This window comes from Lithobates pipiens, unplaced genomic scaffold, assembly GCF_037356315.1.
Source record: "Lithobates pipiens isolate NorthernLeopardFrog02 unplaced genomic scaffold, aLitPip1_a1.2 Scaffold_19, whole genome shotgun sequence".
Taxonomy (NCBI): domain Eukaryota; kingdom Metazoa; phylum Chordata; class Amphibia; order Anura; family Ranidae; genus Lithobates; species Lithobates pipiens.
This window is the reverse complement of record NW_027507764.1, coordinates 462,280,426-462,424,604: the sequence shown is the minus strand read 5'-3', so window position 1 is coordinate 462,424,604 and position 144,179 is coordinate 462,280,426. Positions and strand designations below refer to the sequence as shown.

At 43.7% G+C, this 144,179-nt stretch overlaps 1 protein-coding gene and 1 long non-coding RNA gene across 2 annotated transcripts; both read right to left on the bottom strand.

Annotated features, from left to right (window-relative positions):
- Window positions 1-57,586: 57,586 nt before the first annotated feature.
- On the bottom strand, window positions 57,587-113,491 carry LOC143997260 (NXPE family member 2-like). The gene is made up of 6 exons (XM_077492799.1): window positions 113,397-113,491; window positions 113,209-113,303; window positions 96,916-97,607; window positions 94,820-94,884; window positions 86,444-86,659; window positions 57,587-58,268 (listed from the first exon to the last, which is right to left on the bottom strand). Exons 2-6 carry the CDS (start codon window positions 113,296-113,298, stop codon window positions 57,733-57,735), a joined length of 1,599 nt encoding a protein of 532 aa, XP_077348925.1. The 5' UTR covers window positions 113,299-113,303; window positions 113,397-113,491; the 3' UTR covers window positions 57,587-57,732.
- Window positions 113,492-136,532: 23,041 nt separating this feature from the next.
- Window positions 136,533-142,719, bottom strand: LOC143997259 (uncharacterized). The gene is made up of 2 exons (XR_013277665.1): window positions 142,245-142,719; window positions 136,533-138,281 (listed from the first exon to the last, which is right to left on the bottom strand). It is a non-coding gene; the product is annotated as an uncharacterized LOC143997259 (long non-coding RNA).
- Between the last annotated feature and the right edge of the window lie 1,460 nt (window positions 142,720-144,179).

Genomic DNA, 144,179 nt, shown 5'->3' with positions numbered 1-144,179 from the left:
GTCTGATCCTTATAGGGAATTGGAATTACCTGTACAAAAGGTGCTATCTACAATTTAATTATTCCTTGACATGGATCTCACTTATATTCCAGTTTTTCCTTATCACAGGGCATTTGCACCGATTGTGAAAGAACTGAGAAGGTTCATATGTATGGCCTTGTCACTCAAGACCATATACCATTTGAATAAAATCACAATAGGATTTAATCTTTTTAAGGAGATCGATATAAATAATTAATAGATCGTAGGGCATATAAATTATAAATGCGGGAATGTAAATTACTTCATTTCCTTTAAGTTGAAGTTCTTATGCTTTCAGAGCAGTGCTTAAAATATTTACAAAGTCAGCTTTAAAATATTATTTTAGCTGAGTTATTTTTCAGAAAATAATTCTTGGATTTATTATAAATGTTTCTGAACAAAATAATTGCTTGCATATTTATCCAATAACTTCTTATTTGGGTTTCCTGTTTTTATGAAATACCTGTAAGGAATAAAAATATAAAATATATATACTTGGAATGACATATAACAGTAGTTTCACTTTTGCCTGTTGTGTGTAAGGAGGAGCAGGTTTGCCCGCCCGCCTTATTTTTACACAGGCACATTACAAAAGACTGTCAGATTCTTCTTCACAGCAGTTTTGGCTGCAAGATAAAATCATTCTCCTCCTCCCCCCCCCCTTTGCAAAAGAGGGGTGAAAATGGAAAATTGTATACTCACCTTTCCGTCATTTTCCTTTCCTGAAGCATCTTCATTGCAGCACACACTGGGTTGTGACTCCACCCCCACAACCTGACAGGATTGGTTTAACTATAAATTTGAAGGGGAGGCACCCTGCTGCATTCTCTGTATATAGCATCACAAAACAAACGGGGTGGGTAACTGTGTGCTGCCATGAAGATGCGTCAGGAAAGGAAAATTACGGAAAGGTGAGTATACAATTTTCCGTTTTCCTGGCGCCTTTATTGCAGCACACACTGGGAAATTACTCGCCAGATCGGTGGGTACATGCAAACAATATTTTATTCCTATAACGCAGAAGAATTGGCTCTTATAACAGATCTACCAAAATCTGCCAAGGACAAGTGAGCAGAATTCCCTCTATAGTGGGAAATGAAAGTATGCTCGGCTGCCCTGCATATCGTCCCTGGAGAGACCTTTCAATATGCTGCCCAGGAGGTAGCCACTGCCCTAGTAGAATGAGCCCTGATGTCTTCAGGAATTGCCAAATGCTAAATGGAATATGCCTTTTTAATGGCTCTCACCAACCAGGATGCATGAGGAGGCTGCCTGTCCGTGTCTGGTTCCATGAGGAATGACCATGAGAGAATCAGTCTTCCTAAAAGAGGTGGTGGCTGATAAGTAGTTAATGATGGTGGTCTTAATGTCCAGCGGATGAGGTTCTCCTTGATCATTGGTGAAGGATGGAAGGATAATGTCCTTGTTACAGTGGAAGGAAGTAACTACTTTCAGTATGAAGCGATCTGAGGGTCTAAGAACTACTCTGTCCGGAAAGAATACTAAGTAAGGTTCTGAAATAATTAGTGCTTGAATTTCTGATACTCTCTTGGCTGATGTTATCGCAATGAGAAAGGAAAGTTTCAAAGTTAAGTCCCATAGTGAAATAGACTCAGGAGGAATAAACGGTGGATTGGAAAAGGCATGGAAGACAACTGACAGATCCCATGAAGGAAAAATAGGTTTTTTAGGAGGCTTGATCTTCAGACTAGCTTTAAGGAATTGTATAACCAGTGGATGGAAAGCCCATTTTGTGCCTGTCTTAGCGGAAAGAGCAGACACCTGAACCTTGAGGGTACTTGAGCTCAGACCTTTGTTGATTCCCGACTGAAGGAACTCTAGAATTTGAGGCGGTTCTGGAGAAAAAGGATCCCATTCCCTCTCTTGGGCCATGGAGCAGAATTTTTCCCAAATTCTTGTATAGATGGAATTAGAAATTTTCCTGGCCTGCATTAGGGTAGAAATAACCTCCTGAGAACAGCCTTGCGCCTTTAGTCTAGACCTCTCAACCTCCAGGCCATCAGATGTAATTTCTCGGGAGCTGGGTGCAAGAACTGTCCTTGTGAAAGAAGGTCCGGTTTTAATGGAAGAGTAATTGGAGGTTGAAGGCTGAGCTGCAGAAGAGTCGTAAACCACGGTCTTCTCGGCCAAAGAGGAATCACCGCGATTATTGTCACTAAGGACCTCCGGAGCCTGGACAGGAATCTCGCAATTAATGGAGTAGGAGGGAATATGTACCCAACTTGAAATCCCATGGATGGATTAGACAATCTACTCCCTCGGCTGAAATAGACTCCTTGACAGGAACCTGCGACACTTGGTGTTCATTGGTGTGGCTGCTAAGTCTATCTCAGGCATCCCCCAGGCTTCTGTCAGGAGAGAAAAAATTTGAGGACTCAAAGACCACTCGTTGTTGGATAATGTCTCCCGACTCAGGTAGTCGGCCAGCATATTCTGTGCCAATGGGACATATACTGCCCTCAAATCTGCCAGGTGTATCTGTGCCCATTCTAAAATGGGATGAACTTCCTTCATCAGTGTGACACTTATGGTACCTCCTTGCTTCTGCACATAGGACACGGCCACTCTGTTGTCCATTCTTGTATGCACATTTTTCCTGCTCAGGAGTGGTGTGAATGCTTTCAAGGCTTGAAAGGCTGCTCTGAGTTCTAGTATGTTGGAGACCACCCCTTGAGCCTGGAACTGCCATTGGCCCTGGGCTGCTTGATCTTGATAGTGGGCTCCCCAGCCGCTTTGGCAAGCATCCAAAGTAACTACTTCTGGGTCCGTAAGGATTATTGGCTTGTATCTCTTCAGATTGCATGGGTGTGTCCACCACCATATTGATTGCTTTACTGACCTGGAGATGAAAATGGTGTGATGCATTGATACTCCATCCCACTGCCTGAGAAATGAGTTCTGCAGGGTCTTCATGTGTTCAGGTATGGTCGCGGAAATAGACCCCACTATACTCAGACAGACCCTGGCTGACAGATGATTCGTTGATAGCAGCTTCCGCATATTTTGTATCAGAGTCTGAATCTTTGCTTGCGGGAGTTGTACCATGTTCAGTTTGGTGTCCAGATCTGCTCCCAGAAACACCATTTTCAGAGTGGGTTGTAAACTGCTCTTCTTCCAATTGACGATCCACCCAAAGTTGTGGAGAGTTGTAAGAAGAACCTCCCGGTGCTGAAGCAGTATCTCCTGATTTTTCGCTAATAGTAGGGTGTCATCCAGGTAATGATGGATTTGTAGACCCTTCCCTCTGAGGAATGTCACTAACGGTAATAGAACCTTGGTGAATGTCCTGGGTGCTGAGGAGATGCCGAATGGAAGGCACCGAAACTGAAAATGGCAATGATGATGGCGAATCTAAGACATTTTTGAAAGCCCGGATGGATTTGTGAAGATAGGCATCTGATAAATCTACTGATAGCATCCAATCACCCATATTTATCGCTAGAAGTGTGGATTGGAGACTCTCCATTTTGAAAGCTTCCACTCTGATGTTCCTGTTGAGCTTCTTGAGATCTAACACTGGTCGCAAATCCCCTGTCTTTTTCTTCACCAGAAACAAAGGAGAATAGAATCCTCTCCCTCTTTGAGCTGATGGGACCTCTACAATAGCCTCCTTCTGCTTTAATTCTGCTACGTACTTTATCAGCAGACTTCTCTTCGATAGTGTGGATGGTAATCTGGTTGGCTGGAAGTGGTTTCCTGGGAGCTTGTTCATGAACTTCTACCTGTGCCCAAATTTGATTGTGGACAGTGCCCAAAGGTCCTCTATATGGTTCGTCCAGATTGAGATAAAATTCTTTAGCCTGGCGCCCACCTGGGCTGGGTGGGCGGGCAAATTTTCAAAATTACTTTGGGTGCTCCCCTGCTGGGGTAGCCTTGGATTTCTGCATCCTCAGGAAGGAAGGTTTTGTATTTTTCCAGTCCCTCCTAAATTCTCTACCAGGATGGTAGGATCTGTACTCTCTGTATTTATCTGGGAGATTACGTCTAAAGGAAGGCCCTTTCTGAGCCTTGGGTCTTCTATTGGAGGGAATCAGACCAGATTTCCCTCCTGTAACTTTAGAAATGGCAGAGTCTAATTTGGCACCAAAAAGATTAGAGCCATCGTAAGGAATTTTGCAACAGTTAATCTTAGATGCTGTATCGGCCATCCATGGTTTAAGCCATAAGGCCCTTCTCGCTGTTACCGAGGCCAGCATTGTCCTAGCTGAGGACCTTATGATGTCTACTGAAGCCTCTGCTACGAAGTCACCCACCAGTCTGATTTCCTGCAGAGAAGAATATATATATATATATATATATATATATATATATACACACAGAGTGAGCAGCATGTGTATAGATAAAAAATAATCTTACCTGATACTGGTGAATTTTCCGAGGAGACAGGGCAGGAGATGAAAAGTAAACAGCAGTATGCAGAAGAACATACAGCTGTATTTAAAAAGGGCGCCATTGCGGCGGCCAAATGACGTTCCACGCATGCGCAGATCGTCCTGAGGATCCCGACGCCATATTGGAGAAGGGCAACACCGAGATCAAATCCAGCTACAGACTCTGCACATGTTTTTTTGTTTCTTATTGGTCACTTTCAGACGCTTTTTTTTGCCCATGTTTATTAAAATATTTTTTTAGAGAGTTGTATCTTCCACAGATGTCCCTCCCCTCTCCATTGTTTATTACTGGGGGCTTTCAGCATGGCATCCTTTGTCATCTGAGGAGGTTGCCTGTGCGGGGAGCTCCTGGAGGGAACCCTGTTTTTTGCCAATGGTAAATGTGAATTTTCTTTTTTCATTAATACCATTTCCTTGCCTCGGTTGAAATACCAGTCGCTAACTCCTTTATCTTTCTTTGGCTGCTTTTCTGTCTGTTGCCTATAATAAACAGTACGCCACCCGAACAAGACCCTCTCCAACATTTTAAGGTAGGGACTGTCGTCCAGGTGAGTAAAAAAAAAGAGAAAGAGAGCACTTACCGTATATACTCGAGTATAGGCCGACCCGAATATAAGCCGAGGCCCCCAATTTACCCCCAAAAAAACTGGCAAACTTATTGACTCGTGTATAAGCCGAGGGTGAGACATGGCTGTCCATCCCTGTGTGGGTGTCCGTCCATCCCTGTGTGTCCGTCCATCCCTGTGTGTCCGTCCATCCCTGTGTGTCCGTCCATCCATCCCTGTGTGTGTGTGTGTCCATCCATCCATCCATCCCTGTGTGTGTGTGTGTGTCCATCCATCCATCCCTGTGTGTGTGTGTGTCTCCATCCATCCATCCCTGTGTGTGTGTGTCTCCATCCATCCATCCCTGTGTGTGTGTGTCCATCCGTGTGTGTGTGTGTGTGTGTGTGTGTGTGTGTGTGTGTGTGTGTGTGTGTGTCCAGCCTACCTGTGTCCCGAGCCTGTGTCCCGAGCCTCCGTCCCGTGCCTTGCCTCCTTGCCTCCGTCCCGTGCCGTGCCTTGCCTCCTTGCCTCCGTCCCGTGTCGTGCCTTGCCTCCGTCCCGTGCCGTGCCTTGCCTCCGTCCCGTGCCGTGCCTTGCCTCCGTCCCGTGCCGTGCCTTGCCTTGCCTCCGTCCCGTGCCTTGCCAGGATCGCCTCGGCGGCCATTCCTCTTTTCAAAAGCCGCGCCTCCGTCTGTGATAGGCGGAACACTCAATCTCCCAGCAGTCTGTGTTCCGCCTATCACGGACATCCTCTCATCCTCGTCCGTAGTACGAGGATGAGCCGATGTCCGTGATAGGCGGACCGCTGACTGCTGGGAAATTGAGTGCTCCGCCTATCACAGACGGAGGCGCGGCGTTTGAAGGGTAGAATGTCCGCCGTCTGTCTGCTCGACACGCTGATCGAGCAGGCAGACAGCGATGACTCGAGTATAAGCCGAGGGGGGCACTTTCAGCCTCAAAAAAGAGGCTGAAAATCTCGGCTTATACTCGAGTATATACGGTATGCTGGTACATTTATGTATTTCAGCCTTGTACCCCAGAAGATCATGATACCATGCAAGTGACAAGGGTTCATCTGTGAAAAGACATAGTTCTTCACATTCACCAACTCTCAAAACCCTAAATGCCAAGCATGCGGGGTCATTCCATTACCAGCCAATTTATCTGAAAAAGCTGTTTTAGAGTCTATGCAGCAGACAGAGAGTCGGAGGGTTAACAGGTAAGCTGTCGTACTCAAAAGATGGGCAGGGAATACATAGTGGAACCAGCAGCAGCAGTTCCATTGCAGCAATTAGCTTAATCTGCTCCAGAGAAATTAAATCTTCCTGGTCCATCCTCGAGAGAACCTCTCACCACACAACAAGTATACCTCCTAGACATCTGGATGATGGTTGGCCATCTGAGGATATCTCAGAAGAGCTCGGCCCTTGGACTTCAAATTTTTCCTAGTTCAGCCCTAATGTCTAGGCTGTAAAGCCAGCTATTGCGACACTACATCTGATTAGTCAAAAGACGGACTTCCCATTTCTAAAGAAGCACGTTTCCTTCTTTCAGTTTCCACTAGTGCGACTTGTCATGCGACCTGGGACTGCAGAGTCGCATGACAAGTTGTACCCATGATTTCCAATGAGTACCATTTATCTGTGTAATTTCAAGTCACAGAGACTTCAGAGTAGTCCCTGCACTACTTTTTTCTCACTTTGATGTGACTGGAGGTCCATAGACCTCAAGAATACACAGGCATTGTTTCAAGTTACATCAAAATTGTGTCAAAATCATACAACTTTCAGGTCGCAATAGTGGAAACATATGCTTACTCTGATGGATATCAGAGTTATTGTTGAAAGGGAAAGAAAAAACATGTTTTTTTCCACTCAATTACCTAGGAAAACTTTATCCACGGTCGGAACAAGATTCTTCAATGCCAGGCGGTCTGCCAGAGGTAGACGTGGCAATGGTTCATATTGGTGAGAAGAAATATAAATTTCTTCTCACCAATCGATAATTCAGCCTCAGTTGAGGATCCTTTAGACAGATGAATTGACCCCAAGTTGAAAGAGCTTACCAAATGGCGGGTAAATGCCTGTAAGTCAGCAATTGTCTTACCTGTATCCAAAGCCCTGTGGGCATGGGCCAAAAACATGGAAACAGTGATTCATCAAAATGTTCCTAGGGAAAATATAGTCAAGGCTTTGGGCGAATTATGGCTCTCAGCAGACTTTACAAGTGAGAAGGCAATGGATACAATTTGCTATTTCATAAGATCAGTGTCACTACTTGTGATAGCCATATGGGTATTGTGGTCAGAACTAGGGGCAGCTAACACCGTGTCAAAACAAAATTAGTATAAATAACCTTTTTTTGATGCTAAATCACTTTTTGCAGAAAGGTTACTTGATTCCCTAGAACTGCAGAATTAGATGTACCCGGGGATTTAGGGATGCTTTCTTGCATGCACCTGAGTATCTGAGATTTTCAGTTGTCCAGGCCCATCTACAATTCCAGAGTCTCCCCTTCAGACCCTGCACTTCCCTCAGAGCCCTCACGAGAGCCCGGATCACTATCTAAGCTTCTTTTATGAGAACTGGGTCTCAGTTCTTATCAGTAACCAGACGATATCCTCCTTTTATCAGAAAATCCAGCCCAGCTAGGGGAACACAGTTGGATGCTGTGGCCTACACTATCAAGATACGGTTGGATGGTAAATCATCAAACAAGTCATCTTTTCTCCAGTTTAGGTACCTTATTCAACACTGAAAAAGGGACAGTGTCCCTGCCATCTCAGAAAGTGGGGGCGATCATTCAGAAAGTAAGTCAACTTAAAAGGGATTTTTGTCTTTTGTATCCAGATGGTCTCATGGACACATGGATACATCAGGCACCTTTTAGTTAGAATTCCTGAAGCAATGGAGCAAACCATCTATCCCAGTCCATATATCAAAGAGCTTGATGCACAGGGGCCTGCACTAGTGGGCAAAGAGGGAGATGCCTTTAAAGCCACATCCATTAACCCTTTAAAGTTTTGCTCCATTGCTTGGTAGCACACATTTTGAGTCACACTAACTGATTGAAAAATGTGGACTTTAAAGGGTTAAGGCGTGCCTTCTGGACCGCAGTTACCACATATATCCATGCAATAGGATAGGAGGCACATTACAACCAGATGTTGGTTCAAGAGAGATGGGTGTTCAATGTGGCAGACATCATCGCAAATATCCTGGAAATCCAGGTGGCAGCTGACACCCAGTTGTTGGCTTACCAATTCATCCTGGCATGGAGTTGGGGGCGGAGCGGACCGGACCTCTTAGGGGATAAAAGTCAGGGGTGTGACATGGCTGAGATCACTTCCTTCACTCGCCAATACTATGCACATCGTAGATTTCCATTACTGTTCAACTGTTTGTATATCAAGGTAAATATGCTCTCCCCACCCTAGCACTCACCTGGTGCTTCACCTGCATTCCCTGCACTTTTTGTTTCATTTAAACACTGCTTTACACACAACCTTTTTCCTTTTTTCTTACTATAGGGATTGATTTCTCAAACAAACATATTTTTTAAGGATTCACTTCCTTATTCATGGTCTCTATGTCCATTATTGGATCAGGTTAGTTCACATATGTTTTTATACAAAGAATTGTATAACTTGTTTACTCTGCTTATTTAGGAAGGTTTGACATATACACCTATGCTAGAGTATATATGCTCTTATACTAACATTATTTACTACACTATATAACTTGTTGTTCATCTTACTGAATTTGGCAAACCATTGAGACATATACATCTATGTTTACAGCTGATATCTATCAAGTTACATACTGAGACAATTAGGACCATTCACCTTCACCCATGCCATATCTGCTGCCTGGCATCCCCCTTGGGGGTGCCTATGTTCATATTCTCCCCCTCAGCTCCCGTGCCATAATCTGGCTGCTGCCACCCATTTGCGGGTTCAGCGATGGAAACTCTGGTTTCGTTCATTGGTAAGTATTGGACCGTTTTGCTCTGGCCCATTCTGCCATTGTCTTTACATTTACCACTGTGACACAGCTTTTTGTCTATTTAGATACACTTCATCCACATCCACCCCTGATGAGCGATGATCTTGCGAAAAAGCGCGTCGGGTTTTCTGATGCGTGCATTGGTATATACTGCATTGTATAATGTTTGTATCAACTTGATTTATTCTTTTTACTATGTGCAAATCCATTGGCTGAGCTTGTATGCTATATTATGCATGTTTGTACAATTATTTTAATAAACATTTATACTACTATTACTCATGTTACTCAGTGGCTAACTGTGACCACCTTATTTAAAGTCTCAGGGCGACTCTCCTTTTTTGGATATGTATATAGGGATGGAGGTGTATCACTGGTGACTGCAGACCTTTCATTTTGTTGCTTATCTCACATCGACAGCATTTGCTCTCTCAGATTAAGGACAAACCAGTTCTGATTCGGATAGACAATAGAGTTGCAATAGCATACATACATCACCATCTTCATTTGGGGAGAGGGGAATCTGAAGGACTTAAAGGTAGTCTATTTTCCAGCCCACTTAAACACATAGATGCCGATGATCTAGCCCAAGGATTCCAGGATCCAAACAAATGGTCCCTACAACCAAAGTTATTCCATTGGATTGTGAGCCAATGGACTTTTCCTGAACTGCATCCATTTGCTACAGCAAGTAATACCAAGCTGCAGAGGTTTATTTCACAGCTACCTCACCCTTGGGCAGAAGCAATAGATGCCCAGTCAAGTCCTTGGGCATGCAATATAATTTAGGCCTGCTCCGGGCTCCTACCTTTAATTCTCTCAAGACTTGCAATATCAACAATAAACAGTGATAACAGTCCTGACTTATTTGCAGGGAGACCCATGACTCCCTAGGGCAATATTTATTAGTGTCCAGTCTCTGGTAAATATTCCTCCGATACCCTTTCTTCTGGCTCGAGGAATCATACCCATCATCCTCACAGATTGAACCTTCACATTAGAATGTTAAAACAGAGGCTTTAATCATTAGGATGTTCCTCCAGAGTTGTTTCAACTCTGCTCAAAGCACGGGAGCCTTCAATGAACAATACCTGTGACAAGGTTTGGAATAAGTTTAGATCTTTCACGAATGGCAAAACTTAAATCCTGAAGTACCCTCTTCCTTCCAATTCCTTGACTTCCTGCAAGCAGACCTTGGTATAGGATTAAGATTAAGCAAATCAAAGGTACAGCTGGTGGCAATCTCTGCTATGACAACAAGAGATGGACCGAAGATCCTTTAATAATCAAAATATTCAAGACAGTCAAGAAGATAAGCCCACCTATTAAAACAAATCTTTCCCACTTGGGATATCTCTATCACTCTGGAGCCCTTATCCAAACAGCCTTTTGCCCCATCTGATTCACCATCCTTGTGGAATATCACTTGGAGACGTTTTGTTTGTGGTGATGGCATTGGGCTGGGGAGTATCAGAACTTCACGCTCTGGGATCAGAAGACAATAATATTATTTTTGTACTCCGATAGAGTGGAACTTAGAATGGTATATGGATTCATCCCTAAGTTCTCCTCTTCCTCTACTATCTTGGAGTCTTGGGCCCTGCCAATCTTTGCAGATCCAATTTTGACCTTCTCCACTTCGGTAAAAAGACACTATCTTCAAGACACAACTCCCTTCAGACTTTAACCTATTTGTAATACTTAAAAAAAAAAAGACAGGGGCAAAGAAGCATTATCTCGGGCCCTCTAGCCATTCCAGAATTGCAATATCCGTCATGCCTAGTCATGTCAGTAAATATATGAGTTTTACAATACCTCATGGGACGTGTGATTCTGCGGCAGCTAGGGAGCCATAGTTTGCAGAACCCTGCTCTAGTACAATAGTTTCATGGATAATCAAGTTGGTTAAAAAGGTGTACAGGGATAGGGGACTGGAACCCCCTCTTCAGTCCAGCTATGTGCCACCCAGTTGTTTTCTGCTTCTTGGATGGCCAAAGCAGACATATCCATTAAAACGATCTAAAGGGTAGCATCATGGTCATCCCAACATGTGTTTACGAGACATTACAAGTAGAGTAGAACCAAGCAGCTTTCTCATCTGTAGAAACTGGCAGACAGGCTATCAGGCCGGCATTCACCTATTTTAAATTATTTTTAAAATAAGTCTTTTACTATGCATCATCCTATCCATTTCAGCTAGTTATTTGTCACAGGTATGCTGCAGTGGAGGCACCAGGAAAACAGAAAATTGTTTCATACTTATCGTCATTTTCTTTTCCTGGTTTCCCTATCCATGTCAGCATACAATCCCACCCTCGGTATGCTATATTACGTAGAATGCTGGGAGTGCACTAATCCTTTTCTTTTATAATATTCACTGGTCCTGAGGGAGGAGCCAAGGTGGAGCTTGGCACAGGTATGCTGCCATGGATAGGCACCAGAAAAATAAATGTACAGTAAGTATGAAACAATTTTCTGTTTTCTTGGGGTTCCATTATATGAAACACATAAAAAATGTTATTAGTGGTGAAAAGGAAACTTTAACACCAGAAGAGAGGAAAAACATACAAACCTCTAGCCAGGACAGGATACAAACCAAGAACCTCACGGCTGCTAGGAAGAAGTGCTAAACAATTAGCCACTGTGTTGCCACATGTATAGGGTGCCTCTCTATGGTGTAAAACAGTCTTTAGTCCCAGGGATGCAAGAAGTTAATCAATGCAGCTGTAGAAAGCCATTGAAGAACCTGTTTCTGGCATATGCCATCTGTTTTGAAGGCTGGTTATGGCTGATTACTAGCAGCATGCAGAGAGATAAACAACTGTCATTTTGTGGGTTTAGGCTGGGTAAGAGGCTGCAATTAGTGCTGGTGGGGAAATGTTAAGGCTGATTATAGTCTTTTCCCATGGAAAACATATGACATTTTAATGGAAATTTGTAAGTTCTGTATATAATTGTATTCTATTTTTTTTCACATCAAAAGCGTTTATTGAGTTAAAGGAAAGGCATACAATAGTACAACTGTGAACAACCATAAGTAAATACAGTTAACATATTACAGTGCTATACCCCAACTCTTCTCATTATTCGTACTATGAAATAATGCAGTGTATATCACAGGGGGTGTTAAGGTCAATGAGATTTTGAATATTTTAACCAAATCGTAAAAACAAAACCAAAAGGTTCACGACATTCAGATGTACTGTGTCAATATTCTGACAATATCCACAGTTGAGGTCTAAGAGTGCACACAAAGAAGAAAACAAGAACGAATAATGAAACTAAAAGAATAAGGAAAGGGTAGGATAAGAATGTCTGATTCAGCCTCTTATAGCTCAGTTGTCTCTTTGAAGCTGTGCATATTTTGTAGAATACCGGAACACTATCCAAGGTGTCCAAGTAGCATGACATTTTTCCACTGATTCAGTGGCTTGAGCCACTGTTTCTTCCATAGTATATGTCTCAGACACTCTGTTCAACCATTCAACCACCGTTGGGGCTCTGGGGGACCGCCAGTGCAGCGGCACCAGCGTCTTGGCTGCATTGAGAAGGTGTTTAAGCAGAGAATGTTTGTATCTCTTCAGGGGGGCGTCAGCAATGTGAAGGAGACAGCAAGCCGCATCTAATGTGATCGAGGTATCTGTAATTTGTGTGATCAAATTTCTCACTTCTTCCCAAAAGGGCGCCAATTTAGAACAACTCCACCAAATATGCGTGAGTGTACCCACTTCTCCTTGGCATCTCCAACACATTTCTGGGACCTGAGGGAACCATCTATGCAGTTTGTCCGGAGTGTGGTACCAATGTGTCAGCAGTTTATAGCACGTTTCCTGTGTTTTTGTGCTAATAGAGCACTTGTGAGCCAGTGCACATGCGTTCCCCCATTGAGAATCCGTAATGTTCCTCTGGAGTCCCCGAGCCCATTTGCTCCTGAATCTATCATCCTCATGCCCAGTCATCCTCTGTAGCCACCTGTAGGCCACTGAGGTCGCTTTATGTAATCTCTCGCCAGACGCACAGACTTCCTCCAAATCAGTCATCTGTCTAATGAAGTGTCGTTTGTGTTTTGGGGAGGTAACAAAGCTCCTGATCTGGAAGTAATTCCATAGGGGAAACGATGGTTCCCCCCAGTCTCTTCTAAGGGTCTCTAAGTCTTTCATTTTGCCTCGAGAAAAGCAATCTTTTACCAGTCTTGGGGCGGCAGAGTCTGTGTCATGGAAAAGGGCGTTCTCTATACCTGGAGTAAAGTCAGAATTATCTTGGAGCGGTGTTAAAGGACTGAGGGGGGTAGTCACAGCGAACCGTTTCGAGTTTGCGTGTAGTACTGTTAGCGTAGTCTCCGTCAGGGGGGTTCAAGCTAATCATGCTCTTGAGACTACTCAAAGTAATCCACGGGGAAAAGCGCAATCTGTTTTCTGTTAGCATATCTTCCAATCTTACCCAGTCCTTGTCCGCCCCGTGACAGTGCCAGTCAATTATCCTAGTAATTTGTGCTGCTAACTGGTATTTCTTGAAGTCAGGCAACCCCATCCCCCCTTCAACCTTGGGTTTCGTCAATAAGGCATAATTGATCCTCGCTCTCCCATTCTTCCATAGGAAACGTAGGGCCAAGGAATTTAGTTTGTGAAAGAAACTTCTGGGGATATGAATTGGTAACGCTCTAAACAAGTAGATCAGCCTAGGCAACACCGACATTTTCAGGATTGCCGCACGTCCGAACCAAGAGAACAACCCCGCACTCCAGGATCGTAGGTCACCTTCTATCGTTTTCAGTAGTGGGGAGAAGTTGTGTTCGAAAACTCTTTTGGTGTCCGGGGATACCCAAACCCCCAGGTACTTAAGTGCCACAGCCTCCCATTTGAAGGGGCAATTTTGTTTGGTTCTATTTAATTCCTCCTGGGTCAGATCAATACTCAAGGCCTCAGACTTGGAATAATTAATTTTTAGATTAGACATGTAACCAAATTTAGTAAATGCTTTCAATAAATTGGGAATCGTCGTGTGTGGGTCTGTCAAAAAAAACATCAGATCGTCGGCATAAGCCGCAACCTTAAACTCCCTGTCTCGCACTCCGAATCCCCTTATCGAGTCATCATTATTGATCGTTCTAATGAACGGTTCTAGGGATAAAATAAACAAAAGGGGTGACAAAGGGCAGCCCTGTCTGGTTCCGTTCGCAATGCTCACAGGTTCTGACAAGGAGCCGTTCACCCTCACTCTAGCAGTGGGATTTTGGTATATAGCAGAGATCCATGTCATCATCCGTGACTTCAACCCCACCTGTCTGCATGTGGCCGTCATGTAATCCCACGCCACGCGATCGAAGGCCTTCTCCGCATCCGTGGACAGGAGAAGGCCTCCGATCTTCTGCCTGCGTCAGTAAAAGTGTTTTAATAATGTTGTCTTTGGCCTCTCTTCCTGGCATAAAGCCAACCTGTTCTGGACCCATCAACTCCGACAAAAGGGGGCTCAATCTGTTGGCCAGTATCTTGGTTAATATTTTGAGGTCTAGATTTAGAAGAGAGATTGGCCTATAATTCGCACATGATGACGGATCTTTATTAGGTTTGGGTATCACCGCTATGTGGGCCGACAGAAACTCAGGGGGGACCTTCCGAGGCGAGGACAGGGAGTTCAAAGCCCTTCTTAGAGGGTTGGAGAGAACTTCCAAAAAAGTTTTATAATAGATGGCCGAATAGCCATCCGGCCCTGGGGATTTCCCCGTCTTTAAGTCAGTTATTGCTCGTTTAATTTCATTGTCTGAAATCTGTGCGTCCAGGGATATTAAGTCTTGTTCTCCTAAAGAGGGGAGACCGCTCTCTCGTAGAAATTCTCCAATAATTTGTGATCTAATTCCCTCTAGGTCTTTGGGTCTATGTTGAGGGGGTAGATTATATAACCCAGTATAGTATTTGTGAAAATGGGCCGCAATGTCATCGTTATTCACATCTAGGGAGCCCTTCGCGTTACGTATGCCGTTTATGGTTTGGCTGGAATTATGTTCTTTCAGGGCTCTGGCTAACAGCCTACCTGCCTTATTTTCCCCTTCGTAATATATTTTTTTCTTAAAAAAGAGCATTCGCCTAGCTTTCATATGCAACAGGTCCAGAAATTGCTTCCTAGTATTCAGTAAGTCTGTGGCCGTTCTCTCGCATAACGTGCGCTTGTGGAGTGTTTCTAGTTTGCCTATTTTTTCAAGAAGGTCTTTCATCTCTTTCTCCTGTTCGCGTTTACGTCTTGCCCCTAGTTTGATTAGTACCCCTCTAATAGTACATTTGTGCGCTTCCCAGAGCACTAAAGGGTCTGTATCCGGTAGGTCGTTATTTGCGAAGAACTCCTTGAGAGCCGTCACGATCAGGGGTAAAGTCGTAGGGTCAGTCAAGAGGGAAGAGTTCAGTCTCCAAGAATTGTATGTCTGTCTCTGTCTATTGAGATCCAGGAAAATCGCTATGGGGGCATGATCAGAGATGGCCTGTGCACCGATTTTGGCTGCACTAACCCCCGGCAGGTCACGTTGCGTCACAAATAAATAATCAGTGCGGGAATATTTATTGTGTGGGATCGAATAGTACGTGTAATCCCTTCCCTCTGGATTAAGCAGGCGCCACGCGTCTACTAACTGCAGTGTTTGTAAAAGACGCTTGATTTTCTTCAAAATTTGGAAAGTGACACATGACCTCCCCGTGGAAGTGTCCGCCAGGGGATCTAGTGGAATATTAAAATCCCCTCCTAGAATGATACAGCCCGATGCGAAGCCCTGTAATTCCCTCATCATGCGCCTACAAAATTGGAGATGATTCGTGTTGGGGAAATAGACATTGGCTAAAGTGAGGGGCCTGTCCCTGTAGGAACCCTTCAGGAAGATGTATCGGCCCTCCGTATCCGACACCGTCTCTGATATTACAAAGGGGGTGTCTTTCCCCAGGAGGATCGAGACCCCCTTCGTCTTTGACAAAGCATTCGTTGCATGAAAGGCTCTCGTGAAGAATTTATTTGTCAATCTATGCGTCTGGCGAGAAACAAAATGCGTCTCCTGTAGGAAGACACATTGTGGCCTACTCCTTTGCAGTTCTCTGAGCACTGCGGTTCTTTTTTCTGGGATGTTCAGTCCCTTCACATTGTGTGAAATTAGCGTGGGCATGTGGCCCAGTGCTGCGTAAGCCATTTGTTATCTATGTGACTCAGAATCACCCCAGAGTGGACAAGACAAACTCAACCCACAATGGTATAAAGTACGAGACAATTGTAAATCGGTAGTTATATATCCCTCAATAAGGCTATTACACTTCTTGGTAATGTATACCCGTGAAAAGCTTATAGAAGAAAAGAGGCGAATCAGATAGAGAGTGAAAAGAGAGAAAGAAGGAAAAAGAAAGAGAAGCAGGAGTGATAAGGGAAAGGTAGGGAAAAAAAGAAAGAAAAGAGGAAAAAGAAAAGAAAAAAAAAAGGGGAGAGGAGTAAGGTAGGGTGAGATGTAGGAGGGAAAAGATAGATAGGGACAGCCAAAAGGAGAAGACTGTCCCCAGTTAGTAAACAACGTATTATAAAACCTCTGTCAGCTGAGCCCAACTAACAGGGTGGTAAATTAGCCTCCCTAAGGATCGGAGATATATCCGGTCCAGAGAGGCTTGGTAGGAGCGAGGGTCAGACCAGATAGCGTAGTGTGCTATCCACAGAGCTGACTTAAATTTGCGGCTATTAAGTCAACTAAACCAAAATGAAAAATACATCCAGTAAATAACCAGATAGTACAGGTACAATAATACCAACAAAACCTGTAAATGTCAACTAAAATTGCGCTGATATAGGGGAGAGAATCAGCCAATTATCTATCAAATATTAAAATAAGAAAATTGTCATCAAAACCAAACCTCTCATAAGGAGAGGCTCCACAGTGTAAGTTTAGCAGCCCAAAATAACAGGTCACTGAACACTTGGGTTTGCCTTATAAGTTACCAAAAGAAAATTAGCATTGTGAGTATTCACCCGGACCTCCTATAAAATCTAAGGCCTCTTGGTGCTACATGACCACTGCTCATAACATGAGTCCAGCAGCAGAGATGGTCTCTTCCACGGTGGCCGTCATTGCATTATCAATAGCTTGCTTGGCATATAGCACCTGGACCACCCTCTAAGCCAGTGTAAAAATATAAAATAAACAAGAACCGAGATAAAGGAGCCAACAACTTTAAATCTGCAGTATCTCATTGAGGCCCCATGTCTTCAAAGGCATATGACATAGTTTCCCGAACTGTAGTAACACATACGGAATGGACATGTTTTGCCTTCTCTTGGGCCGTCAACAAAATCGAAGGCATCTTGGCGCTACATGTCCCCTTTCCTTGACATGAGTCCAGCTGCAAAGATGGACTCCGCTGCGGTGGCCATCATCACAGTAACAGTAGCTTGCCTGATAAAGAGCACTTGGTCCACTCTCGTAGCAAGTGTAAAAAATAAAAAAAACAAGAACCAAGATAAAGGAACCAATAACTTGAAATCGGCAGAGTCTCAATGAGGCCCCATTTCCTCAAAGGCATATGGCATAGTTGCCCGAATTATAGTAACTTATACGGAGAATAAAGTAGTTCCCCAGGATCAGTGACGGAGCAAGAAACCTGAAAGTAAATTAGCTTGGGACCTCCTCCCTGGGCCTAGATGGTGTGGGTCTGACGTTAGGAGTCCCCAAAGAGGGATGGCCGCCTTTGTTGTTCCTCGACCGCTTCGACATGCCTTTATGCAGTCAATATGCAGTCAATATGCAGGGCATCGCAAAAATCTGGAAGATCTTGAGGGGTACGAAGAGAGATCTGCTTACCGCCATGCATGACTACCAGCGCGAAGGGGAAACGCCATGAGTACCGGATCTCCCTTTCCCTGAGAGCATCCAGCAGGGGGCGCAGAGCTCTCCTGTTGCGTAAAGTGATTTGGGACAAGTCTTGAAAGAGCATAATGGAGGCGCCGTTAAAAATTATGCGATCATTCCTCCTGGCTCTTCTCATTATATCCTCCTTGAGGGGAAAACTCTGGAGACAACATATAATGTCCCTGGGTGGAGCTGAATCCGGCCCTTTCGCCCTAAGCGCTTTGTGCGCACGAACGAATTCTATTGCAGTGTCCTCCTGCCAATCTAATAGGCTATTAAAAAGTCTCTGCAACGCTGGGATAATCTGTTCTGGTTCTACCGATTCGGGTATCCCCCGTATCCTAATGTTGTTCCTCCTCCCCCGGTTGTCCAAATCTTCTAAATGGCGGTTCATTTCAATAAAGTGGGATGAGTGTGCCTCTGCCACGGATTCCAAGGCACGTAACTCCCTGTCTCTACGCTTCCCTGCTGCCTCTACTGTAGAGATCTTTTCTGTAAGGACAAGCAGGTTGGATTTTAAGTCCGTTATGGCAGCCGAGAATGTGGACTTGATGTCCGCTGCGAAGCCAGACATATGTTCATATGTGAGGGGTTTGGGGGTGTTTGAGAGGCCCCTACCTGCATCTTCTGCAGCGGATTGGGAATCCTCACTGAAGTCTTCCTCTTCGCCATGCTCCGGCGCCATCTTGTCCGGCCTGCTCTGTCTCTGCACAGACTGAGAACGGAACATTTCATTGATGTTCCGCGCGGTACCACTGGACAGATTCCTCCGGGCACTGGAGTGAGGTGTGAGCTGGGTTTTCCGACCCATGACAGGCTGCTAGCGCTGGACAATATAGGCTCTTGCCGATTCTCTCCCCGGAGCTCAGCTAGTGCGCCGCCATCCTCGCCGCTGGCCAAGCCACGCCCCCTAATTGTATTCTATTTTATATGTATTGCACAATGCCCTCATTGTGCACACGGCACTAATAATGTTTTCAGTACATGTTTTGCATTCTTTCGAGTCCCGCTTAGAATTGGCCTGCCTATGTGATGCGCTTTGTTACCATAAACGTACAATTGTAATATTAATGTGATACCTACGTAATCATGTGTATAAAGACCTTCAAATGCATCATAATAAAGGAGAACAGTTATTTGGAAAGATGCTAAGCGTATCTTTTGTGTCTGTTCCCTACTGCAGTAATTGGAAAGATGCTAAGCGTATCTTTTGTGTCTGTTCCCTACTGCAGTAGTTATAATTAATTTTGAACCACTAAGCAATATGAGGATAGGAGTTGCCTATCTATAAAATATCTATTTCAGGTGGCGAGCCAGCCAGGAGGGGTTTCCAGGTGACCCTGAGTATCCGAAACGAGGGGCTTGAGATGATCCGGGAATTTCTGATAATCAGCCCGCTGATGTAAGCCTTTTGCTTACAATTGAGTTATCAGACTTCCTTGATCGATAAGGCATTTTCGGGACAAAGGGTACCTATTTTACTCCCCTTAATCAAACTCTATTGATTGGTGGTTATATGTTATGTTGTCACTGTCTACTGTCCATCAGAGGGTTATAGATAAGCAAGGGAAGACTAGTGCTGTTCACAGGTATTGTAGTACATCTGCTAGATAAAGTAGTTTAGAGGCAAGAAGGTATAGGCACATGTAGAGAAAACTGGCCAGTCATTATGGGAATTAAATTAAGTAAGGGAATGAAGGGTAAGAAACCCTCAAAAATGCCCAGCACAAGAGGAGTGCTATATATGAACCGAAGGTGCGGTTCCGCCTATACTGAGCCCTTAGATTAATGGTTAAAGTGGACATGGGCTCCACAATGGGTAACTGGGTTACCACCAAAGTCCACAGGGACTAAGCCCTTGTACACACGATCGGAAATTCCAATGGAAAATGTCCGATCAGACCGCGTTGTCAGATAATCCGACCGTGTGTGGGCTCCATCTGACTTTTTCCGTCGGAATGTCTGGCCAATAAAGTTTGAGAGCGGGATATAAAATTTTTCTGACAACATGATCTGATGCTTGTCAATTCCAATCGTGTGTAGCCTAGTCCGACGGACAAAGTGCCACGCATGCTCAGAATAAATTCTGAGACGGAAGCGCTCAGTCAGGTAAAACTACCGTTGGTAATCGATATAGCACATTTGTCACGCTGCAATGTTAAAAATTGTTTAATGCAGCACATTCTCTTTTTCTTTATAATGCTACAAGAATTAATTTGTTTTGCTGCTCATATTCACACACACTTCTCCCAAACTTATTTCTTTATTCTTTTTCCTGATTTCATGAATACAATATTTTAATTTGTCAGATCTCCCCAATCATTTTTTTTCTGTAAATTTTATGGTTGGTTTTTTAATCAAGATCTCCTTTTTTGACTTCTTGCTCATCTTCATAATTTTTTTGGTGTGTTTTGTGTGTCAACTTACCACAACACCATTATTATCTATTTATTGTATTATTTTCTTTTTTAATCTCTAGGACAGTGATGGCGAACCTATGGCACGCGTGCCACGGCTGGCACACAGAGCCATCTCTGTGGGCACCCGAGAGGGTCCTGGTTCACGGTGGGGAGAACATGGCAGCAAACTAACTAACATGGCAGGAAATTAACTGCACGAGTGAGTGGGTGGCTCCGCATGCTCCGTGCGGAAGGCTACAGACCTGAGAGCATGCGAGGGAGAGAAGCAAGCAGCGGTGAGGTGCGGGAAACTGTCTGCACGAGTGAGTGGGCGGCCCCACATTCTCCGCGTGGTAGGCTACAGGCCTGACAGCACACATGGGAGGGAGAGAAGAGCTTCACTGCTTCATTGTATGGCTGAAGAGGGGCGCAGCAGCCCTGGCGCCTTTTGGAGCTTGGACTCCTCAAACCTCCTTCAACGGTGAGGCCCGGAGAACAGACTGACCGTGGGCCCAGAAGACAAAGACAGGCGAGAGGTGCAGGCTGTGAGGGAGCCGCTGGATGGAACAGGGATGGAGACAGGTACTGGGCACAATTATACACTGAATACCTGCAGACAAAGACTGGGGCAGGGAGGCAGAGCAGGGATTGCAGATAAGGACAGAGCTAGAGGTCTCCCTTTCTCTCAGCTCTCCTCTTTTTCAGCCTCCGTGTCCCCCTCTTTCTGCTCCCCCTCTCTCTGTGCCCCCCCTCTCTCTGTGTCCCCTCTCTCTCTCTGTGTCCCCTCTCTCTCTGTCCCCCTCCTCTCTCTCTCTCTCTCTCTCTCTCTCTCTGTCCCCCCTCTCTCTCTTTCTCTGTGCCCTCCCCTTTATCTCTGTCCCATATATCTCTCTGTATCCATTCTCTCTCTTTCTCTGTGCCCTCCCCTTTATCTCTGTCCCATATCTCTCTCTCTGCCCCCTCTCCCTCTCAGCATCTCCCACACTCCTCCCCCTCTGTGTCCCCCCTCTCTCTGCCACCCGTGTGTCCCCCCTCTCTGTGTGTGTCACCTATCTCTATCTATCTGTCCCCCTCACTCTCTGTCACCCTTCTCTCTCTCTGTCCTCTCTCTCTCTTTCAATGTGCCCTCCCCTTTATCTCTGTCCCATATCTCTCACACCCTTCCCCCTCTGCCCCCCTCTCCCTTTCCGTCCCCCCTCCCCCTCTCTGTGCCCCCCATCTCTCTGTCCCCACTCTCTCTGGCCCCCATGTGCCCCCCCTCTGTGTGTGTCCCTTATCTCTATCTATCTGTCCCCCCCTCACTCTCTGTCACCTTTCTCTATGTGTCCTCTCTCTCTCTCACAGCCCCCTTTCTCTCACTCTCACAAACCCCTATCTCACAACCCTCTCTCTCTCTCTTACACACAACCCTCTCTCTCTCTTACACACAACCCCCCTCTCTCTTACACACACCCCCATCTCTCTCACACACCCCCTCTCTTTTGCTCAGCACCCCTCTCTCGCGAATTGCCGTGTTGGCACTTTACAACACAAAACCAACTTATTTATTTCAGTTTGGGCACTCAGACTCAAAAAGGTTCGCCATCACTGCTCTAGGAGGTTGTTTGGTGTTGGTGCCCCTTATTATTAATTTGACTTTTTATTTTTGAAATGTATCTGCCTACTCACAAATAAACTGTCCTTTTTGAAGTAAAACACATAGGCAAGTATTTCTTGAACCAAAAAACACCTTTATTTAGCTGTCATAAACAAATAAAGAGGGAGGCAGCGCTGGAGAAACTGGGGAAATTAGCAAAGCTTTTGGCTCACAGGGCACACATCAACTATTTAAACGCAAAAATTGGTGGCCTGAGTAGTACATATCTGAGGGAGAACAGTCTGGTTCAGAAGTCCAAGAAACCCAGAACAGCAGCAGATGACATCTATGTCCCCAGGCTGTGGTCATACAAGAGCCTGCATCTTCTGTCAGACCAAACTGAACCCAGGTCATTACTCTCTGGTCTTCCTTCCACGCTTCCTTCCAGGCTGTGGCTGTGGTGCTGGAGGTGTGGCAGAAGGAGGAGGAGGAGCATGGTCCAAGTCACACAAGTGTGTTTGTGTCATTTGGCCCTTCAACCCCTTATTCAGAGTTTGTATAATTAGCTCCTCACACATGAGGTGTTGCCCCTCCTCCATTTACTGCAGTTTGCATGCAGCCAAGGCGGGAAAGGCCTCTTGATATGTGGGTGATGCTTTGAGGGCCACAGAAGCCTCCCCAATTAGGTTGAGCGCTGACTCCTCCACATTCCCCATCTTTCTGGCCCTTTTGGGTGGAAGGCAGAGGGGAGGGACTTGTGATTGAGTCAGGCTCCTAGGCTTGCCCACCTCTTGGCTGCCGCTTACCCCTGCCTCCTCCTGGCTGCCACATTCCACAGCCACCTCCTGGCTGCCGCATTCCACACCCTCCTCCTGGCTGAGGTCTTCCTGTGTATGAAAAAGGGACATAGTTTTAGTTTTTGGTTCATCAAACACACACACAATTTTCAGCTCTTGTCTGTTGCAAATTGTTAACAAATAGAAAAGACTATCATTCTGAGCCCAGCATTTTTCATTCTTGGCCCAAATATTTTGGCCACTACTGTCTATTGATATGTGAAACACTCTAAAATCAGCAATAAGTGAGCAAAAATCAAGTTAACATCATTCATTTTTACTCCAAAAATATGTTGAACAATACTATACCTGGCTCAAGCTGGGCTCCTCCACCACTTCCTGACTGGAAGGCCCAGGTTGAGCGTCGGAAGCCTCAGCAGGGGTGGAATGAAGCGTAGAAGGAAGCGTGGAAGGAAGAGTAGAGAGGGATTCCCTGACCTCAGCCTGGTCTGACAGAAAATGCATCCTCTCATAGTACTATAGCCTGGGGACATAAACTTCATCTGTTGCTGCTCCAGTTTTCATGGACTCCAGCACCTTCTTGCTCTCCCTCAGATATGTACTCCTCTGGCCACCAAGTTTCGTTCTTAAATAGTTGATGTCTGCCCTGGGGATCACCGGCTCCACAAACTCCAGCAGTTTCTCCATCGCTGCCTGTCTCTTTAATTTTTGCTGTAATGGGGTTGTTTAGCTTGCCACAGACAGGGCAGCTCCCTGTAATTGTCGATGAACAGGGGGAGAAAGCTGTGGTCGTTAAACCCATCCATATTATTATCTGCAAGACACAACACAAGACAAACCCTAATGTCAGGCTAAATTCTCCTAATCTTGTCCCAATATAGGCCTCAATCTAGAAACAGTATAGGCTAGTGATGTACCAAGTTGAAATTGTGCCATTGTTTGAACGATCGGCGTGTCAGCTCCTCCCTCTGATCACAGATCGTACGTACGTCACACATGTGTTGCGTTTTATATACAGTGCGCATGCGTGAAACTCTGCCCGCCCCTGGCGTTCTTTCCAGTCTATTCCCCGCCCCTTCTCTTTCGGCGCAGTGGGGAGTGCACATGGCAGAGACACAGCAGGGGCATGATGATTCCACTAACGAGGAGGAGGACGAGGAAAGCCCAGAGCCACAAACGTCCCGATCCCGGAGGAGAAGATTTCAGGCCTCAACTATGTATTTTGGAGAGATGTTGGAGATGGTGGAAATATTGAAGAGGAACAACTATGATGAAAAGTATGGACCTTACCAAAACCCAAATGTCAGAAAGGCCAAGATCATGACTAAAGTTGTGAAGAGTCTTCAGAAGAATTTTGGGGTACGACGATCCAAGGATCAACTGAGGAAACAGTGGTCAGACCTGAGCACGATCAGTACAGAAGGATCAAGAGAGTTCTTCAAAAAAGTAAGTAGTTGTCATGTGTTCATATTATTATTGCTTGCATACTGCTCCATGTGCTTTGATTTAATGTTGTACAGTTTAAAATGGCCACTTTCATGTTCATGGGTTCAATCGTTTTTGTAATAAACATTGTTCGTTAGCCCACTCCAAAGACAATGTTTTGGCAAGTTGCACTTGACTACATTTGTTCACACAACAGGTAAGTATTCCAGCTTTAGAAAGTGTCAAAAATAATGTTTTCACCTTTGAATTCGGCCAAAAAACACAATTGTACGACACTTCCAAGCAATGTTTCATATTCCTTTTTCTGCCCTCAAATATCTGTGTGCTAATTATTCCTTTTTACATTCTCATAGGGGAGAGAAGACTCGAGACGTCTGAGGACACCAGGGACCCCACACCTCCCAAGGAAGGGGAAATACCAACATTGTGATTGTAGAGATTGGTGAAATTGGCACCACAACAGGTGAGTGTCTGGGACCACTAGGGATGGCCTTGTGGTTCGCCCGGTGGTCGGTTCGGCGCAAAATTAGCTTGTTCGTGATTCGCCAAACCGGCGGACTTCTGGCGCTGTTTGCGCGGCGGACTTCTGGCGCTGTTCGCGCGGCGGACATATGCGTTTACATTGGGAAAGAACTTTGACCCATGATGACACATCCATCATTGGGTACAGGACAGCCAATTGAGACATTTCAGCACATGGACAATTGGACATTCCCCCTATCTTATAAATAGACCTGATCTGGCGGCCATTTTACATTCTGTCTTTTGTCAGTGTAGGGACAGGATGCTGTGTGGAGCAGGGACAGTCAGTTTAATCACTAGCTATTACTATTAGGTCCACAAAAGTCCTTTTAAGGACTGGCATAGGTGTACAGTATATAGGGTCCTGGTGCACTGCTGCTGACTGATGTGCTGCTGATTGCTGAGTGCACTGCTGACCGATTCTGCAGCTGCCTTTTGTCAGTGTAGGGACAGGAGGCTGTGTGGAGCAGGGACAGTCAGTTTAATCACTAGCTATTACTATTAAGTCCACAAAGGTCCTTTTAAGGACTGGTATAGGTGTATAGCATATAGGGTTGTACACGTATAATATACTTTCTTTCAAATATAGAAAGCCTATTATACTTGACTGCTGAACTGAATGCTGACCGATTCTGCAGCTGTCTTTTATCAGTGCAGGGACTGAGGGACAGTTTGGTGTTTGGAGCAGGGATAGTCTGCAAATCACTAGCTACTAGGTCCACAAAGGTCCTTTTATAGGTGTACAGTATATAGGGTTGTACATGTATGATATACTTTCTCTCAAATATAGAAAGCATATATAGTGCACTGCACTGCCATGCTGCTGACCGATTCTGCAGCTGTTGGTTCTCAGTGTAGGGAGGGACAGTTTGGTTTTTGAAGCAGGGGCAGTCTGCAATTCACTAGCTACTAGCTAGCTACTATTAGGTCCACAAAGGTCCTTTTAAGGACTGGTATAGGTGTACTATTTGGTGTGCAGTATATAGGGGTGTAATACACGTATAAAATACTTGCACATATAGAAAGCATAGTATAGTGCATTTCCACTGTGCAGCATTGTAACTGCTGAGTGGTTCTGCAGTGATAATACAAAGAGTGACAAACGCAATTTAAAAAAAAGTATTATAACTGGTGTGATAGACCAGTGGCCCCCAAAAACGACAGATTGAAGCTGGGTGTTATATACCTTCTTCCACATACATACTGCACTTCTCTAGAGACTTTTGTCACAGGGTCATTTAAAAAAATGACAGGCAGAGGAAGAGGCAGACCCATCTGCAGATGTGGTAGGGGTAGGGCAGGAGCAACGGGCTTGAGCCAAAGTGACAAATTGCAGAAGGTGTGTGCGATTATGTCAAAGGACGCACCAGACTTGGTTGAGTGGCTCACTCAGCCTTACTCTTCTGCACCCTCCTCATCCTCTTGATCTGCACCCTCTTCACTCTCTGCTGTGTGCACCCCCAAAGACACTACCACCACCACATACCTTCTGCTTGAGTCACAGGAATTATTTTCCAATCAATCACAAGACCTTTCCGATGTGCAGCCATTCTTGGCATTGGATCAGGAAGAGGAGGTAGCAACAACCTCCACTCAGCAGTCTGACGACAGTACCCAGATCAGCCCAAGTAGGTTGGTCCCCGCTGTTGCTGCCTACTCCGAGATCTCTAGGTGACGTCGATGATGACGTGTCATCACGGAACATCTAGACCGACAGGTGTCTGACTACATCGGGTTAACGGCCGATGTGGACGCTCTGAGAAGTGATGAACCCCTGGACTACTGGGTGGGCAGGTTTGACCTCTGGCCAGAGCTTGCCCAATTTACAATGGAACTGTTGGCTTGCCCCTCGTCCAGTGTCCTGTCCGAAAGGACGTTCAGCGCAGCAGGCAGGATCGTGACCGATAAGTGTACTCGCCTAGCTCACGACAGTGTTGACTACCTCACATTTATAAAAAATAAATGAGGCATGGATCTCGGAGGAATTCAACACATGTGACCAGTAGACCATGTATATGCATAACTCTATAAACAATTTATATAATCTAGCACACGGACCTTTTTTCTACCTTTGGCTCTCTTGTACAAAAAAAGCACACCATACTATATGTCCCTACCCTCCTGTTTGAAGAGGTTGGGCTGTGTCATATTTTTGGGTCCCGCAGCAAGTTGCTGGTATCAGTGCTGGTGTCAGTGCTCTCTATCTCGGTGCTGGTGTGGTGTCAGTGCTCTCTATCATGGAGCTGGTATCAGTGCTCTCTATCACGGTGCTGGTGTCAGTGCTCTCTAACACGGTGCTGGTGTCAGTGCTCTCTCTCTATCTCAGTGCTGGTGTCAGTGCTCTCTCTCTATCTTCGTGCTGGTGTGGTGTCAGTGCTCTCTATCTTGGTGCTGGTGTGGTCTTAGTGCTCTCTATCATGGTGCTGGTGTTTGAAGAGGTTGAGCGGTGTCATATTTTTGGGTCCCGCAGTGAGTTTCTGGTGTCAGTGATATATCATGGTGCTGGTGTGGTGTCAGTGCTCTCTATCTCGGTGCTGGTGTCAGTGCTCTCTATCATGGTGCTGGTGTCAGTGCTCAGTCTCTATTGCGGTGCTGGTTTCTGGCAGTGAGGGAGATAGCAGCGGAGAAGCCAATCAGCAGGCAGTGCCAGCACCATGGCTGAGGATCAGCACTGGACTGGCACCTTCGGACCACCGCAGTGGAGCCCTGCATAGGTGGGGGTAAGGGCCGGGCAGAGGGAGGGGCTCAAGCACAGGTTGGCACACTGGGATACTGGCACAGGACTGCACTGCCCTGTCATTGTCGATCCCAGATTCACTTAATACTTCTGGTATATCAGTGTCCATGTTGTGAGACTATGTGTGCACAGCTAGTAAGTATTTTGTGGCTGATAATATGACCTGGAGGTTTTTAAGGTTCCCCTGCCATTAAAGTGAATAGGGTCTGCTTGCTCGCCTGTCGGAATTTCGTCCATCACTAATCCTGAATTTTATTTACTGCATTACATAATTTTTTTATATCCCCCAGCAACAATAGACCCCCCAAGAACAAGACATCTTCCCAGCAACTATAGATTGACAAAAACTATAGATCCCTCCCAGCAACAATAGACACCCTCAGCTACAATAGATCCCCCCATTAACAATAGATCTCCCCAACAACAATAGATCCCCCCAGCAACAATAGATCACCCCACAATAAAATATCCCCCAGAAACAATAGATCTCCCATCCTGTGGGCATATGGGAAGTGGTTAATATACACTTGGGATTTTTTTTTTTTACCAAAGACATGTAATGTATAAATATATAAATAAATACACACTTTTTGCTGACAAGCCAGGGGAATTCTTTTTTTTATACCAAAGACATGTAGTATATATATATATATATATATATATATATATATATATATATATATATATATATATATATTATATATTTATAAAGTATGAATGCTGATGATGATCCCTCAACCCTGTATTTTTTGGTCTTCTCCTTTGCTTTTATATGCATTTTTACATTGGAGTTAAGCCATTTGGGACTTTTGTTTGCCCTTTTAAATGTATTAACCAATGAGATGCATTGGCTAATGGCCTTATTTATTATGCTCTTAAAGCAAACCCATCCCTCCTCCATGTTTTTTGTTACTAATATTTTATCCCAATTTATGCCTTCTAGCAAGGTTCGTGGTTTAGGGAAGTTGGCTCTTTTGGAATTATATTTGTGTGATGTATACTGAAGCCAATTTACCTAAATTGCTCCATATTTCCACATCCGCGATTGGGTCTGTATTGTTGGTAATCAGTAGATCCAGTAACTCTTTATTTCTAGTTTGTGCGTCTACCATCTGACCCATAAAATTGTCCTGCAAGACATTTAAGAACTGGCGAGCCTTAGATGAATGCGTGGTTCCTTCCGCCCAGTCTATGTCTGAATAGTTAAGATCACCCATTATAATAACACTTCCCATCCTTGCTGCTAATCCAAATTGTGATAGGAGATCTGTCTCTCCTTCTTCCCTCAGGTTAGAGGGCCTATAGCATACTCCTAGTATTATTTTCCCCTTAGCTTCATTCCTTTGGAGCTCTACCCATAAGGATTCCACCTCCTCCCTAGCTCCTTTAGTGATGACATCTCTCACATTCACTTGTACATTATTCTTGATATATAGGCATACCTCTCCCCTTTTTTTACCCTCTCTATCCTTGCGATAAAGGGTATACCCTTGAATGTTTGCCAGCCAATCATGAGAGCCGTTGAACCAGGTCTCTGAAATTCCCACAAAATCCAAATCCTCCTCACACCAGTATCTCTAGTTCACCCATCTTGTCTGTCAGGCTCCTGGCATTGCTGAACATGCCAAGTAGTTTAGATCAGTCACATTTTATCCTCTTATTGGGTGTTCCGAGATTGCAACTAGGACTTGCTACTACACTTACCTTGGGTTTATGTGCTTATGTGCTTTGGTCAACCTACCACTAATGCCCCCAATACTACCTTGGAATATGTTCTGTGCTGAATATCTCTACCTCTGGAACCTCCCCCCATCGCCTAGTTTAAAAATCCCTTTAACTTTTTGGCCATCTTCATTCCGAGCTGAATGTATTCTTCATTCCTGAGAATACTACCTTGTAGGTCCTTTCCTCAATTTAGCTCCTAAGTCCCTAAATCTCGTTCTTTAGGACAATCCATCTGCCTCTAACTTTGTCATTGGTGCCAATGTGCACCATGACAGGTGGGTCTTCCCCAGCCCCTCCCAGTAATCTTTCCACCAGGTCCGTGATGTGCCGAACCAGAGCGCCCAGTAGACAACATACTGTTTGGCGCTTCAGGTCTTTGTTACAGATTTGCCTCTCTGTCCTTCTAAGAATTGAGTCCCCTAACACCAGAATCTGTCTTTCCTTTCCCTTTGCTTCCCTTCCACTCTCACTGGAGGAGTTCTTCCCCCGGAAGCTAGGAGAGTCCCTCAGCTCCACCAGTGCTGGTCCCTGACTGGTTTCACCAATGTCACTCAATGGAGCGTACTTATTGGGATGCTCCATCCCTGGATCGGCCTCCCTGGCACTTCCCCCTCTACCCTTCCTGACTATCATCCATCTACTCTTTGCTAGTGCCTTCACCTCTTTGTCTCTACCCACCTCTGTGCTGGCCCCTGCTGACACCTGCACATTCCTGGCTCTCCTTTAGTATGGAGGGACTTCTCAGTGCTGACAGTTGCTTCCCCAGATTGAGAACCTGGGCTTCCAGGGAAACAATGTGCTTACATTTTGCACAACAGTATTCACCCTCAATTGGATGATCAAGGAACGCATACATGACGCAAGATGTACAATGAGTCGCCTCTCCACACCCACCGGGCATCGTATCTATTAAATTTAATGAGGATTGGGGATTATACCCTGTCCAAATTACCTAACAACTAGCTTCCTGACACTAATACTCAACAAGCAAATTACATATACAATTAAAACTATATGAACCCTAGCTTATCAGCAAAGAGGTATGATATGTGTGTATATATATATATATATATATATATATATATATATATATATATATATATATATATATATATATATATAGTGACAAGTCAGAAGCCAGGGTAAGGTTCATCAATTGGTTGGCTATTATTTTTTATAAAAAAATGTTGGTGCATCATTTGCCCACCCACTGCCCTGCTCAGTGCTGTTTATCTTGCTCACTCACTTCGATCTAGCAGGCTGCCTGAAGCCACTCGCCTGCTGCTATCCAGGCTAGTCTGTTGCTTCTATGGGAGAGAAAGGCTGTAGGGGGGCGGAGTGCAGGTGTAGATCACTCCGCCGGCGCCTGCGGGACCTGCAGCCAGAACTATAAAAGCTGTATCGGCAAATGCGGCTCCCGGCTGAGTTACTCCTCGTCTGTGGTCCTAGTTTCCTCCCCGCTCAATCCTCCCACTCGCAGCACACTGCTGTTTTTGCCAGCCGGACCCGAACCCCAGGCAGTGTTAGTGACTGAGTTACACAGGGACATGTTGCAGGCAGCCAGCACAAAACAAACACAGACAAAGCACAGGGATGAAACAAAAAAGGCACCACTGGATTAGAGCCAGTTACATTTAATGAACATACAGGTGCATACATCCACTTACAAATAATGTGGAAGGTTTTCAGCACAGTGTCCTCTTTGCGTGGCATCAACCAGTGTTATTTGCCTGTGAGTTGATCTTCCATTAAGATGCGAGGTCCCGACCAGCAGGATTTCCCTATCTATATGTGCAGACTGAGACCAAGGCTTGGCTCTGGTCTACAGTGAGACTCAGGTGACGAGCGCAGTGATGTCACTAGCAGTAGCGATGACGTTTCGGAGCATGCGTACTGTGAATGAGATCACAGGCACGCTCCTTCCTCAAGCTTAGCGGACTTAGGCTGTATTCATGCATGCATCTTGATGGAAGATCAACTCACAGGCAAATAACGCTGATAAATTATTTACTGTGCTATAGAAAAACACATGATACAGCCTGGTTACATTTGATTTCTGCCCCATTCACATAAAGCTAATGTACATACACTTTCATTGGGTGAGCGTCTGTGCAAATTCTTTATAAATTAACCCTTCTGGGTTTGCTTACACTCTCAGCCTGTTCCATTATAGTCAATCAGGTAAAAAATGACTTGCTCCATGCTACAAACCTAACTATATTGGTGAAGTGTCCCTATAAGGTGCCACATCCAAATAAGCTAGACAACAAGGAAAATCCCCTAGGTGGACTTTAAAGGCACTGATATAATTTGTAGAAAAGGTATATAGACTGGGGGTGTGACCGGAAGTAGGCGGGAGCGGACGTGTTGCGGCTGAGCTCCGCTATCTAGCTGCTCAATCTGCGGCCATCCAAGCGTTCCGGCCCGGGGGAGAACCGTCAGACTCTCCCCCACAAGTACCGGACCCTGGCCACATCACCCTGGGGTATTTTGTTCCTGATCGGCCGCTCGAGTCCTCTACAGGCTCGTGGCCAACTCCTTGCAGCAGAGCTCCACCGCCATCTTGGGGCCTACTGTTACTCCGGCCCTCCGTGCTAGCTTCCTGGGAACGGCGGGATGGCTGGTGCCACCGGACTGCTGAGACTGGGGAGGCCTACCTCCAGGGGGACCCCGGAGCATATTTGAAACCTCCGGGTCGCACCGAGGCCTACACCGGAGGCTCCCGCACATCCGCGGCCTGCCGCCATCTTTAGGCCTCAGGCCTGTGTGGCCTACTTTATCATCAGGGGTGCGGGTTGAACCAGGCGAGGCGGTATATGCATAACGCCGCCCTCCAAGCACAGAAAAGCCTGCCAGAAGGCCCTGGAGAGTACCTGGACAATACCTGCAGCTGTCTACTGCCGATCACCAGCCTCTGCATTGCTACACTGCATTGCTGCACGGAACATCTCCCCTCTTCTCAGGTATTGTGCCACAGCAACCTTCAACTGCCTTCCCCAGGGCCCCCTGCCTCCCCCAATATATTCCCAGGCCTGATTACCCTGCCACTCCTTTCCCCCCTATACTGCCTGCTGCCTCACTCCATATGCCTGAGCCTCTCCTCTCCCCTCCTCCCTGAACCAGTAAGGCCAAGACTGCTGACTTTTTGAGGATGTGAGGAGCCCCCTGATATGGAAGCCATGTGACCCCAGGGCTATGTCCTCTCCCCTGCCTTCCTAAGACTCCTGTTGAAATTTCCACAGCTTTATTACCCCCCGGGAGTCACCTCCTCATCCACTCAGCCCAGCCATGCACCCCATGGGGAAAATCGGAGACCAAAGAAAGTCCTACGCTTCAGCACTTCTTCTCCAACCTTTTTCCACCATGGACCGCTATCTACATAAACCCGTCTCCTCCAGCCAAACTGATGGTGACCCTGCATCTGACCCGCACAGTCGCCATAAGCGAGAGCCGGGCACTCCGACTGGTTTCTCACCTACCCCAGAACAGGGATCGTCTACCCTGTTCCCTGCAGACGTCCTAGACGCTAAACTCCAATCCCCACTCAAAGCCATCACTCACACCATAGCTCAAGAAGTAGGGAAACTTGCCAAAGAGCTGAGAGGGGAGATTGATCAATTGGGCGGCCGCACAGACACCCTGGAGACTAAGTTTGATGAACTGATACAATATGTTCAAGTTTTAAAGGAAGACAATGCCGCCATTAAACACGCTGTCTCCCAACTCCAAACACAACAGGAAGACCTTGAAAATCAGGAACACAGACAATACTTATGAATCAGAGGCATCCCTGAAGCAGTAGAAGACAGAGACCTTCGCTCCTATCTCCTAAGCTTGTTTAATGTGGTGGCCCCTCAGATTCCAGATATCGATTGGCGATTGGACAGGGCACATAGATCCTTGGCTCCCAAGCCTCCAGCTGGAGCTAACCCAAGAGACGTGGTGGTTCGGTTCCACTACTATGATAGCAAGGAAGCTCTAACACTCGCTACTTGTAATCAATCCAGGCTGGATTTTAAAGGATCCAAGATCCAAATCTTTAATGATCTCTCACCTATTACTCTGGCGAGACGAAGGAGCCTCCACCCACTGACACTACATCTCCAAACCCACAAGATTCTATACCGCTGGGGTTTCCCCTTTCGTCTCTCGGTGACTCGAGATGGCACACAATTTTCTCTCCGCGATCTCCAGGAAAGTGATGCCTTCCTACGCAACCTAGGCCTACCTCCTCTTCCGGATGAGGAACCTACACCGCTCCCCACCACTCCTAGACCGTCTGCGCTCCCGGGTTGGATTTGGACCCCAGTGAGACTGAAGCCACCCAGGGCCAAGCTCACCCCTCAGAGGAGACCGTCCATCCTTCAGACCCCCAACCTGAAAAGATCCACATCAGATCACAGCTATGTTTACCTCCCATGTTGGAACTTTCATGGCTCTTGTTTTGGCCGCGGTACCATGGTGGATACCCCTACCTACCCCTGACACCCATGGGGTGCACTGTTCATTGTTATGTTTAATGCCTGTTTTTGTTTTTGTTTCCTGACACAACCTTGTTTCAGATGACCTATACCCTACCTGCGCTTGCTGAACCAGGCCCTCTGCTTTGGAAGGCGGGGTGAGGCCCCTTGGCCCCCCCATGTTAGGTGGTCTCCATGACCCCCTCTCCAGCCCTAGGCTCGGACCTGGGCTTCCTGGAGGTCATTTCCCTCCAGGTTTCTCTTCGGATGTCATTTGGACTTTTGTTTATTTTTTCCTCCACATTGTCCTCTCATAGGCTGATATTTTTGCTTTTTTTTTACCCGCAGCTCCCTTCTGATGCTCCACGCATCTATGTAACCCTCCTCAGTTTTTCTTTTTTTTTTTCTTTTTTTTGTTTTGCCCCCGGTCTCTTTTTTTTATGACCGGTGGCTGCTACATCTTGGTAAATGTTACTGTTTCTTTTGCAAATTTATTACTGTTCAGCATATTGTCAGATTGCTTTATACTTACCTCATATTCCCTGCACCATGGAATCCCCTACCCAATATATGGCATTTAATTTCTCATTTGATTTGTTACCAGACTAGCTTGTCATGGTGCTGACATTTTTTACATGTAATGTGAAAGGCTTAAACTCTGTTATACTAATCCAGGAGACACACTTCCGTCCTGGGGGTTCCCTCAAATTTGCCAGCAAAAATTTTCCGATCTCCTTTCTGGCCTCCGACCCGTCTGGTAAGGCAGGCGTGGCGGTTCTCATTAATCGCTCCTGCCCCTTGCGAGTTAAATCCTCATATTTTGACCCCCAGGGCAGATTTATTATCCTGGACTGTATATATCAATCTCAATCCCTCATGATCCTTAATGTCTATGCTCCTAACTCTGGTCAGGTTCGCTTCCTTACGGCCGTTTTTGACACTCTGGACAAGTTCTCTCAACCCTTCATTGTGATTGGCGGAGATTTTAATATGACCATGTCCCCCAGTAAAGACAAGCATGTTCTGTTTTCTCCTAAGACCCCCCCCCCCCAACTCGGACTCCCTCTCTAAATAATTTCGTAGACTTATCAGGGCCCGATGCCTCTTAGATATCTGGAGGATTAAACACCCCACGCAGAAACAATACACTTTCTACTCATACCCTCATAAACTTTTCTCTAGATTGGATCATTTATTTATCTCCACACCCCTCTTAACATCTGGGGTTTCCTCGGAAATAAGCCCTGTCTCCTGGTCGGACCATTCCTCCGTGCATTTAGAACTCTCTCTATCCTCAGCTTCCCCCAGAACTTGCCATTGGCGCCTCAATGAAACTCTTCTCGGAATCCCTGAAACCAGAGATCGATTGTCTGAGTGCCTTACGGAATATTTTCAGCTTAACGCTAATACTGTCTCTGAGCCCTCCACCTTGTGGGAGGCACACAAAGCTGTTTTTAGAGGGCACTGTATTGCTACAGGCTCCCGTCTAAAAAGAGACGCTACACATAAACTAACCTCTGCCCTTTCCAGGCTTCACAAAGCCGAGGAGCTTTTGTTTTCTTCCCCCATGGGGGCCGGGCTCAGAAATGTTGTTTATTTACGTAACCAACTTAGATCACTGGACATGAAGAAAATAGATAAATCCCTCCTATGGTCCAAACAGAAAGTTTACGAATATTCTAACCCCATAGGATGTTGGTAAACAAACTCAAGCCCCGACCCTTCCATACACATCCAAATTTTCTCAAGCAGCATGATGGTATCCTCACCTATTGCCCCTTCACGATGTCTAAAATTTTTGGTGAATTCTATCATAAATTGTATAATTGCCTGCAAACTGATGGCCACTATACCTTCACACAGGAGAAATTGAATTCCTTCATAGATTCCCTACATCTACACAAACTCTCTCCCGACCACCTTCCATCTTTGAACTCAGCAATCTCCCCTGATGAATTGGCTGAAGTGGTGAAAAACCTTCCTATCCAAAAAGCCCCTGGCCCTGATGGCTTGCCGTACTCCTATTACAAAACCTTCTTCCCGATCCTGAGCCCACATCTACTCTCCCTATTCTCTTCCGTACTGAAAGGCACTATACCTCACCCTCAATTACTCCATGCTCACGTTTCCGTGATCCCGAAGCCTGGAAAAGACCCCCCTCTCTCGGATAACTACAGACCCATTGCACTGCTTAATTCCGACTACAACATTTTTACAAATATTCTGGCGAACAGATTATCCCATTTAATACCCCTGCTTATTCATAAAGATCAAGTAGGTTTTGTGTTGACCAGCCATGCAGGTGATAATACAAGGTGCACTGTAGATTTAATTGATTTACTAAATAAAACTAACCACCCAGCTCTGATATTGAGCCTTGATGCTCAAAAAGCGGTTGACAGGCTTAGCTGGCCCTTTATGTTTGCCACACTCTCCAGCTTTGGCTTTGAAGGTCCCTTTATTGCCGCTTTGCACGCCCTATATTCCCGACCCTCTTCCCAGGTCCAATTATCCTCCTACTTATTGCCTTCCTTCTCTTAAGTAATGGCACTAGGCAGGGCTGCCCATTATCCCCCTTACTTTTCATTCTTTGTCTGGAACCCCTGGCTGCTGCCATCTGCAATCACCCTGATATCCGGGGAGTGACATTATGTCAAAGTGAATACAAGCTATCCCTATATGCAGACGATATTTTGCTGACCTTGACCAGACCCCACACTTCCCTCCCCAATCTACATGCCCTACTGCAGCAATTCAGCTCCCTTTCCGGGTATAAGATCAACACCAGCAAGACGGAAACCCTCTCTATCCTTTTCCCGCCCTCAGATCTTATTACTCTACAGCAAAACTACTCTTATCATTGGTGTACAGACTCCCTTAAATACTTAGGGATTAATCTAACGTCCTCATATTCAAGCCTTTATCAGGCTAATTTTCCTCCACTCTTCCGGGACATTGACCGACTCTTGCGACAATGGGACCTTTACCCCATTTCTCTCTTGGGTTGCATCAATATCTCGAAGATGTCTGTCATGCCAAGACTTCTCTACTTGTTTGAAACTCTGCCGGTCCCTGTTCCCATGTCCCAACTTAAAGTGACCCAGAGGTAATTTCTTAATTTTATCTGGCATTATAAAGCCCATAGGATAGCCAGTTCGGTTGTGCTCACTCCTAGAGCCGGAGGTGGATTGGGTGCCCCTGATCTCCTTAAATACTACTTTGCTACACATCTGAAACCGATCATTGTTTGGTCGCACAGGATGGCGTCCAGCGTTTGGTCGGACAGCGAAATGAGTATTACTACCCCGGTCCACCCCTGCTCTACATCTATGCTCTTCATTCTTTCCATATGGAAGAAATGTTCCCAGCTTTTTTTTTCTGCCTTCCCCATGTCCACCACTATTAAATGTATTGTTTAACCCTGACATCCCAGATAGTTTATCCTACACTCGAATGCACCCCTGGACGCAAGCCGGAATCTTCCAACTCCGTAACATGGTACACCCAATCACTCATACACTCCTATCTTTTGAGGACATCCCACGGAAATTCCAAGTTCCCAAAGGCCTATTCTACTCCTATCTCTAATTTAGACACTATTTTAGCTCCAAAACCCCTACCCTTACTCTGGACAAACCTACAGACCCCTGGAGGTCCTGCATAAATACGATCCTGGGGTCTCCCCACTATGCTGGAGATGCCGGAATAATATTGGCTCCCTTTTTCACATCTTTTGGGAATGTCCCATCATTCAACCTTTCTGGTCCTCTATTCATACATATTTACAAAACCTTTTCTACACTAACCTCCCTCTAACTCCGATACACTTCCTTTTAGGTTTACCTTTTCCTGATATTTCCACAAATACCCAGAAACTAGCAGGTTTTATTATGGCTGTCTCAATCTCCACCCACCCTTCCACAGTCATTACAAACACTGGAGCAGATTCGCAGAATGGAGCACCTTACCGCTACTATTCATGACACACTACCTAAGTTTTACAGGGTTTGGAACCTATGGGACCACTCAAATCTTAACCCAGGGTTCCCTCAAGCCCCCTCCAGCAGTGCACTCCCCCCTTGAATAGATGTGTGGCTGGAGTACATTCCCTGACCCTGCCTACATTCCTCATAGGGATCCCTTGGTGCCCCCTTCCCTTTCTCTCCCGCCCCCCGCGTGGGATCCCCCCCCCCCCCGAGGTGCCTGTGTCTGGTATAGGCGCTTCTGGGACCCCACGTATCCCAGATCCAATGGGTGGCTATTCTTATGATGTGATATGTTAAAACACTTGACCTGCCCACACGTTGGGTCCCTTCCCACTCCCCCCCCCCTTTTTTTTGTTTTGCTGCTTCATCTCCCTGATCCCCACCAACGTTACAGTGTAAATTTATACAACTGGTGCAATTGTGACCTGATTTTGTCTGATCTTTGCTTTCTTTGCTTTTCTTTTTTCTGTTGTTTGTTATATCATTGACACTGACAACTGTTTGATGTTGCACTTTTCTATGTCATTTTGAAATCTTTCAATAAAACATACAATTTAAAAAAAAAAAGGTATATATTTTTATTAAGCATAATAAAAACGGCAATGTTTATTGGAATGGTTACAATAGATGCTGAATACAAAATTACCACAATGATTGACTGTGAGATTGTGCTTTCAAAGTATCCTTCTTCAGGGGTGTTAATCAGAGGGTCAATCATACGTTTAAAATATAGTAATAACAAAAGATCAAAATAAAAAATATACAAACGATATATGATATGATAAACATCATTGTTTATAACATATATTACAACAATTACGAATGATGTATGGACTCACATATTGGGTGGAGATATCATGGGCGAAACATTCCAATAAAGCTATTAACAAGAAACATAGCCGAAAATGTGTCTCCAGAAAACTGCCTGTGAAGATAGTTTGCCTTTCACAACATATTAAGATATACCATAAATTTGAAGATTGAAAACAGCTGAACTTAACATGAGAGACGTTGGACTGCTGAAAGTACTGAAGCCAACGAGGGGCACAGCCTTGTGAGCCTCTTAATTGTAATCCCAGTCCCGTTTGATAGCTCTCTGTAGCCTCATTCTTTTGCTCATAATTTTGTATCATCACTATACTGTTTGGATACCTCCTTAATCTATTTTTGTTTATTTATTGTATACCTCTTATTATATGCGTGATATGGTTTCATTCTATGCATGTATATATATTTTCTTATAACACATATATAACATTGTTCACCTGTTTTCTGTGTATCAGTTAATCTGCCTGTTAGTTGCATGGTCAACTCTGGCTACAAAAGGGACATTTTTCTCTTTCTATATCTTGTATTGGTTGTTTATAGCATTAGTTGTAATATTTATGTCTAAAAATGTATCATATGCCAGCCAAATATTTGAGGTGTGGACTGCTTTAATACCCGGCACACTAAGCCACCCGGATTTGGCAATCCATGGCAACTCTCCATGGTGGTTATAGCCTCTTTTCACTGCGGCTGACCGCCATCTTGCCACTCTGCTGGAAATGTGCTGGACATGTGCTGCACGCCAGTGAGGCCTGTGTGATGGTGGGCCCTGGGTTCACTTCCTCGTTCCGCCGCGCTGACGTCATGCATGCGCGGTTGGAATGGGGGTGTGCATTCAGGGCTTAGGAAGCCTATGTGGACGTGCTCCTGATTCCTCCCTCCATCCCCGGCACAGCTGATAATTATTGGTGGGAGTTGATTATATATAGGCATGCCTGTGGGATATGGCTGAGATCCACCTGAGGGTTTGGATGCCAGGATGTGTCTCCACATTGCTGCCTTTTATGCACCAGGTACGATAGACAGCGACAGTTGCTTAATGTTGAATCTTTGATGGCTATATAATTACAAGATCATATATATGCACGCACAAAATTTAAATTGCTTGCTATCTTGGTCATCATTAATGTTGCTTCTATGGAGGACTATAATTATTGATATACTTTAATAACACTTAGGGTCCTTTCACACGGGGCGGATCAGTGATGATCCGCCCCGTGGATATCCGCTTGCTCAGTGGGGATCACCGGAGCGATCTCCGCTGAGCAGGCAGAGGACAGGTCCGTCTCTGCACACTGCGCAGGGACGGACCTGTCACAGTGCTGTTCTCCCCTATGGAAGATCGGGTGACGATGGACCATAGTGTCCGTCGTCACCCGACCTGATCCAGTGACGGATGGAAAAACAGCTTTTTCCTGTGTCACACTTTTTCGGATTGGAGCGGGTCGGATGTCAGCAGACTTGTCACCGCTGACATCCGACGCTCCATATAGCTCTTTGGAGCATCCGTTCAGGTCCGCCTGAAAAACTGACAGGCGGATCTGAATGGATCGGTAGTGTGAAAGGGGCCTAAGTCCTAATTACATGCTTTACTACCATTTAGTGAGCTATCCATACAGCTTAGCTGTACACTCTATACACATTAAAAACATGTTTCTATGATTGGATAATATTATAATTTACTTTTACTACGAATTTACATCTTTTTTAAGCGGTCTTATTAATCCTTTATGTTATTGTCAATGATGGCCCAACAAGACACAGGCCACTTTATAAAAATCTATACAGTCCCCCAGTATTTTAAAAATCATATTGATACACCTTGTGTATATGTTTATACATGTACATATAAGCGATTGTTTTTCATGCATTTACTATCTTTGTGTGATACCAGTCTTAAAGTGTTTTTCCTCATTAGAGATGGCCTTGCGGTTAGCCCGGCGGTCGGTTCGTGGCAAATTTTGCTAGTTCGCGATTCGCCAAACCGACGGACTTCTGGCGCTGTTCGCGGCGGCCATATTTGTTTACATTGTGAAGAACTTTGACACATGACACATCCATCATGGGGTACAGGACAGCCAATTGAGACATTTCAGCACATGGACAATTGGACATTCCCCCACCTTATAAATAGACCTGATCTGGCGGCCATTTTACATTCTGTCTTTTGTCAGTGTAGGGAGAGGTTGCTGTGTGGAGCAGAGACAGACTGTAGTGACACAAATCGTTAGCGATTAGGTCCACAAAAGTCCTTTTAGGGACTGGTATAGGTGTACAGTATATAGGGTTCTGGTGCACTGCTGTGCTGGTGATTGCTGAGTGCACTGCTGACCGATTCTGCAGCTGTCTTTTGTCAGTGTAGGGACAGGACGCTGTGTGGAGCAGGGACAGTCAGTTTAATCACTAGCTATTACTATTAGGTCCACAAAGGTCCTTTTAAGGACCGGTATAGGTGTACAGTATATAGGGTTCTGGTGCACTGCTGTGCTGGTGATTACTGAGTGCACTGCTGACCGATTCTGCAGCTGTCTTTTGTCAGTGTAGGGACAGGACACTGTGTGGAGCAGGTACAGTCAGTTTAATCACTAGCTATTACTATTAGGTCCACAAAGGTCCTTTTAAGGACTGGTATAGGTGTACAGTATATAGGGTTCTGGTGCACTGCTGCTGACGGCTGTGCCGCTGATTGCTGAGTGCACTGCTGACGGATTCTGCAGCTGTCTTTTATCAGTGTAGGGACAGGACGCTGTGTGGAGCAGGGACAGTCAGTTTAATCACTAGCTATTACTATTAGGTCCACAAAGGTCCTTTTAAGGACTGGTATAGGTGTACAGTATATAGGGTTCTGGTGCACTGCTGCTGACGGCTGTGCCGCTGATTGCTGAGTGCACTGCTGACGGATTCTGCAGCTGTCTTTTATCAGTGTAGGGACAGGACGCTGTGTGGAGCAGGGACAGTCAGTTTAATCACTAGCTATTACTATTAGGTCCACAAAGGTCCTTTTAAGGACTGGTATGGGTGTACAGTATATAGGGTTGTACACATATAATATACTTTCTTTCAAATATAGAAAGTATATTATGGTGCACTGCTGACTGCTGTGCTGCTGAGTGCTGCCCGATTCTGCAGCTGTCTTTTATCAGTGTAGGGACTGAGGGACAGTTTGGTGTTCTGAGCAGGGACAGTCTGCAAATCACTTGCTACTGGGTCCACAAAGGTCCTTTTATAGGTGTACAGTATATAGGGTTGTACACGTATAATATACTTTCTTTCAAATATAGACAGCATATTATACTTGACTGCTGTGCTGCTGAGTTGATTGCTGCCCGATTCTGCAGCTGTCTTTTATCAGTGTAGGGGCTGAGGGATAGTTTGGTGTTCTGAGCAGGGACAGTCTGCAAATCACTAGCTACTAGGTCCACAAAAGTCCTTTTATAGGTGTACATTATATAGGGTTGTACACGTATAATATACTTTCTTTCAAATATAGACAGCATATTATACTTGACTGCTGTGCTGCTGAGCTGATTGCTGCCCAATTCTGCAGCTGTCTTTTATCAGTGTAGGCACTGAGGGACAGTTTGGTGTTCTGTGCAGGGACAGTCTGCAAATCACTAGCTACTAGGTCCACAAAGGTCCTTTTATAGGTGTACAGTATATAGGCTTGTACACGTATAATATACTTTCCACATACATACTGAACTTCTCTAGAGACGTATGTCACAGGGTCATTTAAAAAATGACAGGCAGAGAAAGAGTGGCCCTTCCGCAGGGGTGGTAGGGGTAGGGCAGGAGCAACAGACTTGAGCCAAAGTGGCAAACTGCAGAAGGTGTATTCGATTACGTCAAAGGACACACCAGACTTGGTTGAGTGGCTCACTCAGCCTAAGTCCTTGTACACACGGTTGGAGAATCCGTCAGAGTGTGTCCTGTCGGATCGTTTTGTCGGATAATCCGACTGTGTGTGGTATGCATCGGACTGTTTCCATCGGAATATCCGTCAGACCAAATTTTTCAACTTGCTGGAAATATTTTCCGACAAACTGGTCCGATAGGACACACTCCGATCATGTGTAGCCTACTCCGATGGACAAAGTGCCACGCATGCTCACATTCAAATTCCGACACGGAAGCGCTCGTTCAGGTAAAACTACTGCTCATAAGCGATATAGCACATTCGTCATGCTGCAATGTTAAAAATTCTTTCATGAAGCGCATTCTCTTGTTCTTTACAATGCTTCAAGAATGAACTTCTCTTGATGCTCATAGTCACACACACTTCTCCCGAACGTATTTCATTACTCTTTTTTAACCATTTCGGAAATACAATTTTATTTTGTGTCACATCTACACAATTTTAGATTTTGTTTATTCTTTTTTGGTGTTTTTTTTGTGTGTAAACTTACCACAACAACATTATTTTATTTTTTATCTTTTGTTTTTAATTTTTAATCTACAGGAGGTTGTTTAGTGTTGGTGCCCCTTGTTATTCATTTCACTTTGTATTTTTGAAATGTACAGTACCTGCCTGCTCACAAATAAACTGGCTGTCAGAGAGTTGCCCGTAGCGGACTTGTGTCTGGACGCGCTGCGGGGCGTCGGTGTGTGCTGGTGCGCGCTGGCGCTGCTGGGCGCGCGCCTGCACACGCACGTGCGCGTTGGCGCCAATCGGCCTACTTAAGTGTTCCCCCGTGGTGTGCTCGGTGCTGTCCGATCTGCAGCTTCCTGTGCCCTGTGACCTGTGACTTCGCTTGTGTTCCTGAACTTCTGTTTACCCGGCTCGTCCCTTGGATTTCCCTGTCTGCTGCCTGCCTTTGACCTCGGCCTGTCTCTGACCTTGCATCTGCCTGCTCCTTGTACCACGCTGCCCGCCTGTTGCCAACCCTGCTTGTGACCCGGACTCGAACTTGCTTATTCCTTTTCTGCACTACCTGCCTGCTGTCATCTGTGCCTGTGGCTGGACCTGCTCCCACCTTCTGCTTGCATCTGCTCCTGCATCTAGCCGTGAGGGACTGTCTACCTGTCTGAACCCTGCCGTCGGATCCCTCCTTCAGCAACTAACCCGCCAGGCTCTCATACCCGTCTGCGCTCCCGTGCCTCCTGTCCATCCTATCAGGGGCCGTGAACCAGACCCGTAAGGGAGACCTTCCCCTGCTATTTCGGGCTCACCTGTCAGGTACGTGGGTCTGACACTGGCCTTTTGGAAGGAAAACACATACACAAGTATTTCATCAAACTAAAAAAACCTTTATTTTGGTCGCAATAAAATAAAAAGAGGAACGCAGCGCTGGAGAAATGTGTTACTTTGGTGCAGCCTTTGGCCCCCAGGGCAGACATGAACAAATTAGAATATATAAAATTGGTGGCCTGAGGAGTACATATCTCAGGGAGAGAAGTCTGGTCCCGAAGTCCTAGAGAACAGGAAATTCAGATGCCATTTATGTCCCCAGGATGTGGTTCTTCAAGAGGCTGCATCTTCTGACAGACCAGACTGAACCCAGGCCATCACTCTCTCATCTTCCTTTGGCACTTCCCACCAGACATCCTTTGAGGCTGTGGCTGGGCTCCTGTAGTTGGGGCAGGAGGAGGAGGGCGTTGGTCGACCTCCTGGCTGCCACTTGCCACAGCCTCCCCCCCGACTGAGGTCTTCCTGTGTATGAAAAGGGGACATCGTTTTAGTTTTTTGCTCAACAATCACACCATTTTGTGCTCCTGGCTTTTGCAAATTGAATGTTACCAAATAGAACTGACTATCATTCTGAGCCCAGCATTTTTCTTTCCCGTCCCAATCATTTTTGGTCACTACTGTCTCTTGATATGTAAACCACTTTGTTAAATCATAACTTACTGATCAATAAGAACATCTAGTTAACATCATTAAATGTAACACAAGAAATATGTTCAACAATGCAATACCTGTCTCAGGCTGGGCCCCACCACATGTTGCTGCCTGGAAGGCCCAGGTTGGACGTTGGAAGCCTCAGCTGGGGGTGAAGGATGCCTTGAAGGAAGACTGGAGAGTGGTGGCCTGAGTGGTGGCCTGGGTACCCCCTGGTCTACCAGAAAATGCAGCCTCTCAAAGTAAACCATCCTGGGGTAATAAACGGCATCTGCATCTCCTGCTCTCAAGGACTCCAGGTGCTTCTTTCTCTCCCCGAGATATGTAATCTTCATGGCCACAATTTTCCTATTCAGATAGGCCATGTCTGCCGTGGGGACCATGATCCGCACCAAAGAAAGAAGTTTCTCCAGTGCTGCTTTCCTCTTTCTTATGTCGTAGTAAAACTCGTTGTGGAACTGCCACAGGCAGGGCATCTCCTTGTAGAATTCGAGGAATAGCCCCATAAAATTTGGGTTTTTGAATGGATCCATATTGTCTGCAAGACACAACACAAGACAAACCCTCAAATACTAATAATGCCATTAAAAACACTCCTAATCTTAGACTAGATAGAAGCAGTCTAGTCTAGTGATGCACCAAGTTAAACATTTTACCTTCGTTTGCTCGATCGTCGCGTCCGCGCCTCACTCTCTTCACAGATCATACGGACGATACACGCGTGTTGCGTTTTATATACAGTGTGCATGCGTGAAACTCCGCCCGCCCCTGACGTTCTTTCTAGACTATTCCCTGCCCCTTCGCTTCCGGCACAGTGGCGAGAGCACATGGCGGAGAGAACGCAGGTGTGCACTAATAATAGTTCCACTAACGAGGAGGAGGGTGAGGAAAGCCCGAGGCCTGAAGCGTCCCGATCCAGGAAGAGAAGATTTAAGGCCTCAAATATGTCTTTTGGAGAGATGTTGGAGATGGTGGACATATTGAACAGGACCGACTATGATGGGAAGTATGGACCTTACCCAAACCCAAATATTAGAAAGGCCAAGATCATGTCTAAAGTTGTGAAGAGTCTTCATAAGAATTTTGGGGTACGACGATTCAAGGATCAACTGAGAAAACGCTGAAACCGAGGGAGCACGAGCAGTACATAAGGATCAAGCGTGTTCTTAAAAAAAGTAAGTAGTTGTCGTGTGTTCATATGATTATTCTTGCTTGCATACTGCTCCAAAGTGCTTTGATTTCATGTTGTGCATTTTAAAATGGCCACTTTCAAGTTCATGGTTTCATTCATTTGTAAGAAACATCGTTCTGCAGGGAAGTATTCCAGCTTAAAAAAGTGTCCACAATAATGTTCTCACCTTGGAACTCGGCCAAAAAACACAATTGTACAACACTTCCAAGCAATGTTTGATATTCCTATTTCTGCCCTCTGTGTGCTAATTATTCTTTTTTTACATTCTCATAGGGGAGAGAAGACTCGGCAAGTATGAGGACACCAGGGACCACACCCCTCCCAAAGAATGGCAACTTCCAAAAGCAGAAACAGAGGAGCAGGAGGAGGAGGAGGAAGGAGAGATCATGGAGGTTGGGCAAATTGTCACCACAACAGGTGAGTGTCGGAGAACACAGCTTCCGGTAAGCTCATCAATGTACTGTATGTCACCATATTTTTATTACATGGTCTGTTTTTTTGCTTTGTTTTGTAGGTGATGTGGAAGAAGATTCCCGTTTTACCAGTGAAAGTGCCCAGATCCTGATTGGGGAGATAATGGGGTGCAATCGGGATTTGGAAAATATACAGCAAAACATCAATGATGTTAAAAATAAAATGAAGAACATCATTGATGTTTTGGGGAGAGTGTGAAACACAAAAAAATAGATAGGGTTTTATTTTTGCTATTTTAAACAAAAAAAATTGTATTTATCGAAATTACAAATTTGGAAGATGTGCAGAGTGTGTAAACATGTGCTATCTCCCATCATGGGGGATCAATGTACGTGTTTTGTGTAAAGTTTCTGAGATGAAGGGGTTGCAGCCCCAAAGCATGTACATTGATCCCCCATGATGGGAGATAGCACATGTTGACACACTGTGTGCATCTTCCAAATTTGGATTTTTCAGGGGTGATACCCCATGTGATGAAGGCAATATCAGCCCAGTTTGTACATACTCATGTCTGATATTGTCTTCACTTTTCAAAGTTGAACTTTGTAAGTTCCTGTGTTCTGTATTTTACGGTTTGATACATGCCTGTTTACACAAAAACAACAAGTAAACAACATTTTGATTAAACTCTGTTTTTGATACACACAATTTCTTGGTTTGTTGTAAAAGCCTTTTCAAAACGCACATGTGAATGTGCTTGTATTAAAAAGTTTAATTATCAACAATGTGGGGCTTCCTTTTTCATTGCGACAAAAATTTATTTGTAGTAAAATTTTAGTTTGCGCTGAGAAGGAGTGTGATTTACTAAAGGCAACTCCACTTTGCACTCCAAGTGCAGTTTCAGGTGTACTTTTGCAGTGTACTTGTAGTGCATAGTGGATGTGCCTTTAGTAAAAAAACACCCAAAGTGAGGTGTAAATTTGGACAATCATGCCATTTTCCTGCCATGGTGCTGAAAATGAGCACGATTTTGGTCACTAATGCACTACATACATTAGTTACAAAAACAAGGTGTGTATGTAGCAGACCCACAACATAATAACATTATCTGAAGAAGAGACTGTCCCCTCATCTCGTTCTGAACTTGGGTTTGCACTGTTGGTGAAAAAGGCACAACTTGAAAAAAACTGGCAAAGTGGGAGGCCACAGTCTGCCATTCCTGTGGCGTTGAAGGACACTGTGTAGTGAAACAAGAACAAAAATTAGTAATTTGACAAATCTACATTGCAAGCAGATTAGACACCAACATTTTTTGACAAAATTAGTATAACATTTTGGGAACTGAGTATTTAAAGCCTAAAGTATAAGGTCCTCTTATGAGAGTCATCACCCCTCCATCCCTCCTCCACCTCCCACCCCCCCCCCCCCCCCTATCTGATGGGCCCTTGCTAAAAAATGAGAGGGGATGTTTAGGACAGGTAACCCTTTCCACTTGATTAAGAGCTGAATGCCTAAATAATGTGTGATACTTTGGGAAGCCCATCCTTAGTTACACTATTGGCAGCCCACCGAACAGGTAAGAAGTGTCATAATCCCAAAAAGAAAACAAAATGGAAGCACATTTTGACATTCTGCTATTACATATCAAGATAATTAATAGGTTAAAAAAAAAAATAGCATTTGAAAGTATTGAGGCAGGCCCTTGCACTACATGCTTAGGTGAATTCATCCAGAAATGTGCTCATCAAAAAGGTAGGTATAGTGTGTATTGGGTTTGGTAAAGTCATCAGATAGAGGATTGCTATCAGCTGAGCTAGCAGTTGGGGGGAGGGGGGTTCCTAATGAGTTTGACACAACCCCAAACATTTTAAAAATGTGACTCTGCATGAATTGAAGCACACACATCACATTTGTAGACATTATAGGGGGTGCTTAGGGGAAAACAATACTATGGAGCTGACAAAAGACATTGGTAAGTGACTAGACTATAGTTTGATGGGCCAAGAAGAGCATGGTGGGGAAGTTAGTGAGGCAAATATGCATGGGGACAAAGGGGCAGAGCATATGAATTAGAGCATATTGCAATTATGGTAATTAGGGAATGAGGAAAGAAATGCAAGACATTAGCAATCATGAAATACATAGAATGTGATGTTTAAGGAGAAAAGTTAGCTTCATATAGTCCTTCTGCAGGACCTGAATGATGGTAGAACAGGTCTATGGAATAATGATCCCCAGAGCCTGGGGGAAGATGCCTGTAGAGAACTTGAGGCCCTGAAGGCTTCTCCCAGTCGCCAAGTAGCGCAACGTGGTGATGAGCCTCTGCTCCGGAGTGATGGCTTGCCGCATGCAGGTATCCTGCCTGGTGATATAAGGGGTCAGCAAAGCCAGCAGACGGTGAAAAATGGGGTCCGTCATTCGGATATAATTCCTGAAATCATCAGGATTATTCTCGCGGATCTCACGGAGCAAAGGCATGTGCGAGAACGGGTCACGCTGGCGCAACCAATTCTTGGTCCATAAACGCCTCCCCTCCCTGTTCATGGACCGGGCTTGTGTCAAAGTAAGAACCCCAACATGAAGCCCCTGCACAGCACAAACTCTACGACGAGTATGTAGACTAAACATGGTTTGAAAACGGTCAGCTGGTCAGAACTGACAACAGAAAGCACCGATAAACAGCAAGGCCTGAAAGAACGACCTGGATAGCAGAAGCAAGCAGACAATAAGAAATGGCTTTCAAAGTGTACTATACCAAGATATAGTCCACAATGAGAAACAAATACTTACTGACTGCATGCACTGATTATCAGATACGCACACACAAGCACAAACCGAAGAGCAGTAGCGATCTGAATCACTAATCTGAAAAGCGTGAATCGTCTCTCACCAAACTTCTACTAACACAAGATCAGCAGAAGGAGACCAAAGGGTGTCGGACGTGGTGCTGAACGTCCCTTTTCTAGTCCTGCCGTACACGGCTTATGTCACTGCGTTCTTGGCAACCGCAAATTCAAACAACTTGGTCCGACCACGTGCATGCAACAGTTTCGGACTAAATCCGTAGGACAAAATCCGTCGGACAAAATCCAACGGATTTGGTTGTCAGAATTTCCGACCGTGTGCACAAGGGCTAACTCTTGTGCACCCTCCTCATCCTCTCGATCTGCACCCTCTTCTTCACTCTCTGCTGTGGGCACCCCCAAATACACTACCACCAACACCACCACCACCATATACCTTCCGCTTGAGTCACAGGAATTATTTTCCGATCTATCACAAGACATTGCCGATGCGCAGCCACTCTTGGCATTGGATCAGGAAGAGGAGGTAGCAACAACCGCCACTCAGCAGTCTGACGACAGTACCCAGATCAGCCCAAGGAGGAGGTTGGTCCCCGGTGTTGCTGCCTACTCTGAGATCTCTAATTATAGCGGTGAGGAAGGTGACGTTGATGATGATGTCTCTAGTGATGTCACGTTGGTGCCCACAAGAGCCCAACACTCACCTAGGGACTACTGTCTTAAGAAGGCACATGAGCTGCCATCACTGAGCACAGTGGGAGCAACGGAACCCACAAAGCCACACTTCAGGCTCTCACCGTCCAGCCTCGTCTTCTACTTCTCCTTCTCCTCTCTCCTCAAAATTGTCCTCCACTCCACCTTCCATCATGCCATCCTCACGTTTTTCTGGAAAAAGGCAGGCTTCCGTGGGCCAAATGTTCGAGCGTAAAAAAACGATGACGCCGGATAACCCTCTTGCCCAACGGTTGACGGCTGGCTTGTCAGAACTGATAGCCCGCCAACTACTGCCATATAAACTGGTGGACTCGGAGGCCTTTCGAAAAATTGTGGCCATTGGAACACCACAATGGAAGGTCCCAGGAAGAAAGTATAGTATTTCTCACAGAAGGGCATCCCAGAGCTATATGGCCATGTTCAGCGACAAGTGAATGTATCTCTGGCACACAGTGTCAGTGCCAAGATACATCTGACCACAGACACATGGTCTAAGAAACATGAGGAGGGAAGGTACAGTATATCACTTTTACTGCCCACTGAGTGAACCTTCTGACGGCCGTCAAGCATGTAACCCGTGGCACCCGTGTAGATTTGGTTTTACCGCCACGGATTGCACGCAGACCTGGCTCTTCTTCTCCTCCTTCTCCATCCTCCTCCTTCTCCTCCTCAGCTGACTCCTCCTTTTCTGCTGCTAGCGTCTCTTCTGCTGCGCCGCCCAAGCTCCCCAGAACCTATTCGACATGCCAGGTGAGACGTTGCCATGCCGTGCTGCGTCTGTTGTGCCTGGAAGCCAAGAGCCACACTGGCCCGGCACTCCTTTCAGCTTTGCGTTCAGAGGCAGATCAGTGGCTAACACCGCTCAATTTGACAGTTGGTAAAGTGGTGTGTGACAATGGTGCCAATCTGCTTAGCGCATTGAAACAGGGCAAAATTACGCATGTGCCATGCATGGCACACATCTTAAACTTGGTCGCGCAGCGATTCATTGTCAAATACCCTGGGGTCCAGGACATCTTGCGGCAGGCAAGGAAAATCTCGGCCCATTTCAGATGATCTTACATGGCCATGGCTCGCCTTGCTGACATTCAGCGGCGACACAATCTGCTGGTCAGACATCTTATTTGCGATTGCCCGACACGATGGAACTCAACCTTCTATATGCTTGATAGGCTGCTCCAGCAGAAACGTGCAGTTAACGACTACTTGTACAAACTCTGCAGCAGAACAGGTTCTGGGGAGCTGGGTTTTTTTTCACTGCGCCAGTGGTTGCTCATGCGTGACGCATGCAGACTTCTGCGGCCATTTGAAGAGATCACCAAACTGGTCAGTTGTGGCCATGTCACCAACAGTTACATTGTACCTTATGCCTTCTTTATGGAGCGTGCATTGCGTCGTGTCATTGATCAAGCCGTGCAGGAGCAGGAAGATGAGGAGGTCGCAATGCTGGATGAATTCCCAGGGGGGGCTACTCTATCTCAGATAAGTCAACAACAGTAGTCTAAAGAGGAGTCAGAGGAGGATGGTGCCGGGGCGCCGTTGAGGAGGAGCAAGAAGAGCATGCTTTAAACCTTTCTGGGATCCCTGTTGTGCGTGGATGGGGAGAGGAGAGCTAGGAGGACGACAAAATCCTGGATGATGAGCAGGAGCCAGGCCACCACACCGCTTCCAGTTTAGTGCAAATGGGGGCCTTCATGCTCCAGTGTTTTAACAGGGACCCCCGTATAAAAAGCATAAGGGTCAAGGACCAGTACTGGGTGGCAACGTACTTAGACCCCCGGTACAAACACAAAATGGCGGAAATTTTACCACCGTCACAGAGGGCTGTCAGAATGGAGCACTTACAGACCGTGCTTTGACAACTGCTGAATTCTGCTTTTGCGTGCGCTGGCAGAGGAGGAATTCCCACTCCCAGAGAAAGAGTTGCAGGTACCAATCCAACAGCGCCTGCAAGAAGAGGGCGGTTTGAAGATGTGTTGGTGAATTCTGATATGAGGTAATTCTTTCAGCCGACCCATCGACAGGTGTCATCCAGATCCAGCATCAAGGAACGCCTAGACCGTCAGGTGTCCGACTACACCGGGTTAACGGCCGATGTGGACGCTCTGAGAAGTGATGTACCCCTGGACTACTGGGTGGGCAGGCTTGACCTCTGGCCAGAGCTTGCCCAATTTGCAATGAAACTGTATGCTTGCCCCTCGTCCAGTGTCCTGTCCGAAAGGACGTTCAGCGCAGCAGGGGGGATCGTGACCGATAAGCGCACTCGCCTAGCTCATGACAGTGTTGACTACCTGACATTTATAAAAATGAATGAGGCATGGATCTCGGAGGAATTCAACACATGTGACCAGTAGACCATGTATATGCATAACTCTATGAACAATTTATTTAATCGCGCACACAGACCTTTTTTCTACCTTTGGCTCACTTCCTTGTACAAAAAAAGCACACCGTACTATATGCCCGTACCCTCCTGTTTGAAGAGGTTGAGCGATGTCATATTTTTGGGTCCCGCAGTTGCTGGTATCAGTGCTGGTGTCAGGGCTCTCTACCTCGGTGCTGGTGTCAGTGATCTCTCTCTATCTCGGTGCTGGTGTCAGTGCTCTCTATCTCAGTGCTGGTGTGGTCTCAGTGCTCTTTATAACGGTGCTGGTGTCAGTGCTCTCTATCACGGTGCTGGTGTGGTGTCAGTGCTCTCTATCTCGGTGCTGGTGTGGTCTCAGTGTTCTCTATCACGGTGCTGGTGTCAGTGCTCTCTATCATGGTGCTGGTGTGGTGTCAGTGCTCTCTATCTCGGTGCTGGTGTGGTCTCAGTGCTCTCTATCTCGGTGCTGTTGTCAGTGCTCTCTATCTCGGTGCTGGTGTCAGTGCTCTCTATTTCGGTGCTGGTGTAGTCTCAGTGCTCTCTATCTAGGTGCTGGTGTCAGTGCTCTCTATCTCGGTGATGGTGTCATTACTCTCTATCTCGGTGCTGGTGTGGTCTCAGTGCCCTCTATCTCGGTGCTGGTGTGGTCTCAGTGCTCTCTATCACGGTGCTGGTGTCAGTGCTCTCTATCACAGTGCTGGTGTGGTGTCAGTGCTCTCTATCTCGGTGCTAGTGTCAGTGCTCTCTATCACGGTGCTGGTGTCAGTGCTCTCTATCTCAGTGCTGGTGTGGTCTCAGTGCTCTCTATCTCGGTGCTGGTGTGGTCTCAGTGCTCTCTATCTCGGTGCTGGTGTGGTCTCAGTGCTCTCTATCTCGGTGCTGGTGTGGTCTCAGTGCTCTCTATCTCGGTGCTGGTGTGGTCTCAGTGCTCTCTATCTCGGTGCTGGTGTGGTCTCAGTGCTCTCTATCTCGGTGCTGGTGTGGTGTCAGCGCTCTCTATCTCGGTGCTGGTGTGGTCTCAGTGCCCTCTATCTTGGTGCTGGTGTGGTGCCAGTGCTCTCTATCTCAGTGCTGGTGTGGTCTCAATGCTCTCTATCTCGGTGCTGGTGTGGTCAGTGCCCTCTATCTCGGTTTTGGTGTGGTGTCAGTGCACTCTATCTTGGTGCTGGTGTGGTGTGAGTGCTCTCTATCTTGGTGCTGGTGTGGTCTCAGTGCTCTCTATCATGGTGCTGGTGTGGTGTTAGTGCTCTCTATCTCGGTGCTGGTGTCAGTGCTCTCTATCTCGGTGCTGGTGTCAGTGCTCTCTATCTCGGTGCTGGTGTCAGTGCTCTCTATCATGGTGCGGATGTGGTGTCAGTGCTCTTTATCTCGGTGCTGGTGTCACTGCTCTCTATCATGGTGCTGGTGTCAGTGCTCTCTATCACGGTGTTGGTGTCAGTGCTATCTATTATGGTGTTGGTGTGGTGTCAGTGCTCTCTATCTCGGTGCTGGTGTCAGTGCTCTCTATCTCGGTGCTGGTGTGGTCTCAGTGCTCTCTATCACGGTGCTGGTGTCAGTGCTCTCTATCTCGGTGCTGGTGTCAGTGCTCAGTCTCTATCATGGTGCTGGTGTCAGTGTTCTATCTCAGTGCTGGTGTCAGTGAGGGAGATAGCAGTGGAGAAGCCAATCAGCAGGCAGTGCCAGCACCATGACTGAGGATCAGCACTGGACTGGCACCTCCGGACCACCGCAGTGGAGCCCTGCATAGGTGGGGGTAAGGGCTGGGCAGAGGAAGGGGCTCAAGCCCAGGTTGGCAAACTGGGACACTGGCACAGGACTGCGCTGCCCTGACTGTGGCACTGATCATCTCCTGCACCCCCTTCATAGCCTGCCCTGACCTTGCCTCTCCTCCATTGCCTTCATGCGCTCCTGAATTATTGAAATTTCACAGATAAAAAAAGAATGCTTGTTGTTGTCGATCCCAGATTCACTTAATACTTTTGTTATGTCAGCGTCCATGTTGTGGGACTATGTGTGCACAGCTAGTAAGTATTTTGTGGCTGAAAATATGAACTGGAGGTTTTTAAGTTTCGCCTGCCATTAAAGTCAATGGGGCCCGCCGCAAACTTTGCGGTTCGTGAACTTTTGGCCGTGTTCGCGAAACATCCCGTCGGAAGTTCGTCCATCACTATTCCTCATCTTCAACAATTGTCTTTCATTGTTGATTGCTGGTAGGACATATATGTATACAAAGTATCTTATGTATTTTATAGACATGTGTTTGCATTCTTGCATCATTTTTATATTATTTGAGTAATTATTTTGCATGTGTCTTTTTTGCACAGCCATTGCAAATTCCTTTATAAGAATGATGCAGGCTTTGTTACTCAATTTGTCTTTTACTATAATTTATAATAATTCATTACTTTTTACTTACAGGGCCGCACCCCTTGTTGACTTCAGTACTTTCAGTGGTCCAACATCTCTCATGTTAAGTTTGGCTGTTTCAAATCTGCAAATTTATGGTATATCTTAATATTTTGTGAAAGGCAAACTATCTTCACAGGCAGTTTTCTGGTGACACATTTCCGGTTAGGTTTCTTGTTAATAGCTTTATTGGAATGTTTCGCCCATGATATCTCCACCCAATATGTGATTCCATACATTGTTCATCATTGTAGTATATGTTATAAACAATGATGTTTATCGTATCATATATCTTTTGTATATTTTGTATTTTGATCCTTTGTTATTACTATATTTTAGATGTACGATTCACTCCCTGATTAACTATATTTTAGATGTATGATTCACTCCCTGATTAACACCCTTGAAAAAGGAGACACAGATACTCTGAAACATGTGACAATCTCAAAGTCAATCATTGTGGTGATTTTGTATTTAGCATACAGCTATTATAACCATTCCAATAGACCTTGCTGTTTTTATTGTGCTTAAAGCGGTACTCCACCCTAAAGGGGAAGTTCCGCTCATCTGATCCCTCCCCCCCCCTCCGGTGCCCCAATCGGCACCTTTCAGTCAGGAGGGAGGTGCAGTTACCTGGATAATCCAGGTATTTGCACCCACTTCCGGGACAGACCGCCGCAGATGCCCCGCCCCCCCACAGTTCCCAGGACACAGCGGGGACCGGCAGAGACGCGCAGACGCAAGGTTGCACTTCCCGATTCCCTGACAGAGGATGGCGGCGGGGCAGCAGAGAGACGAGTGATAGCTCGTCATCTGCCGCCGACATCGCTGGACCCTGGGACAGGTAAGTGTCCATTTATTAAAAGTCAGCAGCTGCAATATTTGTAGCTGCTGGCTTTTAATATTTTTTTTTTAAGGTGCAGAACCACTTTAATAAAAATATATACCGATACCTTTTCTACAAATTATGTCAGTGCCCTTAAAGTCCACCTAGGGGATTTTCCTTGTTGTCATGCTACAAACATAAATGTAAATAAGAGACAGCAAAAGAAAATACAATAATGCAAATAAAAATAAGTTCTAAATAAAGTCCAAAATGTCACACGCGTGAAGCATGAAGTAACTAAGTAAAAGTCCCATACACAGTCCAATTTTAATTTTTAAGCAATATTGATCTGGTAAATAGTTAACAGAGGATCGCTCAGATGCCAATGTACAGGAAGGAGAGGCGCTAAGGGGTGTGTGGGGGTTATAGAAAGCACAACCCATACCCTCTCCCTCTCCCAACCCTCCTGACTCTCTCCTCCTCTCTGCTGCTGTCACTAATGTAGGGACAGAATTTGTACTAGGAAAAGGGGGGATTTGGGGGGAATGTGCTAGGTGGGGGATTTGGGAGCGGGTGGGGGGATTTGAATGGGGGTTGTGCTAGAAGGGGGGAATTGGTGGGGGAGGGGGGATTTGTAAGCTTACAACTTACAGACCACTGATCTCTGCCTCGCAGAGTATATTTTGGGGCTTGTTCACACTAGGTGCAGTGCAGTAACAGGTGTTAAATGACGTGTTTTCCCATACCGCACAAAAATGCACTGCCTTTTGCAGAGGTGTAAATTTAATGACACCCTGATTCAACTAGCAAATGCACATACGTTTGCACCTGCTAAAACGCATGGTACCATAATACCATGTGTTTTGGTGCTGTGCAATTTTAAAAATCACGCATGTTCTGTCCAAAAATGTCCGCCTATCGAATAGTGTCCGCTGTGTACTGTGCAGGCGCAGTGCTTGCGGAGTACGGAGCACAAGGAGATTCCGAGGCGCCTGTGCTGTGAGTCGAGGTGCACACCCCACCATCCATGTGGACGCCCCTCTCTTCGCTCGCCACGCTTCGGGCATGGCCTCGCTTCGCTCGGCTCTTTTTTATTCTAACTTTATGTCCACTTGGATGGTGGGGCTTGAACTTGGACTTATGGCGCAAGCACCGTTCATCTTTGGATATTTTCGGAATCTGCTTGTCATGCGCAGTACACAGCGGACACTATACGACAGGGGACACTATTTGACATGTCACCGGCACACTTTTCATATGCATAGAGCAGCTCATTAAAAAAATGTAATGGAACGTGCAAGAAAACACGTGTACTTGTATGCACCTCCTGGTGTGAACTAATCCAAGCGTGGGCCTGACGAAGGGGCCCTGTGTGGCTCTGAAACTTTGCCATATGTGTACCATGTGAAAAAGCTTTGGACCCTTCTGAGGAATCCTTGGTGTGCTGATGACATGTCTACACTTTTTCCTACTGTGAACGAGTACTCCGACAGCTGTGCCCTGGCATTGTGAACAATTTTAAAGAGTGCCTTGACTGAACACAGATTGAAAAACACGGGTCTACCTGATTAAAATCTGGGCAATAAATACACTTAATCCTGGACATAACAGCCAATAATTTTCCATCTGGCTCAGTAAACTTGTAAATCTACTTTTACCAAGCCAGGTGGGGAATGCACTCATGGCCGGAAATTTTGTGGATTCCTTACAGAATGGGAAGAGTACAAATCTAAGCTAGCGGGGCCATATGGACATGCAATGGACCTCATTTGAGGCCCACTGTATATTTTACGTTGACCATCATTGATATACAGCAAATACTATTTTCTTAGATATCACAACCGAAATTCAAATACATACCTATCTCTAATCTCCCTTTTCAGAAGTTCATGAGGCTGGTTTACTGAAGAAGTTGAGATTTACACAATAGATTATGTAGCATAACTTCAGTTATCCAACAATGTGAAAAGAAAATGTCTGTTTACTTATTAGACATTGCTAAAAAAAATTGTTCATTTTTGTTTCATTCATTTTGTTTGTTTTTTGGGAAATTTGTAAATTAAAAAATAAGAAAATAAAATCCAAAAATTCTAAATAATAACTAACTAATAATAACTATTAAAATATAGGTATTGGTATATTCTTTTCAAATTTGGCTGTTAGTGAACGTAACGAATACAAATTTATCTGGAGTTACGAATTATTTGAAACAACTGGAACAGAATGAATTAATAATAATAATACATTTTATTAATATTACTGTTATTTATTATTATTAATTTGTTACATTCCATTTGTTTAGATACGCCATTCGTTATTACGGATAATTTGCAACTTCGGATAAATTTGTATTTGTTGCCTTCACTAACTGCCAAATTTGAAAGGAAATTATAATTTAAGTTAAGTTATTATTAGTTCGTTATTATTTCGGATTTTCATTCCTATTTTTTGGATTTCCGAATGGATTTCTGAATATTCCAAAAAAATAGGAAATTCGGATATTTCCATATTGCACATCTATTACTTATTTCATCTGTACAGGATTGGATAATTGAAGTAAATAGTCACATTATTTATATGCAATCAGCCCAAATGTGCATTTCCTAAGGAAATCCTGCCCCCTATGGATGGAGGAAAGATAATTTCAAGGCTGCAAGCTCCTGGACAAGACTCAATGTGCACACCCACTGAATAGCATTTTCAAATGCATTTTTGGTTCTCAATTCTTTTTATTCAAAAAGACTTTACAGATGAAAATATGAAAATACACATAATTGATCATCACATATTTAACACAAAATAAATAAATAAAACTTGTTTAAATTAATCATATTGTATTATGTATAGTTGCCTAACAAATGTAGGTCATCAGCATTTGAACTTCATTTCTAATTACCGTTTCGGCAGGGTGAATTGCATTTGAGTCAAATGCATTGGTCATATCCCATCCATTGACAAAACCTACATTTAGGTCAGTGAAAATGATTTCCATTATGGAATAATGAACAGAAGCATGAAAATCGCTCATGGTTTCAAAGTTTTTTTTCATTTCACCTGTATTCTCAGTCTTAATGATAACTTTGGTTTGTGGACTTCTAAGAAAGAGGCGTTCAATAGCACCTCGTATATTAAGCAGCCGTCTAATAAAGTGATAAATAGGATATGCTCTAAAATGTACCCCTATATTTAGTACAATCACAGTACGTTGATCACCTCTAATTAGGTCAATTTCTCGAGAAATAGTGCGCTCCTCCTTCCAGGACTGATATGAGGTAGTGATGAATGGATAGGTGTGCCTTTTCCAGGTTATCTTCATATTCCTTTTCAGGTCCAAATGGAAAATCTGATGTGCCCAATTGTCTTCATAAAGGTGGAATTGTGTCAATGCTGAGGAAAGAAAATCATTTAAATTGAGGGCATGCACATAATTAAGTTACCTTTGTACTATATTAACCACTTCAGCCCCGGACCAATAAACACCTTAAGGACCAGAGGTCTTTTTCCAATTTCGCAGTGCGCTGCTTTAACTGGTAATTGCGCGGTCATGCAATATTGCACCCAAACGAAATTTGCGTCCTTTTCTTCCCACAAATAGAACTTTCTTTTGATGGTATTTGATTGCCTCTGCGATTTTTATTTTTTGCGATATAAATGGAAAAAGAGCGAAAATTTTGAAAAAAAATGATATTTTCTTCTTTTTGTTATAAGAAAAATCGAATAAACTAAATTTTAGTCATACATTGAGGGCAAAATTTATTCAGCCACATGTCTTTAGTAAAAAAAATGTCAATAAGCGTATATTTTTTAGTTTGCGCAAAAGTTATAGCGTCTACAAACTAGAGTACATTTTCTGGAATTTACACAGCTTTTAAATTTATGACTGCCTATCTCATTTCTTGAGGTGCTAAAATGGCAGGGCAGTACAAATCCCCCCCAAATGACCCCATTTTGGAAAGTAGACACCCCAAGGAAATTGCTGATGGGTATGTTGAGCCCATTGAATATTTATTTTTTTTGTCCTAAGGGATTGAATAATGACAAAAAAAAAAAAAAATTTTACAAAAAGTTGTCACTAAATGATATATTGCTCACACATGCCATGGGCATATGTGAAATGACACCCCAAAATACATTCTTCTGCTTCTCCTGAGTACAGGGATACCACATGTGTGGGACTTTTTGGGAGCCAACCGCGTACGGGACCCCGAAATCCAAGCACCGCCTTCAGGATTTCTAAGGGCATACATTTTTTTATTTTACTCCTCACTACCTATCACAGTTTTGAAGGCCATAAAATGCCAAGATGGCACAAAACCCCCCCAAATGACCCCATTTTGGAAAGTAGACACCCAAGCTATTTGCTGAGGGCCATGTTGAGACCATTGAATATTTATTTTTTTGTCCCAAGGGATTGAATAATGACAAAAAATAAAAATTATTTTTTTTTTTACAAAAAGTTGTCACTAAATGATATATTGCTCACACATGCCATGGTTATATGTGGAATTGCACCCCAAAATATATTCCGCTACTTCTCCCGAGTATGGGGATACCACATGTGCGGGACTTTTTGGGAGTCTAGTCGCGCACGGCACCCCGAAAACCAATCACCACCTTCAGGATTTCTAAGGGTGTAAATTTTTGATTTTACTCCTCACTACCTATCACAGTTTCGAAGGCCATAAAATGCCAAAATAGCAAAAAAAAAAAAAAATGACCCCATTTTGGAAAGTAGACACCCCAAGCTATTTACTGAGAGGCATGTTGAGTCCATGGAATATTTTATATTTTGCCACAAGTTGCGGGAATATTACAAACTTTTTTTTTTTTGCACAAAGTTGTCACTAAATGATATATTGCTCACACATGCTATGGGCATAAGTCAAATTACACCCCAAAATAAATTCTGCTGCTTCTCCCGAGTACAGGGATACCACATGTGGGGGACTTTTTGGGAGCCTAGCCACGTACGGGCCCCCGAAAAAAAAGCACTGCCTTCCGGATTTAAATATAAAATGCTACCAAAAAACCTGTTAGCGATGGCAGGGATCAGGCCTGACTCTGCGATCGCTGCAGTTATGTGTTTAGTGTTTTGTAAGTAACAGTGATCGATCGATACTGCACTTGGGTGGGCTGGGCAGAGGGGCAAAACGCAGGTGCTAGCAGGTATCTGGGCTGATCCCGCTAACAATGCGTTTTTTTGGAACCCTAAACTGCTGGGGACGCTAGTATAGATCTGATCAGATCAGATATTGATCTGTTCAGATTCTATACCACTACAGGAGGTTTATGCTTTGCGTGTGGGTGTTAGCGGTACTGGCACTAACCTAGCGCTGCCTGGGGCGACACAGACCCTGACCCTAAAACCTAATTGATATCACCCGCCGGGTGATCAGGGGGTTAAACCTTTATTGGGTAATAAATGGCGGGTGCCCTGATGCTATAAAAAACAAACTAACCAGAGTCACCCGTAACACTTATACGGTGATCAGTGGTGAAAGGGTTAACTAGGGCAATCAGGGTGTTCAAATTTTTATTAGGTAGTATATGGGGGTCCCTGGCGCTATATAAAAACCTGACGGGGAACCTAAATAACTAACTGGCTAACCAGCGTCACCAGTGACACTTATACTGTGATCGCTGGTGAAAGGGTTAACTAGGGGCAATTGGGTAGTATATGGGGGTACCTAACACTATAAAAACCTGACGGTGAACCTAAAAAAATAACTAGCTACCTAGCGACAGTAGCAACACTAATGCAGAGATCAGAAAAATGATCGCTTAGTGACACTGGCAAAAGGGGGTGAAAGGGTTAACTAGCAGCAATCAGGGGGTTAAAACCATTATTGGGTAGTATATCGGGGTACCTAGCTCTATAAAAACCTGGCGGTGAACCTAAAAAAATAACTAGCTACCTAGCGACACTAGCGGCACTGATGCAGCGATCAGAAAAATGATCGCTTAGTGACACTGGCAAAAGGGGGTGAAAGGGTTAACTAGCGGCAATCAGGGGGTTAAAACCATAATTGGGTAGTATATCGGGGTACCTAGCGCTATAAAAACCTGGCGGTGAACCTAAAAAAATAACTAGCTACCTAGCGACACTAGCGACACTGATGCAGCGATCAGAAAAATGATCGCTTAGTGACACTGGCAAAAGGGGGTGAAAGGGTTAACTAGCAGCAATCAGGGGGTTAAAAACATTATTGGGTAGTATATCGGGGTACCTAGTGCTATAAAAACCTGGCGGTGAACCTAAAAAAATAACTAGCTACCTAGCGACACTAGCGACACTGATGCAGCGATCAGAAAAATGATCGCTTAGTGACACTGGCAAAAGGGGGTGAAAGGGTTAACTAGCGGCAATCAGGGGGTTAAAACCATTATTGGGTAGTATATCGGGGTACCTAGCGATATAAAAACCTGGCGGTGAACCTAAAAAAATAACTAGCTACCTAGCGACACATGCAGCGATCAGAAAAATGATCGCTTAGTGACACTGGCAAAAGGGGGTGAAAGGGTTAACTCTAGGGGCAATCAGGGGGTTAAATCTTTATTGGGGGGTGATAGGGGGCTACCCTGGACCTAACACTAACTGTCCTGACAGTTTTTACTGTCACAACTGACACTGAATGCAGTGATCAGTAAAGAAATGATCACTGCAATCAGTGCCCCCCCCCCCCAGTCTCCTGCATACTTGCTCTGTGTGTCCCACTGAATCCTCCCCTCCTTTATCTTCAGTGCCATATGACGAGAGAACCCAGAGGAGGAGCACAGCTATTCTGCTCACAGGACATGCAGGGAGAGAGGTGAGCTGAGGGAGGAACATCAGTTTGGGGGGGTAAGCTGAGCACAATACCTGGAAAAGTTTAATGCCAGGAGGGAAGTTTATGTGGAAATATGTGAAGGGTTGGAATAGCAGCGAGTCTGTGTTGGAGCCCTGCAGAGTTTGCAGCCCCCCAAGCTGACATACATCTCTTAAGCATTGTGTCCAGATAATGTGCAGTTAATTTATGACCTTTCCATTTAACCCTGTGTTATCCAAACTCTGTTCAATGAAAAGTGTAAACTCACCACATAAACACTCTATATACAAAATAACATTCCCCAATAAAGATCAGAACATGATGTTCACATTTGCTTGGAAGCACAATTGAATGAATGCTGATTATTCAGAGAATTACCGTATTTATGTTTATTGGGGATTTTTTTTATGTACTAACAGTTAAGCTTCATACACACAATACGAAAATTGGATGAAAAATACCACTTTTGAAGCGTTCGTGCATATGAGCGTATCTTTTTTTTTTTTGGTGGGGGAGTGGATCTTGGGTGGGAGTTCCCACACTTTTTTCCCCAGGACTTGACCCCTGGTGGAGAGTATGACAGTAGGCACTATGTATAGGAGAGAAGTGTGGAGAGTATGGCAGTGGGCACTATGTATAGGAGAGAAGTGTGGAGAGTATGACAGTGGGCACTATGTATAGGAGAGGCGGATGAAGTAATCTGGGAAGGAAAATGTAAAGGTTTGTGGAAGGATGTTTAGGGACTGCGTAGTGGTTAAGCGGGCCATACATGGATTGAAATGACACCAATTAAGCAGAGACCAGCCATAGTCGATCTATGTATGGGCTAGCTTGTTTTATGCAAGTCAACCTATTAACCGACTTGAGTACAACCAGCCTGTCAGGTTTTCCCCAAAACAATCAGTGCTGCCAGCTATATTTAGCAACACTAATCATTGTATTCACTGGCAGAACACAATAACACAATAACACTGCGGGAGTGATTGCCCCATTCACAGGTCAGCAGGTGAGAGGGTGTGTGGGGACAGGCTGGGGAGAGATACTAGTCAGTCCCTGGGTAGGCACTGGTTAGTATAAGAGCCAGATACACACAGGTTACATACGCCACAATCGGTATAGCGAGAGCAATAATTCAAGCACTAGACCTCCTCTGTAACTCTAAACATGTAACCTGTAAAAAAAATGTAAAGCATCGCTTAGTACACAACAAAAAATCGTGATAACTTTAGTGTTTTTTTTTTTATGAATGAAACAGTTTCTTTCCAAAAAAAAGTTTGAAAATTGCTGCGCAAACATCGTGTAACATAAAAAGTTGCAAAGACCACCATTTTATTCCATAGGGTGTCTGCTAAAACAATATATAATGCTTGAGGGTTTTGAGTAATTTTCTAGCATAAAAAAAATGATGACTTTTACATGTAGGAGAGAAGTCTCAGAATGGGCCTGGGTGGCAAGGGGTTAATTATCATAACTAATATACAAATAATTATTATAAGCACTGTGAGGTCATCCTCTCAGTCTGCGGCAGAGTGTTCCAGCTTGTATTTTAACTGACCGCTCTGTATGCAGCTTCTGACATGCTGTGCAAGGAGCCCTGTATCTCCGGAACCATAGATGATAGAAGCCCCATATTTTAACCAGTGCTGGAGTGGGTCTTTAGCTACCTACATGGGGTCTCTGTGACTCCTGATCGCTGAGCTACAATCCTCAAAGTCGATCTTTTTGGGGGGGGGGGGGGGCAAATGGGCCTATCTTGAGAAAGGGGCCTGGAGCTGCAGCTCCAATAGCCCCTATGTTAATCCGGCCCTGAGGGGATCACGCCACAGAGCTATATCACTGAATAAAGCATAATCACTTATATTGCAATATAGAAAAAGAAAAAAATGCGCTATCCTAAACAAGAAAAAAAACAAGCTGCAATTCCCAAATGTTATACTACATTCACAAGAAAAGACAAAAATAGTGGGCTGCGCTAAAGACTGACCAATACTCAATGACTGAATATTAAAGTGACAATGTATGATTCACATAAATAAATAAATAAAGTGCACTGATTGCTTCTCCAATGATCAATAGAGAATATGTGCAAAAAGGTGAACAATTTATGTATACAAATATTGAAACCATATACAAAAAATTTATTTTCAAAAATCTGGTCACAAAAACTAAAAAAATAACAATATACAGTGAATATCATGAAAATTGATATTGCTAATACCGCAATCAAAAATCTCATGTGTATCATAAGCATAAATAGTGAATATGCTATTAAATCAGACCACAATTGAATAAATAAACGAGTAATAGAGTGTAAAAATATTACCTCTATTAAAAGTTCATAGAAAAAGTCCCAAAGAAAAGTATATTTTTCCACGGTGAAGAAAAAGTGAAAAAAATCCAAAAAATGTGTGTCAAATGTGGAAACAGCACCTCCACCACAGTAAATGCTGCTGCTTACCAGATGGTAGTGGTTCCTTATTATAGGGAACCACAATACACAGATGGCTTGTTACCCCAGCCAGGGTTCTTGGATAGATGTATTGGCGTGGACAAGCTCCCCCAATCACCACCGATATTCGGGTCCGACACAGCAAATACCCACAACGTCAGCATACATATAAAGGATAAAGCTCGCAATAGTGTAAAACCATAGCGTTTATTGTAAAGAATAAAACAGATTGCGCACTTACATTAAAAAGATGTACATAAAGCATATAGCAATCGAGCCGGACGGTCTCGATAAATGTCCGATATTTCCAGGACTCAGCATGTAGGGGTGACATCAGTGCGTTGCTCCTTCTCCCTATACGTTTCGTCACTAACAGGACATCGTCACGGGGTCACTTATATTGCAATACTGCGCGGACCACTTTATTTGAAAAAAGTTTAATTAACCAATTAATTAGCCGATGTAAGTTGGCAGAATGGCACGGCTGTGCAAATGGGCGCATGCTGGCCGGGAGCTCAGTGAGTAGGATTGGAGGTCCTGCGGACTCAATGTCCCGGGATACCCGCGATCGTCTCTCGGAGAGGAAGAATGGGGAGATGATAATGTAAACAAGCATCTTCCCATTCTGCCTAGTGACACTGTCACTGATCATAGCTCCCTGTGATCGGGAGCTATGATCAGTGATGTGTCACAGCTAGCCCATCCCCCCTACAGTTAGAACACATCACTAGGACACACTTAACCCATACAGTGCCTTAGTGTTAACCCCTTCACTGCCAGACACATTTACACAGTAATCAGTGCAATTTTAATCGCACTAATCGCTGTATAAATGTGAATATGTCCCAAAATTGTGCCAAAATCGTCCGACGTGTCCGCCATAATGTCACAGTCACAATAAAAATAAAAATAAATCACTGATTGCCACCATTACTAGTAAAAAAAATATATTAATAAAAATGCCACAAAACTAACCCCTAATTTGTAGATGCTATAACTTTTGCACAAACCGATCAATAAACGCCTATTGCAATTTTTTTACCAAAAATATGTAGAAGAATACATATCGGACTAAACTGAGGAAAAAAAAATGTTTTTTTTATATGTTTTTGGGGGATATTTATTATAGCAAAAAGCAAAAAAAAATGCTATTTTTTCAAAATTGACGCTCTTTCTTTTTGTTTATAGCACAAAAAATAAAGACCGCAGAGATGATCAAATACCATCAAAAGAAAGCTCTATTTGTGGGGGAAAAAATACATCAATTTTGTTTGGGTGCCTCGTCGCACGACCACGCAATTGTCAGTTAAAGCGACGCAGTGCCGAATCGCAAAAAATGCTCTGGTCTTTGGCCAGCAAAATAGTCTTAGGGCTTAAGTGATTAACACTATTATTTTTATTATTTCTGATTTATTTTTCTGATTTTTATATTAAATTTATGATGCACGCACCATGTTTATGTATCATACTAAAAGTTGATGAATTCATATAAATCATGATTAGATAGGAGGTATTTTATACCCAGATTTGGTCAATAGTGGCAGCGCTGTAGTTCTTCGGATTAACATGTTTTCTAACCACAGGTTTTCTAACCAATCTTAAACACAGGTTTTCTAACCAATCTTACAAAAGCAGCCCTAATACATTTACAGTATCTCAACAAAAATGTGAGGGGTCTATTCACTTTTGTAATATTTGATTATATCTTTTCATGTGACAACACTGAAGAAATTACACTTTGCTACAATGTAGTAGTGAGTGTACAGCTTGTATAAGGGCCGGTTCACACTGCGACGCGAGGCGAGGCGACACGGCTCGCCTTGCCTCGCTCCCGCAAGTCGCCCCCATTCTGTACAATGGAACCGTTCTGAGAGGAGCGACTCGAGTCGCTCCGACTCAGAAAAAAGGTTCCTGTACTACTTTGGGGCGACTTCGGGGGCGACTTGCATTGACTTCTATACAGAAGTCCTCTGCAAGTCGCCGCTGAGGTCCGTGCAGGTCGCGGCGAGGCAAGTCGGAGACGCCTCGCCGCGCATCGCTGTGTGAACCGGCCCTAACAGTGTAAATTTGCTGTCCCCTCAAAATAAATCAACACACAGCCATTAATGTCTAAACCACTGGCAACAAAAGTGTGTACACCCATAAGTGAAAATGTGCAAAATTGAGCCCAATTAGCCATTTTTCCTCCCCGGTGTCATGTGACTCGTTAGTGTTAAAAGGTCTCAGGTGTGTTAAATTTGGTGTTATCGCTCTCAGTTTCTCGTATTGGTCACTGGAATTTTAACATGGCACCTCATGGCAGAGAACTCTGAGGATCTAAAAAAAAAAGAATTGTTGCTTTTAGGGCTGTGAAAATTAAAGATTAATTCCTCGATTAATCTTTAATTTTTTTGATCGATCAAATTTGTTTTGATCGATCAAAAATGACCGGTACTCACCTCTCTGCCGACTTCCCGGGTCTTCAGGGAGTTCCGCCAGAGATCCGGTGACATCACCGGACTCCTCCCCCTTCCCCAAGTGCCTCCGTCTGCTAACGAAGGGAAGGGGGGAGGAGTCCGGTGATGTTGAAGTTTCTGATTGAACATAACGTGTATGGGGGAGGAGCTACGCATGACGCCATCCGCTGCTGCCCTGCGGAACTAACACAATTATCGGCTTTACGTGCTGTGTTTTTATCATCTTTATGTGAGTAGTTTGTGTTTGAACATAAAAATTAAATCTTATACTTAAGCGGTGAGCACTTAGATCTTTTCTTTCTACCCATGACCTGAGATTGTGAGAGAAGTTTATGGTCCGTGTTAACCCTTTTGATACCCGCATGGATGACCACCTGTTTGCACAGGGATCCATGCCATAAGGTGAGAGTGATTAGTTAGACCGGAGGTGGAGGGATTGTCACGCTACTGTGGGGAAAAAAATGACTTACGCCAGTGCTACAGTTTGAATTTAAAACGTATTTGTGTGAACTGTGAAGTTAAGTCATGGATTGTGGAAACTAACTAGTGTCGGGTGATTGTATACAGTGTATACCACATTTACCACTGACTAATGCAGAGCTGCAATGCAAGGAAATCAGCTAAAAGTAGTTGGATCTGTATGTGCGCTATAATTAATCGAAATTAGTCGATTAATCGATTTAAAAAAAGATCGATTAATCGAACACAAAATTTTTAATCAGTAACAGCCCTAGTTGCTTTACATAAGGATGGATTAGGCTATAAGAAGATTTCCAAGACCCAGAAACTGAGCTGCAGCATGGTGGCCATAACCATACAGTTTAACAGTTTGCTGATGACAAGCAGACTAAAGACATGGATTACTGGAACCATGTCCTGTGGTCTGATGAGACCAAGATAAACTTATTTGGTTCAGATGGTGTCAAGGGTGTATGGTGGCAACCAGGTGAAGAGTACAGAGACAAGTGTGTCTTGCCTACAGTCAAGCATGGTGGTGGGAGTGTCATGGTCTGGGACTGCCCGAGTGCTGATGGCACAGGGGATATACAGTTCACTGAGGGAACCATGAATGCCAACATGTACTATGACATACTGAAGCAGAGCACGATCCCCTCCCTTCGGGGACTGGGCCACAGGGCAGTATACCAACATAATAACGACCCCAAATACACCTCCAAGATGACCACTGCCTTTCTAAAGAAGCTGAGGGCAAAGGTGATTGACTGGCTAAGCATGTGTCCAGACCTAAACCCTATTGAGCACCTGTGGGACATCTTCAAACAAAAGGTGGAGGAGCGCAAGGTCTCTAACACCCACCAGCTCCATGATGTCATCATGGAGGAGTGGAAGAGGACTCCAGTGGCAACCTGTAAAGCTCTGGTGAACTCCATGCCCAAGAGGGTTAAGGCAGTGTTGGAAAATAATGGTGGCCACACAAAATATTGACACTTGGGGCCCAATTTGGACATTTTCACTTTCAATTTGTTGCCAGCAGTTTAGACATTAATGGCTGTGTGTGGAGTTATTTTGAGGGGACAGCAAATTGACATTGTTATACAAGCTGTACACTCACTACTTAAATTTTAGCAAAGTGTTATTTCTTCAGTGTTGTCACATGAAAATATATAATAAAATATTTACAAAAATGCGAAGGGTGTACTCACTTTTGTGAGATACTATATATATATATATATATATATATATATATATATATATTTAGATTTTTTTTATTTAGATTGGATTTATTTTAATTTGTTCACTTTTCTGCCAGCCACCAGCCCATGGCACAGGTATATCTAAACAGAATTAGATTGCTTCATATATGTCCTTATCTAAGATGTCCCAATGGTAGTCTTGTAGCAATAATGCAGACAACTCTTTGTAAAATTCCTCAACTATATGTTCATATCTTCAGATACTGGCTTAGATCATACCCAATTTTCTCAAATTTAAGGGCACATCGGGCTCTATTCACAGAATCAAATTGCATGCGGTATGTAGATGTCCAAACACATATTTAACCTAAATACCGCATGCGACCCTGAAACCATCAATTTATTATACTGCTCTGCGGTATTTACCACAAAATATTGAAAATGCTCTGTAAATACCATATGAACAGGCATTAAACTCAATTCACAGAAGGAAATAAGTCATTTGTTGTGATTAATGATAGATCTACACCGGGGGAAAATTGTTTTTATTTTAGTTTTTTACTAAAGGACTTGTCAAAAACTGCATCCTGTGTTTTTTTGTTTTTTTTGCACTACACTTCTACCATGTACCCCCTACTCATTGACATAGGGGGTAGCTGGCATATGGGGGTCCCTTTGTTAAAGGGGACTTCCAGATTCCAATATGCCTCCTACCCGCAGACCACCACAAGCACCAGCCAGGTGATTTGGGGGGCAGAGTCCCCCCTCCCAAAGCACCCCCCTAAATGAGGGCATATGGCCTGGTATGTTCAGGAGGGGAGTGGTTGCATATCCTCCCCCTTTTCTGACCTGCTGGGCTGCATGCTCAGATAAGGGTCTGTTATGAAATTTGTTGGGGGACCTCATGCCAATTTTTTTTTAAATTGGCCATGGGGGTTCCCCTCAAAATTCATACCAGACCTGCAGAGCCTAGTATGGATTGAAGGTGACCCCAGGCCATTTTTTTGTTTTGTTTTTTTAATTTCCAGCAATTCTTTTTTTTACACTCATTGGTTGTTAAGGACTCGCCGGCTGTCTGCTCCTTAAAGCAGTGTCGCATCCATTTTTTTAAACTTGCAATCTATCCCATGCCCATCCGCATGTCTATTGTAAAGGGCAACTATTTCTTTTTTCTAAATACCTTTTTTCCTTTATTACCTGGAGCACTTCAGGCTCTGGCCGCCTAGGCCATGCCATAACAAGGCTATTCCCACGGACTCCTGGGATATAGGCATCCTCTATCCCAGGTGTCCATGAGAATCACCTAATAACTTAGGTTTGTGTGATTTCCTTCTGGGATGTACTCTGATTGACAGGTTGCCATAATAACGGGGTGGGAACTTCCATCACTGCCGCCATTGCTATGGCAACCTGTACAGGAAGAAAGAGAGCCACGCAGTAGCATTACTGAGCAAGCAGAAGATCAGGAGGTGCATGCTGGTTAACCAGCTGCACTGATTTCCAAAAATGAGCAAGTACAAGATCAGGAGATGCATGCTGGTTAACTAGCTGCACCGATTCCCGGAAATGAATACAAGAGAGCCTCAGATGCCGACAACAGAAATGGACCCCGCGTTCTTCCAAGATCAGGTTAGTTTTGCACTATTTAAACAAAAAAATAAAATTACCACAATTACAGTGGAGTTTTAAAAAAAAAAATTATGAATTGGGGATTGGAACGCTTTAACAACCATGAAAGTTACTGGTTGTTAAGGATCCCAGCAGACGCCTGCTCCTTAAGAATGCGGTATTTACTACTGGTAATAAATAAGGATGCTGATACCAGGCATTAAAATACTGTATATTTTCACTACTAAGATACCTCCTGACTTCATAAAATAACTCATGCAGGGTCCATACACACAAGCAGAATTTACGTCGTAAAAAAACTTGGATGGTTTTTACGACGGAATTCTGCTCAAGCTTGGCTTGCATGCACACAGTCACACAAAAGTTCTCTGAACTTTCAACCTCCAAGAGCGCGGTGACGTACAACACTATGACGAGCCAAGAAAATGAAGTTCAATGCTTCCAAGCATGTATTGAATTGTTTTCGAGCATGCTTAGGAATTTTGCACGTTGGAATTGTTACAGACGATCTAAATTTCCGATCAAAACTTTTTCCGTCAGAAAAATAGAGAACCTGCTCTCAATCTTTTGCTAGCGGAAATTCCGCCAGCAAAAGTCCGATGGGGCATACACACGGTCAGATTTTCTGACCAAAAGCTCACATGGCACCTTTGCTGGCAGAATTTTTCGATCATGTGTATGGGGCTTAAGGAGAGTTTTTTTTGTGAATGCCAAAAAGAAAAAAAAAATTTGAAAAACGCTGAGCAGTATCTTACCATATACTCAGATGCAGCTTTGTGAATTGAGCCCATCGTCTTTTACTGTGCTTTATCCATAAAAACAATGTTCCCAACCTTATCATAGAGTTTTATCACTGTTTCCCCGTTCTGACTTTGTTCTCGAAGAGCTTGGGCTTGTGCAAGCAGTCTATGATGTAGTATTTGTCTTCATGATGTAAGCATCCAATTGATTGCGCTAAGATGTACCGTATGTGTTGTATTCATGGATTATTGCTAACTATGTGTAATTGTATGTATTTTTGTTATATTTAGTGCAATATAAACCTGACTGTCCTGAAGAAGCTTGTTGATGTTTTTGGACTTAGAAAAGTAATTGGGTACCAATATAAAGAAAATTGGATTAGTATTTGTATGACCATTAGGAGGTATCTTACTCCCATTCTACTGTTGGGTATTATTCTTGCAATAGATGTCCCCAATTTTGGAGGTAATGTTTTAACAAATATGATATGCTTTTATTGATTGTAATAAACTTCATGGATTTATATCACCTCTGCCTCATATAGTGCCAATAAACTTTGCCTTTTTGGAACAATTTGTTCCATATATTTTTGCTATACAGGTGTAGCACTACTCCCATAGGAGTCTCAGGATTTACTGTCCAGGTCTTCCTTCTGCCCCAGAGCCAAGCACACAACAGGCTCATTCACTCTTTCCCCAAAGACCAGTCTAGGGGATGTAGTTTTTGTTTTTATTTTTGGAGAAATTGCATAGGGATGACAGAAGTGGTGGAATACTCCAAAGATAAGAACTATTGTATGTACAACAGGACTTGGTTTTCCTTTCAGGACAAGCTTTGATGAAGTCCAGGCTTGTAACAAACAGTAGTGCCAATAGAGAAAAGTCCCTTTAAGTAGGAAAGTGTCTGGACAAAGCTCTTCAGGACACCAAATGGTGTCCCCTTTTATAGACCCACAGCTGACTATAACAGGGCACCAGAGGGATAGCTACAGCACAAGGTCCCAAAGATGTTTCAATGTCTGTTCTCACAAGGCCCAAGGACAGATGGACCCTTCTTCCAAGCGATGACCTCCACTGATGCCAGACAGATCTATGGCAGACAGCTCCCCTCAGTCAGTTTTTCCAAACACGTGGGATCACAGCATTTCTCCCTCAGGTCACCCATCTGAGGCCTCCTCATGGCAGCTTGTGCCTGAGAGGGCAGCGTCCTCCCCTCAAGCTGGACCCCTCTATGCTGGTTAAAGACCCAGATCCCTGTGTTCTCCCAGAATAAATACAGTCTCCCAACGTGCCAGCATGACCAGTCTTTCTGGAATAGGTGGGGGCTGTATCAATATTCATGCTGCCATCTGCATAGCTCACCACCTATCATGCAGAAACTTCTCAAGTTACCTGGATACAGAGGGAGATATCCAGCAGACTGGCAGCAGCAGAGCACATAGATCAGTCCTAAATGAACAATCACAGCTCACTGGATAAAGTAAGCCAAACTATGCTTTTGCCTACACAAAATTATAGCCACACTGCCTACAGTGAGGCCGCGTACACACGCGGGGACTGTTCGCTCAACTTTGTCCGCTGAACAGTGTTTCAGCGGACAGTCCGCTCGTGTGTGGGCTTTCAGCGGACAGTTTCAGCGGACAGTTTGACGAACAAAGTTTTTCGGAAATTCCGAAAAACTGTCCGCTGAAACTTGGTTTGAGCGGACAGTCCGCCCGTGTGTGGGCCAGTCCGCTGTACTTTCGAAATGAGCGGACTGTTCCCGCCCGGAGAAAAGTCTGCTCATTTCGAGCGCGTCTCCAGGTAGGCGGGGCCCGCGACGGAGACGTCGCGGGCTCCGCCGCCTGGAATGGACTTAAAGGGGAACCTCAACGCCGAAAAAAATCGACGTGGGGGTCCCCCAAAGTCCACAACAGACCCTTGTCCGAGCACGCTACCCGGCCGGCCAGGAAAGGGGGGCGAGCGAGCGCGCCCCCCCTCCTGAGCCGTACCAGGCCGCGTGCCCTCAACATGGGGGGTGCCTTGGGGAAGGGGGGGCCGCGCGGCCCCCCCACCCCAAAGCACCTTGTCCCCATGTTGATGAGGACAAGGGCCTCTTCCCGACAACCCTGGACGTTGGTTGTCGGGGTCTGCGGGCGGGGGGCTTATCGGAAGACTTATCGGGCTTATCGGGCTTATCGGACAAGACCCCCGAAGTCGGGAGAAGAGGCCGGCGGCGGGGAGGAAGAAAGCCGGACTCCTCCGCTAGCAAAAGAGCTACAAGAAGATAGCGGAGGAGTCCGGCGAGAAGACCCCCGAAGACGGAAGACCCCCGGAGCTGTGCAATAAAATATTTTATCTCGTGTGTTGTGTTTTTTTTTGGGTACTTTTATTTTACAGGTGAATGGGTAGGGGTACATTGTACCCCATACTCATTCACATAGGGTGGGGGGCCGGTATCCGGGGGCCCCCTTATTAAAGGGGGCTCCCGGATTCCGATAAGCCCCCCGCCCGCAGACCCCGACAACCAACGGCCAGGGTTGTCGGGAAGAGGCCCTTGTCCTCATCAACATGGGGACAAGGTGCTTTGGGGTGGGGGGGGGGCGCGCGGCCCCCCCTTCCCCAAGGCACCCCCCATGTTGAGGGCACGCGGCCTGGTACGGCTCAGGAGGGGGGGCGCGCTCGCTCCCCTTTCCTGGCCGGCCGGGTAGCGTGCTCGGACAAGGGTCTGTTGTGGACTTTGGGGGGACCCCCACGCCGATTTTTTTCGGCGTTGGGGTTCCCCTTTAAGTTCATTCGAAGGCGGCGGAGCCCGCGACGTCTCCGTCGCGGGCCCCGCCTACCTGGAGACGCGCTCGAAGTGAGCGGACTGTTCACTCGTGTGTGGGCGAGTCCGTTCATTTCAAAAGTTGCGCGGACTTAGTACGACGAACTTAGTTTGCCGTATTTGTCCGCTCAAAAAGTGCCGTGTGTGGGCAAGTTCGTTCATTCAAAAGTTTGAGCGGACTGTTTGACAAACTTAGTTTCGGCAGACAGTCCGCCCGTGTGTACGCCTGTGGCAGCTAAATTCTTTTAAAAACAAACTCTAAGGCCTCATGCACACGAGACGCAGTTAAACGCGTGTTCAGAGGCAGTTGGACACTTTTTTCAACTGCTCCTGAACTCATTCAATGTTATCCTATGTGTCCATGCACACAGTCTCGTTTTTTGCAGTTTTTATGCAGTTGCGTTTAACCTCGTTTTTTCCAGAAGCAAAAAAGTGGGTTCAGACGCAAAAGTTTCCACGTTTCAGACGCAAAACGCGGCAAAACGCCGCTACCGCGTTTTGCCGCGTTTTCGTTTATAAGCGTTTTTAAAGGTGACCTTTTTTTTTACATTAAAAATCTCAAAAATGATTGCAAATGATGAAAAACCATTAGTGCTCATGCACACGGACGTTTTAAAAAACTGGCTGCAAAGCTAGCTCCGATGCCTGGAAAAATTGTTGTTAAAAACGTGATTTTTACCGCGTTTTGCATTGGCGTTTTTGCGCGTTTTTTAGCGTTAGCGTTAAGTAGCGTTTTTTAAGAAACACATCTCTTGGCTATAGCACTCAGAAAACAAAGAAAATATGTTGCGCGTTTATGCGCGTTTTCCCGCGATTCGCGTTTTTACAGCAATAGCTCCACGCCACGGAACGCACTGGTCCTGGGTTTTTTTTACAGCTTAAAAACGCCTATGCCATTTGCAGCTCAAAAACGCCTAGGTGGGCATGAAGCCATAGACTAACATGGACAGCCGTTTTTAAGCTGCAAAAAATGCTCAAAAAAGTGGCTGTAAAAACGTCCGTGTGCATGAGGCCTTAGAAAAATATTTTAAACAATTGCAATTGCAAGTGGACAATCCACAACTTGTGGCAAGTGACATGGCAGGTGGCAAGTGACGTGGCAAGTGGACAATCCACAACTTGTGGCAAGTGAGGTGGCAAGTGATGTGGCAAGTGGACAATCCACAACTTGTGGCAAGTGACGTGGCAGGTGAAGTGGCAAGTGACGTGGAAAGTGGACAATCCACAACTTGTGGCAGGTAACGTGGCAAGTGACCTGGCAGGTGACGTGGCAAGTGACCTGGCAGGTGACGTGGCAAGTGAAAAATCCACAACTTGTGGCAGGTGACTGGCATGTGACGTGGCAAGTGGACAATCCATAACTTGTGGCAGGTGATGTGGCAAGTGGACAATCCACTTGTGGCAGGGGATGTGGCAAGTGACGTGGCAAGTGGACAACCCACTTGTGGCCGGGGACGTGGCAAGTGACGTGGCAAGTGGACAATCCACAACTTGTGTCAGGTGACGTGGCAAGTGACGTGGCAAGTGGACAATCCCTAACTTGTGGCACGTGATGTGGCAAGTGATGTGACAAGTGGACAATCCACTTGTGGCAGGTGACGTGGCAGGGGACGTGGCAAGTGACGTGGCAAGTGGACAATCCACAACTTGTGGCAGGTGACGTAGAAAGTGATGTGGCAAGTGGACAATCCACAACTTGTGGCAGGTGATGTGGCAAGTGATGTGGCAAGTGGACAATCCACTTGTGGCAGGTGACGTGGCAAGTGGACAATCCACAACTTGTGGCAGGTGACGTGGCAGGTGACGTGGAAAGTGATGTGGCAAGTGGACAATCCACAACTTGTGGCAGGTGATGTGGCTGGTGACGTGGCAAGTGGACAATCCACAACTTGTGGCAGGTAACGTGGAAAGTGATGTGGCAAGTGGACAATCCACAACTTGTGGCAGGTGATGTGGCTGGTGACGTGGCAAGTGGACAATCCACAACTTGTGGCAGGTGGCATGGCAGGTGACGTGGAAAGTGGACAATCCACATCTTGTGGCAAGTGACGTGGCAGGTGATGTGGCAAGTGACGTAGCAAGTGGAAAATCCACAACTTGTGGCAGGTGACGTAGCAGGTGATGTGGCAAGTGACGTGGCAGGTGATGTGACAAGTGGACAATCCACATCTTGTGGCAAGTGACGTGGCAGCTGACGTGGCAAGTGACGTGGCAAGTGGACAACCCACAACTTGTGACAGGTGACGTGGCAAGTGACGTGGCAGGTGATGTGGCAAGTCACGTGGCAAGTGGAAATCCACAACTTGTGGCAGGGGATGTGGCTGGTGACATGGCAAGTGGACAATCCACAACTTGTGGCAGGTGGCATAGCAGGTGACATGGAAAGTGGACAATCCACATCTTGTGGCTAGTGACATGGCAAGTGGACAATCCACAACTTGTGGCAGGTGATGTGGCAAGTGACGTGGCAGGTGATGTGGCAAGTGGACAATCCCCAACTTGTGGCAGGTGACGTGGCAAGTGGACAATCCAAAACTTGTGGCAGGTGACGTGGCAAGTGACGTGGCAGGTGATGTGGCAAGTGGACAATCCACAACTTGTGGCAGGTGACGTGGCAAGTGGTCAATCCACAACTTGTGGCAGGTGACGTGGGAAGTGACGTGGCAAGTAGACAATCCACAACTTGTGGCAGGTGATGTGGCAAGTGACGTGGCAGGTGATGTGGCAAGTCACGTGGCAAGTGGACAATCCACAACTTGTGGCAGGTGATGTGGCTGGTGACGTGGAAAGTTGACAATCCACATCTCGTGACAAGTGATGTGGCAGGTGATGTGGCAAGTGACGTGGCAAGTGGACAATCCACAACTTGTGGCAGGTGATGTGGCAAGTGGACAATCCCCAACTTGTGGCAAGTGACATGGCAAGTGACGTGGCAAGTGGACAATCCACAACTTGTGGCAAGTGATGTGGCAGGTGAAGTGGCAAGTGACGTGGAAAGTGGACAATCCACAACTTGTGGCAGGTAACGTGGCAAGTGACCTGGCAGGTGACGTGGCAAGTGACCTGGCAGGTGACGTGGCAAGTGACCTGGCAGGTGACGTGGCAAGTGAAAAATCCACAACTTGTGGCAGGTGACTGGCATGTGACGTGGCAAGTGGACAATCCATAACTTGTGGCAGGTGATGTGGCAAGTGGACAATCCACTTGTGGCAGGGGATGTGGCAAGTGACGTGGCAAGTGGACAACCCACTTGTGGCAGGGGACGTGGCAAGTGACGTGGCAAGTGGACAATCCACAACTTGTGTCAGGTGACGTGGCAAGTGACGTGGCAAGTGGACAATCCCTAACTTGTGGCAGGTGATGTGGCAAGTGATGTGACAAGTGGACAATCCACTTGTGGCAGGTGACGTGGCAGGGGACGTGGCAAGTGACGTGGCAAGTGGACAATCCACAACTTGTGGCAGGGGACGTAGAAAGTGATGTGGCAAGTGGACAATCCACAACTTGTGGCAGGTGATGTGGCAAGTGATGTGGCAAGTGGACAATCCACTTGTGGCAGGTGACGTGGCAAGTGGACAATCCACAACTTGTGGCAGGTGACGTGGCAGGTGACGTGGAAAGTGATGTGGCAAGTGGACAATCCACAACTTGTGGCAGGTGATGTGGCTGGTGACGTGGCAAGTGGACAATCCACAACTTGTGGCAGGTAACGTGGAAAGTGATGTGGCAAGTGGACAATCCCCAACTTGTGGCAGGTGATGTGGCTGGTGACGTGGCAAGTGGACAATCCACAACTTGTGGCAGGTAGCATGGCAGGTGACGTGGAAAGTGGACAATCCACATCTTGTGGCAAGTGACGTGGCAGGTGATGTGGCAAGTGACGTAGCAAGTGGAAAATCCACAACTTGTGGCAGGTGACGTAGCAGGTGATGTGGCAAGTGACGTGGCAGGTGATGTGACAAGTGGACAATCCACATCTTGTGGCAAGTGACGTGGCAGCTGACGTGGCAAGTGACGTGGCAAGTGGACAACCCACAACTTGTGACAGGTGACGTGGCAAGTCACGTGGCAAGTGGAAATCCACAACTTGTGGCAGGGGATGTGGCTGGTGACATGGCAAGTGGACAATCCACAACTTGTGGCAGGTGGCATAGCAGGTGACATGGAAAGTGGACAATCCACATCTTGTGGCTAGTGACATGGCAAGTGGACAATCCACAACTTGTGGCAGGTGATGTGGCAAGTGACGTGGCAGGTGATGTGGCAAGTGGACAATCCCCAACTTGTGGCAGGTGACGTGGCAAGTGGACAATCCAAAACTTGTGGCAGGTGACGTGGCAAGTGACGTGGCAGGTGATGTGGCAAGTGGACAATCCACAACTTGTGGCAGGTGACGTGGCAAGTGGTCAATCCACAACTTGTGGCAGGTGACGTGGGAAGTGACGTGGCAAGTAGACAATCCACAACTTGTGGCAGGTGATGTGGCAAGTGACGTGGCAGGTGATGTGGCAAGTCACGTGGCAAGTGGACAATCCACAACTTGTGGCAGGTGATGTGGCTGGTGACGTGAAAAGTGGACAATCCACAACTTGTGGCAGGTGGCATGGCAGGTGACGTGGAAAGTTGACAATCCACATCTTGTGACAAGTGATGTGGCAGGTGATGTGGCAAGTGACGTGGCAAGTGGACAATCCACAACTTGTGGCAGGTGATGTGGCAAGTGGACAATCCCCAACTTGTGGCAAGTGACATGGCAAGTGACGTGGCAAGTGGACAATCCGAAACTTGTGGCAGGTGACGTGGCAAGTGACGTGGCAGGTGATGTGGCAAGTCACGTGGCAAATGGACAATCCACAACTTGTGGCAGGTGACGTGGCAGTTGGACAATCCACAACTTGTGGCAGGGGATGTGGCAAGTCACGTGGCAAGTGGACAATCCCCAACTTGTGGCAGGTGCCGTGGGAAGTGACACGCTAAATACAAGTACACTGCAGCTCTCACAGCTGCTGCTACTCACTCTGGTCTCACAAAATTGCTGAAATAGTTAATAATACTATATAAAATTAAAAACAAGAGCTAAGCGGGACTTTAAATGAAGTACGGGGTCTTTTATTGAAAAAAAGTTTGTATACTTAAGCCAATGTTTATTTGTTTTTTTTGTTTTTTTTTTGTTTTTGTTTTTTTGTTTTTTTGGACCATATTGTTTAAAGTATCTTATTATTCATCATTGTTTTAGATTTAGCAGCTTCTATTGTTTTTTCCAAAAAATTAAAAAAAAAAAAAAAAAAAAAAAAAAAAAATTTTTTTTTTTTTGCACTATTCGGTCCTTGACGCACCTATGCAGTCGGGTGGTGTTGGTGTCGTCTGCATCGCTGCATTCCTTTTTGTCATGATCGGGAGTTGCGATGCGCACTGGGGGACGCCCTCCGCCCTCCTCATCCAAGATTTTTTTATTTTTTATTTTTTTCTCTTGGCTGGGAGGCGGGGCGCGTTCACCCACTGCGTATCGGCGTCACACTTTCACCACCGTTTGTACGGCATCACTGTTATGGGTGCCGCCTTTCAGGCTAGGTTGATTTACATCCTCATTTCACCTGGAGTGTGGGTGTGGACGCTGACTCGGAGTGTGTATATATCCCGGGTCTGGCATTGCTCACTCTTCCATTTGGTGTCCTTGAGTGTGTGACGCTGGGGGCCCCCAGACGGCGGTTTGGCTGTATCCATGGTTGGCGGCGGCAGGCGGGACCGGAACAACTGGGGCTATTCACCTACCATACACTGTCACCCCTTGTTTTCGCGTTTTTTCCACACACAAGGTATTTTTGCACAATCAATCCATATGTCCCTCTTTCTTTACTTTTTTCTGTCACTACTCACTCTGTCACCTGGCATTCAGACTGGGTCATGTCATACACAGCCACTTTCCCCCTCCTTCCCCTTTTTCTTCCGCCCTCTTCCCCCTCCCCCCCTTTCCCATGCTAACCCTCTCCTACACTCATCACACATCCACCCCAACATTTTCTTTTTTCAACGCATTTTTCTTTCACAATTCTCAGATTATCTGTAGTTCTTACCATGCATTTTTTCACCCATTAGGCTCAGTTTTATATTTCCATATTCGTTTTCACTTACTAAACGCCCTTGTTGTCCCGGTGGTTGCCTGTGTGTGCATTCTGTGGGCCTCCTCGCCCTTGGATGGGCCTCCTCAACTCCCGTATCATCGCTTTGGGTGCCTAGGCTTTCGGCGCTGCACTTTTGACTGCATGGCTATGTGTAAGTGACCACTAGGTAGGGGTATTTCAATCTCCCCATGTTCCATCATTGCAAACATTAATTTACCACTACTCTGTATTTTCAGACCAGTCACGAGCTTGCTCCTGACGAGCGGTAGTAAGCCGCGAAACGCGTAGAGCCAATAATCGCCGTGTATTTTGGTACCCCAATTTCAACTAGCATCAATTCTTGAAAAATTGCATCAACTATGTTGTTTTTTTCTTTACTAATCCACTGCAACAACCAAGAAGTCATAGATTCAAAGTTGTTGCCTACATTGTATTATTTGTTTAATTTATTTCCATATTTGGTTGTCTTATGTATATAATGGAGGTGCGCTTTTATAACCTACTCTGTATTGGTCAGTAAGATTATATAAAACAAAATGTCAATGTTAATAATGTGTCTGTCTGTGCACCTCTTTAATATACATGTAATTTTGTCGCATCATATAATCGCATAACAATATTTCCCCTTTTTTTTTCAATAAAAGACCCCGTACTTCATTTAAAGTCCCGCTTAGCTCTTGTTTTTAATTTTATATCTTATATCTGATAGGGATGGAGGCTATGACCTCATTTAAAGTCCCAAAATTTCCCCCTCCCCTTTTCCCATCATGTTACAGTTAATAATACTGTTTTTTGAGCTGGGGAGGGTCTATGATGTTAGCTTAACTAAACGCTTCTAGACGCAAACGTGGTAAAACGCGGTAAAACGCCGCTAAATCGTGGTAAAAATTGCGGCAAAACGCGCGTTTTTAAACGCCGATTTCAGCTTTTAAAAACATGTGTCCAGCAGAGTTTGCATCTGCGTCTCTGTGCATGAAGCCTTTAACACTCTTTGAAATGTATCCTAGCAGCTACCTAGGAGGGTGCTACACAAGATATGGTTGATTTACTAAAACTGGAGGGTGAAAAATCTAAAACAACTCTGTATAGAAACCAATCAGCTTCCAGGTTTTTTAGTCAAAGCTTAAAATTTACAAGCTGAAGTTAGAAGTGGATTGGCTACCACGCAGAGCTGCACTCTCCAGTTTTGGTAAATCAAACCCACCATTCTCAGCTTTTTTTGACCGCCTATGCATTGGGGGCCATTTCTATCTGGTAAGCAGGTTTGTTGATTGTATGGAATGGGATTTTATCAAGCCTGGATGCCCTTTTTTATACACTGGCTACATAGATTCCTGCACTTAAAGTATTACACTTTGGACTGTTTTACTTATTGTTACATTTCACATTTTCACTGTGTACAGTTGTTCAAGTTTTGCACATGGATTTGTGGGATTCTCTTTTTTTATTTCTCTATGAATCTCTTTGCAACAACTGTTTGGATGTGTAAAACAATGTTAACAAAGCCGTCAAAGTTTTTAATCAGCAGCATTTTTACAGTGATGAGGAAAACGAAACTAAAAGAGGAAGTAAACCCTGATGGGTTTACTTCCTCTTTTTTTCCCTGCAAAGGTAAAGCATAATGGACTACTATGCATCGCATAGTAGCTCATTATGTGTCACTTACCTGACACAGGAGCCAGCGAAGTCGCCGCTGTCACCTGTAGTCCGCCGCATCCATCTTGGTTGTGGCGTCTCTCGCAGCTCCGACGAATGACAGCGGAGAAGCCGCGATGACGTCACTCCCGCGCATGCGCACGGGAGTCGCGTCTCAGAGCTCCGACGCTGCCATTCGGCGGAGCCGCGATGACGTCACTCCCGCGCATGCGCACGGGAGTCGACAAATTAGGCAAATCCATTCTTGGACTTGCCGCATTTAGTGCGCCTGCGCGCCGCTGTCTACGGCGCATGCGCCGTAGACAGCGGTGCCCGTTTTCGGGCAAATATCTCCTAAACCATATAGGTTTAGGAGATATTACTTGGACCTACAGGTAAGCCTTAATCTAGGCTTACCTGTAGGTCAAAGTTGTTTGGAAGGGTTTACTTCCATTTAAAAGTATACTACATTTTCGTCCGCTGACAAAAACTATGACGAAAATCAAATCCGTTTCATCTTGAAAACGGGACGAAAATGTGGGACAGGAACATTTACCCTCATGAACTAACTTCTGTTTTTTCACAGAGCTCCGCCTGCTTCCACAATCTGCTCCCAGGAAGCAAGTGCATTCAACTGCACCATGACGACTGCCAGAGACCAGAGAGAGCAGCACTGTGCATTACAGGCTAGCCAGGCCTCCCGAGTAGGGCCATCTTTAAGGCAGGGCAAAAGGGGCAGCTGCCCTGGGCCCTGTCATTGTTGTGGGGAGCTGCCTCATACTTGCCAACTATCCCAGTTTAAATTCCCTTGTCCCTTGAAGTTTTAGTCCTGGGCTGTGTCCCGATATCTCAGTGTGAAGTGCTGGTACTAATGCTGCCCAGCTATGCCCTATTGTTGTGTACAGATGACCCACCTGCAGGCCCTGTGTTTACATGTAAATAACCAGCATTCATATGTAAATAGCGGAAGCTTTACTAAGTAAATAGCTGCGGCCGGCGGCTTTGATATGTAAATAAAGGTGTCATTCATATGTGTATCATGCTCCCCTGCAGTGAGGAGATGATGTGCTGTAACCTCTACCAACCAATCTGTGAGCAGTATTACTATACAGGAATTTCTAGCAACCAATTAACAAGCAGAAATCATTTGTGTAACCTCTAGCAACTAATCAGTGAGCCGTAATGTGTGCTGTAACCTCTAGCAACCAGTCATTAAAAAGTAATGATATGCTGTAACCCCTGGCAACTAATCGCAATTGCTGCCTGATCTGATACAGTAAACTGATTTTAAGTCTAGCTGCTATTGTATGTCTCGGAGCAGTTAGAGAGTGAAATTGCATGGGGGGGGGGGGGCAAGAAAAATTTTGCCCAGGGTTCAATCAATATTAAAGACAGCCCTGATCTAAACCATTCCATTGTAGCTCTGGCTGCATGTTTAGGGTCGTTGTCCTGCTATAAGGTGAACTTCTGCCCCAGTCTCAAGTTTTTTGCAGACTCTAACGGGCTTTCCTCTAAGATTGCCCTGTACTTGTCTCCATCCATCTTCCCATCAACTCTGACCAATTTCCCTGTCCCTGCTGAAGAAAAGCATCCCCACAACATGATGCTGCCACCACCATGTTTCATGGTGGGGATGGTGTGTTCAGGGTGATTTGCAGCATTCCTTTTCTGCCACACATAGCGTTTTGCTCTTAGGCCAAAAAGGGCACCTTCTTCCACATGTTTGCTGTGTCCTCCACGTGGCTTCTTGCAAACTGCAAACAGGACTTCTTATGATTTTCTTCAACAATGGCTTTCTTCTTGCCACTCTTACATAAAGGCCAGATTTGTGGACAGATTCTCCCACCTGAGCTGTGGATCTCTGCAGCTCTTTCAGAGTTAGGCCGGGTTCACACCGCTGCGATGCGGGAACGCCGCGAATCCGCGGCGTTTTCCCGCATCGCACACCTCCCGCCGGCAGTTCACACTGCCCTATGCGGACGGCTGGAAGTGTCAATGTTATGTTAATGACACCCCCAGATCCGTCCGCATATCGCAGTGCGATCTGCCGACTCGCACAGGAATCGGATCGCATGGTGTGAACCCCCATGCGATCCGATTCTGATGCGGACCAAAAAAAGGGTCCCGTGCGAGTTTGCTGCGGGAGTGCTGCGAATTCAGCCATACTATCTGTATGGCTGAACTCGCATCGCTACGGAGATCGGATGTGATTTGCGGTGCGAATCACATCCGGATCTCCCCCCCGCAGCAGTGTGAACCCAGCCTTACCATGGGCATCTTGGCTGCTTCTCTGATTAATGCTTTCCTCACCTGGTCTATCTGTTTATGTGGATGGCCATGTCTTGGTAGGTTTGCAGCTGTGCCATATTCTTTCCATTTTCCGATGATGCATTGAACAATGCTCCATGAGAAACTTGGTATATATTTTTATAACCTAACCCTGTTTTAAACTTCTTCACAACTTTATCCCTGACCTGTCTGGTGTGTTCCTTGGCCTTCATGATGCTGTTTGTTTACTAAGGTTCTCTAACAAATTTCTGAGGGCTTCACAGAACAGCTGTATTTATGCTGAAATTAAATTACACACAGTGGGACTCTAGTTACTAATTAGGTGACTTCTGAAGGCAATTGGTTCCACTAGATTTTAGTTAGGGGTATTAGAGTAAAGGGGGCTGAATACAAATGCGTGCCACACTTTTCAGATATTTATTTGTGAAAAATGTTGAAAACCATTTATAATTTTGCTTCCACTTCACAATTATGTGCCACTTTGTGTTGGCCTAACACACACACACACACACACTCTACTGTGCAAAAGTTTTAGTCAGGTGTAAAAAAAAAAAATACTGTAAATTAAGAGCGCTTTCATAAATAGAAGTGTTAATAGTTTACTTGTTATCAATTAAAGCAGTAGTAAACCACTGCAATAAAAAATAAAATTAAAATAATCCTCTCCCCTGCAAAATTATAGCATAATATGCTAGTATACTATGAAACTGTGCCCCATCAAATGTAGCCTCTGTGCCCATAATATGTAGCCACTGTGCCCCCGCAATTGCAGCCTTTTTGCCCATAATATGCAGCCACTGTGCCTGCCCACCAACCCGCTGTCTGCCCGACACTTACCCTATCGTGATGGTGTGTCAGGCCGCTGGTCAGGTGGCGAGCTGTGGGATGGTAGCTCTGCGATGGATGCTGTGTCATCCGACTCCACCGTGTGTGTCTTCTTCCTGTATTCCTTGGGACCAATGAGATGAGCTCTGCCTTCAGCCAAACAGGTGTCTCCTTATTGGCTGAGAGGCAGTTCTGTGTTAGCAAAGCAAATATTCATTTGCTTTACTAACACACCTGGGTGCACTTCGAGCATAATGGTTTGTGCTCACAGTGCACCTTTTTTGAAGCCTATTAGAGCCTATGGCTGTAATCTAATTTAGGCGTCAGGTGACGGAAAAGGGGCCAGCTACAGCAGCCGTGGATAGATTCATAAAATGCTAGAATCTATCCATAGTACACAGAGGGGTGGCTGGAGAGAAGCGCCCCTAATGGACGCACCGCCACTAATACGATGTGAGAATCCTTTGCCTTCAAAACATACATTTTTCTAAATACACTTGCAAGCAGTTTTTGAAGGAAGTCAGCAGGTAGGATGTTCCAAATATCATAGTTTCATAGTTAGGTTGAATAAAGACACCAGTCCATCCAGTTCAACCTGAGTGAGTGTCTACAATTGTCCCCATCCCTGTACATTGCACACTCATGTTGGTTCCTACCCTCAAGGAGCCCACAATCCAAGGTCCCCATTCATATCCTAGGGCCAATTTTGAACAGAAGCCAATTTACCTACCTGCATGTCTTTAGATCGTGGGAGGAAACCGGAGTACCCAGAGGAAGCCCACGCAGGCACAGGGAGAACATGCAAACTCCAGGCAGGTAGTGTCATGGTTGGGATTTGAACCAGCAACCCTTCTTACTGCTAGGTGAGAGTGCTACCCACTACACCACTGTGCCACCCTGCATATCTTGGAGAACAAACCACAGATTTTCTCTGGATATAGGTTGCCTCAAATTCAGATAGACTTGATGATTTTGAGATCAGGACGATGTGGGGGGAACCATTATTTTCTGGATTCCTTGTTCTTTATGCTGAAGATAGTTCTTAATGACATTGGCTGTATGTTTGGGGTCCTTGTCCTACTGCAGAATACATTTGGGGTCAATCACATGCCTCCCTGATGGTATGGAATGATGGATAATATCTGCCTGTATTTCTCATCATTGAGGACGCCATTGATCCTGACTAAATTTCCAACTTAATTTGCAGAAATGCCGCCCCAAACTTGCAAGTCATTAGAACAAATCTGTGGATATTATTCAAGTGCAAAATCAAGTGAGTACCCACAGTACAGGTGTGAAGAACGAGTAGTATATATAAGAGACTTTGATGACAAGTGTTTGCAAATTGAAGCAGAAGTCAAAAATACCATCAGTGTAGTTTGAGTGTAATGCCCTGTACACACGGTCGGATTTTCAGATGGAAAAGGTCCGATCTGATTATGTTGTCGGAAAATAGTGTGTGGGCTCTATCTGACTTTTTCCGTCTGATATCCAGACGGAAAAAGTTTGAGAGCTGGATCTAAAATTTTCTGACAACAAAATCCGAACTATTTTCAATCGTTTGTAGAGAATTCCGACGGAAAGACAAAAGACCAAAGCTACTGGCTACTAGCCTCTATGTAATCCCGTTGTACGCAACGAACGTCACCTCGTTCCGAACAATCGGATTTTCCGACAACTTTGTCCGACCGTGTGTATACAAGACAAGTTTGGCACAAAATCTGTCAGGAAAAATCTGATGGATTTTGTTGTCGGAATGTCCGACCGTGTGTACAGGGCATAAAAGTTGCATATGGTTGGTCTCTCTCTACCATGTGGGAATAAACCTCATGGAGCAAATGTGAAGTGTCCAGCATATGCAAAACACAGAACTATAATAGAAATGACCATCCACATACAAGATGACGTATATTCAATGTTAACCTGTCAAAATTTATCAATGGGGAAAGAGGTCACAGAGAGCAATAAAAACCTGACATCCCTCTCCACTCTATGCAAAATTTAAATACAGTGTAACAAAAGTTATGTTACATATTTTTTTTATCAATGAAGTTGTCAGTAGAAACTGGGACCTGGCTGTCCTGACAACCCATCCTGGATTTACAGTTTCACCAAGGAAATATCACACTCTTATATTGTTTCAAACTTACTTTTGATTTGATTCTTCAAATATGCTATCCACTGTCTTAGAGTCGAATCACCAAACAGATAGATGAACTTCCATTTCAAGCATGTGTCCAGTTCTTCCAGATTGTCATATTTCAGCATACTGCATGTCTTTGGATACCATACATCCTTCAGGACATATCCACTAGGATATTCTAACTTCATTCCAAATGTGCATTTTTCTTTTTCTTCAGTAACACCTATGGAAAAAAAAAGACAAATTATATTTGTTTGTTTGCCTCAAAATTTGTGTACCCCCCTGGTCCTAAACTGGGGCTATTATGGAAAGAAGTAAAATGAATTGAGGAGTTTTGGATAAGAATGCTGCTGTTAACTTGTCAGTGATACACTGATAATGTTATTACAAACAGAGGAGCAGTGCAATCTAGACATGTGCATTTCATTTCGTTCCGAATCGAAATTCGGACGAATTTTCATTATTTGGACATTCGGATGCATCCGAATACCCGAATTACAATGCTAACGAATTCAAACGAAATTCGAATCAAATTTGAAAAATTACATTTTGCGACCCGACTTTGGGATCACGTATCTCGGGGCCACTTCTAGCTAGGAACCCCAAATTTGGTATGCAAACACAGTAGAACTAGCACTACAACATCTCCAATTGTTGGGTCGCAAAATGTCATTCTCTGCTACAGAAAAGTGCTTGACATTTTGCGACCCAAATTTGGGGCCCCGTAACTCGGGGTCACTTGGAGCTAGAAACCCCAGAGAAACCCCAGAGATGTTGTAGTGCTAGTTCTATTGTGTTTGCATACCAAATTTGGTGTTTCTAGCTATAAGTGACCCCGGGATATGTGGCCCCAAAATCGGGTCACAAAATGTAATTCTCTGCTGCAGAAAAGTGCTTGACATTTGTGACCCGACTTTGGGGCCCTGTAACTTAGCACCAAATGACCCCGAGATACATGGCCCTAAAGTCGGGTCACAAAATATTTTCGAATCTGGTTGAAATAGTTTTGAATGGGGTTGAAATAATTTCGAATCATGTTGAAATCATTTTGAATTCGGTAGAAATATTTTCGAATTTGGTTGAAATATTTTTGAATGCGACTGATTTTTCGAATTCGGTAGAAAACTAAACAAAATCCAAAAACGAATTTAACAAATTTAACGAATATAACTAAACAAAGTTAATTAATTAACTAATTAAAACGAAACAAAACTAAACAAATTTTTTCCTTTCGCACATGTCTAGCGCAATCTTTTACTGTCTCAACCAAACCTATTATACCCACTAATAAGCCTAATAATAAAAACTGGTATATACACTGTGTTCCATTGTTTACCAATAATTTTTTGCATGTATGCGTTTCATTTTTAGACATATTTATTATGTCTATATAATATTGGTTTTGCACTGAACAATTTATATACCACTTTTTATTATTAGGTTTATTAGTGGGTGTAATACATTTGGTTGAGACAGTATAAGATTGCGTTGCTCCTCCTTTCTTTGTAATAGCTCAGATTGGTTGTACGTTTTTTTTCTGGTCTTTCCCTAATCTCAATTAGGTTGTGCAATTCTCACTGTCGCTAGTAGGTGTTACAGGTATCACAGGCCAGTATGAGGTAGTACAACTAGGTTGAGTTATGATCATTTATAGTGATGGACGAACTTCCAACGGGACGTTTCGCAAAAGCAGCCAAAAGTTCACGAACTGCAAAGTTTGCGGCAGACCCCATTGACTTTAATGGCAGGCGAACCTTAAAAACCTCCAGGTCATATTTTCAGCCACAAAATACTTACTAGCTGTGCACACATAGTCCCACAACATGGACACTGACATAACAAAAGTATTAAGTGAATCTGGGATCGACAACGACAAGTATTCTTTTTTTATCTATGAAATTTTGACAATTCAGGAGCGCATGAAGGCCATGGAGGAGAGGCAAGGTCAGGGCAGACTATGAAGGGGGTGCAGTAGATGATCAGTGCCACAGTCAGGGCAGCACAGTCCTCTGCCAGTGTCCCAGTGTGCCGACCTGTGCTTGAGCCCCTCCCTCTGCCCGGCCCTTACCCCCACCTATGCAGGGCTCCACTGCGGTGGTTCGGAGGTGCCAGTCCAGTGCTGATCCTCAGCCATGGTGTTGGCACTGCCTGCTGATTGGCTTCTCCGCTGCTATCTCCCTCACTGACACCAGCACCGAGATAGAGAGCACTGACACCACACCAGCACCGTGATAGAGAGCACTGACACCAGCACCGTGATAGAGAACACTGACACCAGCACCGATATAGAGAGCACTGACACCAGCACCAAGATAGAGAGAGAGCACTGACACCAGCACCGAAAAAGAGAGCACTGATATCACACCAACACCGTGATAGAGAGCACTGAAACCACACCAGCACCGATATATAGAGCACTGACACCAGCACAGTGATAGAGAGCACTGACACCAGCACCGTGATAGAGAGCACTGACACCAGCACCTTGATAGAGAGCAGCACTGACACAAGCACCGTGATAGAGAACAGCACTGACACCAGCACCATGATAGAGAGCACTGACACCAGCACCACAATAGAGAGAGAGAGCACTGACACCAGCATCGTGATAGAGAGCACTGAGACCACACCAGCACCGAGATAGAGAGCACTGACACCACACCAGCACCGTGATAGAGAGCACTGACACAAGCACCATGAATTCCTGCTTGCATCAGTGCTTCCTGCACGCTCCATAAAGAAGTCATAAGGTACGATGTCACTGATGGCGCCATGGCTGCGACTGACCAGTTTGGTGATCTCATCAAATGGCCGCAGAAGTCTGCATGCATCGCGCATGAGCAGCCACTGGCGTGTTGAAAAAAAACAAGCTCCCAGAACCTGTTCTGCCGCAGAGTTCGTACAGGTAGTCGTTAACTGCACGTTTCTGCTGGAGCAGCCTATCAAGCATATAGAAGGTTGAGTTCCATCGCGTCGGGCAATCGCAAATAAGACATCTAACCGGCAGATTGTGTCACCGCTGAATGTCAGCAAGGCGAGCCATGGCCATGTAAGATCTTCGGAAATGGGCCAAGATTTTCCTTGCCTGCCGCAAGATGTCCTGGACCCCAGGGTATTTGACAATGAAAGTGTGTAATTTTGCCCTGTTTCAATGCGCTAAGCAGATTGGCACTGTTGTCACACACCACTTTACCAACTGTCAAATTGAGCGGTTTTAGCCACTGATCTGCCTCTGAACGCAAAGCTGAATGGAGTGCAGGGCCAGTGTGGGCTCTTGGCTTCCAGGCATAACAGATGCAGCACAGCATGGCAACGTCTCACCTGGCATGTCGAATAGGTTATGGGGATCTTGGGCAGCGCAGCAGAAGAGATGCTAGCAGCGGAAAAGGAGGAGTCAGTCGAGGAGGAGAGGGAGAAGGATGGAGTAGGAGGAGGAGAAGAAGAGCCAGGCCTGCATGCAATCCATGGCGGTAAAACCAAATCTCTACGGGTGCCACGTGTTACATACTTGATGGCCGTCAGAAGGTTCACCCAGTGGGCAGTAAAAGTTATATACCTTCCCTGCCCTGTTTGCCAGACCACGTGTCTGTGGTCAGATGTATCTTGGCACCGACACTGTGTGCCAGAGATACATTCACTTGCCGCTGAACATGGCCATATAGCTCTGGGATGCCCTTCTGTGAGAAATACTTCCTTCCTGGGACCTTCCATTGTGGTATTCCAATAGCCATACATTTTTGAAAGGCCTCCGAGTCCACCAGTTTATATGGCAGTAGTTGGCGGGCTATCAGTTCTGACAAGCCAGTGGTCAACCGTTAGGCAAAAGGGTTATCCGGCATCATCATTTTTTTACGCTCGAACATTTGGCCCACGGAAGCCTGCCTTTTTCCAGAAAAACGTGAGGATGGCATGATGGAAGGTGGAGTGGAGGACAATTGTGAGGAGAGAGGAGAAGTAGATGAGGCTGGATGGTGAGATCCTGGAGTGAGACTTTGTGGGTTTCATTGCTCCCACTGGGCTCGGTGATGGCATCTCATGTGCCTTCTTAAGGCGGTCGTCCCTAGGTGAGTGTTGGGCTTACCGTGACTTATGCATTGACTGCAAAGATTGCAGATGGCAACACTATTGTCAGCAGCGGACATGTTAAAAAAAGCCCACACTGCGGAGCCATGTGCCGGCGTCCTGGGAGTGCCAGATGTGACCGTACATGGTTGATGCCTCGCTCCTGATACATTAGTAGTCTGCTTTGTCCCTCCTGTGCAATCTAAGTTCTGCCTGCTTCTCCTCCCTATCTGCTGGTCCATATCTCCCTCTGAACTCCCCTCCTCTTCCTCTCTTGTGGGCACCCACGTGACATCACTAGACATGTCATCATCAACGTCACCTTCCCCGCCGCTATAATTAGAGATCTCGGAGTAGGCAGCAACACCATGGACCAACCTCCTCCTTGGGCTGATCTGGGTACTGTCGTCAGACTGTTGAGTGGTGGTTGTTGCTACCTCCTCTTCCTGATCCAATGCCAAGAGTAGCTGCGCATCGGCAATGTCTTGTGATGGATCGGAAAATAATTCCTATGACTCAAGAGGAGGGTATATGGTGGTGGTGGTGTTGGTGGTAGTGTCTTTTGGGGTGCACACAGTAGAGAGTGAAGAAGAGGGTGCAGATCGAGAGGATGAGGAGGGTGCAGAAGAGTAAGGCTGAGTGAGCCACTCAACCAAGTCTGGTGCATCCTTTGACGTAATAAAATGCACCTTCTGCAATTTCCCACTTTGGCTAAAGCCTGTTGCTCCTGCCCTACCCCTATGACCCCTGTGGAAGGGCCTGCCTCTTCCTCTGCCTGTCATTTTTTAAATGACCCTGTGAAAAAAGTCTCTAGAGAAGTGCAGTATGTATGTCGAAGAAGGTATATAACACCCCGCTTCAATCGGTCGTTTTGGGGGGCACTGGTCTATCACACCAGTTATAATACTTTTTTTTAAATTGCGTTTGTCACTCTTTGTACTATCACTGCATAACCGCTCAGCAGTCACAATGCTGCACAGTGGAAATGCACTATACTATGCTTTCTATATTTGCAAGTATTTTATATGTGTTTTACACCCCTATATACTGCACACCAAATAGTACACCTATGCCAGTCCTTAAAAGGACCTTTGTGGACCTGATAGTAGCTAGCTAGTAGCTAGTGAATTGCAGACTGTGCCTGCTCCAAACACCAAAATGTCCCTCCCTACACTGAGAAATGACAGCTGCAGAATCGGTCAGCAGCACAGCAGTGCAGTGCACTATAATATGCATTCTATATTTGAAAGAAAGTATATTATATGTGTACAACCCTGTATAATGTACACTTATACCAGTCCTTAAAAGGACCTTTGTGGACCTAGTAGCTAGTGATTTGCAGACTGTCCCTGCTCCAAACACCAAACTGTCCCTCAGTCCCTACACTGATAAAAGACAGCTGCAGAATCGGTCAGCACTCAGCAGCACAGCAGTCAGCAGTGCAACATAATATACTTTGTATATTTGAAAGAAAGTATATTATACGTGTACAACCCTATATACTGTACACTTATACCAGTCCTTAAAAAGGACCTTTGTGGACCTAATAGTAATAGCTAGTGATTAAACTGACTGTCCCTGCTCCACACAGCGTCCTTTCCCTACACTGATAAAAGACAGCTGCAGAATCGGGCAGCACAGCAGTCATCAGTGCACAATAATATAATTTGTATATTTGAAAGAAAGTATATTCTAAGGGTATTACAACCCTATATACTGTACACCTATACCAGTCCTTAAAAGGACTTTTGTGGACCTAATAGTAATAGCTAGTGATTAAACTGACTGTCCCTGTTCCACACAGCGTCCTGTCCCTACACTGACAAAAGACAGAATGTAAAATGGCCGCCAGATCAGGTCTATTTTTAAGGTAGGGGTATGTCCAATTGTCCATGTGTTGAAATGTCTCAATTGGCTGTCCTGTACCCCATGATGGATGTGTTATCATGGGTCAAGGTTCTTTCACAATGTAAACGCATATGTCCGCCGCGCGAACAGCGCCAGAAGTCCGCCGGTTTGGCGAATCGCGAATGACCAAAATTTGCCACAAACCGACCGCCGGGCGAACTGCAAGGCCATCTCTAATCATTTATTCTTCTTCCAGTCAGCCCAGTAGGAGGTTCTTGACCACTGGTGCATTCTGGTAGAGGATTTATATTTGGATGGGGCCATGTGCTCCCTCTCTTCCCTCGGCCCCTCTGGCCTGAGGAAGTGCTGTTGAAGTGATTTCTGCGTGTAGGCCCAGATTGCCTGTCTGGGGCCTACTAATCCTGAGATGGTCCTTAGGCTGTCTTACCCAGCGTAGAAGTAGCCAAACCAAATTGGGAAGACCCAGGGGAGGGCCCTTGCTGGAGAGAGCCAGGATCAAGGCTGGTCTCTCAGGAGGACACACCTACATCTAAAACGTCTATTGGTCATGATTTCATATAAAGTCCCAAACTTTTGTTTTCTTTACATCTAAAATGTGCTTACACAGTGTCGCCGGCTTAAAGGTTCTGACACTGTAAAGTCCAATCTTGTTCTACATCCAAAAATGTGTTTGCAGTATTACCGGGTCGGCTTAAAGGTTCTGGTACTGTGAAGCTGTATTTTTGCTGGATTCAAGGAGTCTGTAAGTGATCTGCTACTGGTATTTCAGACCCCTTACTCTCTTTCCTACTACCTTCTTTCAAGTTCCACATTAAAACTTTGAAAAGATCAAAAGTGACTGGCACGAAATTTCTGTTCAAAACTCCCCATTATAGCCATGGACTCAGCCCTGGGGTAAATGCTAGCTCATCCCCGGCCTCTGGAGGTTACACCCTGCCTTCAGTAGACCCGGGGGGGTGCTACATATGCTTTTGATATTTATGTATGTTTATATATACATGATCCGTAGGCACACAATATTAAAATAAGAATCACTGTAGGTGTCACGATCACTTAAGTCTTCATTCCAGCATCTGGGTTGTGGCTATTGCATTCTCCCTGTCTGTGTCCACCTACAAGATGATTGATGTGATCAGTCACCTGTTATAAGCAAGCCAAACATTCAGTACCTTGCTTGTGATAGTGAATGATACCTGTTTTGTTCCTGATCAAGCTCCCTGTCTGCCCTGCTTTGCTAGTTTGGATTTCCCTGTGTATGACTTCGGACCGGATTATTGGACTGTTCCTTGAACTCAGCCCGCCTTTTGCCTGGACTGTCATAGAACCATGCTACTTGTCTGCTAACTGCAAGTTTTTCCTAGCTTTGCTCAGTTTCTGCCCTGATGTGGTAACCAGGCACTATAGCATTATGTATACATCCTGGGGGCAACCAAGTACCAGTAGGCCTGCTTGCCTTAAGGGAAAGGGGGCTGCTCTACGTGAAGCACACAGTAGCCAGCTATAGTGTCTGTCCACCCATGTTGGGGTAGACGTGACAGCAGGTTACCAAACATGGTGTAAATTACAACCTTTCTCTAATAAATCCCTTAAATTATATGTAAACCCTAACAACATACTTCTGTCATCTGCCCCCTTTTGGTTTGTTAAAGTGATTGTAAAGGCAGAAGGTTTTTTTTATCTTAATGCATTTTATTCATTAAGATAAAAAAAAACTTCTGTGTGCAGCAGCCCCCCTCAGCTCCCCTAATACTTGCCTGAGCCCCATCTAGATACAGTGATGTTACACAAAAGGTTTGGCTGTCCCGGACTCTTCCTCCTGATTAGGAGTTGCAAATTAATCCTAACACAGCAGCAGAACACAGCACTGTAACACATGTTAAGCATACGTGTGGGGTTTTCATATCACGAGGGCCTGTCAACTTTTCACTGACAAACTTCTTTTCAATAATCATCCACTGCTTTCTCTTCATTCATCTAACCTGCAGCGGAGGATTGACTATACATCCATTTATTCAACATGTTACAGGTATCTTATGTGTAACAGTATGACTAAACAATTACATCTATTAAGGCAGGATTACATAGCATTGATATTGAATGTGTATAGAAAACAGATGGTTAGTGCAACATTTACCCTACTACAATAATTTACTATAAAATTAAATATCGTAAATTTTACAATCAAAAGTTTTTGATAACAGATGTCCTCTTCACAGTCAAAGCTGGAAATGTTGCAGACAGATTTGTGCACTGATTGATACATTGTCAAGTGTAATAAATACATAAAAGTAACCTGAACAGTCCTAGAATCTCCCACCTTTATCATGATTTCCTGGAGGCACTTACATCCAAGCTTTATTGTTTTCAGAAAGATTGAAGGATAAGCATGCTCACTTTTCATCTTAGCAACCATCACAAAAGGAATAAAACATGTTGCAATAAAAACACTTACTGTTGTTGCAGGATAACACACTGATCGTGCTAAAGTTTTTCGGAATTTCAACTCTGATGTTAGACCTTAAAATCATCACAAAAAAAAATCGGTAGATAAATTGACCATAAAAACATTTCATTTGTATTCTATGGGAACAGAGGGGCGCCAGACTGAGTGCAGTATAAATCATATATTTAATAAAAAAAAGTAGTAACTCACAGGTTAAATTAGATGAGTTCAGTATGCAGTGAAAATCGCCAGTCCTGGAGTCTCATAAATGTCTTCCCTTTGCAGCCTGGAGCACTGGTGTGATCTTACAGGGATCCAGAAAATGCTGGGAACCAGGAGGCAGGAAACAAGAAGCAGCTGGTCGTGACTTCACAGGAACAGGAAGTGTGATTATTCAGAATAATCACACTTCCTGTTCCTGTGAAGTCACGACCAGCTGCAAAGGGAAGACATTTATGAGACTCCAGGACTGGCGATTTTCACTGCATACTGAACTCATCTAATTTAACCTGTGAGTTACTACTTTTTTTTTATTAAATATATGATTTATACTGCACTCAGTCTGGCGCCCCTCTGTTCCCATTTCTACACAGAGCTCATCGCTTCACTCTAAGGGAGCTGCCTCCAGGTGCTAATCATACAAGATCTCGGATCATTTATGGACATTATGTTTTAAACAAATGTTTTAATATCATGTGTGCTTATTCACACACATTTTATGTATACCTATATTCCAGTTGTTATATAATTTTATGTTATCACCATATCTAGCGCCGCTGTTCACCCTTGTTTTTACTGTTTGTATTCTATACTTTCAAATACTTTTAGCTTAACATGATCCATAGGCTTCTGGGACATCTGAAGCACCGAACATCATAAAAAAAAGCAAATATATATTTCTGCTAAGGAAATATGTCTATCACATTGCAAGAACAGTGATGAAATTGAATTTGTCAAGCTTTTTCATACTGCAGCTTCAATATAAGACCAACATAAAAAAAAAGAAAAAAAAAAAGAAAAGAAAAACATGGTTTATCTCCAGACAAATGAAGCCCTTCAGCAGCGCATTGTCACCACTGACAGGGCTTTCATTTTCTCCAGGTCTTCCTTTTGGGTTTGCAGGCTTCGGCTGTTTGACTGGCTGAGCTGAGATGACGTCACTCCTGCACATGCCTTTGGGAGTCACAGCCGTGGCACCGCTCTCTCAATGGACAGCACATCATCCATTGAGAATGCAGCTTACATGCGCCGATGACATCACCGACTGCTACTATAGTAAATATCTCCTAAACGGTGCACTTTTAGAAGATATTTACTGTACATAAAGATAAGCCTTCTTATAAGCTTACCTGTAGGTACAAGTAAACAATGAGGCTTTACTACCACTTTAACGGGAAATATGCAATCGGACACTGTCAGCAATGAAAAAAACTGTCAGGGTTTTTAGCCTTCCCCTACTGTAATGAAAAAAAAGTGTTTTTATTGCCATATGTGTCCCTGTTGGAAATATCCCCTCACTTCCTGTTTTACAATAATTTTAACAAGGGCAAGTGAAAGGGAATCTTCCCAATGGAGTCTGTAACAAAAAGTAAAAACCAAACAGAAATTCTAACCTTTCCCTACTCTACCCACAACTATAAAAGAAAACACATGGCTTGAGATACACTTTAAGATAACAAAACGAAAATAAATACTATATTGCATATAGATAAAATAACGTAATTACAATATTTCTCAAGTCCTTACTGACCATGACCACTTTTACTTCATTGTATTACCTTTCTATAAAATTCAGACATCACTTGCAGTTTCTAAATATACATAAATAAACGGTCTACTTGTGATACTTTAGCCCCAATTAAGATGGTCTTCCAGATAATCCTCAAAAAAGCTGAGGGTGGCTTTTACAGAATATTTTATTGTGACAAATAAGACATTATATTTAGACTGCTATCCAGGGAACTGGCATTCCTTTTCTTTGATCATTTGCAAACTATAAAAACTCGACAGGGGTTCTAATCTTCCATACTCTAATCATAAATTACAAAAAAAAGTTGGCTAAATCACACTTTAATAATCCCATGAAGAGTGCATAATTCACTTACGCATCAAATAAACTTTTCTCAAACTCAGTGCTTAGAGTCTTGTCATGTCTCCACCAGCTCTTCATTTCAGTAAGGGATTCACAGTGAAAATTCAGTGGTTTGACACAGTAAAAATATTCTTCATCTCTCTGGTCTTTATATTCACAAAGTTCTTCTGTTTTGTTAAGTTCAAATCCACATTCTACCTCTTGTACTTCTTGATGTCTTGTAAATTTGCCCAAATGGTCTACATATCCATGCCATTGATTTCGAAACCTCCAAAGAGCTGATGAGGCTTCACTTGGGTGTATGATAAATATAGAAATAGTTATGTTACCTTCCCAAAATAAGGTAAAATGGACATGATAAGTCCCATTTTGAAAATCCTCAATTTTACCAGAAGATCCTGCTCCGAGCTCCGGTGTAAACATTCTTGCCCTCAGATAGTCTCCTCCATATGTCTTCTTGTTTCCATTGTAGTCAAACATTTCCACTTGTACTATTAAATGGTCTCCAATACAGTAGCTGCTCTTTGGGTTTCTTAGGAAGACTTTGCTGTTTTTAGCACTGGTTGTTTTTTCTTTTATATCAACAGTAGTTTTAGGGAATGTCTGATTTATTTGATTGAAAATGCGGTTTATTTCTAGTTGAAGTTTTGAAGGCTGTGCCACTGGGGTATTTGATAATGTGTCAGAGATTTCTTGCTCCCAACACTTTTAAACAAAATATAAGAAAAATATTACAACCACAATTCAACAGTATATGTGTGTTAAATATATAGTGTGTACTTTAACTGTTAACCTTTAAATAGGAGAATGGGCAGCACCAGGTTAGCTAACAGCAATCAAAAGATTATTGCCATTGAGGGCTAAGCCTCATTTATTTAATTGCAGACTTACATAAAATAAGCTAGCAAGAGAATGAAGAGGAAGGTGGTTAATATAGCATGTGCCAGGGTTAACATCAAAGCTCATAGACAGGGAAAGGAGCTTTCCCTGCTTATATGCAGGCTCTGCCCATGTAAAGTGTTCACTGCACAAGTAGAGAGTGGTTTGTGTGAGCTGTCTGCCACGTTAACGACAGATGGTTTCGATCCAGTAAATCAGATGCATTCTGGTGGAGCTCTGCAACAGTTTTCTATGTTGAAAACTGTTGTAATCCCTTTGCTAATTAGGCACAGGACCCATGCCAGTTTTTTTTTTCACTCTAAAACTAGTGCGCGTGGTGCAGAAAGACCTGAAACTGGTCTGTTTTATTGATGTGGCATATGCCACGTGCACCCGTTTGTGTGTCATTATAATATGAATAACCCCATGTTTCTAATTTTTTGCCAGATCTTAGACATTGTAACAATGTATGTGACCTTGCATTTAACCTACTGACCGCCAAAACCTATTGTAAACATCATTCTAAAAATTGAGGTTGTACCCCTTCTAGGTTAGCCAATTACATTTAGAATATTATATGGCAGTCAAAGGGATTACGACAAGCTTTCTACTGTGTAACAATGATGAGTTTATTTTAATTCTTATACTGGCCTCTCCACTAAATGTAGAAGTTATTACAGCAGCTACTAGGCTAGTGAATGCCTTCTATATATCACTGCCCTGCCATGGGTTCAACTTCAAGTCCTGTGCCTTGAAAGGCTTGCTCCAACCTCTTTTCATGTGACATTTTTTCAAGATGACATGTAGGAAAATTTGGAAAAATGGAAGCAAAGCTAAGAACCTGGAGGAAACCATGCATCCACAAGGAAAACCCAAGCAAACACAAATAGTATCTTTATTTCTTTCCAAAAAAAAATGAAATCAGACAATTTTTTTAAAACCAATTAAACTACTTCCAGCACAACAAGAGTACATATACTGTATATATATATATATATATATATATATATATATATATATATATATATATATATACCGTATTTATCGGCATATAACATGCACTGGGTGGGTGAGTGTTATACGCCGATCCCCTGCCGATTGTGAGCCTCTCGACCGCTCTCAGCGGCTTTCAGATGCTTTTGCCCATTCTCGGTGGCTTTCAGCCGCTCTCACAGTTCCGCGAAAGCCACCGAAAGCCACCAAGAAGGGCCGAGAGGCTCACAATTGGTGGGGGATTGGTGTATAATGAATGAATGAATGAATGAAATACTTGTATAGCGCACATTGCGAACTGAATCGCCTCTAGGCGCTGAGAACATGGCGAAAGCTGCCAAGATTGGCTGAGAGCTACCGAGCGCCGCCGAGATACACAGGACATCCGGCTCTGTATCTCGGCAGCGCCATTTTTAAATGGCAAGGCTGCAAGTGACACTGACAAGACTGCATGACAAGGCTGCAAATGACACTGACAAGGCTGCATGACAAGGCTGCAAATGACACTGACAAGACGGCAGATGGACACTGACAAGGGTGCAATGATGGACAAGGCTGCAGATGGACACTGATAAGGCTGCATTGATGGCCATGTAAATGTACATTTTTTTCCTTAAAATTTCCTCCTAAACTTGGGGTGCGTGTTATACGCCGGCGCATGTTATACACCAATAAATACGGTATATATAGTTGCAAGGGTTGCCATTGCACTCTATACTTAAAGTAAATTCCCAGGTGCTCACCCACAAAGATATTCATATACTGTAAATCCAAAACTGGTTTAGAGGCACTCTAAACAGCAGAAAAATGGACTGAGCTTAATTGAAACGTTGACAATAAAAACACTGCTGTTTTTGATCTTCCTCCTCTGCAAGACACATACAAACACACACACACACACACACACACACACTATTTATTACCAAATGTATTAGGATGCCTACCTTTACACGCACATGAACTTTAATGGAATCCCAGTCCTAGTCCATAAGGTTAAATATTAAGTTGGCCCACCCTTTGCAGCAATAAGAGCTTTAACTCTTCTGGAAAGGCTGTCCACAAGGTTTAGGAGTGTGTCTATGGGTATGTTTGACCATTCTTTCAGAAGCGCATTTGTGAGGTCAGGCACCAATCTTCGGTGGGATACGGGACTCGGAGCGGGGGAACTTGAAGGTGTTTTTGGCTGCTAACACATGGGAGAGTGTGTGCAGTGCACTCAGCATTACAGCAAGAGCGGTGGGACTCTGGAGAGAGGAGAGAACAGATTCAGGGGGGGGGGGGGGGCTGCTGGTGCTGGAGCGGTGCTGGAGGGGTGCTGGCACTGGTGGGGGGGCTGATGGGACTCTGGAGAGCGGATTCAGCTGCAGAGTGGGTGGGTGCTGTTCCGGGGGCTAGGGCTCGAGGTATGATCAGCCACACTTACCTTCAAGGGTCCACCTCCTCTCTGACGCCACCACATGCACTCCAGTGGACTCACCCCACTGTGGCTGGAAGTGATGTAAATGGCACTGTCCACACCCACTGTCCTGTCCTCTGTGCCAATCCCATGAGACACTACTAGGCATACCAACAAATCAAAGTACAGTGGGAATGCCCTGCATGCGCCCTAAACACGGGAAAATCAGCTTCCTAGGCTGCAATCAGCTGATTGCAGGCTGGGAAGCTTCCCATAAACCGCTGCATGTCCGGTGCCTGGTCACGTTTAAAGTGACATTTTATTTATTTTTATTTTTTCTTCACAGCTTGGGGGGGCAGCCCCTGAGCACCCCCTATGGACGGGCTGCCACTGGTGCAGGTGTGGGTAAGTAGCTATAATGCACATTGTCTGTGTTTGGGGCCATACACCTGTATCCACACGCCTGTTAAATCAGAACCTTTGGTTGTGTTTGTACAGCTTCTGTGTCCCCATAGCATAATATAGACTGCCTGCACACAGCAATAGCCAAAAAAAAGAACTAATTAACACTGTACAGGACACAGAACCAAGCCCCAAGACCTTGTTTACACACAGAACCTTATTCAGCAGGAATTTTGTAAGTTATGTTGTTATGTTTGTGTCCACTAATAAATGATTTCTAATGGCAGCTCTGCCAGCAGGCTTTGAAGGACAAATACAGGGGATTTTAACCACTTGAGCCCCGGACCATTTTTCTGGCCAAAGACCAGAGAACATTTTGCGATTCGGCACTGCATCACTTTAACTAACAATTGCGCGGTCCTGCGACGTGACTCTAAACAAAATTGACATCCTTTTTTTTCCCACAAATAGAGCTTTCTTTTAGTTGTATTTGATCACCCCTGCGGTTTTTAATTTTTGCGCTATAAACAAAAAATGAGCAACAATTTTGAAAAAAAAAATAAAAATTTTACATTTTGCTATAATAAATATCCCCCAAAAATATATATATAAAAAAAACACTTTTTTTCCTCAGTTTAGGCCGATACATATTTTTGGTAAAAAAAATCAAAAAAATCGCAATAAGCGTTTATTGATTGGTTTGCGCAAAAGTTATAGCGTTTACAAAATAGGGCACTGTTTTATGGCATTTTTTTTTTTACTAGCAATGGCGGCGATCAGCGATTTTTTATCATGACTGCGACATTATGACAGACACATTGGACATTTTTGACACATTTTTGGGACCATTGTCATTTATACAGCAATCAGTGCTATACAAATGCACTGAGCCCTGTGTAAATGACACTGGCAGTGAAGGGGTTAAGTGTGTCCTGGGGAGTGATTCAAACGATGTGGGGGGCGTGATTACATGTGACATGTCACTGATCTCTGCTCCCGATCACAGGGAACAGAGATCAGTGACACTGTCACTAGGCAAAACGGGGAGATGCTTGTTTACATTAGCATCTGATCTGAATGAGTAGGGGTACCCCTACTCATTCACCAAAAAAAGTGTCACATAGCAAAAAAAAAAAAAACAGACAGTTTTTGACTACTACTTTTTATTTAAAAATCCCAAAATAATGTGCGCCCCCCGATGTAGATCCATTGTGGGACCGCTGGACCCCAAAAAAAAACAATGTGAATCTGAATATAAATCCAACGTCAATCATGCTGCCCGCCGCACTGCTGAACCCCCAAAAATTTTTTAAAAAAGAGCTCCGCAGGCTAACTGCCGATTGCCCACTACCCCATCTGACAATTCCTAAATAGAGTGATAATGTCACAAGGGGACGGGGCCATCCGTTGATGTTACCAAGTTGCCCGTCCCTTACCCATTTAAGAACTGTCAGACGGAGGAGCGGGCAATCGGCAGTTAGCCTTCGATGAGTGCGGAGCTCTTTTTTAAAAAAAAATAATTTGGGGTTCAGCAGTGCGGCGGGCAGCGTGATTGACGTTGGATTTATATTCAGATTCACATGGGGCAGCATCCGGCTGAGCCCCCCGCCCCAAAGCACCCCCCCCATGTTGAGGGCATGTGGTCTGGTATGGTTCAGGAGGAGGGGGGGTGCTCGCTTGTTCCCTTCCTTACCTGACCTGCCAGGCAGCATGCTCGGATAAGGGTCTGTTATGGCTGGGGGGGGGGGGGGCTCAAGCCATTTTGTTTTATTTTGGCATGGGGTCCCCTCAAAATCCATACCAGACATGAAGGGCCTGGTATGGATCGGTGGGGGGGGGGGACTGCCATTGCAAAATGCATTTAACCATCAAAAATGCAACACTTGCATCTTCTGGTGTGACTCCATTGAAGTCTATTACACGCAAAATGCAATCTGCTGTGGGAAAAAAGTCCCTTTCCAAAAACGCACAGACTGAAAAATGCATAGATGTGAACGTGTACCATAGGAAACCATGGTAATTTAACTGTAGTGCGTTTGTGCAAAACAGAAAACTCACAAAAATGCGCATAGGTGTGAAGGTAGGGTTGAATATGTTGTAGGGAAAGCATAAGGAAAGCTGACAAACTGCAAAGGTGAGAGATTAAGATCAGGTAGGAAACTGTACTATATTCCTGATTGCTAGATTTTTCATTTATTTTATGGTTAACTTCAGCGGTCACCTTTTTTGCTGCAATGTTTCCCTTAAAGGCATAGGCACGCGCAGCCTATTTAATTAGGGCGTGCACCCAAAAGCTCAAGCACACACACATATATATATATATATTCAAAAGTATTGGGAAGCCTGCCTTTACACACACATGAACTTTAACCACTTGTAGACCGGACCAATTTGCTGGTGAAAGACCAGACCCCTTTTTGCGATTCGGCACTGCGCCGCTTTAACTGACAATTGCGCGGTCGTGCGACGTGGCTCCCAAACAAAATTGACGTCCTTTTTTTCCCACAAATAGAGCTTTCTTTTGGTGGTATTTGATCACCCCTGCGGTTTTTATTTTTTGCGCTATAAACAAAAATAGAACGACAATTTTGAAAAAAACGCATTATTTTTTACTTTTTGTTATAATAAATATCCCCCAAAAATATATAAAAAAACATTTTTTCTCAAGTCATCTTCCAGGACGGCACACCTGAGAGATGAGAGGCTCCTCCCTACAGGAAACACAATCAATCGACAGCTGTTTTAAGTCCCCACCCTTCCCCTTGATCCTCAGTTTTTGATTGTGTTTCTCCCTACACAGCGAAACTGTTTGTTTTTTTCCAAATGACCCGAAGCCTGGGGCTGGTGGTCTCCCCCTGGGAGCCGGACCACAAGCCTGGGAAGCCTCTGGGTCTGGTAGGATATTCTTGTCCTTCCTGGGGGGGTTCCCCTATCTTTTCCTCAGGTCGGGCAGCAGAAATTGGAAGAGCCCCCCTGAGAGCTGAAGGACCCTGGGTACAGTGGTGTACCCAGAACTTCAGGGGCCATTATCCTGTCTCCCCCTCCTTACCTGTACAGGTGGCTGTTCAGACGGGGGTGCTGGCCATCGGTTCTTTCCAGGGGGATCTTGTCCCCAACTCCTGGGTCCCCGGTAGCTCGCGTGGGCTGCCGGAGAGGGCGTGGCAACAAGCACCGCGTCATTTTCAAACTTCGGGAAAATGGCAGCGGCGTTCTTACCCAGGAGGGAAGGCTGTGAGTCAGTAGGAGCAGGCGCCCACATCCTCCTTTCTCTAGAGCGAGGAGGCACCAGTTTACTACGGTGGATGTCTGCCTTAACCACCTCAGATATGAAGATGGGAATGAGGAATGGAAGGCATTGCCCCCCCCCCCCATGTATATAGACTGACTGGTACAGTGCAGGACACAGCCTAACCTGGCACCTCCCTATGGGGACAGCAGTTGGGGGGGGAAGCACTTTGGCGGCTATCCTCCTTGCGTGTGGACCATAAGGATGGAAAAGCAAGCCCGCTGGCTGTGGCAAAAAGAGGAAGACTACAACGGTGAGTACTTTACTTTCCTTTTGCCGTGGGAATTTAGCTGCAAAATCCCCAATTCCAGCCAGAGGGTTCCTGGGCATTTGAGATCTCACCTGGGGTCTGGATTCAAATAGCCCTTAAGCTTCTGCTAAAAACACCAGCTGCAGCCCCTCTTACATCAGAGAAGCTGTATGGTGGACAGGTGGTGCAGAGGAACGAGTGTGCCTAAGCCACTTCAGATGAGAAAGAGGTAGGTAGGCCATTGCTCCCCCTTCCCCGTGTATATACTGACTGGTGCAGTGCAGAACTTGGGGTCGGGATACAAATAGCGCAGACGCCACTGCTAAAACCACCAGCCACAGCTCCCTCTTACAGCAGAGACACTGTGGTTATCGCAGCAGTAGGTTGCCAGCCTCTCCCTACATGCCCAGTTGTGGTACATTTAGTAGGGATGAATATAGCGTACAGAGGGGACCTGGTAGATACAAAGTTACTTACAGGCCAGGTATACCACTGAACAGGTTATTAATTGGGCAGTGGTTGGTGGATTCAGAAGCTCCCCTGGTCAGCAGGTGCACTAGGTTACCGGCCCTATTAGCCCAGCTGCTAGGAATCTGAAGTTGCTTCACAATGTTTAAAAGCTGACCTAACATTCAAGGAGGGGCAGAGACCAAGCTACTGTGTGGCACAGTAGGGGTTCCCTTGTCACAGATCCTCCTTTTGGGGGTTGCTTGCTATAGTTAACTTTCATAAGCTCCAACCTCCCACTCCACCTTTACACTGTGTTTATATTATAGTGTAGGAGGTAAGAAGAAACTTTTTTTTATTGGTTTGGGCTACAATCCACTCAGTGGCAGATCTAAAGGCGATTCACCATAGATCGCTCCCTACATCCTTTTAATTGAGGATTTTCTGTGCAAACCTATGCAAGAGCTACATAATTGATTGTTTGAAGCCTGCAGATAGCTATTTACCTCCCAGGCTAAACTGGTAACCACCTCTTCTAGAGAGGTCTTAAATTGGTCTCTAGGGCTGGGCTCATTGAGACTTTAGTTGCTAATCAGCACCACCTGGATATGGGCTGGCTAGCGTTTGCTCAATCTATGGAGGTAAGGTAGGACAACAACTACTACTAATAGTAGGGTGTCCAACCATTTTAGGATCTGTTCCTTCTCTGGTGGTGAAGGTTTAGTATCTACAGCCCAGGCTATGCCTATGAAATAAATTGCCTGTTGGTTATTTCATAAAGGGATAGACCATGACTCCTCATTGGCTGCACACCAGTAGACCTCAGTAGTGAAGGTTTGTGCTTGCTGGGATGTTTTTGTCGCACAGCAGAAATACACATTGAGATTTGTGACATCTCTGCTTAATAAGGACTATATTGCTGTACATCAGAAATGCACTGCACTGAAGCTTGTTTGCTGTCCTTTATATACTAAAGGTACTGCTTTGTTTGGCTACAGATCAGAAAAATACAACAGTGAAGGTGATCTGTACTTTCTGGTTTTGTGTTGCACAGCAGAAATGCACATCATTGTGTCTGGTGACATCTCTGCTCATAATGGTTATATTGCTGCACATCAGACATACACAAGATTGAGGTCTGTCTGTGGGGCTTTGTGTCCTGTTTTACTGCCTTGTTGGTTACTTATCAGAAAGGCAGCAGTGAAGTCTGATGGTCCTGATTTGCGTGGCGCTGTGCTGATTCAGACAGTGCTATTAACAGCAATGGCTGCCGAGTTTAAACATGCGATTTGACATGTTGAGTCGCATGACAAATCATTTCAATATGGATGTGCTATCTCTATTCATAGTGTTTTATTGTTGCACATCAGATTTATACAGCATTAAGGTCTGTGAGGTTTTTGTGTCCTGTATTACTGCCTTATCAGAAAGGCAGCAGTGAAAATTGATGGTTCGAATTTGTTGGGCTACATAGTAGAAATACAAATTGAACCCCTGCCAGGTGTAGTACATATACTGCCTTTGGTAATCCGTGTAGCACCACAAAGTGGTGTTGTGCTGATTTTAGCCATGCGATTTGACATGTTGAGTCGCAAGGCCAAATCGCTTCAATATGGATGTGCTATCTCTATTCAGAATTGTTATATTGTTGCACATCAGACATATACAAGATTGAAGGTTGTCTGTCCTTTTATGTCTTGCATATACTGCCTTATTGGCTGCATATCAGAAAGGACACAGCAGTGAAGGTTGCTTGTCTTTTTCTGATTTTGTTTTTGCTGCTCAGCTGAGAGACACATTGAGGATGGTGGCCTCTCTGCTCAGTATTGGTATATTACTACACATCAGACATACACAAAGATTGAATGTTTGTGTCCTGTATGTCCTATATTTACTGCCTTATCGTTTGTATATCAGGCTAAGCAGTGTTTCTCATGGATCTACCTTTCTGCATCTTAGGGATACACAGCAGGGGTTTGTTGGCTGCAATCCTCCAGGGAGTCACAGCATTGGGGACCCCTTACTTGTTCGACCTGAAAATTGCTATTTGTTTTTTTTTTTTTTTCCCTGCGACCTGTGTAATCTTGAGGTCTGTGGATCCAGGAATCAGGGACTGCTGGTGTCGCACAGACACAAATGGTACCCATTGGAAGCCATAGTATATGACTTCTCATGCGTCTTGCAGTCCCAAGTCGCAGGTTGGGTCGCACGGGTGTGGGAACCCTAAACTTATCTGTCCCTTCTGATTGAGGTTTTGCTACACAGCAGGAATACTCATCATGGCGTTATTGTTTTATTTTGCAGCGGACCAGAAAGATTGCAGCTGTAAAGGCTGTCTGTCTTTTTCCTCAGTGTCTGCTTTTATGTTGTTGCACAGCAGAAATACTCAAGATTGAAGCTTGTTGGTGCTTTCTGTTTCAGAAAAACACAATGCTGCAGGTTGCTTGTATCCTTTCTCAGTGTTGGTTCTATCTGAACTACACTACAGAAGTGCATGACAGAAAGGATTGTCTTGTGTTCCATATTTTTCCCTGTGGCATAGCAGAAATGCACAACACGGGAGTTGGTGTTCATATTAATCTTATAACTGTATTTGGTGGTTTGTCAGAAATACACAACATAGAAGTTTGGGTCTTTCTGTCTTTATAGCCTTGTTTTGCTGTACATAGGTAAAGCGCAACAGTAAAGGGGGTTCCTGTCCTTTCCGTATTTATATATCAGTTATGACCTAGCTAGCTGCACTAAAGAAATACACAGCATTTAGGGTTTGCTTGTGTCTTAATGTTTTTACGTCTTGGCAGCACATCAGAAAACCAGACTATGAGGACTGTTTGTCTACGTTGAGGTTCAGATTTGGGTCTCTTCCCATATTTGATATATTGGTTTAGCTAGTCACACTCAGGCACACAACATTGTTGTCTATGCTTGTGTCCTTTCTGTCTAGATCTATTGTGCCGTGCCCACAATCTATGATCATTTTATTTGTGATATTAATAATGCATGTATCACCTTTTGTATTTCAGCCTTCTTTTCCATGGAGGGGCCAGGAGTTCGGGCTGCAGCTGCCACATGTCAGAAAACCTTGACCACTTGCATTCAGGGATGCCAGAACCATTTCCTAGGGTTGAAGCCCTGTAGGGTTATGGGACACTGGAGGAAGGGGATAATGAATCGCCCTGTTTAGTAAGAACTTGGAGAGTTCTGTTCAGAGGAGTATTAGGGCCTGAGGATGAAGTATAAAGATGTATACCCGATCGAATAGGTTTCGGCTCGGTGCATGGCCTTCATTTTGCCCTTTTAGCAAAACTAGACATAGCAATATGGGTAGTCTACTCCTGCTAGGGACTTTAATCTCCTGAAGAAGGCTCTCAGGCGTAAGTAAGGACATAGATTGGGCATGCCTTAAACCCAGGGTTCAAGCTTCTGTTAATCTATTTCCCTTAAGTAGGCTTCCCTTTAGTCTTTTGCTGACATAAAGATAAAAGGGAAGCAGTTTTATTTCCCTCAACAGGATAGTGTTAAGACAGGCCCTCTTATTGATTAATGTAGTGTCCTTGTCTTACACAGGTCTCTTATTTATCTTTTTAGTGGTTCTAAGTAGCACCTACAGGCATAATAGGCCATGGTTGTTAGATGTGTGAGATAGGCAACATTGCTAACCTACAAGTTTAACATGTTTTCTGATTCCATTTTTAAGAGCCCATTTCACCTAGATACTGCATCTGAAGCGGAAAAGGCAGGAACATCTGTGGAGCAGACCTGCAGATCAGCCGCACGATCCAGCTAACATGCCTTCATCAAGCATATGAGCGTATGGAGTGGAGGTAAAGCTCACTGCAGAGCCAAGGTTCGCCAAGAGGGTTTTGCAGTGGCCCCACCCTAAGGTAGGCCTGAGGTACTTGTTTATCCTCTCAGGTGTGCCGTCCTGGAAGATGACTTGAGAAAAGTACCAGTTACTTACCGGTAACTGTCTTTCTGGGAAATCTTCCAGGACGGCAGGCCTACTTCCCGCCCGTTGGAGGAGGGAAAATTCTAGAACACTAGAAGGTGAGTACCTATGAGGAATGATTTCCCTTGTGAACCTGGTTCAGGAGTTACTTCTCTACAAACTGAGGATCAAGGGGAAGGGTGGGGACTTAAAACAGCTGTCGATTGATTGTGTTTCCTGTAGGGAGGAGCCTCTCATCTCTCAGGTGTGCCGTCCTGGAAGATTTCCCAGAAAGACAGTTACCGGTAAGTAACTGGTACTTTTTCCCTCAGTTTAGGCCGATACGTATTCTTCTACATATTTTTGGTAAAAAAAATCGCAATAAGCAATTATTGATTGGTTTGCGCAAAAGTTATAGCGTTTACAAAATAGGGATAGTTTTATAGCATTTTTATTAATAATTTTTTATTATTATTTTTTTTACTAGTAATGGCGGCGATCAGCGATTTTTATTGTGACTGCGACATTGTGGGGGACCCATCGGACATTTTTGACACATTTTTGGGACCATTGTCATTTATACAGTAATCACTGCTATATAAATGCAGTGATTCCTGTGTAAATGACACTGGCAGTGAAAGGGTTAACCAGTGGGTGGCAGTGTAGGGGTTAAGTGTCCCTAGGGGTGTGTTACTAACTGTAGGGGGGTTGGGCTTTCATTTAGTGAACACTGATCTCTGCTCCAATCACATGGAGCAGAGATCAGCGTCACTAGTTGCTAGGCAGAATGGAGAAATGTTGTTTACACAGCATTTCCTCCATTCGGCCGCTCCGTGAGACGATCGCGGGGATGCCCGCGGCGATCGAGTCCACGGGTCCCGCGACCGGACTCACGGGGGTCCCGACCAGCGCAGGAGCGCGCCGCCGGCGGCGCACTCCCGATGGCAGGGCGGCATTGAATATTGGACGTACCTGTACGCCAATATGCCTGCCCCTGCCATTCTGTCGACGTACATCGTCGTGCGCTGGTCGGGAAGTGGTTAATGACATCCCAGGAGGCACTGATGGGCACTGATATGCATCACTGATGGACTCTGATTGGTAGCACTTATGGGCACTGATAGGCTCTGATTGGCAGCACTGATGGACACTGATGAGTACTGATAGGCTGCACTGATGGGCACTGACTGACAGCACTGATGGAAACTTATGGCAGCACTGATGGGCAGCATTGTTTGGAACTGATTTACAGCATTGGTTGGCACTGATTTACAGCAATGACTGGCACTGGTTGGCACTGATAGGCAGCACTGGTTGGCACTGATAGGCAGCACTGGCATGGCTATGCAGCATTGGTTGGAACTGATAGGCAGCATTGGTTGGCACTGATAAGCAGCATTGGTTGGCACTGATAGGCAGCACTGGTTTGCACTGACAGGCAGCACTGGTTGGCACTGATAGACAGAATTGGTTGGCACTGATAAGCAGCACTGGCACGGATAGGCAGAATTGGTTGGCACTGAGAGGCAGCATTGGTTGGCACTGATAAGCAGCACTGGCACTGATAGGCAGAATTGGTTGGCACTGATAGGCAGCATTGGTTGGCACTGATTGGCAGCATTGGGTGGCACAGATAGTGGAGAGTGAGAGTTTCATATTCAGGAGATCATGTGAATTGCCAGAGCTGTTCAGTGTATGAAACTGTCATATAATGACGCTGCAGGCAGGGAGAGAGACAGCTGTTAAAAGTGGTGATGTTGGTGGTGGGTGGGACTGAACAGTTACCAAACACCAGCCAATAGGATGGGTCTGGGTGGGCCGCTATATTTCTCTGCCTCTGCCCCCTCTGTGAAGCAGCCCAATTATTGACTGGTGTTGGCGCTTGGTCCCGCCCTCCCTTGACATCGGCTGAGTTGTGCTGACTTACAACTCAGCCGCGATGTCGGGGTGGGTGGGACTAAACGCTATAAACATCAGCCAATGTTTGAGCTGCTTCAGAGATTGGTCGGGGCCACATAAATGTAGCGGCCCGCCCAGATTCCATCCCATGGGCTGGTGTTTGATGGCTGTTCGGTCCCACCCACCCCCGACATTATGACAGCTGGTATCTCTCCCTGCATGCTATGCCCTTATCTGACAGTTTCATACACTGAACAGCTCTGGCAATTCTCACAATCTTCTGCCTGTGAAATTGGCCACACACTCTCTTGGATGCAGCATTTTGGGGTAAATCTCTGGAGACAGCACGGGGTGATTAGGGTACACCCGGCACACCCCGTGTACACGCCTATGCTTAAAGAAGAAGTACAGCCAAATCGTGTTTGGTTGTACTTCTCCTGTGGATCACAGAAGTGCAATTTGTTTTGCACTCCAGTGACCCATTTTCAGCAGAGAGCAGCATTGGGGGGCAGATTCCGCCAATTCTGCATCCACCTAGGTTAGTCGGACTGATGCTGCACCCACCTAGGTTAGTAGGATTCTTATAAAAAAAAAAAAAAAGTTTCTATAAAGAAAGGCGATCTTCGGTTTTGGGGGGTGGTATTTTGTGGTTTTCATTTATTTTGGGGGTATACACACATTATATATATATATATATATATATATATATATATTACATACATACACATACACACACTATAACAATAATGTGCGTTTTTCAGTCTGGGGTGCTCAAAGAACAACATTCACTCGTTACTGCCCACATGTTCCTGGAACTACCCGTTGTTTGAGGCAGGCTGTTGCTTTGTTATGGTTCTACACATGGGCTGTCTGATCCGGTCCCCCTGTCAGTTTCTCAGGCGGACCTCATCGGACCCTCCATTCACCCCTATAGAGGAGCGGATGTCAGCGGTGACATGTTCACTGACACAGGCCGCTACCCGATTTGATCTGCCAAATCCATTTGTCTAGAGGATCAGATCGGATAAGGTTGGGTGAAAACGGACCGCCGATTTCCCCATAGGGGAGAGCAGAACTCTGACCGTCTCCGCTCTGCACAGCGAGCAAAGTGGACCTGTCATCCTCCTGCTCAGCTGAGTGATCTCCCGCTGAGCAAAGAGGAGTCCGCCAACAAAAACCACCTGTGCAAGAATTGTGTGCATCTAAATGCAAGAATTGTGTGCATCTAAATGACCTCACATTTACAGCACCAAATCCCCATAGATAAAATAAGATGTACAGCAGTCATGTCCTTCATGTCTTATTAAAACTCTGTCCTGCAGCTGGCCAATTTTACACTGCTGTATCCTCTACGCTGTCTTAATTCTTGTGGTAAAGCCCTAGCTTTGTGCTCTCTGTTTCTTGCATATCGTGGTCCTCACCTTTGTGTCTACTAAAAACTACCTGAAAAATAAACTTTTTCTCAAACTAAAATGAATTAGATGTAACTGCTGTGTGTATGCCAAGCTAATTGCAGAAAAAAATGCCAAATATGTGATACAGTGTATGCTGTTAATGAGACTGCCTGTAAAAATCATACTGTCTTGTAACACGTACTTCAAAGTACAACTTTAAAGTATCTCCCAAGCATGATTGGGAGATACATCACCAATCTTGTCTCCAAATATCACCCAAATCGTCCCCTCCGCTCTTCTCAAGACCTCCTAATCTCAAGCTCTCTCGTCTCCTACTCCCATGCTCGTCCCCAGGATTTCTCCAGAGCCTGTCGCATCCTCTGGAACTTGCTACCTCCACTGGTCCGGCTATCCCCTACTCTTGCTACAAGCGATGCAAGCGATCTCTGAAAACTCATCTCTTCAGGGAAGCCTATCATGGCTCCAACTAATCTCCTATCACTTCCATCAGCTCATTCCCCACAGTTTAACCTTTTGTACCACCTGCCCCACCCTATTAGATTGTAAACTCTTCTGACCAGGGCCCTCTTAATGCTCTTGTATTTTATTGTATTGTAACTGTATTGTCTCCTTTTATATTGTAAATCTCTGCGTAAACTGTTGGCACTATATAAATCCTGAATAATAATAATAATAAAATGATTGTTAGCGGATTCGTGTATTTTCAATGTTGCCCTCAAAGCTACAAGAAAAGACCTACTCCCCTCTGTATGGAATTTTTTTGTATGTTTTTGCATTGGTACATATCCTCCATGGCAGTGCCCAGATTTTCATGTTTTTTTAACGGTATTTTGCCTATTAGCCATACAAATGACAACAATTTAACAAGTTTACCCCCCTCCAATGACATTCACCTCTAAGTTCAGGTTAATTCAATTTCAAGATTCACCTCAGCAAATGGAACCAGGGCAGATTTGCTCATTATTCGCCCTCATTTAAAGTCTCAATTTCTAGACATCATAGAAACAAAAAGCAGACTCTCTGTTCTTGTCATAATCACTGATTCAAAGACAAAGAAAACCTCCAGAAAATTCCAAATACAGCAGGTAAACATTTTGTCCGGATGGTATAATGTTTGCCTTGTTAATGCAAGTCAGTATGAAAGCTGCAGCATTGTGTTCTTCACTATCGTAGGCTACAGTGAAATATGGTCATATGTAAATGTGCAGGTAAATTCTAAATGAACCTAAAACATCCAGAATATAGTACATTTATAAGCAACTTTATGCTGAGCATAAAAAAAATAAAAAAAAAGAAGGAAAAAAAGAAGAAAAAGGGGAATACCAAGCTTATAACGAGACAAAGATCATTACCAGTAATTATCCCTTTGAAAAGTTATTAGACAAAACTATTACTAAATTATTAATGTTACCTTTTTTTTTCGGAAGTAAATCGTGCTTGATAGGAAACAAAACATACCAATCACAATTAGAAGACATTTAAACGTTGGTAGGAAATTCATTCTACCTACAGGAGACAAAACAGAGATGAAGATGTTTGTTCAGAAATTCTATATATGTATTTTTACATCAAACCAGTAAAGACACAGAGAGCACTTACTATGTTGCTGGTTTCAGCATTTCATGCGTTCAATGTGAAGTGATAGTTGCCAAGCAAACTTTCTAGCTCTATTTATAATAGGCTGAACTGTAAACAATGGTGTTTTACTCTTCTTTAGCATTGAGGGAGTGTACTAAATAGATCTAATTAAAGCCTAGGACTTAGCAAAAAAAGAGACAGGGTAGGGCAACAGGAAAAAAAACTGTGGATTAGTAATAAAATAGCATTACCTGCCATTTTACTGTTCGGGTAAGCAGTAAAATCAACACACCAATTTTAAAACATCATTGTAGTTTGTATTGTTTTTAGTGCATGCATTTTCTCATTGTCAATAATGTGTACTACTTTTTCAAGAAATTGGTTGATGTGCCAATCAGTTTCTGGCTTATTGGTATGGACTGGCTGCATTTGGGAGAGTACAAATTAGGAGATGAGAGAAGATATGGGGTAGAGAGAGAAAACATTCACAAGATATAGAAAATGCTGAGTGGGACATAGCAGTTGTTAACAGGTCTGGTAAGCAAGACAAATAGGAAGATGATTAAAACCACAAGTGTTGCTAAATCAAAGGTGGGATAAAAAATAGAAAAATGTGGAAAATGTATTTGGAAGGTGTAAGGCACTACTGGCTGTAGACTTGCGGACACCTAGGTTTCTCACCCAAATATGGTGAGGGTTTCGGGATTTGTATCCGTTAACCGGTTCCCGAACTGCGCACACAGATGTACGTTGGCAGAATGGGACGGCTGGGCAAATGGGCGTACCTGCACGTCCCTTTAAATTTGCCGCCGTGCTCTCGCATGCACCGGGACGACCGTGAGTCGGGTCGCAGGGCCCGCGGACTCGATCGCCACGGGGATACCCATGATCGTCTCATGGGAGGAAGAACAGGGAGATGCTAATGTAAACAAGCATCTCCCCGTTCTGAGTAGTGACAGTGTCACTGATCTCTGCTCCCTGTGATCGGGAGCAGAGATTAGTGATGTGTGACACGTAGCCACGCCCCCCCATAGTTAGAAACACACCCCAGGACACACTTAACCCTTACACTGCCCCCTAGTGGTTAACCCCTTCACTGCCAGTGTTATTTACACAGGAATCAGTGCATTTGTATAGCACTTATTTTTGTATAAATGACAATGGTCCCAAAAATGTGTCAAAAATGTCTGATGTGTCTGCCATAATGAAACAGGCATTATAAAAATCACTGATCACCGCCATTCCTAGTAAAAAAAAATATATTAATAAAAATGCCATAAAACTATCCCCTATTTTGTAAATGCTATAACTTTTGTGCAAACTAATCAATAAATGCTTATTGCAATTTTTTTTACCAAAAATATGTAGAAGAATACATATCAGCCTAAACTGAAGAAAATATTTTTTTTTATATATTTTTGGGGGATATTTATTATAGCAAAATGTAAAAAATAATGCGTTTTTTTCAAAATTGTTGCTCTTTTTTTGTTTATAGCACAAAAAATAAAATCTGCAGGGGTGATCAAATACCGCCAAAAGAAATCTCTATTTGTGGGAAAATAAAAGACGTCAATTTTGTTTGGGAGCCACGTCGCACGACCATGCAATTGTCAGTTAAATCTACGCAGTGCCGAATCGCAAAAAGTGCTCTGGTCAGGAAGGGGGTAAATTCTTCCGGGGCTGAAGCGGTTAAGAAGACAAACATTTTGTTTTCTTAGGCTTTAACCACTTGAACTCTGGAAGATTTACTCTCCTTTATGACCAGTCCATATTTTACGATATGGCACTGCATTACTTTAACTGACAATTGTGTGGTCATGTAACGCTGTACACAAATAAAATGTATGTTTTCCCACAAATAGAGCTTTCTTTTGGTGGTATAGTATTTCATCTCCTCTGCGTTTATTTTTTGTGCTATAAATTTTGAAGTTTTGTTATAAAACATATCCCATAAAAAATGTAAAAAATCGCTTCATTAATTTAGGGCAATATATATTCTACTACATATTTTTGGTAAAAAAAAATCCCAATAAGCGTATATTGATTGGTTTGCGCAAAAGTTATAGCATCTACAAACTATGGTATATATACTGGAATTTTTATTCATTTACTAGTAATGGTGGCGATCAGCAACTTATAGCGGGACTGTAATATTGTGGCGGACAATTGAACACTGACACTTTTAACACTTTTAACACATTTTAGAAACCAGTGACACTTATACAGTGATCAGTGCTAAAATGTCACTGTACTAATGACACTGGCTGGGAAGGGGTTAAGGGTTATCAAAGGATTAAATGTATGCCTAGCCAGTGTTTTGGCGTACCATGTGTGCTGCTTTCACTAAGGAAAGTAATGGATTTTCTTTCCCTGCTTTGCAGGGAATGAAAATCCATTACTTTCCTGCTGACAGGACAGAGCTCTGCCTTCTTTACATAGGCATAACCCTGTCCCGTGTGTCTTCCCAACAATCAGTGGGTGCTGACAGTCATCCATTGTCCAGCACCTGCTGATCAGCATCTGCTGTGTACAATCACAGCAGAGCTGGGTCGCGGGTGGTGCCTGTGCCCCCTACCCAAAAGTGCCCGATCACGTACCTAGTATCTGGTGCAGGAGAGTCACCTTGCCGACGTATATGTAAATTATATGGTTGGCAAGCGGTTAACCATTTGTGTAGCATCCTATAATACCTCATTACCAGGCCATTTTTAGTTTTCAGTGTTGTAATTATTTTGAATAACAATTACTCGCTCATTCCACACTGTACCCAAATAAATTTTATATTATTTTTTGAGACATATATAGCTTTCTTTTCTTGGTATTTAATAACCACTGGGTTTTTTATTTTTACTATAAAAAGGAAAAAAATATGAAGCATTTTGAAATAAACTGGACAGGAGAAAACCCCCTAAAATGACCCCTTTGTGGAAATTAGACATGTGTGGTTCATTTCGTTCCGAATTGAAATTCAGACTAATTTTTGTTTTTTGGAAATTCAAATGTATCTTTACAATAGTACCAAATTTAAATTAATCTGAAATAACGAAAATAAAACTCGGACGCTTTTGAATCTTTTTTTAATACTTTTCGAATTCGAATAGTTTTCAAATTTCCAAAGAGAATAAAATAGAATGGAAAATAAAGGAATAGAATAGAAAAAAATAGAATAGAAAATAATATAACAGAAAGTAAAAGAATAGAAAATAATAGAGTAAAGCAGAATAGAAAATAAAAGAACAGACTAGACTAGAATATAATAGAAACAAATAGAATAACATAGAAAGAATATGACCGTCTTATGAAATTTGAATTTCAAATAGAATACATTGGAATACATAAAAAAAGAATAGAAAATAAATAAAAGAATAGAATAGACTATAATAGAATAGAAAAGAAAAGAATAAAAAAATAGAACAGAAAGAATATAACCATTTCCCAAAATTCAAATAGAATCAATTCGAATTTGAATAGAATATCATTTTAAAATAACAGAATAGTTTAGAAAAAACAACAGAATAAAATAGAAAGAATATAACCATCTTCCGAAATTTGAATTTCAAATAGAATAAATTTGAATAGAAAAGAATAGAATAGAATAGCAAATAAAATAATAGAATAGAAAGGAATAAAATAAACAAATAGAAAAATAATACAATTTAAAAAAACAATAGAATAGAATAGAAAGAATATAACCATTTTCCAAAATCAAAATAGAATCAATTAAAATTTTAATAGAATAGAAAATAATAGATTCGAATAGGAAGATGCTTATATTAATTCTATTCTATTCTATTCTTTTTTTTTTATATACTATTATGTTATTTTCTATTCTATTCAAATTCGAATTGATTCTATTTGAATTTTGGAAAATGGTTATATTATTTCTATTCTATTCTGTTATTTTTTTTAATTCTATTCTTTTCTATACTATTACAATTTCAGAATGGTTATAATCTATTTAGTTTTATTCTTTTTAAATTATATTCTATTCCTTTCTATTCTATTACATTCTATTCTTTTATTTTCTATCCCATTTTATTCTGTTTTACTCTATTATATTCTTTTATTTTCTGTTATATTCTTTTCTATTCCATTATATTTTTTCTATTCTATTCTCTTATTTTTTATTCTATTTTATTCTCTTTGGAAATTGGAAAACTATTTCAAATTCGAAAACTTTTCAAATTTGTAAACGATTCTAAAAGGTTTCCAACCGTTTTCAATTTCAAATCGATTTGAATATGAATAAACCAAATTACAAAAACAAATTAAACGGATTAAACTAATTTAACTAAACAAGTTTATGTAAATAATGAATTGAAACGAAAAACATTTTTTAGTTCTGCACGTCTAGTGGAAATCAGACACCCCAGAGCGATCTCATTTTTTGCCACATTTTTTTGGAAATGGAGCAACATGCTGGATTTTATTTTTTTTTATCCCAGATTTATACTTACCTAGGTGGATGCAGCATAGGTCCGATGCTGCATCTGTCCCCCACCGCCTCTTCACTAAAAACAAAGCCATCGAACATCCCCGATGGCTCAGTTCTCTAACCTCCCCGAGTGGAGAGTCAGCATCTCTCCTGCTCTGCTCCTCCACGCTCATTGGAGCGCAGAACTGTGGAGGGGTGGAGAAGGGTTGTCTCAGCCTCTCAGCGGTTCGCTATCAGTCTAGGCACCTAACTTCCAAGGATGGGATGATGCGGTGCCTGGACTGATCCTGGTGACGTCAGCAGAAAGTGGACTTCTGACTGCTCTCTGCTGAAAATGGGCAACAGGAGTACAAAACGTCAGTTATGCAATGCGAACTCACTGCAATTGTGCAACAAACTTGTGAAGCCTGGCAAGTCTCGCAATAGCCTAGCAAGTAATGTTCAAACTTGCAGCTAAATTGCTTGCTATCTGGGATATAGCTCCAGAGCTCACAGGTGGTGCACTACTGCAGCGAGTTCACATTGCATGACTTTAGATCAACTTTCTTTGCAATCATTTTGCAAGTCTGCTGCAAGTCCTGGTTCTGTTATGTTGTGCAATAGTCATCCCACTGTGGTTTACTGTGGCTACATTTTTATACTGTATACCAGTGGCAGCCTATCCATTGTCATGGAGAGATTATATATGAAAGTGTGATCATAAGTAGATCATTATCCGGATTGTAGAGATATATATTGAAGAGGTATAGACACCTGCAGATGGGTGTAATTCTTTGAAAAACAAAATGGTTTTGTGATCGATGTGTGCATCTCAGGGCCGTCATCCGTTGTTTGGCGGGAAATAGATCATTCCGGGCACCTTTAGTCCTGGCTGTCCTGGTGGGTTTGTCCATGTAGACTGGCCATCAGTGGTGTCCCTGGATCCCCCATACGGTTCATTCTCTGGATGTTCACACATGTTGGACTCTCGGTTCTGTTGACCGGCTCATGGACATCTTAGTCCTGTAAATGAAAATGGATTCCATGAGAAAAGATATATAAGTTTTTTTTTTTTTAACATGATCTGTGTTTGAGATCTCAGTGTCAAGCTGGTATCCTGGGCTTTCTCAGAGCCCTCCTCTTTCCCATTATGTTATCAGTCCTTTAACTAAACACTCTGGAAATCAAGACAATGTATGACACATTGGCTATGGGAGACCAAGCTCCAGGGCTCATTATCATGAGGCCATTTATTAATATCTGTGGATACCAGACAATTCTGACTGACTTATGTTCTTCAGAACCATTTTTTTTTTTTTAGCTTAATTGTAGCGTTTCTGGAATAATAACAATTAAAAACATTTCAGTTTGACATGTGACACTTACTGTCAGTAACAAAATATTTGACATCATAGTCAACCTTCTACTTGGGAGGAATAAAACAGATAAGATCTCCCCCCTTTGGGGTGTCAATACAACTCATTTGAGGCAATCAAACTACCTTATGCGGGTGACTCCTCATCTTTTACCAAAATATCAAACCATTTAGGCCTCCTGATATTTATGTCTTTAGGATTCGGTCTTCCTCTGGAATTACCGTCTTCGGGACTTCTTGAAATTGGGCTGTTTGGAGCGACCTGTTTATGTCAGAGGAATGAAGTGACCACTGAAAAATAGGAGAATAATTAATATCTAACAACCACAATCCCTCGATAGGGATTTCAGGATCCTCATTACTGTAACCTGGGGAAAAACATGGTGTTAGAACCTCTGCTTCCTATATCTTTATTCAGTGCATTCCTCTGATTTATTTTAACATAGGCGCTTAAAAGGCTCTGTGGCCCTTGGGCTGGCTACAGGATTTGCCCCTTGAAGAAGTGTTATTCATGTTCCGTATAGCAATGAAACCATGTAATATATCCATAATTTTGTCTACTTTGGTTTCCGTATTGCTTACAGGCTGATCAGGATTGGGTCGTGGGACCCAATTTCTGTACTTTCTGGGGACTACTGGCTCAGTTTTATCAGACATATCCCCATTAGAAACATTGTCTTGATTCTGGGATAGTTGTCTGGGCCTTAGTTGTTCCCTATTGTTCTGGGGATTTTGGGGTGTCTTACCCTATATTTTCTCCCTATTTACCCGTGTAGGCCCCCGAAGCCAATTACACCGGTAAAGGTGAGGGTGTCTACCCTTAGTTTTAAATCTGACCCGTTGGAGATATACCCTATAGTTTCTCCTAAACCTCGGGTCTGGATCCTTTGGATGAGACTCCTGAGGTGGTCTTTGAACTCCCCCTCTAAAGGATGGTCTCTGCTCCCCCTTTCTGATGGGTGGGGACATTGGTTTCCCGCTGGGGAGACTCGGTAGCATCTCTCTTCTGACTATATCAGCATATCTCTTTCTCTTGGTTTTGGGCTGTAATGATTGAGGAGATACATAAAATTCATCCACAAATTTCATTATAGGGCTTTCAGGCCTTCCATTGTTTTCACCAGTTTGTTGGATAGAGTACAAATTGTTACTCTCTTTTACCAAAGACTCCAGTGAACACCCCCCTTTGTAGTCTTTCGCCAAATTCACTTTTATGTGGGTAGGCGGGGCCTCGAAGAACATGGGTTCAAACCCAAGTTTATTATAACTTGGCTCCTTTTCTGCTAAGTGGACAGCACCTTTGAGCACAGCCATAACTTCGGTGGGGCTTTGATCACTGGTACATGTGATATTGTGTATATCCACTCGAGCTGCGTTAACATTTTTATGTGGGACAAATCCTAGATGACAGATGTTTTTAATTATTTGCCAGGCAGTACCCCACAGACTTATTACATCTTCGCAGAATGGACGGAGTTTGGGTTCAAATACCCACGGTAAGAAATTAATCCTAGATTGGTCATCATTTGGGCCTAAAACTGATAAAGCATTTTCATAGATTTCAATGTGGTCAATAATGTGTATGGATCCCTCTTCCTTAAACACCGGGACAGCATCTTTTAAAAATTGTATTATTTCTGAGGCGTCCTGTTTAGGGGTGCCTGTATTTTTCTCTGATCCCAAAGAAAACTGATTAGGCATACCTTCATGTGGTGGTTCAATTTTTACCCCCCTTTGCACTACAGATGGCTTGGGGCAGAATATGGTTTCTTTTTCTAATTCTTTTTCATTATGTAACTTCCAAATTTTAGGTTGAGAGACAGATATTGGAGTATTGTCAGACTCTATACTTTCAGGGTTAAGCATCTGAGCGTTATCCTGGGGCATACACTTCCCTTGTACTTTTAATTCTTCTGGTTGCTTAATTAGGGATTCCTGTCCTGACCTAAGCTGATTTGTTTCTTCTTTTAAATTTCCACAGCCTATTACTCTGCAACTTTTTTAAATTTCCACAGCCTATTACTCGGCAACTTTCGTCAGGAGACTCGTTTTCCTGCACAAAAATCTCCTTCTCTCTTAATTGTTTACACTCTTTATTTTATTGGTGACATTCGTCCAGCATTATCATTGCATTATTTTGCATCTGTTCTGTTTTAATTAGGGTTTCCTGTAAAAACCTCTCCTTCTCTCTTAATTGTTTATACTCTTTATTTAATTGGTGATATTCGTCCAGCATTATTGCATTATTTCTCATCTGTCCTGTTTCATGTTTCATCATTGTCACTATAGACTCATCATAATAATCTGCCTTGTCTTTAATCTCCTTTAGCTTTTTAGTGGGCTCACATTCCCCTTCTATTAGCTGGGATTGGGATTCTAAGAGATCACTCTCTTGTTGGTTATATTGACGTTTAAACTCACTATAAAGATACATCAGGTTAGTGCTTAATTCAAAATGCATGTGATCAGGCCTTTCTATTTCCTTTGTCTCAGATGAGCTGTCTGTGAGTTCAACGCTTTGACCTTCCACGTTCCACACGTCTTTTATTACTTGACGGGCGCGGTTTATAAGGCCTTCAATACGTGTTTCTAGACCATTCTCGTTAGACAAACTCTCTTGCCATATATATTTGCATGGCCTTCCTTGGCCATTTAATGAGGTAGATAAGATTTTCTCTGGTGTTTGTGACCAAACATCCCTTTTGTTCAGGCCACACATTTCTCAGTACAGACTTGTAAAATTTTAAAAGATAGCTAATCCCTTTAACATTTAGAAAACCTGTGAGATCTTGTACTTTGCATTTTAAAGTTCTCCAAGAGGTCATAGTCCAATAATATCAACATTGTAGTTCATCTGTTCCTGAGGCCTAAACAATCTCACCTCTCTGACAGTAAATATGAAATGTATTATTATTTTTTTCTTAATGAATTCACAACATTTCCATACAGCAGGCAGTAGGAGCGCTTGGCTGCATCTTCCCCATTGGCGATGTTCAGCAGGGACAGTGGCCAAAGGTGGGAAAAGAGTCAAAGCTGCTGTCCATCAACCTCAATGAATGGAGCCAGGGTAACAGAAGACCAGCCTGGCATCTGGGTGTCCTCAGAGCAGCAAATCCCAAAGGCAAAGATTAGAAGCAGCAGAGCCAGATCCAAAGCAGTTTCATTAAAAGATAAAGAAGTCTGCAGCATGCCAGTCATCTGTATCCACCTACTCAGCAGAACTCATGTTAAAAACATAATAATGGTGAGTACTCATAATTGAATTTATTATGTAATTTGAGTGATTCACGCCTAAGCTAATCAGTCTAGCTAGTCTTCCTAGTAGGAAGTCTGATGTAATTTAAATGTAATGCCGCGTACACACGGGCGGACTGTATGGCGTACTTAGTCCGTCGAAACACATTTCAGCGAACAGTCCGCTCGTGTGTGGGCTTCAGCGGACTTTTTCAGCGTGCAGTCTGGCGTACTAAGTATTTTGGATTTTTCGAAATTCTGTCCGTCGTACTTTGGTTTCAGCGGACAATCCGCTCGTCAGTAGGCTAGTTCGACGGACTAAGAATGGCGCATGCCCAGAAAGGATTTACACGGCGGAAGGGTGCTTTGCTGTGTATTGGACTTCCTATTTCTAGTCCCGTCGTATGTGCTGTACACGTCATCGCGCAAGCTTTCGACGGACTGTTTGTGCATCCGTGTGTGGTCAAGTCCGTTCAGTCGAAAGTATGACGAACTGTCCGTCGGATTGTATGACGGACTAAGTACGCCATACAGTCCGCTCGTGTGTACGCGGCATTAGTTCTCCTGCTGTTGTTTGGTCTGTACACAGCGTTACTGATGCAACTAGCAACAGTTGTAATACCCTGCATGAGTCTAATGCTGGTGCTAGTGAATAATCTCTGAATGCTTGCAGTTGGAGGCCACAGAGTATTCCTGGAACTTCCTTAACCATTGGTGACCTGACCACATACCGCAGATATACTGAGGCAGAGTGGCCCAACTGCACTGGATCATGTACATGTACGTGATCTGGCCCTTTCAGGTAGGGGGCATGCACACCCGCCACCCCAGCTCTGCTGCCATTTTCTCTAGCACATGCCAGTCAGCAGGGGTCCTGCCCAATGATTTATGGCCAGAGCCCACTGATTGGCTGAGTGAATGACAGAAGAGAGTCCCATGTTGGTCTACAGACAGCGGTGCTGTGACATTTTTTCCCCCTGCAGGGAGTAACCGACACTTTGCTTATCGAAAACACCACCGAGTAAACATTGTTAGGTACACAGTTAACCCTTTGATTTCCCCTAAATGTTAACCCCTTCCCTGCCAGTATCATCGGTACAGTGACAGTGTATAATATTAGCATTATAAACGTAAGTATTGTGTTGCGCATTTAAAAGTGCATAATAATCATTCAATCAAGATAAAAATAAAAATATGTGATTTAAATCATATGTGCATATAAAATTAATAAACAATCCATGAAGTTCAGAAAAAAAAGTACATCAGTGCAAAAAAAAGTTCATGTAAACAATTAAAGTGATAAAAATTAATTGATCCACAATCTTCTCAGTCACTGTAGGTGTTACTAAAACCTTAGGTCGATGAAAACATAGCTATAGATAATTTCATATACCCCAGTTTGACAAATGGTTAATCACAATCTATGTGTGTAGCATGAAAAAAATTAAAATAAAATAGTTTTTAAAAAAAAAACCTCTATTAGATTAATACATAAATTAGTATAAAATACTTAAAATATATAAAAAGAACATATTAAAAGTTGATTGACAAGCCTAAATACTAGCATACATACGTTAAAGGAACAGAATCAGCTATTATCAATGAAACATATGAAATTAATGAATTAATTAAAAATTATCAATGAATCAATTAATGTCCCGTTTGATATTCATTCCCAGAGGTCTATATGTACATAAATAAAAGATCCAATGTGTTTCACGGCGAGATATAGATTTTTTCATATTACTCCCCTCCAACAGGGGGTACATCTCTCAATGCCTATGACCTGCAAAAATGCTGTATTTCTATTATGGCATTCGCAAAAGTGCTTAGACACTTAAAGCTCCTTAAAGCCTTTCCTGAAGTTAGTTAGATGTTCTGCTATCCTCACTTTTAATGCCCGCTTGAATCTTCCAATATATTGAAACCCACAGGGGCACCTCAGAAGCTATATAACACCTATAGTTCAGCATGTAATGAACTCCTCGATGGAGAAGGTACTTTTGGTAGTATGGGAGGTAAAGGAAGTGGTTCTTGTGGTGTTTGAATCCTTACAGATTTTACACCGTTGACACGGATAAAAGCCTTTTAAATTTCCAAACATACTGGTTTTGGGGATCATCTCAGTGGAACTAGGAGATACCAGATCCTTCAAGTTTTTCTGAAGATGATATTGGGTTTGTCTGGAAGAGCTGGACCCAATACATTGTCTCCCTTCAAAACCTTCCAATGTTTAGATAACATTTTATTAACCCAACTGTGCTAGGATGAAAAAAATGGTCAAAAATGACCAAATAGAGATTTTCTTTCTTATCTTTGGGAACTGTGTGTGTTCCTATCAAGAGTAGATATTCTCTGGATTTCTGACTCGAGTGCTGTCATAGCCTTTATCTATAAATCCATCTCCCAAAGTAGACGCTTGCTGGTTAAAATCTTCTAAATTGGAACAATTACGTCTGATCCGTTGGAATTGACTTTTGGGTACAGACTGTAATCAGCTGGGATCCTACTGGTATAAAGCCATTTTTATCCGTAGCCTTGAAAAAAGTTTTTGTAAGGAGTTTATTGTGTTGCTTGAATATAGTCACATCCAGAAAATTAATGGAAGTGCTACTACATTCATGAGTGAACCTGATGCCTACTAATTGGGGTATATTGCTTAGTTGCTTATGATATTGTTGTTTTACCATAGCGCGGATATTTATTTTATCTTTATAGGTGCTATATACCTTCTGGTATATAACACCTATAGAGGTGTCCCTGTGGGTCCAATATATTGTGAGACCCACGCAGGCATTAAAAGTGAGAATAGCAGAACATCTAGCTAACATCAGGAAAGGCTTTAAGGGATACAGCGTGTTTAAGAACTTTTGTGAATGCCATAATAGGAATCCAGCATTGTTGCAGGTCATAGGCATTTACCCCCCATTGGAGGGGGAGTAATGTGAGAAAATATATATCTTGCCGTGAAACATATTGGATCTTTTATTTACATACATATAAACCTCTAGTAATGAATATTGAAAGGGACATTAATTGTTTCATTGATAATAGCTGATTCTGCTCCTTTCATTTATGTATGCTAGTATTTAGGCTTTTTAATCAACTTTTAATATATAACCGAATCAAATATCAATATGACATAAAATAAATGAATTAAATAAATAAAAAATATTGATATACTTATTGGATTAATTATCCCACTAAAGTGACATAAAAAAATATGATAACCCACCAAAGTGACGTGAAATAAATAAAAATTAAAAAATCTTAAATAAATAAAATCAATACCCAAGTAGTGGTGAAAAATCCCTGAAAGATTAAAACTAAGGCAGACACCAACCAAAATTCATAAGCATCCTGACATGTGTAAAAAAATCTTTTGCTGTGATAACAAACAATAATATATAACCTATGCAAGTAATATATATATAAATAATCAAAAAAAATCTATTATGGTATATATAAATAAATAAAGTCCAATATAAGGTGAGGTAGTAGGTAGTGCATAAAGAAATAGTCCACATAAAAGTGCTGGAGAAACACGATCCAATCTCAGGTGAGTGAAAAGCAGACTCCTTTATCCCAGTCAATGACTAAATCCAAATCAAATGACAAACCAGAAGTGAGTAATAATAACCCTTACTGACTCCACATGACCATACTGCAATGGTCACTTTAAGCATAGGGGAGAAATTCTCAGGTATCCCCAAAAACCTATAACGACTCCTCAAACGGCTCACAAAGTGGGCATGGGTATGGCAATCATGCCGCTCATAAAATAAAAAGAACAAAAGATGCCTCCATAGTGTAATCGTTCTAAACACTTTTAATAGGTAGATAAAAAGTTGCACTTAAAAAAAAGCTTCAAAATAGTGCATAAAATCAATCATAGAGATTGCGGCGTCTCCACTGGCTTCCCGCTATGATCCTGTTGCCCATCAATCTCCAAAACAGCGTGATGACGTCAGCGTCACTGGCCCCACCCTATGCGTTTCATCACAAGGAGACGTCGTCTGGGGATTGGCCAAGTGACGTTTATTTATTTAATTCATTTATTTTATGTCATATTGATATTTGATTCAGTTTGGGATTTTTATTATTAGCGCTGCACTTTTTTGCACTTTAGTAATTTGAGTTATTGTATCCTGACTCCAGTGCTAGCTGCTCTCTTCATCATATTTAATGATAATTTACTTTTAGCGCAGCGTTAATCCTCTTTTGGATTTTTTACCAACTTTTATATATTTTAAGTATTTTTATGCTAATTGGTGTATTAATCTAATAGAGGGTTTTTTTGAAAAAAAAAACGTTTATTTACATTTTTTTTTCATGTTACACACGAAGATTATGCTTAACCACTTGTCAAACTGGGGTATATGAAATTAAATATAGCAATGTATTCATCCACCTAAGGTTATATTAATACCTACAGTGACTGAGTAGATCAATTCATTTTTATTATTTTATTTCGATTTAAAATAATTAATATTCATTTTTATTTTTGTTATAGATAATTTTAATTTGATTGCCACTTATATTGCTGATTATTCCTTGGTGGTAATGTGGGTTTTAAAATCCATTTAGAGAAATTTGTATGTCCATTATAGGTGATACCATAAGGACGTTCTAATCAATTGGACTTCCGGTGTCTCGCATATCCACCTGTATTTATATGCTGCTAGTAGACGTCATGGGTGAGACTCCTTTCACAGCTAAAGCCTATTATGGGAAAACACGTCGGGTGGAGCCCATTCTGAGACTTCTATCCATTTGAGCAGGGTGGTGCTGTTTTTGTGTGCTTTTTGCTGATTTCTGATTGCCTTGATGTAAGTGTACAGTATGTCGTTTTAATAAAACCTTTGTTGAAACGTACTGCACTACGAGGCTTTCCTCTTCTTCTTATATGCTCTGGAATTCATCCTGGAGCTTTCTAGATTTGATACAGCTCTCTCACTGACACAGAGGTCTCTGGGTCTATTAATGAATTGGATCTGCAGCCTTAGCTCAGCTGTTTGGAACATCTGGAGATTGCCATCCAAGGCTTGATACCTTCATTGCCTGTCCTTCCATTCCTACAGAGGCTCCAGGAGTCCATTGATGAATTTTATCCACTACCCCAGCTCAGCTTGTCAGAGTATGTTGGGAGTATTATGCAGTGCTTCATGCCTTTTACCATCTGGTAAGAAGTGAATTCATGTGGTGATGGGATAATCACGGTTAATGTAATGTGCCATTTGAGGAACACCAAAGTTTTTATTTGGTTCACCTCTATTTCCTTTTTTATAAGGGTTTTCTTGTTGGACACTCACCCATTTAGGACTGAATCATTTATATATATATATATATATTATTCAGTCACTGGTCACTTCACATATTTGTCATTCATTTTCTCATTTATTAATGTTCTGTGGGGACTTATATGTCCCTTGTTTTTTTGCATTGTGAAATTACAGATTAGCGCACCTGCTTTCTTTGTGAGTTTTAGGAGAGCAGTTTTCGTGGAGTGTTGAGGGTGGAATCCAGACTGAAGAGGATCAGGAAGGTTATTCTCAGCGAGGTGGTCATCCAGTCAGTTGTAGACCAGACGTTCAAGGAGTTTGGATAAAAAAGGGGAGCCAGGAGATGGGTCGTAGATTTTTAAGATTGGTGGGGTCTAGTGAGGGCTTTTTCTAAGTATGATGGTGACTAGTGCATGTTTTAGAGTTGGGGAGGATGCCAGAGAGGGAGAAATTAAAGATGTGAGTTAAAGAGTGAAGAATGGAGCCAGAGTGTGACCATAGCATTTGCAAGGGAATAGGGCCCAGGGGACAGGTGGTTAGGTGGACCTTAGCGAAAAGTTTAGCAACCTCGTCTATAGTGGCGGGGTTTCAAATGAGGGAAGTAATGATTGTACCTGTGGACATTGAGTGTTAAGTTGAGAAGGTATCTGTACAGCGACGATCTTCTAATGATATTTATTAATCTTTTATGTTTTAAGTGATTGGCGATCTCCTGGGCAGTGTTGGACAAAGTAGAGAGTTAAAGGTAGAGAAGAGTAGACTGGGATGTGATGATAAGTTGTGAATGAGAGTGATAAAATAGGGCTGCTTTGCAGTGAGGAGGCAGGAATTGTATTTTTGGAGGGCAGATTTATATTTGTTGAAATCTTTCTGAGACTTACAGCACAGGTGCTCAAGAGCGCGACTATGTTTTTTCAGACTTCTGGTGTCATCCATTTGCCAAGGTTGTAGGGGTCGAGGATATATCCTGTGTGTAGTGAAGGAGGTCAGTGGGTCTAGGGAGGATGACAGTGAAGTGTTGTAGACAAAAGTGACTGGGGTAGGAAAGGGATGAGATTTCAATGAGATTTTGTCATAGAGGTGGTCAGTAATGCCGCGTACACACAACCGGACTTTGGACCAGACTAGGTCCAAAGGGATTAGTCCGTTAACAATCCGATCGTGTTTGGGCTAGTCCGATCATTTTTCAAAAAATAAATCCAACAGACCTAGAAATAGAACTTGTTTCAAATCTATCCGACAAACTCAATTCTGACGGACTAAAATCTGAAAAAAAAGTTAGTCTGTGTGCTGGTCCGACAGACCAAATATGACGCAAAGGAAGCTATTGGCTACTGGCTATTGAACGTTTGTGTGTGGCCAAGTCCGTTTGTTCAGAAAGTCTGTCAGAACTCCGCCGAAACTCCGTTGGGAAGAAAAGGGTTGAGGTGGGGAAGGTTTCTACTGGTAATAGTGAAGAGATGGAAGAGAGGGAGAGAGTGAAACTAATAAGGTAGTGCTCAGAGAGAGGGAAAGGATTGTTTGAGAGGTTGCACAGAGTGCATATGTGTTACCGTCAGAGTGAGTAGAAGTATGTATCCATTGCTTCAGGTCAAAGGAGGAGGTTAGACTGAGAAGTTTGGAAGTAGCAGGAGTATAAGCCCTTGTACACACGGTTGGAGATTCCAACAACCAAATCCGTCGGATTTTGTCCATCAGGTTTTGTCCAATGGATTTTGTCCGAAACTGTTGTATACACACGCTCGGACGAAGTTGTTGGAAAATCCGATCGTTCAGAGTGTGATGACGTTATTTCGTTACGACGGGACTACGTTCAGGCTAGTAGCCAATAGCTTTGATGTAGGAATTTGATCTGAGCATGCATGGCACTTTGTCCGATCGGAATTCTCTACACATGATCGGAGTATGTCCGATCGGAGCATTTTGTCAGAAAATATTTCTGGCAGGTTGGAAAATTTGGTCCGACGGATATTCCAACGGAAACAGTCCGATGCAGACCACATACAGTCGGAAAACGCTCCGATCGGACACATTCCGTCGGAATCTCAGATCGTGTGTACAAGGGCTTAGTGTTAACAGAGATGTTGAAGCCACCAAGTATGGTTCTGGGGATTTCAGAAGAGAGAAAGTAGGGTAGTCAGGTAGAGAATTCATCAGGAAAAGATAATACTGGTCCAAAGGGCTGGTAAATCACAGCCACCCTTTGAGAAACTGGAGAGAAAAGAAAAATGCAATGTGCTTCCAATGAGGAGAATGACAGAGAGGGAGGTGGGTGAAGAACCTGAAATGTGCTATGTGGAGCTAAAATGATTCTAACTCCCCCTCCTTTCCATTCACTGGGTCTGGGTGAGTGAGTCCAGAGAGGGCCTCCGTGGGAGAGGGCAGCAGGAGAAGCAATGATGGATTCATGAAGCCAGGTTTTAGTAATGGCGAGTAGATTAAATGAGTTTAGCGATAAAGAGGTCATGGAGAGAAGTGAGTTTGTTACAGACAGACTGAGAATTCCATGGGTGCAAGAGGAGGAGAGCCTGTTCTTGGGAAGAAGAAGAATGGAAACTAAGTTACGTGGATTGCAGCTGCTGCCAGTGGGTGCAGTGTGTTGGGTGTTTCGGGTACAGTTAAGTGATGGAGGCCCAGGGTTTGGGGATATATCACCAGATGTTAGGAGAAGTAGAAGCATGAGGGAGGAAATGTGAGAGTGTGATTTATATGAAAGGACTTGAGGTAGAGAGTACATGTTGAGTCGAAGGAAAGCTGGATGGGTAAGCAAGGTCACCTGTGTTCTGTGTGGTGTTTTTCAAAATATTTGTACTTTCGCTGAAGTGCAGAGTTGGAAGTTCTCCCACTTAAACAAATAACCCTCACTTCTAGAAAGAACCAGAGCAGCAAATGTGTCCCCCTGCAAGTCCGTCTCCCCCATAAAGGTGCTTTATACTTTTAGGGGTGGGGTTGGTGCTTGCCAATTAACTAATTAGGAGTTGATAAAGGATTGCTGCCTGGCAGGACAAATTTCCACCTCAGAATCCAACTTGCAAGGGGCAGAGTTGTAAAGATAAGGAAAGGCCATAATTTAGGTAAGACACTAGGGAGAAACAAATAAACATCACAATGGGGGCAGGGCTGCAGATGGGTAAGCATTAAGAACATACCATAGCAACAGACAAACAATAATATAAGTTGCTAATCACTGCCATAGTATTAAAAAAATAATTCCAGTATATACTGTAAACCATAGTTTGTAGACGCTATAACATTTACGCAAACCAATTGAACCAATCAAACCAATTAAACTACACTTATTGGGATTTTTCTTACCAAAGACATGTAGCAGTGTAAATTTAAGCCTAAATTTAAGTCAATGCCATGTGAATTATCATTCACACCTAAACCGGCCACGGATGGCAAAGAAATGTGTGCATCCCTGTTCTCTGTTTCACTGCCTGAATTCGGCCCTGAAGCATAGCCATAGAGAGACGGTCATATTCTCCTGCTATGCGAACTGGATGCAGGGAAACCCACATCCAATTTGCATAGGTGTGAACCCATGCGAGTATTAGGTCAGGTTTACATCAGGATCAAGTCAGGATTTTATCCTGTTTACAACTGAATGACGTGCGATTCGTAAGCATTCCCATAGCAGTCAATGGGTCTGAATTTGCACCTGAGCCAGACCGCACTGCTTAGAAAACTGACAGTACTCTTTTTCCATTTCACTCTGGCTGCATCATACATATATGTGAACAGACATAATAGAAAGCAATGTTCTTTCACATGTCATGCGAATTGGATGAAGTTCAGAACACATCCAATTTTCATATGTGTGAACCTAGCCTAAAGGAAATATCTGGAATGGCGATTTTATTGATTTACTCTCATTGCTTCTTTTTCTAATTTGCTTCTGTCAGCTAAAGAATTCCTTTTTAGAGGGGATAAAAAAGATGACAAAGTGGATGAGGACGGGTGTAGTCCCACAGTCAGGATTTTTAATCAGATAAAAGTAAACCACAGGGGATGACTGTGGACTTAAGGCTGGGTTCACACATGTGCAATGCAAATTGAAGTTTCATTTTCACAGCAAATTGACAAAGTAGTTGTTCAGCGTTTCACGTCAGTTTTTGATCAGGATCAGGTCAGGATTGCATCAGTTTCAGGTCAGGTTTACATCAGGTTTTTATCCTGTTCACAATGGCATGCATCTGCGAATCAGATGTGTTCCCATAGAAGATAATGTGCTTGCAATTCGCAGCACAATGCCCAGAAAATGCACACGTTTTTTGGGCAATGCGGAGTGTGAATGCAACGCACATATGTGAACCAGCCTCATTCAAATGAACGTATTTTAAATTTGCGCTACATCCAATTCGCATATGTAGTGCACTAATCCCTTGGGAGCTGCTAGTGTAGTTCATTACAGTAGTGCTGGTGTAATCCCGCTCTTTCACCCCACATGAGTAACAACAAACACATTCGAACAGTTGAACAGTGAACGTTTATTTTCTTGCTGCGGTCCATAGTGTTATCAGTAGTGCAAGGAAGTATGAGCTGCCTCTTCTTCTTGTTTCATATTGAGTAGCTACGGTAAGACTCTTTCCCTTGGCGAACTGGCCGATGGCAGTAAATTGTAATGCTGAAAGTCCCAGGCCTCCCCTGCCTCTCTCGCCTTCTGCAAATCCTCCCCAGGCCAGTTCAAGAAAGTCCAGGTGCCCACTTTGCAGCTACTTCCCCATTCTTGTGCAATTTAAAAAAAATAAAATGGTTGCCATGGCTCCTGGAGTATCCAAATAGAAGGCTCAGTTGCTAATTGATGGTTTTAAAGAAGGTTGTTTATTATCTGGTTTTACAAGTCAAGACTGTAAAACTCACCTAACTGTCCCTGAGCCACCTCCATCAAATCATTCTCTGCAGCTATTACCTTTTGTACCACCACCCCTCTCTTAAGAAAATAAGCCCTTCTGTACCTTTTGTATTGTACTTGTAATTGTGTTGTTCCCCCCTATACATTGTAAAGCGCTTCATAAACTGTTGGCGCTATATAAATTCTGTATAATATAATAATAATAGACTGTGTTGTTGCTAACAACTTGAAGTCTGTAAACAGTTTAAGTTCACTATTTAGGGAAAAAAACTTTTTAAAGAGTTGTATAAAAGTAAAATTTCTAGTCCCTTTGCTTCCTTCTATGCTTTTTTTAATTTTAGAATATTACCATTAGGCATAGTTTCCAAAAAAGTCATTCATCATTTATCTTTTAACAAAGAGGAGTTTGTATGAAATAACTGAGGAGTTATCTTCAGTACCCTACACATCTTTTGACGAGGCGCTGTTTAAAATTATACATGAACTACATGTTCTAGATGTAAACATGACCATTGTTATCTAATACATCTTTTGTGGGGGTGTCCAAAAACGATATTCTAATGCCGCGTACACACAATCGGAATTTCAGATGGAAAATGTTGGATGTGAGCTTGTTGGCGGTAAGTCTGACCGTGTGTATGCTCCATCGGACATTTGTTGTCGGACTTTCCGCCAACAAATGTTGGCTAGCAGGTTCTCTAATTTTCCACAACAGATGTTTGTTGTCGGACTTTCCGATCATGTGTACACAAGTCCGTTGCACAAAAGTCCACGCATGCTCAGAATGAAGTAGGGGCCGGAAGCGATCGGTCTTATAAAACTAGCGTTCATATTGGAGATATCACATTCGTGACACCGCAAATTATGAAATCTCTCAATGCAGCGTGTTCTCTTCTTCTTTATAATGGTATAATAATGAAGTAGCTTTGCTGCTGATATTCACAGAGTTCTGACACATGTATTTTGTATTATTTTTGGTGATTTCCTGAATAATATATATATTTTTTTGTCTTTTTTTTCTAGCGATCATCAGAATAATATTTGTTTTCTTTTTTCTAGTGATCTCCATAATATTTAGTTTTTTGTGTTTTTTTTTCTAGTGAAATCCAGAATATATATATATTTTTTTTTTCGTTTTGTGTGACAATTTACCACAACACCATTATTATCTTGTATTTTTTAACCTCAAGGATACAACTATGTTGGTGTCCCTTGTTAATTTGACATTATATTTTTGAAATGTACCTGCCTACTCACAAACAAACTGTGCTTTTTGAAGTAAAACACATAGCCAAGCATTTGTCAAAACCAATATTTATAATTTAATAGGGAGCACAAGGTCCTAACAAAATAAAGAGCAAGGCAACAATGGAGAAACAGTTGGAATTGGTGAAGCCTTTGTACCCCAGGGCAGACATCAATTATTTGAGCTGTCAAAATTGGTAACTTGAGGAGTCCGTTTAATAGGGAGCAGCAGCAGATGACATATATGTCCCGAGGCTGTGGTCTTACAACAGCCTGCGTTTTTTGCCAGACCACACCAAATCCAGGTCATCACTCTCAACACTTCCTTTCATGTTTACTTCCATGCTGCTGTGGTGGGTGGGGTGGCTGTGGTGTTGGTGGTATTGGTGGAGGTGGTGGAGGAGCATGGTCCGACTCACAGAGGTGTGTTTGAGGTGTGAGTTAGCCCCTCATCCCCTTGTTTAGGGCCTGCAGAATAATCCCTGTGCATAAAGTGCATTGGGCCTCCTCCATCTGTTCTAATTTACTGGCAGTGACACATCCAAATGCCTCATGGCCACCAGGGGCTGTGCTAATTGCCACAGTAGCATGTTTTAGGAAAGCAGCCATGGACTCTTCCAGGTTCCTTGCCTTCCTGGTCCTTTTGGTTGAATAGCGGAGGGGGAACCTATGATTTGGTCAGGCTGCTTGCCATGGTCTCCTCCTGGCTGAGACTTTCCTGTGTATGACAATGGTCATCAATTTTGGTCTCAATCATACACAATCATTCTGACCCCAGCATTTTTCATTCTTTTCCCAATCATTTGTGGCTACTACTGTCTATTGATATGTAAATCACTTTGTTAAATCAGAAATTTGTGATCAATAGCATCTAGTTAACATCATTTAATTTTTGACAAAAAATATGTTCAAAAATGCTATACCTGGGTCAAGCTATGCTCCTCCACATCTAATTCCTGTGTGGCAGGCCCAGGTTGTACCTCAGGAGCCTCAGCTGATGTGGAAGGAAGTGTTGATAGGGTTGGCCTGTGTTCCATCTGGTCGGAGAAAAAACGCAGGCTGTTGTAGTACCACAGCCTGGGGACATATATGTCATCTGCTGCTGCTCCGGATCTCAGGGAATCCTGGACCTTCTTGAGCTCCCTATTATATGTGATCCTCAAGCTACCAATTTTGGCCTTCAAATAGTTGATGTCTGCCTTGGGATACAGAGGCTTCACTAATTCCAATAGTTTCTCCAGCGCTGTCTTCCTCTTTAGCTTGTTAGAATAGTCCCTACATAGGATCAGCTAATAGTCCCTACATTGGATCAGCTAATGACAGCTGATCACATGATATAAACAGAGCCGATAATCTGATTACCGTCTTGAGTAAATGGGACATCAGCCCCGTACACTCCAGACCCACTGCTGCTAAGCAGTGCACACCAGTGCCCACCAGTGCCACCTACCAGTGCATATCAGCACTGCTAAGCAGTGCCCACCAGTGTCGCCTATCAATGCCCACCAGTGCCACCTGTCAATGACCACCAGTGCTGCCACTCAATGCCTCATCATCAGTGTCATATATTAGTGTTGCCTATCAGTGTCACCTATCAGTGCCACGTATCAGTGCTGCATATCAGTGCCCATCAGTATCACCTATCAGTGCAGCCTCATCAGTCTCACTTCATCAGTGCCCCCTTATCAGTGCTGCCTATCTGTTCCCATCAGTGCAGCCTATTAGTGCCCATCAGTGCAGCCTCATCAGTGCACATCAATGAAGGAGAAAAATGACCTGCTTGCAAAATTTGACAACAAACAATGAAAATGTTATTTTATTTTTTCAACTTTTCAGAGGGCAGTAAGCACTGCCACCTGTCTGAAAGAGCACTTAAGCCTCATACACACTATCAGATTATCTGATGAGATTTTCCTTCAGATTTACCAAAACCATGTAGTAGAAGGGCCTGCCTGATTGCATACACATTGAAACTCCTAAGGTTTGTCCTCATATTATATGGTTTTGGTAAATCTGAAGGAAAAACTCAGCAGATAATCTGATAGTGTGTATGGGGCTTTACTGTTCATATGAGACTCAGGTTCTTACACCTTACAACACAAATCCTACCCACGTGGTATCTGGTCCAACTGAATGGGAAGCACTGTGAGATTTGATCATTTCTAACTGATCATATACTATAACAAATGTACAGTTTTGGGAAATTCGACAAAAGACCACAATACAATATTGTTTGATTTGATATTTAACCACTCCCTGACTACCCAATAGCAGGTTTACTGCTACAGTACAGCCATGCTGCGCAAATCACATATACAATATCTCACAAAAGTGAGTACGCCCCTCACATTTTTGTAAATATTTTATTAAATCTTTTTATGTGACAACATTGAAGAAATGACACTTTGCTACAATGTAAAGTAGTGAGTGTACAGGTTGTATAACAGTGTATATTTGCTGTCCCTTCAAAATAACTCAACACACAGCCATTAATGTCTAAACCTCTGGAAACAAAAGTGAGAACACCCCTAAGTGAAAATGTCCAAATCGGGCCCAATTGGCCATTTTCCCTCCCCGGTGTCATGTGACTTGTTAGTGTTACAAGGTCTCAGGTATGAATGGAGTGAAGGGAATGTAGATTGTCTAGAGGTCGTTAACCCTTCAATTACCTCTGGTAAAATGTGACGATCAATCCCCACACAGGCCTGGGAGATTCGCCCATTGAGACAATGACACAAAACAACAAAGTCTCTCCGAGCAAATCTAATCTTTATTCTTTGGTGTGAATATTTAAAGGGGGCTTTCAGAAAGTACCACCCTTTGAACGTGTCATACAGATTATCCAATCACATACAAGTACAGCCTACAATAAAAGTGAAACTAGCAATTCCTCAAAATCATGTGCTTTCCAAGAAACTAAATAAGATAACAGTAACATGGGAAACGAAACTAGACTAGCAAAACTTGAGCATACATTTTGTGAGGTGGATGTTAGAGAGAGACACAAAATGGAAACTAAATTTCTTAAAGAATGAAAGCGGTTAAGCTAAATATCCCTTCAATCCCCTCTTAGATCATATAAGATGATCTCTACATTCTATGTTGTGTCTTAATACTTCTTTGGGGTTGTGGCGTTGATTGCCTGATGACTCTTCATGTATGTCATGTAGGATAGAACCTTATCAGGAGATTGAAGGCGTGCAACTATGCAAGTGCAACACTTAAAGCAGAGGTAAAGAATCAGAGCAAGGATAAATATCATAACAATAACAAGGGCAATGTCTTTTAACCATTACAATATAACTCCAAGCCCAAATCCTGCATTGGCAAATGGGCTCCATGTTTTAGCAATGTCCCTAGCTTCCTGCTGGAGCTGACTTCTAAGGGATGTCCCCTTTCATCATCCCCTACCACTCCAATGACAGGTACCAAGTATTCAAGGTAACACCATCCCTTAATATGAAGGGGCACCCAGGGATAACACACTTTCCCACAACATACATAAATACTTTGTCCTAGTGCAAAAGATCTCTTAGCGACAATCTCATGAGTGTACTTGTCCTGTGTCGCGATTATTGGTGCAATATTTCACCTACATTTTTAGGGAAAGAATAAAAGTTATGCAAAGTACAGTTTAACCCTGGGTCAGATACTTGAAACAGTGAGCAGGCAGGGGAAGAGACTCTGGATTCCCACATCTTGATGTTAAATATTGACCTGCTGCAGAAAGAAGGGTTAGTCTGTGTCTCATTCCCTAAATTAAAACACCAATCAGGGGAATGACTTCTACCTGCTATTGGAAAGTTAACAAAGTTGTTTATGTACAGAGTGGATATGTTAGTCAGGAATACCGGAGGAGGAGTCTCCTTGAGAAAGGAGGAAATATTTAAAGGTACAGACAAAAGGGAAATTCAGGCAGTGCTAGGATGTAATTTGTTACATATCCTACATTCTTCATACCCTGATTTTTTCCCGAGCATAAGCATACTTAAATTTTAGCAAAAGCATCTTATCAGTAAAACTATCTTCAGTCTCTCTCTTGATTCTAGCTTGTGTCACTGTAATGCTCTCTTGTGTGTATGTATGTATGTGTGTGTGTTCCCACAGATACTTTTAATTGCACCCAAATCTTCAGGTGGGTAGGAACACTGTCAGAGAGATCAGGATCAGGAGGCAAAATGCCTTGCCAGATGTCTGTGGTGAAATAAGCGAGGTCATCTTCTCTGGCCGGACCTGCTTTCCCAGGAACTCCTCCTTCCTCTGCTTGGACTTCTGCTTGAGGGCCTCCTGTATCCAAGATCTCCTTCAAGCTCTTGGGGCTTTGGGCAACCTTTTTCACTCTGTTGGCATGGATCGAGGACTGCCAATTTTCCACTGGGGTGGCTGTTCTGGTCACTGCAACCACTGTAGTAGGAGGTCCAAAGGGATACTCTTGCTTCTTACTTCTGTTCAGCTATTGGGCCACCACGGTGTCTCCCACCTTAAAGAGGTGAGTAGCTTCCTGTGAAGAAAAAGGAGAGGTGCGAGCAACATTTCTCTCAACTGTATCCAATGTTTCAAACAATTTCCTTACATATTCTTCCTGTATTAAGTCTAAATCTCCCTTTTCTATCATTAAAGGTGCTCTGGCCTATGGGGTGGGGAAAGGTAGACCCATCAAGACTTCAAAAGGTGAATACCCTGTTGTCTTGGAAGGGGTCATTCTTATTTCTGCCAGGACTGCTGGGAGGACCTTCTTCCAGTTGGCAAAGGTTCCTCCTGTGGCCTTTCTTATTTTGTATTTTTTTAATTGTTCTGTTCATTCTTTCTATTATCCCTGAGCTTTGAGGGTGGTAGGGAATGTGAAACTTCCATTCTATCTTGAGAGTTTTTACCAAGTCCTGGCAGACCCTTGATACAAATGTAGGTCCATTGTCTGAGTTTATTTGAAGTGGGCATCCCCATCGAGGAATGATTTCCTGAATGAGGATCCTCACTACTGTTTGTGCATCTTCTTTTGTGGTTACAAAAAGTTCAACTCGTCTTGAGGAAATGTTCACAATTACCAAAAGATATTTCTGTCTTTTGCCTAGTTTGGGCATGTGTGTGAAGTCAATCTGCAAATGTGTAAAAGGAGTGTTTGGCCTTGTGTGGGTTGCTCCTGATACATGTGATGCATCTTGATACATAATCTTTAATCCTTCAGGAAAGTTCTGGAAAATAAAAAATCTTTCTCCAATAGTTCACAAGTGGCCTTCCAGCCTCTGTGACCTATTCCATGGTACTGGGAAATAAAAAGTGATGCACTAGCTACTGGTATACATGGCTTCCCCTCTTTGCAGAGAAGTCCAGTCTTTGGATCTTTCTGCACACTTATTTTGTCCCAATCCCTGAGATCAGCTTCTTCTGCAAATCCCTGCAAATCTGAAAGAACCTGATCATAGAAGGGCAATTCTGGGGCTAGCATGGGCATTTAGATCTGTGCATTTTGTGAAATATCAGCTTGTTTAGCAGCTAAACCAGCCAGAGCATTTCCCTTGGCTATCTGTTTGTTGGCCTGTGTGTGCTCTGCAGTGCTGTGAAAGATAAATCAGACCTGGGTGATGTGTCTTGGTGAATGAGGTTTATGCAATCATGTTGTGGCACAACCTCATCCTGCTCTCCTTTTAATTCTAAAGGGCATTTAAGATTGGTGCTGGTCCTGCATTTGGAGAAGCATATTTGATGTGCAATTTTGGATTAGACAGCACGATCACCTCATAGCCGCTCAACCTCTGAGCAGACATGTGCTGTGTATGTACATTTTTCAATAGGATTGATACATTGTTGGTGGTGTGAAATGTGGTGTCGTGCCCCAGAGTGAAAGAAGTGGTCATCTGAACCATCATCGCGCATGACGCGAGAGCTCTGAGACACACAGGCATGCCCTGAACCTGCACCGGAACCATCTTTGAGGAAAAAAAAACAATAGGGCGCAACTTGCCTCCATGCTCCTGAGCGAGGACACCTGACAAAGTCTTACAATTTTCCCTTACAAACAAATAAAACATTTTTTTTCCATAATTAGGGAGGCCGAGCCCTGGAGCCATTACCATAGCATTTTTCAAATACACAAAAGCATTGCACATTTCATCTGACCATTTTATACAGTCTGGCATGTCTGAACCTATGGCTTGTCTCAGGAGATTGTCATAGTAGGAACAGTCAGGTATTCATTAGCGGCAGTAACCAATCATACCAAGAAAGGTAAGCATGTCTTTCTTAGTATGTGGGCGGGGCAGACCCACAAGAACCATAGCTCTTTTGTGATTGACTTTCCTTTCTCTTTCTTTTTCCTTCTTTTGAGAGTACACAACCAAGATATGCAACCATTTCCTGACACCATTGCAATCATTTCTTTGACACTTTGTGACCACTTTCAAAAAAAAACATTTCAAAAGATCCCCCCCATCCTCCAGGGCGGCCACCGAGTAGAACTGCAGATGAGGAGTCACATACTGCAGCAGGGATGAACAGTGTCCTGGTATCCAAGCTCTGAGAGTAGTTTGGAGGACAATGGAATAGACTGCAGAGGAGTCTACATAACCCTGGGGCATTCTACACCATGTTAGTTAGAAAGCAAAGATTGGCTGTGTCTCCTCATCCACAGGGACGGAAATAAAAAAAGCATTCAATAAATCAATCACAATAAAATACTCTGCATCCTGTGGTATGGCAGCATTGATGACACATCAGGCACTATTGGGGCAATCGGTACCATTGATGGCCCTTAGGTCTTGTACAAACCTATAGTCACCATTTGCCTTCTTACTGGGTTAATGTTAATGTAGGGCGAGACAATTTCCCTCTTGGTTGTCTCTGTGTTTAACCCCCTCTTTGTCCTTGCCCCCTCCCTTTTATAAAAGTTACCCCTTTTATTTCCTGAGAAATCATTTTGATAATGTGTCTGCACTGGTGTTTGCTTAAGGATGTCAAAACATCCTGCAGCATCCTTCGCTGTCAGAAATCAGTTATTGTGCTTGTAGCCCACTCTGATATTTGCTGTGTGTCCTCATGTAATGAAGTCTTTCATGAAACTCTTATCTGGTTGTGGAATGTAAGGGGGAGGAGGGGGGGTGCTTGGTACATGCATAGAAAACGTTGATTTAACCCTTAAATCCACCATCTCATGTCTCTGTTAAACCCATCGTGGATAATGTTGTGGCTAGGATGCTATAGGGAGCCTCGGTCCAGCCGGGGATCTCCACAGCATGTTTATTTTCATCCTTATTTTATTTCTAAACATTCTGACTTTTATTTCCTTTACTTTTTTTTTTTTTATTATTTTTTTCTTGGCAAAATTCCAACAAGCACTCCTTATGGCCAGAGGTTCCCCTGATCACAAGCAAGCTTTGTGCATTATTACTTTTCTTATTTTTATAACCAAACTTTGGTTTTTTATTTTTATTTCAAATTTTTGGCAGCGTGCCAACGGGTTCAAACGGTACTTTCAATTGCTGTAGTACCAATGCCGCAAAGAATTCCTCACTATCTATTACGGTCAGTGAGATATTAGCACTTGAACCCTGTTGGCAAAAAGCCAAATATTCAAATTTTGCACCTGGCTTCCCATGTGCAAGAGATGTCAATAGCAAAAAGAATTACTCAAATAGCATGTTTTGATCAAAAGTTAGCCTCAGAGTATACTACCGACTATGCCAATTCATGTATTACCTTAAGAGAGTGTTATAAACACTGCTACTATGCTCACTATCTCATACATTGGAGTCAAAACATTCATATGTAAATCATTAAGAGAAAACATAAATACTCAGCAGATACTGTAGCATCGCTCTACGTTTCAGTTGGGAAACTTCCATCAATCACAAAAAGGAGCCGGGAGTTCACCGCAAGACAAGTCTGTCGCCTTTTATTTACGTACTCTTATAACACAGTGCAGTGGAAAGCGTCGTCTTACCTTACAACGCTGACAAATTCCACACAAACAGTTAACAGATCATCTTATAAACTTCTACAGGCGATAGGAAGATAAGCAAAGAGAAGGGTTTTGTCGTCACACTTTAGCAGACTTTTTTTATAATTACAGTACTGTATAAATCATTTTCCTACGAACTTCTCAGAGTCCATGAAAGCCCACCCAGAGCTTTCTCCTTGTTCACACGGGAACAAGTGCTGCTTCATAAAGCAGTCTTATTAAATGAACTTCTCGGAGTCCATTAAAGCCCACCCAAGGCTTCTCTACCTGTTCACACGGGAACAGGTGCTGCTTCTTAAAGCAGTCTTATTAAATGAACTTCTCAGAGTCCATTAAAGCCCACCCAAGGCTTTATCACTGTTAACTCAGAACAGCTTTTTTTTACTGCTTCTCAGAGCAGTTAAACTTATCAACGAGGTCTGAAAACAACGTCTACATAAATCACAGGTTCAAAGAACGATTTTTTAAATATATGTCACAGTGAGAGATACATATATCAATTCAACTCACCATATAGACATATATTATAATCGACCCCGGACGAGCCCCCAAACTGAAGGGAATGTAGATTGTCTAGAGGTCGTTAACCCTTCAATTACCTCTGGTAAAATGTGACGATCAATCCCCACACAGGCCTGGGAGATTCGCCCATTGAGACAATGACACAAAACAACAAAGTCTCTCCGAGCAAATCTAATCTTTATTCTTTGGTGTGAATATTTAAAGGGGGCTTTCAGAAAGTACCACCCTTTGAACGTGTCATACAGATTATCCAATCACATACAAGTACAGCCTACAATAAAAGTGAAACTAGCAATTCCTCAAAATCATGTGCTTTCCAAGAAACTAAATAAGATAACAGTAACATGGGAAACGAAACTAGACTAGCAAAACTTGAGCATACATTTTGTGAGGTGGATGTTAGAGAGAGACACAAAATGGAAACTAAATTTCTTAAAGAATGAAAGCGGTTAAGCTAAATATCCCTTCATGGAGTGCAGGTCTGTTAAATTTGGTGTTATTGCTCTAACTCTCTCTTATACTGGTCACACTGGAAGTTCAACATGGCACCTCCTGGCAAGGAACTCTCTGAGGATCTGAAAAAAAGAATTGTTTCTCTACATGAAGATGGCCTAGGCCAGTGACGGCTAACCTCAGCACCCCAGATGTTTTGAAACTACATTTTCCATGATGCTCATGCACTCTGCAATGTGGTTGAGCATGATGGGAAATCTAGTTCCAAAACTTCTGGGGTGCCAAAGTTCGTCTTCACTGGCCTAGGCTATAAGAAGGTTACCAAGACCCTGGAACTAAGCTGCAGCATGGTGGCCAAGACCATACAGCGTTTAACAGGATAGATTCCACTCAGAACAGGCCACGCCATGGTCAACCAAAGTAGTTGAGTGCACGTGCTCAGCATCATATCCAGAGGTTGTCTTTGGAAAATAGACGTATGAGTGCTGCCAGCATTTCCTCAGAGATTGAAGGGGTGGGTGGGTCAGCCTGTCAGTGCTCAGACCCTACACTGCACACTGCATCAAATTGGTCTGAATGGCTGTTGTCCCAGAAGGAAGCCTCTTCTAAAGGTGATGCACAAGAAAGCCCACAGAAGACAAACATACTAAGGATATGGATTACTGGAACCATGTCCTGAGGTCTGATGAGATCAAGATAAACTTATTTGGTTCAGATGGTGTCAAGCGTGTGTGGCGGCAATGAGGTGAGGAGTACAAAGACAACTGTGTCTTGCCTACAGTCAAGCATGGTGGTGGGAGTGTCATGGTCTGGGGCTGCATGAGTGCTGCCGACACTGGGGAGCTACAGTTCATTGAGGGAACCATGAATGCCAACGTGTACTGTGACATACTGAAGCTGAGCATGATCCCCTCGCTTCGGAGACTGGGAAGCAAGGCACTATTCCAACATGATAACAACCCCAAACACACCTCCAAGACGACATCCGCCTTGCTAAAGAAGCTGTAGGTAAAGGTGATGGACTGGTCAAGCATGTCTCCAGACCAAAACCCTATTGAGCATCTGTGGTGTGTCCTCAAATGGAAGGTGGAGGAGCGCAAGGTCTCTAACATCCACCAGCTCTGTGATGTCATCATGGAGAGTGGAAGAGGACTCCAGTGGCAACCTATGTAGCACTGGTGAACTCCATGCCCAAGAGGGTTAAGGAAGTGCTGGAAAATAATGGTGGTCACACAAAATATTGACACTTTGGTCCCAATTTGGACATTTTCATTTAGGGGTTTGCTCACTTTTGTTGCCAGCGGTTTAGAGATTAATGTCTGTGTACTGAGTTATTTTAGGGGACGGCAAATTTACACTGTTATACAAGATGTACACTCACTAGTTTACATTGTAGCAAAGTGTAATTTCTTAATTTTTATCACATGAAAAGATATAATAAAATATTTACAAAAATGTGAGATACTGTAT

Excerpts from the sequence above, each read along its gene's own strand:
- LOC143997260 (XM_077492799.1), bottom strand. The coding sequence starts at position 113,298 with ATGAATTTCCTACCAACGTTTAAATGTCTTCTAATTGTGATTGGTATG. Across the intron at positions 97,608-113,208 it reads TTTACTTCCGAAAAAAAAAG|TGTTGGGAGCAAGAAATCTC; the intron begins GTAACATTAATA and ends TTTGTTTAAAAG. Across the intron at positions 58,269-86,443 it reads TTTGAAGAATCAAATCAAAA|CATTGACACAATTCCACCTT; the intron begins GTAAGTTTGAAA and ends TTCTTTCCTCAG.